At 39.6% G+C, this 144,179-nt stretch overlaps 1 protein-coding gene across 1 annotated transcript; it reads left to right on the top strand.

The window, feature by feature from the left end:
* Nucleotides 1-31,177: 31,177 nt before the first annotated feature.
* On the top strand, nt 31,178-135,105 carry LDAH (lipid droplet associated hydrolase; the record flags this gene model as incomplete). The annotated part of the gene is made up of 7 exons (XM_079532518.1): nt 31,178-31,211; nt 40,633-40,791; nt 60,865-60,999; nt 79,390-79,559; nt 101,408-101,648; nt 123,301-123,383; nt 134,914-135,105. 7 exons carry the CDS (start codon nt 31,178-31,180, stop codon nt 135,103-135,105), a joined length of 1,014 nt encoding a protein of 337 aa, XP_079388644.1.
* Nucleotides 135,106-144,179: the final 9,074 nt, after the last annotated feature.

Here is a 144,179-nt window from a genome sequence, read left to right as displayed (position 1 = left end):
ATGAGCAGAGGATCCGGGGAACAGACAATAAATGATTCCTTTACCACCTTCCTACGAATATAAGTATGTCCTATTGCCCAGTGACAAATCCAAAACTAGGCCAAAGCAGTGGTTGTGAGGTACGTGCAGTGAGTCTCAGTCAGCTCCTTCTGTGTGAAAAGTGCATGGGATCTGCATGCTGCTGTCTTCCCTTATCACTTCTCTCTGGATGTCAGCACATCATGTTTTTGCTTTGCTTCTCTTCTGACTACTTTTATAGGGAAAATATTTATGTATTTCTGAATATGGAAGCTGAAAATGAACTGCAGATACTGTGAGGTCAGTCCTTTTTAGCACATAGCCCTCTCAGCCCCTTCACAGGCTCAGAGTAAATGTTGGGAGCTGGAGTTGGAGTGGAATTCTTTAGTCCCACAGGTTCAATGCAAAACAGATTTTATTCTACAGTTTGTATTTTTGCTGGTGATGTATATTAAGATACTTGATATCTTAATGTGTTGCCATTTCCCAGGCACAGAATCAGAAACAATAGATTTCAGATGGATGTGAGGCATTCAGTAAGCATCTAGAAATGTAGTAGCTGTTCAGACTCTGTTTTCCTTCTCAAAGAGGCAAACAGACAACCAGATCATTCAGGGTCTCTCTGAGGCAGCGTATCCCTCAGGAACTTCAGTTCTCTGCAGACAAAGTGTATAGGCCCGTTCTAGCCCTGGCTATTTAGGATTGAGACAAGGCATCTAGGTCTATCTATTTCATATCAAAGCGTTGGTAGCCATGAAAGCACTGGCCTGGGAAACTTTCAGAGCAACTTTTGGATCCCTCGAAGCCTCCAAATAGAAATATTGAAATGAACACATGAGAAATCTCTAGGATGATGCTCCCAGATCAGAATGAATGGCCTCTGCAGATGTGCTTCCAGTAGTTCTTGTTGTTATAACTAAACTCAGTGGAGCAGTGCTGGTCAAACTAACAGACCATCCATCCAGTCTGCTGTAGAGGAAAGAAGCTCAAATGTCTTTTGTCCTTGGCAGCAATTCGTCCATAGTAATGAAATGCAGTTGAATGGGTGCTATCCAGATTCAGGCTATGCTATTCTCACAAGCCTGGAAAGCTTTCATTTATCTGAGCACAGTGTTTGTTTTTTAATTGGACATTATGGAAACTCTGACAGCAACGTAAAAGATGATTAGCAATAAAACAAAATATAAACCAATGGCTTCTAAATTTAATAATAGGCTAAATGTCTACATTCAGACATGGTTAATCAAAACCAGTTTGTAAACTTCATTTTATTCAGGTCAGCCAGTCAACAGTACATGTAATGCATACTATAAAACTGATTTAGAGCTTTTGGACACCCAAGCATCTACATAAACCAAGCAAGGATTAACTAGGTCTGTCTACTCATAAATTACAGCACATTGTTTTTAAGTGAACAGGATAAAAAGCAACATGCCGTGAACCATCTACATCATGCTTTTTTCTCCTTTGACCAATTTCCCAGTTACTCTCTCAAATTATCACTCCAGTTCCTTCTTTGTTCATCCCTGTATTGTTTCCATATAACTGTCCAAATCTGCCTGCAAGGCAACTAATCAAAAAAGGCTGAAGCAGAAGAACATTGACCACTTGATAGTTTGCCTAGATTATTAAAAATATGAGTCTGACATCCTGCAGCATATTTTAACAATTGGTTCGCAAATTACAGCATGGCTAAATACAATTAAATTCATTCCATTGTACACAATAACTATTTAACATATGCTGTGAATCTCTTACACAGATCACGGCTCTGCAGTGTTTTTCTACAGCTGTTAGTCAAATCTTGTTGCCTTGTGCTACGGTCCCATCAGATCTCATAACATAAACAGGATTGGGCTGGGTCAGAGATTTTAGAAAACAAAACGAAAACAAACAAACAAAAACCTCAAAAAATCTATTCTCATGGGTTTTGGAAGTGGTGATGGCCTTCCGTAAGCAATGTTTTTCACTTCTGCACATGCAGTGAAAAACTGTGCTGCGTTTAGTCCCTCTGCCTTGCAGAGGTGAACCACGTCTACCATCCAGACCAGAGCTTTGACTCCTTGCCTGAAACACCTGAATGCATGCTTAAACACACCAACAGAGCTGTAAAAACTTACAGCTTATCCCAATTGCAGATCTTGCATAATTTTATAGTCATTTTTCCACCCCTTTCATATAGGCTGAACCTGTACAGTCCGTATTTTATCCAATGCAATGTATGTGACAATACTTTGGCCCACATGCACTTACATGATATAGTATCTGTCCCCCAGATATGACATGGCACTCCACATGCCCTGTATCTGAGAAGCACGTGACACACAGCTCCCATGGGATATGAAACACATGTGGGTCTGATTCGCCACTTTGTTATTCCAACTGTACCCCACTGCAGCTCTAACAAAGTTACACCAGTGTAAAACTGTTGGACTGAAGTGGAGGATTAAACCCATATGCTTTTATATACAAGCTAAATTTGTGGGACAGAGTTATTCAAATAAATTCAGTAAACATTCAGAGCGCTTCAGAGCCCGATACCCGTATAATTCACAGGCAGCTCTGCTCCTGCTTGAGGAAAAGCTTTACCTTAAAGACAGCAACTGTTATTTGTTTAAAGTATGTTGGTAACAATCTGGATTATTAAATAGAGAAGCAAAAAGATCAAGTGGATTTGTGATCTACATAACATCTAAAACAAGATGGCATTTCCTCAGGCTCATCCAGCCAAGATTAAAATCCCTTTTGCCTGCTCATAGGCATGCCTCTTTGTATAATTAAAAACACAGCCCATCATCATTTACAAATTCATTTAGAATACAGTGATTTCACTGTGCAAGTTTTCGGAATATTTTTCCTGGCTTCTCTCCAGACAGTACACCTGCATAGTATTTTAGCAATATTTTACTGCAATTGGAAATTAACTAATTCTGTTTGAATTGGGTTTGTGCAGAACTCTGAAAACTTATAACCTATAGGTTTATATACTAGGGTCAGATACATTTATCCACCAACAGATAAAAAGAAATATATAAAACACATAATAGACTAATTACTGTAATGGGTCAGTTAGAAATGAGGATCTGTGCAGGCGATTTGAGGGTATGTGATTGATTTAGTTCAGTGGACAACCCAAAGAATTAAGATTAGCTCCACATGCACCTCTTCAGAACATTGCACTGTATATTCAAAAAGTTAAAATTTCTTTCTGGTTGAAGAAAAATGATTCAGTCAGTGCAAAGAATGAGTCTTCATTTAGTTTTACAAAGCTGATTGCTGCTTTTAACGTTATAGAAAAAATGCTGACATCAGTGTAAGAATAATATTTTCTTTATAAGAATGTCAACGTTTACTACTTGAAAGATTTTTCCACAATTCACCAAAAATGCACTTTCAAGAAGTTTCAATCACTTATATTCTAATATATAGAAAGAGATTTTATAAAACAGAAGAAAAAAAATTCCAGCTTCTGCCCACGATGTTCAATTCCAATGCTGCTGAACTCCATTTGATTAGCCGACAAGTAACTTTTATTTGTCACGCATGTGGTGACTGCAGGATGAATTTTATATATCATCTTCTGGAAGGTGTCACTATCAAAAATGTTAAGTGATACCACTTCAGTGCCAACCGAAATCATCCTAAAATAATATGATGAAAAATGTTCCTTATGTATTTTCATTTAAAACAATTAAAGCTCAAATCTGACTATATGCTACAAGTTATTTTTCCTAAATCTGACTATATGCTATAAATTATTTTTCTTCTGGAAATGTTTTTAATAAGGCATCAGTTTATTTGCATTGTGAACTGCTTAAAAGCTATATTCTATACCTGCATACCTATACTTGCAACATGATAGCTATGGTGGTGAGTGAATAAACTCTCCTTCCACTTTTCTGTCCTTGTATTTATTAACGTTGTACCCAAAAATATAGTAGTGACTTCATTGACTGAGGACAAAAATATCTCCTAGAAAGATATTTTATGAAGCCAGAACTAGAAGGGAATATCTAAATACTAATTTTTATGTGATATAAATATAACCACAGAATTGCTTGAATTGGAAAGGACCTTAAAGATCTTCCTATTCTATTCCCTTTGCCATGGGCAGGGACATCATCCACCAGATCAAGCTGCCCAGGGCCCCAGCCAACCTGGCCTTGAGCACCTCCAGGGATGAAACATCAACAGCCTCTCTGGGCAGCTGTGCCAGTGCTTCATCACCTGCATAGTAAATAATTTTTTCCTAATATCTAATCTAAATCTCCCCTCTTTTAGTTTAAAGCCATTAACCTGTTATACCACTACACTCTCTGACAGAGTCCTTCTCCAGCTTTCTCTTAGCCCCCTTCAGACATTGGAAGACTGTAATATCTTTTTCTTTTTAAAGAATAATATCAAAATGCATTTAGGGTGGGATTCCTCTCATCTACTTCTAATACTCTGAATGCTATGCAGCTAGTTCAGTCACTTAAATTTATTTGTGCTATACTTAGGTCTAGATGCTGGACCCACAGAGCTGGCAGCAGTTATGTACCACACAGTCTTCTGTGGCAGCAGCTGAAGACCAATCACGAAAGTTACATTCTTGCTATAATCAGTGGATTGCATTATAATCTTGAATTTCCAGTACAGTCAGTGAAATTTAGGTAGCACAGCCAGTGGCACTGAAAGAAAAATTCAACATTCCTGATACACCTAGGGCAAGACTCAGTTAAATATAAGCATCCTGCTGGGATTTGGGAGTATCCTCTGAGAGTTCCATGCATTCATCCCATCCTAAGTAGAGTTGTGTTGAATAGTACAGGTGAAGTAGGCCTTCCTCTCCATTGAAACAAACATGTTCATAAGGCTGACTTAGATGTTGAGACCTAAGACTGTTCGTTTGCCTACTGTCCAGTGTCACTTTTCATTCCCTGTTGTGTCTGAAATGACCACAAGATGATGAAAATTGTAAGATTTAGGGGAGATGGGAAAGGCCCTAGCTTTCTGTAACAGCAGCTAGGCTGCAAATGGACCACAATCATCCTATGTTCTTGGCAGTAGGAGCCATCTTTGGTGCCATATTAGGTATCTGAAGCTTCTGCATGGAGCTGACAGGCATTAAACAGAACCTATGGAAAGTAAGATCTTTCATCAACTGAAGGCCACATCTAATATCTCATGAATTCCATCCATATAGTCTAATGCCATCCCCATCTGGGATCAGATCTGAAGTCCATCAACTGGTAGAAGCACTTGGACTGTTCATAAGAGCTCTGCTGGAAGGTTTTCTTTGAATAATTGAACACCAAATCCATTTCACCCTCTTGCTAACGTTTTTCACACAGCTCTCTGGAGGATTATTTCTCAATTCAGACATGATGCTGCTTCCCAGAATATTTGCCTCACTAGAAGATATTTTACGGTTTTGTGTTCTAACAAACAACGTGCTACCATAAATCTGTTAGAAATACAAAACTTCTGTGTAGTTTCATGTCTAAATCCTACAAACACTGAATCCAGAATTTGGAGGCTTCTAAATTTTTGTATAAAATGATTAAGCATAATCAGAAGTATTCCAAACCTAAAATGCTATAGTAGTATGTAACCATGGGAAATATTTGGGCTTTGCCCAGCAAGGACAATACAAGGAAGCATAAAGATAAATTTCATATATATCTCAATATATATCTGACAACTGAATTTAAATACTTTCTACTTGAAGGAGATTTATGTTAAAGGTACCTTTAATAATACTGCATACAGCATGAGACACCACAAAATACAAAAGTCTTCCTGCTGCTTTGGAAAAGCAATGAGAATTTAGATGAGATAAAAACCAGACATCTTTTAGTCCTTCTTCAGGCTTCATCCCTTCTTTCTTCTTGTTCACAGCATGACTCAGAGGGGCTGATTTTCACCTGATATAAAACAGTCTAGTTTTATCAAAGTCAAAGGAGCCACACTTACACCAAAGGAAAATCTGGCACAGTACATCTAAACAGATAGAACATTAACTGTGACTAATTGTGAATGTTGTAGATGTTTCCTTCCTACGCAGTTATGTCTTTACCTGAATATCTTTCTGCTTTTTATTATTAGTCTCAAATGGGACATCAAAGGTTATTTTATTTTAAATCTGCGTGGAAAAATGGCTCTCATTTCCATATGACTCTCTAAACTTCTCCTTCTAACTTTAATTTGCTTCTGAAGACTTCAAAACATCTCATTGTCTGAAACAGAAGAAACATCTGTTGAAGTCATACATAGTTTATTGGCTGGAATCAGTGATAAAAGACAGCATAGACACTCACCAAAACATTTCATTGTTATCAACTTAAAACAAAACAAAATATTACAGAAGGAAAGCTTTGGGGTTTTTTTTTTGTGTCTTTTTTTTTTTTTAATAAATGAAACATGGGGAAAACTTTGTAAGCCAAACACACGAGAAAAACTGACTTTAATTCATCAAGCCACACTTGACTGGATTTTGTATTCCAGCCAGCTAAGGCCTAACTGCACTACAAAAAATGTTTTTTAATTAGCTCAGACAGAGAAACAATTAATGAACTTCTCTCCACAGGATTTCCTGTTTAGAGGAATTACTTTTCCTCCTATAACTGATTTTTGCTCTTTCTACCTACTGATCCTTTTTATCATTTGCCCAATGCTACCTAAGATTAACTGCTAATCCATTTTATTTTATTTCATTTTATTTAGCAAAAAAAAAAAAAAAAAAAAAAAAAAAAATTGATGGTCCTTCATGCATGTTGTAGTTCAAGCACTTTTGATCAATTATTCTCTACTGTTTTGTATTCAGATATTCCATTTCATTCAATGGCCATATACCTACCTCTTGCCGTATGTGTTGTTTTTTTCTTGCTTGCATCTCAGAACATTAAAACCTGCCCATTTTCTCATTATTTATTTTCCTCTTTTCCTCTTGCAGATTGTTTCAACTTTCTACTACATTCCTTACCCTTACGCACAATTCTACATCATTTTTATTTTCACCTTCCTGTTCCCTACTTTTCCTCCTTTCCTATAAGCACTATCCATTTCTTTTTCTTTTTCTTTAAGGTCATTTTTGCCTCGTTTCTTTCATTTCCCTTTTCTGTGATTTCCCTTGAGGCTCTGCTTTTACCTTACTCTCTATTTTAACTCATACGTTAGCATTAGACAGTAAGGCATAAGGCAGTGAATGAAATTAAGTGTACCAGTCAAAACACCTGATTGTCTCTCATGTACTTCTTTTCCACATTTCTCTCCAACTGGATGATCATTTTATTCCTCATTGTCCTTCACACTTTCCTAATGTCACGAGTTGTTTTTGATTTAAGTAAGCACATTTTATTCATAAGGCATAACTATTAACTATGGATGAGCAGATAGGTTCTGCCTTTTTGTGCCAGATTTCCTAATTCCAAGGTTCAGAGGTTTATGACTTGTTTCTTGCAGCTCCAGATTTGCGGTCACGATGCCCTAGCTATCAGTTGAAAGGATCTGTGGCTTCCTTAAACATTTTTGTATTTTGCCATTTCAGATAACTCTGTAACATCTATGTCAAAGATGGACATTTTAATAAACCCACAGTAGCCATGAAGATCTGCTTCAGAATCTTTTTTCTGAAGCACGTAAGAATTTTGCCTCCTTCAAGGAAACTGCAGAACATCAGAAGAATATGAAATATATTAGGCTAAGTCAGTTATTCAGAACCTGGTGATTACAAAATATAGTTTAACATAGTAAGAAGTAATATATTACAGGTAATTGCAAAGTAAAACGAACAATCTGTAGCAAACAGTTGTTACAACTTGCCCCTACTCTGAAAAAAAATGTCTTAAGACACTGCAGACTTAAGCATAACAAGGTTATGTTCCTCTGCAAAGGTTCACACTTCAGTTTGTGAATCTTGGGTTTTAAGATGCTTAAGGATACATATGAATTATTTGATGAAAAGAAGACAAAGAGATGATATCTATATTAGTGGAGCTAGAAAATGAGATTTGAAACACTGAATTATTGTTCCTTCTTTTTTAGAAAAACAGGAAATACTTTTCATAAGCGGTATGAAAGCCATATTTAACAGTGCATCATCTCACTGAATTTATATGGATGAACTACATAGAGGTGACTAAGCTGAATGGCACACAACCTTGCTTCTAGAAATTTTATCATAGAATCATAGAATGGCCTGGGTTGAAAAGGATCACAGTGATCATCTGTTTCAACCCCCTGCTCTGTGCAGGGTCACCAACCAGCAGACCAGGCTGCCCAGAACCACATCCAGCCTGGCCCTGAATGCCTCCAGGGATGGGGCATCCACAACCTCCTTGGGCAACCTGTTCCAGTGCCTCACCACCCTCTGTTGTGAAAAACTTCCTCCTAATATCTAACCTGAACCTCCCCTGTCTCAGTTTAAGACTATTTCCCTTTGTCCTATCCACTGTCTTGTGTATTAAAGGTGCCATAGAATACAGACCTACTATGTTTTTGTCCTTTATTGCTATTATCATATATATAATGAGGAACAGGAAATAAACAGTATCAGCAAGTTCCATACATTTGCTGCTGCAACAGAAATGCGCATTTTTGCTGTAGGAGACAAATGCTGAAGGTACCGTATAAATGTAAAAGCAGAAGAAGTTGTTATAAAATATCAATATATAATTGTCACATTCTTAAAATGAAAGAAAACAATCTATAACAACTGCTATAATAACTGCTACAACATCTTTTGTGCTAAATAATGTTTTCATAGCAACTAACAGCGTAACTTGTCTCCACTAGCTCTATAGCTCAATTCAGTACCTAATGCAAAGGAGTTCCATAATATGTGAAATGTCTCGTGATACCCTTTCTGATTTCCAGATGGATTATTGAACACTGCACGCTGCTCCACGCAGGTATCTCAGGCATAGACATTATGCTCAGTTACCTACATCTAATTGCCAGGGAAGGTCATAGGCATATGTGTAAATATCAACACATGTTTAGCTTAGGCTCTGAATCTGACATATGATTCTGAATTAAAAGCTGAACTCTAACCTCCACATTAAGGAGGATTAATTTATTTTTCATGTTATTCCCCAGTATTTATACTGCACAGAAAGGATGCTGTTTTGCAGTGCTAGAACTTCAGCTATTGTTACATCAGGTAACAGTTTGCAGGCTCTTAGGGTTCAATTTAGTTCCCTAAACTTACATACCTGACATGGCCACATTGCACTGCAGAAGCTCTATGACCACCTGAGGTGTCAATTTAAGGGCATGTGGACATCTGAAATAGCTCTGCATGTTGAGCTGAACTGTGTCACAAGAGGTTGGCTCACTCCTGGAAGTGGCTCTTCAAGAGCAGAGATAATAATACGGTAATAAGGTGATGCCCCATGATGTTTATGATGCTTTCTGAATAAAAAGATAATTTCAACATTTCTGTTCCTTCTTCACTGCACTGTACTATTTCAAGTTTATTCTGTCTGAGAAAATACAAAGGAAAAAAAGGCAAGCACAGTTACAAGTCATCTCAAAACTGAATAAAAAGAAGGTTATAACAAGAAGTAGTATTTACATCCTTTGGGTATGAGATGTTTTTTAAATAGACAAAACATTGGCCAGAATTGTGTACAAGGTTGAGCCTTGATATTTTTTCCCTAAATCACTGTCAGTAGATTTGGTCAAAAAGTTATTTTCCAAGTAAGTGAAGCTGACCTTCAGTGTCTGCAGCCCCTTTAGAGCTGGTAGCCTCTACTAATTCTGTCAACTATCATTAAAAGGCACATTCTTTTTTATTACAGAATTATGGAAGTGAACTCTCATGGAAGTTTCAGTGGGATATGCTGCCAACAACACTACAAAGAAAGTAAGATAAAGCTTCCAGAATTTTTGAACCATTCATCTAACAAGCTCCATACACACGCCAAACTACGAAAAGGTTGGCAGACTAAAATATGGCAAGGCAACGTTATGTTCAGTTGTATCACGAAATTCTAGTCCAAAGAATTAACAGTAAGAGCAATGCCTGATCCAAATTGATTGTCAAAAGGAAGATTTGCTCGTGTTTCTCTGAAACTAAACTCTCACCATATTTAAATTATTTATGTTTATAAATCATTGACTTCACTGAGGTCAGAACCGTCTCTTTGTTCATGAAATTTACTATCAATGTTTTCTTGATTACCAGTGGTTGCCTACAACAACTGAATAGCTAGATAATCTATTTCTGTATTTAAACAAGTTAATAATTTCAGTCCCTTCTATAATCCTGTAGAAAAAATCACTAATATTTGGCTTTTCTAATAATCAGTGAAATCACTGGTCACAGATTATAGACTTTTCCATTATTTTTCACTTCTCAGTGCAAATCTTCTTCAAGCCTACATAGATTACACTAAGTAACAGATGATTATCTGTCTGCATGTACTGATATTCATTATCTTGACAAGTAATCACTGCAATATTCAGAGCTGAGTAAATGCATCGTAACACAGGTTACATACACTTCACTTCTACCATCTTTGCTTCGGTAAGTCTGGATCAGCTTTAAGGATTACTTAGAGCAGATTGTTCATGCCACCAAGATTATTTGCTTTCTGATAATATCAAAGTATACCTCAGTACCTCGATATATCCCAAAACCTCATAATAGCAGAAACTCTGCCTCCTTTCCTTCAATAGCTGATTTTTCTAACAGTGTTACCAGACTTCAAAGGCAAGATCATCTCTCTCTTTTTGAAAAATAGGCCGAAATCTATCCAGATAGTGCAAAAATGTGTAAAATTGGATACAAACTGACAAGGTCTTCAGATATACCATAGGTAGTGAAAGAGCTCTGAAAACATGAAATATGCGACTGAGTCTGGTGCCTAAAATTGCTGTGATTTTGCCAACACAGCTTTCTCCCACAGAGCTGGAAACATGCAAGAGATTTAAACATTACAGAATAAAGGAATGATAAAATGAATCAAGAAATGTAAGATTTTATGCACTTTATACCAAATTATATTTTTAGGAACAATCCAACAGATAAATTTCCAAGATTATACAATAGAACAGTTCTTACCTAATTTGAGCACTTAATTAGCCAGTGCAGTGGGCTGAACAGCAGCCAAACACCCACCCTCTCGCTCCCTCTCCTCTCCTGTGCAATAGGGAGAGAGCAGAAGGAAAGTGAGATGACCTGTGGACTGTGATAATAGTTTAATAGGGAAAGCAAAAGCTGCACCCACAAGCAACTCAAAATATGAAATTCACTCATTGCTTCCCATTTGCAGGCAGATGTCCAGCCACTTCCCAGGAAGCTTCAGCATATGTAATGATTACAGTACATCTCTAGAGACAAACACTATAACTCCAAATCTCCGTGCTTCCTATTTCTTTCTCCAAGCTTCTACTGCTGAGCACATCACGTGTCACTGAACGTCTGTTTGGTCAGTTGAGGTCAGATGTCCTAGCAGTATCTCCCCAGCTTTCTGGGACAGGTGTGTATGGGGAGAAAGCCTTAATCTGTACAAGTCCTCTTCAGCAACAGTCATAATATTAGAGTGTTATCAACAGTTTCAGCCACAACACACAGCACCATATGGGCTGCTATGGAGAAAGTTTACTCCAGTCCACCATCCAAACCAGCCAGAAGCTGGCTGGATACTTAAGTATCTATATTAGTCAATATTCTTGATTAATTCAAGGATAACTGGTGGATGATGAATAGTGGAAATAGGAAGGGTCTAGAAGTGTCACCAACTACCAATAAATAAGGACTTACCTGAGGATCCCATTGTACAACAAGCTGCAGGGACTTCAGTGACCTCAGAAAAGTGGAAGGGGAGCAGAAAGTAAAGAGTTCTTAAGGAAAAGGATATCAGCATCATGTAAGAACACACAACTGGCAATTTTCCCACTCTGCAGGAAGAAGGGAAGGAGGACATAAGGCAGAAACTGCTATCTGACAAGCATTTTCATGAAAATACTGCAATATGAATAATATACACAGAGTCCTTTTAGGAAGAGGTATTACCAAGATAGCAAGTCAGGCAACTTATTTCAGTGTTCTTCCTATTCTGAGCTGTTTCCATACATCTAGAGGTATTTTTATGTATCTCACTGCTTTTTGCATTCTTATAGGTGAGGAAATGGTGATTTTCTTTATATTACTGTTTGCCAGAAACTCAACCACAAGCGAGTTCACTCATGCAAATGGAAGTGGGATTTCAAGACTGGGAGTGCTTTTTTTATGCAAAAATTAAAAGTTGCAGCATCCTCCTTTTGTCTGAAATCCACTCAAGTGTCACAAAGGACCAACAAGTTGCCATTAAAAAAGCACCACCACCACTAACAGCAACAAACAGGACAAAATCCATCTTTTCTTTGATGCTGTGTATCTCAAATAATTCTCTTCAAGAACTTGGCTTACCCTACTGTTAATGCAGATTAAGACTGGTCACTGTTTTGGATTTCTTGCTATCCACAAGAAGTTTTCTTGCTATTTTTTTGTATACTCTTCCAAGAATTAATCTGGCAGAGCACTGACCAGTCTGGCCTGATCCAGAAAAACACTTAAGCCTGTCTTTAAGCACCAGAAGAGTTCTAACCAGACTGAGCTCATAATACTATTGTTTTACAAGATGGTGAAATATCTGTTTACTCATTAAAGTCTGAATATTAAGATTTGAGATTGCTTGTTATATCCATTACAGATGTTTTCTCCTCATAAATGACAATCAAAGTTTCATTTGTTTGATGTTTATATCTTTGTTCAGTTCTCTACTCTATTGGACAACTCGCAGTGAAAAATTCCAGGCTCTTCTTGAACAATTTATTGTTCTTTTCTCCTTCTTCATTATTATTAATGGGAAATTCCAAACTTTGCAGATAAGATTTATATAGTCTTTCAAATGGGTCAGAACAAGGGAATATCAGAAATGTTCAAAAAGCCTGTTTTGCAATTTATGGCTTTATTAAAAAACCCTAAAGCCTCAATTGCTTAAAAAAAAATACAAAATTGCCAAAACCTCTGAGACTGATGTACCACAGAGGAATCTGTCCCGCAAACATTTATGTGACCAATTAATCCTAAGCACGTGAGTAGCACCACAGTGTATACTTTCATTAATGATCTAGATAAAAGAAGACAGAATACAGCTATTATTTTTTTAGATGACACCATGAGAGGATGAGAAATAAAAATGTCGTGCTGTAAACAAAAGTTTGCTGCGTAATAACAGATTTATTTTAGTTTTAAAATTTATTTTTCTACTTTTAAACTAAATTTAATTAAATTAGGGACCACAATGATCTTTCAACATACAAAACTTCAGGGTGAATACTTTTGAAGAGACCAGTACTGCATTTTAGCAGAAATTTATTCATCTGAAAAATCCAGTCTAGATTTAACCTTCAGTAATTATCACTTCTTGCAGGAAAGCAGTTATCGTTACATCCTTCGTTCTTTCGGGATCAGTCTGTAGGATCTTGACAGATAACAGACATTCAAGGGATGGTAGCAATAAAGTTTTTCTGCCTCTTGCAAGACTTTTCTGACATTTTCTTTGAATTCAGGATTATTCATCATCATTCATAGCTTATCCTTTAATTATCAAATACCCGTTTATTACCAAATTATACAAAAGAATTTCAAGTTCTATTAACAAACAATACTGCAGACCACTTCATGAACTTACATTACACTTTTTGAAACTTCAGGGCTAAAAGGACAACCTGTGCAATCCCATCCAGCTACTTGCTGATAAAAGATGTACATCATAAATTACTTTCATAAGCTTTCTAAAATTCACATTATAAAGATTTATTTGCCCAACTACTTGCAAAGTTGGAGACTGCTCTGTATTCCTAACTCTTGAAAAGGCCGTGAGTCTCTTTCTAATGCCTAACCTAAGTTTAGTCATGACTTGTATACATCCAGTTGTCCTTCAGTTTAATTAGCTCTCAGTTTAATTAGATCCTTGCTGATCTCTCTCATGATACAGCTATAAAATCAAAGCACCTCTAACAGGAGACTGATAGGAAACTCAGTACAGCAAGAAAAGAGCACCCAGCTGCAAAGTTAGTCACTAACCCTAGGATTGCTGATGTGTTCCATTAGACAGGCATCGGATAACACAAGACCAGTTCCTGTATTCCTCTGCAGAAAATACTCAGCAAACCATGCAGTCAAGCTTCCTCGTGCCTCCCCTCCTCCCTGCTATCTCATTTGCACGTGTACAGTCTTAGCTTCACTGAAAGAGGTATAGTGTGAACCATCTCATTTCTTCCTTTTCCCTTAAACTGCCAGAGAACTTGGTGGTATGATACTTTCTTAGGCCAAGAGATGAATTTCCAGTCCTGTCAGTTCTATTTCTTCAGCACATAACTGTGAAATGAAAGTACCATTTCTCCATTGGTTGATGTGTGGTGCCTTAATATATTAAAATCTAAGTGAGTGCTGACAAAGGAAGTCTGAATTCAACCATAACTAGGTGTTTAATATCATAGCTAAGCACTCTTGGGCTTTGTTCTGGGTGATAAACACTTATAAATCAGGTAAGTTTTTAAAGTTACTCTTTACTAAATTTATATACTGCAGCAAAGAAACATAAAGTTCAAGTATCAGTCATAAGTAAATGGTAAAGGAAATAATGTGTATATAAAATTACAGATTGTGTCTTGTAAAGATAATCTTTGAACAGTGAAAACAAACATGGACTCAAAACCACAAAAAATGTGGAAAAACAGGCAGAGAGGATGAGATAACAAGAAAGATTAAGGTAATCTGCACTACATGAGACTGTTATCTGATACCCAACCTGAGAGTGTGCTCTGGAACACTGAACTGTGACTCAACAGATGTGATTGGAATAAATGGGTCAAACAGTCACTTTGCGACAACCACAAAGTGCAGCCACAACTGGTCTGACACGTTCACCTGACTGAGCAGATCATCTTCTGAGGACACGGGCAGAGCAAAGCTTCTTGCTTCTGGTAGAAAATCCTAACACTGGATCCATTTAAGATAGCTTTAACAACAACAACAACAAATTTGATCACATTTGCATTATCTTTCACAACCCAGAAGTTAAAATAAAAAGAGTTATCAATTTCCCAGTATTTACTGTGTAGTTATCACTAAAGTTCTAGCATGACATGCAACAGAAAATATTTATCTTTTTTAGTCACTGACTTTCCTTACTGTAGAGTATTTGTCAAAATCTGTCTAGCTTGAGCCAGAAGACCCAGGGTATCATTTTTCAAAACTGCTGTGCTGTACAGGCTGCCAGCTTTTTTGGAAACAACTCAAGAATCTTTAACACAGCACTGTGCAGCACAGACAAAAAACTTAACCTAAAAGTGCTATGTCACCTTTGCAAACAGGACTCAACACACTTGGCTGGTACCACTAGAGCCTCTAGTGGATACTTTTTTGCATTGCAAAACTCCAGCGCAGATAGCAAATTCTGTTGTTGACAGATGTTATTCTACTGGAGAAACAGTGAAATTCCACACCTGCCAAAGTAACTGCCTCAGTATAGCAGGTATCCATTGTGATTTGCTCTCTTGATGGCCACAGACATTTCTGTCTGTACTGAGGACTCATCACCACTCACTCAGAATTAAGCTTTCCCACTGCTCAGGTTTGGAGGAAAGATTCATCTTCGCCATAAATAGAAAGGGCTAGATTCAGTTGTGTGTACGTAAGCTGCTCATGTCATTTAAGGTGAAACAGGATTTACTGTCTAGCATGTAGATACTGCTTGAATAAAGCACGTGCTTTCCCTGCAGTCTACATCCCAAAGCAGATGACTCAGATGATCTACAGCATCTCAAATAGCAATATAGACAATTTGCAGGCAGATGAACAGAGCCCAAGCATTGGGATTCTGATTCAGATAAGTGTCACCACATAAAGTGACTGAGATGTCCAAGCTCCCAATGTAGCCAGTGAGATCAAAGAGTCACTGCAGCAGTGACAGACCAGTGCAGACTCATCTACCTCAGTGGTTAGCTGCTCATGTCCAGGCTCCATTTAAAATGTTCAAGGCGTTCTCCCCGGTTCCAGACACCTCCCTGGAAAGCCTAGAAAGTTCCCACAGATCCTGCGTCACATTTTCCAGTGTCATTTAAGATAACTACCTCGAATGGCTAAATGCATCTCAGATGACAGCAGACATCTGATTATGAATAAATGTGTCAAGCCTCTACATTTTCTTTACATACCTAGGTCCTATAGAATCATTAAGGTTGGAAAGACCACTAAGGCCATTAGTACAACTGCCAACCCATCCCCACCATGCCCACTGATAGCTTCATGTCCCTCAGCACCACATATTCATTCTTCTCGAGCATCACCTGTGATGGTGACTCCACCACCTACAGAGCAGTCTGTTCCAACACATCACCACTCCTTCTGAGAAGAAATTTTTCTCAACATCCAACTTGGGATGTGTAGATATACATAGATACCTATGCTTAGACATCTGAATTTAGATGCCTGCATCTGAATCCCATCAGGAACATTGACGCGGCACCACAAAAAGTTCATCTAATATTAGGTTCTCATTTCTGTAACCGGAAAGAAATTATTTTCCTATCCAGCAAATTAACCAGAACTCAATTACCAAAAGCTTAAAGGAAGTCATTGTTAAAACCACTAGATTTTTATGAGATACCTAGAACTTAACAATTTTAAGTGTTGCAAAATCCAGTCCAGCTCATCCATGGTATATTAAGTGATGACAATAAAACTGCCTAGTAATTGAGAGTCTGCAAGTGTAGGACTCCAGAAAATCTTCTGCATTCTTCTGACTAAATTTAACAATAAGGTAAATACACTGTCCAGACTAAAAGATCTTGGTGAAATACTTTGGAATTCATAAGCAGGAATAGTGATATGATGACAGTAATGTTACTACATGGTGCAATTACATGTAAAAGATTTATGGGGCTCCTCAATCATTCTACTAAACGAACACATTTTCTCTTATACTCATTTCCCATATTTGTTGATATCTGTTACCACTTGATTACGGTACATCAAATTACCCCACAAACTTCATGGTCACGTCTGGAAGGATACAAATTTGTTTTGCAAAATTGCTTTCACATTTTACAAAAATATTTCCTTTTATTCAATGTGTTTTAGAATAATTAAATGCAGTAAGTAGAAAATTGGGATTCTTCACATGCCAGCAGCTGGCTGCATTTGTAATTCTCAAAGCAGAAAAGCTCTAACCGATATTAAGAAATGAGCTTGCACTTACAAATTGCAAATAAAAGCTTGCAGGGGAACTGAGAAGGCGGCCTCCTAAGTTTTTTGGATTTTCTTAGTAGATCTCTTTGAGGATTTCTCACATTGGAGTTTATCATTTAATCTTGGTGAGTTTTCTTTCCATCATACTCTAACAAAATAACCATGATTTTCAACAGTCCATTCATTGTGCTACACATCACAATTAGTACTCTAGAAAAATTAGCAGCTTCCCTAGAACACATTATCAAAGAAATGTGTAACTCCTATTTACCAGAGGGATTTTTTTTCTCTCACAAAATCAACTGATGCATATCCAAGCAACCCCTGGATAGAGCCTGCTGAAGATCTTTTGCACTTCATGTATAAGACTACTCAATTCAAATAATGTGTGCAGTGCTGAACCTGAAAGGCATTAATGCCAGAAACAACAACTGCACTGTATCAAGCCCAGGAAAAAGTAATGGTGCTGGAAGGGGAGATTTTCCAAAAATCAGAGTTTTTATTTCATCTGTAATATCGTTGATAAATTGAAATGCTACCATGCAAAATCTCAGCATGTTTTTGGCCGGAAAGGCACTCGTGCTAATATAATGAGTCTGGATTACAGAGGTTTGCCAAGCTTAGATCATGTATAGATTAATAATGATCTCTTTTAATGTCTTAATGATCTCTTAATGAAATACATTTATAATGCTATGATTTGGTGAGGGCTCACTAAACATTTCTCCTTTCAGAACATGATGTTCAAAGCCAGGTTCTTAATAATAATTAACACATGGACTGCACTTTTTCTCTTCAAAGTGCTCTAGGAACATTAGCAATTAGTTATAAAACCATGCTGAGTGCATGCTATCTGTTTAGGCTCTCAGAGGCCCACAGGAATCAAACTGGAGCTAGCCAGCAAAGTCCAAGCAGCAAAGTTTTTGTACTGTCCAACAGTAATTTTTTTGTGTGTTCTGAAGAATTTTAGATCAAGGCAGGAAAGACATGTCACAGGATAAATTAAATGCAGGTGGCGGCTGTTTCATTCATTAGACAAATAATATCAACACAGACTACACTTTAAAAAATGTATCAAGAATATTAAAGCTTAATTACAATTTTCTAAGCAGAAGCATAGAAGGAAAGGTAACCTCAGAGCAGAAGACTCCCTCAAACCATCTGAATCCCCTTATTTTGCTAATTTCTCTTCTGAGAATCTAAAATGAGGACTTCAGCATAGGCAATCATGCTCACAGTGTTGATTCAAAGCTTGCTCATGCACGGTACCTGCAAGCTGAAACAAAACCCTATACAAATCATATCCCTTCACTCCTGCAGCTGACATCTGGCTGTGCAGAGGTTAACTGAACAAATAAGAGATTGCAGTTGGCTAATTTGCCATCATCTGATAGACAAGTACAGATAAGGAACGAGATAAGAGTTCAGCTGTAGTCAAGCAAGACTCAGATTCTGTCCCCAGAGAGCATGGTAGGTTGGGAAGAGGCTTTCATCCTCAAATTAGAATCAACATGTCCCCCAAACCAGGAAAAGCTTCATTCTGTGAAATTCCATTTGCTGCTAGATAGAAGAATTGGTTCACAGCACCGTTCTGCATTGGGTGGCAGTTAGCTAACTCATGAAAAAGTGAACCCAGAGACTGTTCTATTCCCGGAAATATCATAGAGTTTTGATTTTCATAAATAATTCAAATATATCTTTGAGAACTCAGGGAGGAACCAAGCTGTATATAAAAAGCTGGGCTCTTGTACGCCAGACTAGTTTTGAAGGTTTTTCAATACTTAGCACAAGCTGTGTTCCACTTGTGAGAATATCAATTTCCACATTCACAGAGATACTGTGAAGATAAATACATTAAAGATTCATCAGTAATAGGGCTGTGTGCTTAAAATAGAACCATAGCTAGATTTATTCAGCTGAAATGGTGAGAGATTTGGTAGTTTACTCACTGTTTTAATCTAATGACAAAGAGTATTCAAAAATGTTTCTATCCAGTTGGGTTAATTTTTATCACTTCTGATTTTCTTTGACATTTTTCATCAATGTAAGCACACTTTTTCTTCCTACTTTACTTGAGAAATGAAGAAGTTCTGGGGAGCGACAGCTGTGGCGATCAAAAGAATGGTGTGAGATATTCAAACAATAAAGATCTTTTTGTAGCAAAGGAAATACCTTTAGTACAGGGCAGAAGCTGAACGCCTGCTGATTATTTACACACTGCACTCACTTGGGCTTCTTCCAGCCATACACCAGCATTTCATTTCATCTTATGCTAATTTTTTGGCAAATGGCACAGCGTTGCCTGTGAGGTCTTGAGAAATACGTTGTCAAAAAAGCTGATAGCAAATTCTTGAATATGGTAATTCTAAGCAAATTATACAGACAGCATAATAAAAATCCAAGGGAAGGGGTTAAGGTTGAAGAATACAGGACAAGACCATCAGATCTCAAGCTACTGACTTCTGAGCCTGAAGAAAGAAGCGACTGACATCCCTGCTTTTTTATACGAAGCGCAGGAAGGAGCAGTTCTGTGAAGCAAGCCTTGCTTCACCGCAGCCACCTCCCTCCGTCTGATGAGAAGTGAGCACCTCAATGCAGCAAGCACTTCCAAAGGACCTCGGAAATCTCAGGCAGGAAATTCCTTTCAGCAAAGCTTTCAACAACGAAGCAAGCTGTCAAGACATCTTCCCAGAGGATCACGGAGCGCCTGCCCAGGAATTAGCAGAGAAATTTTGGCACTTGCATTAGTGCAATGCCCCCAGCTTCTCTGCAGGCTGAACCAGGGCAGAGGCTGCTTAACACTTTCAGACGCAGTGCAAGAATGTCACTCTTTTCATACAGGCTATGAAGAACTACTAAAAATACATTAGATGTAAAAAAATGCTTCTTGTCAGACGCACAATCTAGTGTGCCCTTCCTGGCTTGTAAATGGAACTTCATGTTTTCCTCATTAAATATGCACTCTTTTTTATTTCTTTCCTATGCCTTACATAATTTTATTAAAGTCCTTTCTGCCATCTTATTAAAAAAAAAAAAAAGAACAAACCCACACATATGCACTGCCATTCTCTGTGTGCCAGTGCCAGCAGGCAGGATGAGGCACGTAGATGTGTGTTTTCTGCCCTCTTTCAGGTTTTCAGCTGCAGTAACCTGAACATATGGGCCAATGCAGAAACATTCTAGAGGCTTTTTTATTTCAGTTGATAATGCAGTGTTTCCTACTGGGATTCCCTTCCCAATGGCTCATTGCCATGCTAGGATTCTGCTGCACAAACATATGTAAAAGGGTTGAGTGAGACGCCTTAGGGTGCATGGCTCCTGTCATGAGAGGCACTGCAGGTCCTGCTTTATGTGTGCCAGATCCCTGCAAAAGTCTTAGAAACTCAGGAGTACCTCAAAGAGTGTGAGATGCCTACGTTTATGCAGCGAAATCCAGATTATAGTGACTTTGCAAATAGCATGATTGGCAGAAATGCAACAAGGGCAAAAAGCTGGCAGTCTGGTCCCAGCCTGGTCTCACCTCTGGGCTACTTCAGAATATCATAGTCTTGGAAACAGGAACTACATGCAGCCCAAAGAACAGATTCTCCAAGACTGTAATGGAAAGTTCCTTCAAACTAAAAAGAATTGATGGAAATTTTCTGTTTTTATTATTTCAGTAAACCTTGTAAATTAATAGGAGTTTGTTAGCAGTCAGATACCAACAAGCCATAGAACAATGCTTATATATTTGCTTTTTCTTCTTTTTTTTTTTTTTTTTTTTTTGCTTTTTAAATAGGCAAGTATCTCACAGCAAGAAACAAAGACCATAGAATCACAGAATTGCTCAGGTTGGAAAAGACCCTACAGATCAATCACAACCTAACTATACTACCCTAACTCTAACAACCTGCTACTAAATCACGTCCCTGAGCACCACATCCAGATGGTTTTTAAACATCTCCAGGGATGTGACTCAACCACCTCCCTGTGGAGCCTATTCCAGTGCTTAACAACCATGATCTCTGGCATACTCCTCTCTCTTTCCCCATTGTATTAAATACACCTGTCTTAGGTCTGAGTGATAAAACCAGAAATCAGAGATGCGCCTGTCTGTAAGCCAGAAGGAAAGCCTCCATCTTCTACAATTTTGTCAAGGAAAAAGGAAGAGTAATGCACCAAAAAGCAAGATGGAGAATCTCTGAAAAATCTGTGCACAGGCACTATTTCTGAGGGATGCACCCATGAAAACCTTCTCTACTATTTCTAAATGACAAAGCATAGAAATAATCCAGGATGAGCCTCTCTTCTTTTGCACAGGGGAAAGAGATGCCCTGTGAGATCAGAAACACTAAGAGAAAAAAAAAAAAAAGGAAAAAAAAGAGAGAAATTTATCTTAGAATAATGGAGGAGTCATTCTAAAGACATTCATGCAAACTGTAAGGAGATTTGAGGCACTCTGTAATGGGAAACTGCCAGAAACTACAGCAAAATAATAGTCAGTAGCCAGAGCTAGATAGTGGACAAGCTTCTTTCTGCAGCATAGGCTGGCAGGATAAGGAGAACAGCTTTGTGACCTCTGCAGCCGAAAGGCTGAATGCAAGGAAATTTCCTTTAGAAAGTCTTTTGACGCTGTCTCCCAAAGCATCTTCGCAGACAACATGATGAAGCGTCAGCTAGATGAATAGCCAGCAGACTGAAAGCTGGTTGAGCTGCTAGATTTAAAAGGCTGTGATCAATGTCATGATGTTCAGCTGAAGGCAAGTTGCTAGAAGTGTACCCAGGGGTGGATACTGTGGCCAATACTGTTTAACCTCTGCATTCCTGACCTGCACAGCAGGACAGAGTGCACCCCTGGCAAGTCTGCAGACAGTACGCCTGCAGAAAATTTAGAGGGAGCTTATCAATGTGCATAAACATCTAATGTGGGGCAGCAAAGAAGATGGAGACAGATTCTTCTCAGTGCTGCTCGGTAACAAGATGAGAAGCAATGGGCACAAAAGAAAATACAGGAAATCCTATTTTTATTTTATTTTATTGTATTTACAGTGAGAGCGGCCAAACATTACAACAGGTTGACCAGAAAACTTGTAGAGTCTCCATTCTCAGAGGTTATCAAAGCTCAGCTGGACACAGCACTGAGCAACCTGCTGTGGCTGGACTTACTTGGAGCAGGGATCTGGTCCAGGCAATCTTCAGATCCTTATCCATGCACTCTATTCACCATCTGTGCTCAGGAGCAGACAGGTTGACCTCTCCTTGTTGTGATGTCTAACTTAGTGCTTGTCATTGAACTACATCTCTTTTCAAATAAGACATCACTAAATGTAAAGGCAGTTGTTGCAGTATTATATCATATTTCACCAATGGAATTCTAAAGAGAATATGAAGAATACTGCACCATTATCAATGATACAGACACAACACACACAGCTTTTTAGAAAATTTAACCTGTTTAAGTTTATGCAGAATCTATGGTAAAAGAAAATAATTTCACGTATTTTCAAAAGGCTGAAACAATGGGAATTTTAACAAGGGAAATTTAGTTTGCCCCATCGGTAACAATAAGGAGGAAGATGTTCGTAACGTTTATCACTTTCTAGTACTTTGGATTTCATTGCTTCCCTCTCACTGCATATCAATCTACAATTGCTTCCCGGGAGTCTGCATACATGTAACCATAAATAACAGTTCTGATTGAAATTGATTGCTCTGCAAAAGAATTCTATGCCTGAGCTGAAATCTGCACCCTTATTAAGATCATAGAATCTCTGATGAAGATTCTTGGCTAAAATTTAATATGATTCATGACCTATTGTTTTCAAGGTTAGTTTTAGATAGCAACAAGGGAAGGCAAGAGAAAAAAGTTGTCTAGCTCTCAAATGTATTTATAACTGGAATCTACTCTCATGAAATTCAATGTTTTATTTCATATTACAGTTTGCAGCTATTAAATTTGAGGCAGTTGCTGTGTGAGTTGTTCCAGTACACACGGCTGCATTAATAGCTAACTAGAAATACTAGAAAATTTTACACTCAAGAGTACTTTCAAGAACCAAAGCTTTTCAGGAAGCTTTACTAGTAACTTGTTTCTTGGTGTGTTTGTCCAGTTCTAACTAATCCTGTATGATACGCTCCATGTATATGCACTTTCTTTTCTATCTGATCTTTGAATTCTAATTTCCACTCATCTGTGGGGCAAGTTTAACAAAGGTAACATGTTCTGTTTCCGGACAGGATTTGCTATCATATAACGGGCGACATGTAAAGGGTATTTCATATTTTGATTGGCCTTTAATAGTGCTTTCTTTGGATTAAGTATTTTAAACTGAACTAGGAAAACAGTCTTAAATATATAGGTCATAGAAATTATTGTGTTGTTTACATTCCTAAACAACTACCCAGCAGATGGCCTCCAGGACCTTGGCCAGAAGAACCTACCTTCAGCAGATTTATGTGGTGCTTTGAGATACTACCAACTTCTAAAACCTGCTTGAATGTCATCACGCCTGGTTTTTGTTGCCAGCAAAAATACTCCAGGCTTGTTTGTTTCAACACTAACATTTATAGAGGCCTTCCTGGTATCTGGTTGCATAAAATGCTCATGCTTGGGGCTATGCCTCGCAACTGAATGAAATAGCATTCATTAATGAGACAAAGAGTTAAGTGACAGTCCAATCAATTCTGTGCTTCCTAGTACTTGGCCTCAGTCATGCTGGACCTTGGTGGCACCTCTAAGGCCATAAAGTATTATTTTCATATTGTATGGTGTTTGTTTTTTTTCATTTATAAGTGCCTGAAAAAATATAAAGACTGTGTTGCAGCCCTGCACTGCAATTTCTCCATTTCATGAAACAGGTTTTATGAATCAGAAGAGCCTGTGATGGCCAAGGGTTCAAAGCCTGTTAGGTCAGATTTGGAAAACTGTGTGAGGTGAAGAATGACAAGTTTGGCCAAGTCTTCTTCATATTGTGCATTGGGAATGACTTCAGGTGGATGGTGTACTCCGAACTGTGCCGTGGACTGTTTACAAAAGTCTTCACAAGCTGAAAGAATGCCAGGGCACAGGGTAAGTGTTCAGTGGCCTTGACAAGCAGTGGCCCAGTGCTCAGGTGCATCACTGGTCCCGTTTCATTTCTCAGTAAGAACTCAACCAGGAAAGTCACCCAAAACACTTTGGAAGATCTGACCTTATAAAACAACACCCCAAGCTTTCATCATTCAAAATCACTGCTCTTCATATCCCCAAGTTAAACTGGCCCTTAAACACACTAATTTTATTCAAACCTGACCTAGCAAAATATTCATGCATGTGAGTCACTTTCAGCTCGCTGTTTTCAAAGGGGCTGTTTGCATAAGCAGTTTGATGCACGCTGGGAAGCTTTGGGCCCATTGTTTCATTTAAGGCCAGTCGCATGCTCAGAGTTTTATACTTGCTGTATGCTGACTTTACACACTAAAAATAAGAATCACATGAGAGCAATACCGTATACACTATATAAAAAATATACAATCTCCAGTTAACTTCTACTTCAAAATGCTTGCTGTTAGTTTTTTTTTAGCCTTATAATATAGGAATATATACTAAAATATTGTTGCTGCCATTTATGATGTGAACACTTCAAGGCACACCACAGGGTCCTCATGTGCCCACACATAAGGACACAATGAGCCAATTATTTCTCTCTGTAGTAATGTGAAACAGTAACCTTTTCCTACCTTCTGTTCCCTTTTCTTACATTCATCACCTATAAAGCTTAATCTTCTGAAGAACGTTGTTTATTTTCAATCTTTTTTCTCAGTTATTTCAGAAACTCAAGAGGCAACTACTTTTTGAAGCATTTTGCTGTCTCCAGAACACTATTTCTAACATGTCATTTTAAAATACATCCATTATCAATTTCTCTGTAATAAAAAATATGTAGCTTGAAAACCATAGCAAACATTATATACCTCTGAGAAATTCCCTTTAGACAAAAAGAGCACATATACAACAGCTTAACTGTCGTATGTGGAAACACAGAATCACAGAATGCCTCAGAATGGTTGGAGGAGACCTCAAAGATCATGAATCTCCAACTCCCTGCTACATGCAGGGCCACCAACCTCCCCATTTAATACCAGACCAGGCTGCCCAGGGCCCCATCCAACCTGGCCTTGAACACCTCCAGGGACAGGGCATCCACAGCCTCTCTGGGCAGCTGTTCCAGCACCTCACCTCTCTCATAGTAAAGAACTTTCCCCTGACATCTAACCTAAATCTTCCCTCCTTCAACTTAAAACCATTTCTCCTTGTCCTACCATTATCTATCCTTGTAAAGAGTCGGCTCCCCTCTTGTTTATAGGCTCCCTTTAGGTACTGGAAAGCTGCAGTGAGGTCACTCTGCAGTCTTCTCTAGGCTGAACAAGCCCAGCTCCCTCAGCCTGAATGGAATATATATCCATAAACAACATACATATTTATATGATTCATGCACACTTTATAATTCTAGTTTTAAAATCTGGTTTATACAGAGATTTAAGGTGTTTAATTCTTCAAGAGCCAATAATTCAATTGAAAATCTATTGGGGATCCAATGTTGCTGCCTACTGTTTGCTCTACTTATACGGTCAGATTTCTGCATTTTGCTAGTGTGGTGTTTTCACAGAATAGGAAATACAATAAGAGAAGAGAAGAGAAGAGAAGAGAAAAGAGAGAGAAGAGAAGAGAAGAGAAGAGAAGAGAAGAGAGAGAAGAGAAGAGAAGAGAAGAGAAGAGAAGAGAAGAGAAGAGAAGAGAAGAGAAGAGAAGAGAAGAGAAGAGAAGAGAAGAGAAGAGAAGAGAAGAGAAGAGAAGAGAAGAGAAGAGAAGAGAAGAAAGAGAAGAGAAGAGAAGAGAAGAGAAGAGAAGATTGCATATAAATAAAAATTGGAAAAAAAGTTGAAAAAAGTGGGACCTGAAGTTGTGCAGAAGCCATTTTTCCCCGTATTGATAGTTTAATTTAATAAATTAATTGATAAGTTAATTTAAATATTTGCAACACTGTGGACATATGGACTACTTCAGACAGAAGTATATCAGTGCCCTGTGACAGATTCTACTTAACAAAGTTGTTGGTAAGCTGTTCAGAAACACTGTGCTTTAACAGCAAGAAGACTAAAGCTTTACCTGTAAATTCTTGTATCTTGAATGTAAGTCACTCTTACGAAATTACCTTTCTCTCTTATCACCTGAATTTTCTATATTCCCTTCTGTGTGTGCATTAAGGAGGAGTAACAGAGACCAGAAATGCCTTTTCGTTGCACTCAAATCACCAGAGAAGAATTGAACACCCAGAGAGTAACTGCATTTATATTCTTTGACAAATACTAAAAAAGATTTTTTTTTTTCATATTTACTGATAATTTACCAGATAAATCATGTATTCATGCATACTGTACCACTTTCCTCCTTTAGTTAGAAATTATACCTGTAGACATAGAGAACGATTTGTGATCTGAAAATGCTTCTCCATATCAAATGATGTTTGAACACCGCAGACAGCAAACCTTCCATTCCTATAGCACAGACAGAAATTTGGCTTAAGAAGTAAGTTCATCAACTGGAGATGCCCTTAAGGTGTTAAGAAATTTTTCTCCTTATGTGAAGAACATTTGAAAATCAATACAATCATGAAAGTAATTACTGTCTAATGCCACAGATGACTACATCATGACTAGGTCAGTGATGAGTCAAGATGATGAGCTAACAAAACATGCTGCCCCCCAAACAGCCACTCCACCTGCTTTGTTTCTTTCTTCACCATTAGATTACTGATTCTTCAGCAGATACTGTTTCGATTAACCTCTACTTCTGTTGTTCACTACCTGTTAAAACACCCAAACCAACTACAAGTCTGTAATGCACAATGTTCATGTATTATATGTATTTGTTAATTCAAAAAGAACACATTACAAATATGTCAGAAAGCACATCAAAGAACAGTTATCTTATACTGAACTACTATAATCATTATTAACACTAAGGATAATCATGTATATTAGCAATGTCTTAAGCAATGCAAGCCTATCACAGAACCTTATTTGAACAAAATACAGGTGAGAATGCTTTAAGCCACTCCTCTGCAATTCAAGCAGAGTGAAAGAGTTGTTCATGCATTCAATTCCTCCTGGGAAACCATCATGAAAATTTATGCTAATAAGCAACCTTATGGTCTCACTTAATAAATTAAAAGTCACTGAGAACATGCACTGTAAAAACTGTATACCAAATTTCACATAAAAACTTGGCTTATACTTTTCCTGTGCAAATAATGTCCACAATTTACCACTTGGCATGATCATGCTGCCAGTGATGACTCGATTGCCATCCTCCTGCTTTCTGCCATCTATCCTCATCATGGCCAGCAATAAGTCCATAACATATAGTCCATACAAAACAGACCAGGCCAAATGTCACCTTGCTTTTTTACCACGTGAAGCAAAGCACTCACCTGGAACTTGGCTGCAGGAAGTTATCAATTCCAGCTCAGATAAAATGTAACCATTGTAACACACACACCCATGAACTTACTTGCTGCTGACAATCAAGTTCAATAAGCACTTTAACAAAATGTACTCTGAACAACAATATCTCAAGCATCTGGATGGCCTTTGGATCATTTAATCATGTATTACACAATCTGAGTCCTAAAATGAGAAATGACCTGCAGGGCTTGATGAGGATTTCAGAAAAAGTAATGCTGGTTGTAAACAGGAATACGAAAACTTTATTAGATCAAGTTAAAAGCCCTGACTGTCTTTGACAGCATCTACCAACTGATGTTAAGGGAAGAGCACTGGGACTCCCTTACCTCCAGAAGACTAAAGACTCTGGACTCTTCAGCTTTAAAAGCTCAACAGCCCCCGGTGCATTTCCCTTCAACAAATCTGCCTCACCTTTTTGCAAACTCCTATAAACTTTTGGAAACTGTGATTTTTCCAATGAAGCTAAGAATACATTACAATATTTTTGTTTGGACACTGCTTCTTATGGCTTAGCTTAGCTTGCTACCCATAAATTCTGCAACAGAGAGGCAATAAGGAATCACTGTGCATTCAGTTTCACACATACTAGCTTCAGGCATCATTTCTCCTACCTCCTGTACTCGTTGGCTTATCTTCAGACATCTGTTTCTTTTAGTGCTCCATATACAGAAAAATTTCACATGTCTGAAAAGCATTGTCACATCCATAGTTTCTGTAGTGTTTTATAACCTTTCTGAGGGATGGGAGCGCTAGAACTGCAGACCACATGCAAGAGATGAATGCATCGTAACTGCTTATGGAATTACGGGGCCCATTTCCTGATGGTTAATAAATCTCACTCAATTTTGACCACAATGGAGCACATGGCTCTGAGATTTCACCGAGTACCTGTCGTGACACCCAGGTTGCTCAGGAACAGCAACCATTCATTTAGAGCCTACTCTTGGACTTCAATCTCATGCATCAGCATGTATGTATCATTTTACTGCTCCACCAGTTAGAATTCAGAGGTCTTTATGCAGTGTTACATAATTTTTACTAAGTACAGTAATTCAGTACGTACAACAAATTTTACTGCTCTGCTCTTCACCTCCTTTTCTGGAGTTTTCTTGATATGTTGAACAGGACTTATTTTAGAACAAATGTACAACCTTACCTGCTATGCCACCCCATTTGAAAAAATGGTTAATTAATCCTACCTTTCTGGCTGGAGTTTATCTCTCTGAAGGTTGTAACTTCTATCCCATGACAGCTTGGCCTTCTACGAGCCTTCAATGAAGGCTCCTCTCAAAACGTTGTTTGGGTTTTCCATGTTCTTCCTTGTCCAGATGTGTTCATACTCTAAAGAACACCAGGGATTCATGAAATGAGATGTTCAAAGGCTGCTCTGAAAGTAATGCCAATCAGAGGCAGCTGTTGGTTGTATGGCAGCAGAGGCTGAACCTTCCCAAAATATCCCATTATGTGTTGTTGCTGTATGACAGATAGCAGCAGAGGAGCAGTCTGACAGCACGGAGTATGACATGGAAGCACATATGAAGTGAAGGTTTCACTCAGTTTTTCCATGAGGAAAAAAAGGCACCTACTGACATTCACTGACATTTGCTGAACATTTCTAGAGAACCAAACAATGGCTGTGAGCACAGTGAGGTGGTGGGTGGAGCATTTCAGCAGTGGTGACAGCAACAGTGGGTCACCTCTGCTTGTGTAGACTTTTTTTAGCGTGGTATGCAGCTCTTGTTCATGACTGGGGAAAATGCACAGCTAATGGTGGTGACTACATTGAAAAACAGTTTTTTGTAGCAGAGAATTTGCTCTGCAGTGTTATCAAATAGTGTTACTGTGCTATTTTATCTGTTGCAGTTTCCTTGGAAATAAATAGGAGGCATTACTTTTGGAGCAAGTCATGTACGGCCATTAAAAATACTGCTGACTTTTCTCTGGTGCAACAGATTTATCTCTGTTCCACTCATTCTTGCCTCTGTTTTTATCAGTTCATTCAACATAGGAATTAGCCTCACTAGTTTGCAATTGCCCAGATTCCTCTTGGAACCATTTAGATATTATCCAATGGATTTTTTTTTACCTTCTCTCTACCACAGCTTCCATCTGAAACAGCTCTTCCAACATATATCTCAAGGAGAAAAAAAAAAGAAAATAGCATTAAGATCTCCCTCTGGTCCTCTTAGATAAACATGCCTAGTAGACAGCCACAAAGATGACTATGGGCCTGGAGTAGTTCCATGCGAGGAAAGGCTGAGATCCTGGAACTATTCAGTCTGAAGAAGATGGGCAGGAGATCATATCAATGCTTATAAATATCTAAAGCCCGGGAGTCAAATTGTTGGGGTCTGGCTCTTTTTGGTAGTGTGCAGCGATGGAACAAGGAGTAAAGAGCACAAACCGGAACGCAGAAGTTCCAAAGGAACATTCAGAAGAACTTCTTTATTGTCAAAGTGATGGAGCCCTGGCACAGACTGCCTGGGGAGGTTGTGAAGTCTGAAGACCCATTTGGGTACCTACATGTGCAACCTGCTGCAGGCAGCCTGCCTGAGCAGCGGGCTGGACTTGGGGATCTTCTCACTGGTGACAGGTGACAGGATGAGGGGAAATGGCCTTGACTTGCACCAGGATAAGTCTACGTTGGGTATCAGGAAAAACTTCTTTACAGAAAGGGTTGTTAAGCACTGGAATAGGCTCCACAGGAGGTGGTTGAGTCACCATCCATGGATGTGTTTAAAAACCATCTGGATGCGGTGCTCAGGGACATGGTTTAGCAGAGGGTTGTTGGAGTTCAGGTAGTATGGTTAGATTGCAGTTGGACTCAATGATCTTTAAGGTGTTTTCCAGCCTGAGCGATTCTATGATTCTATGATCTCCAGAGGCCCCTTCCAACCTTCTAAGGGATTCCATTCCTTCCTTCAGGGCCTCACCTGCCCTGAACCCCATTCACACCTCACGGGATGGAATGAGACAGCACTCTTGTACTCTGAGAACAGATTTATTGCTACTTTTTAAGCTTCTTTTGCAAGTTGATGCCCAGTATCTCGTATTTTCAATCTGCTTTAATGCATTTTAACATTCTGGGCAGCCAGGCTCACGCCGTTATCCGCACTCCTGGTGTAGATGCAAGATGTACCACACCGAAGGGCGCACCCAGGCTTTGCCTGCCCCTTCCCTCCCCCTCGCCTCAAGCACACGGCTTCATCTCGCTCTTTCTAAACACGGCCGCATGTCGCGGCTGAGAGCCGTGCGCGGCGGGGCGGAGCGCTGTGAGGAGGCGGGCAGCCCCACGGCCGGGCGGAGCCGAGCCGCCCTCAGCCCACCCCGCGCGGCCCAAGGCGGAAGGAGCGGCTCCGCCGCCCTCCGCTCGCTGCTCCCGCTGCCGCCCGGCTGCCCTTTTCCGCCCGGCTGAAGCACACGTCGGGCCGTCAGCTCGCCGCCGCTATGCTGGGTGTCGCGGAGCCGGCGAAAGGGGAAGGTACGTGCCTCTCTCCCCTCCCTTCCCTGCCCGCTCTCGTTTAGGGCGGGGGCGGTCGCCGAGCTGCCCGCCCGTGCCCTGGGGCTGTGCGGCGGCCTCGGTAACGGAGGGGCGGGAGCCCTCATCCCTCCTGCTGCCCTGCTGCCTGGCGGGGCCGGGAGGACCACCCGCCTTACGTAACGCTGGGGCCAAGCCCTGTCCTGCAAACGCGTTCCACCCAATAGCGCTGGTTAGCGATAACGCATCCCTGTGCTGCCTTTATTTTGTGTTTTCCCTTTAGCTCACGATGGAGCTTCGAGAAGCAAATCCTGAGCTTGCTTTCTTTTTCTTTCCAGAAAATAGTTGCAGTAACGCTGCTTGCAGGGCTTAGTGTCTCAGTGTGTGTTTCTGTGGACTTGCAGCTGTGAGTGATGCTCGTTATCTAAGCAGCAGGTTATTAAGGGACAGAATGGCCAGTGAATGAGAACAATACAATTATACGTACCTAAAAGTGAAAAGCAGGATGAGATGCTGAAGGTGAAATGTTGGTTTTTTATTAGAATAGTTCAGGTGGTTGGGAGGAGCGGAGCCCCACGCCCTGCTCCAGGAATCAGTCAGTCAGTCTGGGTGGCCCCAGAGCATCACCCTGGGCTCCAGGTGACACCTCAAAGGCTGATGCTGCAGTGGCAATGTGCCAGTGCCAGGCAGGTGGGGAGCATCAGGGCCAGGGAGCAATGGAGCTGATGGCGTGGAAATGGGTGCAGAGAGAAAATGGAGGTAATGAGGAAGCAGTATGGAGGCATGATAGTTGTTGAAAGCTTTCCTTCTCTTAACCTGTTTGCTGTGCTTGCAAAGGTGATGAAGCATTTCCTTTTTCTGCAACAAAAGGACAGTATTGACGTTGTATCTTCAGGATAGTTGTACCTCTCAGGTGCTGCAGCTCCTCAGTCACTGAGATGTGGTATGCTGCAGGCCTTCTGGGACTTTGTGATACACAATTAAGGTCTGAAAGTCCATTTGCACGGTCTTCTTGCAGCATCTGGTTACGATTGTGAGTGTCCTAGAGGCCTTCAAACCTTAGGATTGTGATAGTTCCCTGTCTTCTCATGGAGCTTGCTTAAGATGCTCATGAAGGAGGCTGCCACACATTTGCAGGTCTGGATAAGTCCTGGCATTAACAATTAATGTTTTCCATTATGGAATTTCTACAAAGGTTACGTAAAAGCATATGAAATCAGTGATCTCTCAAGAGCCTTTGGCAATACCCCAGACAGATGGATGTGAAAGCTGAGCATATCCTTCTTTACCTGGCTCCGCCTTGTAAGTATTTACACAGCCTGCAACAACCTACAGCTCAGGAACTTTAAAGCACAGGTGCACTAAAGACCTAAATTTCCTCTGAGAATTTCTCCATGAACTCATTCTTACCTTGTACCCATGTGAAGCCCTGGTGTTCTCGGCATCGAGTTCTGTGGCTCAAATGCCAAACTAATTAAAGAGGCAATTCCATTCATTTTCAATTTCCTTTCTGCTTATTTTGTATTCTTAATTTGATATTTACTCCTCCTTAAATTCCAAAAGGTAATGATGAGTTATTACCTGTTCATTTCCTTCATATAATTTACAATTACAGTAAGTTGTGTATTGCTAATCATTTAATTAAAAAAAAAAAAAAATCAATTCCATCATGACTGCCAAGCCAAAGAGTTTATCAGTAAAGTTGACATGACTCACATTTTTTTTTTTTTTGGTAGACAGCTTTGTGTTTTTTGTTTTTTTTTAAGCAATGTTTTTTTTCTATTATTCTGATTTATTATAATGTTGGCACCTTAGCTGGAAACAGAGGAGGTCTTGAGTTTCAAATAATGTCAAGGTTATATTTGCCAATTATTAGGAGTGAATTTTGATGTGTAAGTTTTAGCAGTGTTTTGCACATACTTGCACAGAAAACAGACAAGCAAGGTATAAAAGACAGTATTTGGTTATTAAATTTAGGCATGTTGTTAGTGGTGACTTAACTGTCTTTTCTGCTCTTAAACCACTGTGTAAGACTTTGGATTTTCGTTGAAACTTTTGACTAAATTTGGTTCGAGTGCACGTTTTGATGGTATTTAGATGTGCAGTAAGATTTAGAAACAGGTTACATGGGAGGAAGTCATTCTAAATAAAAGAATATTCATAATAGAGAGCAAATGTGTAACGTGAAAGGTCTGAATTAAACTGAATCTTAAGCTTATAGCAAACCTGGGATTCCACTGAAAAGCCACCCCAACTACACAGCAGATGAGTGCAATGAATGAGAAAACTATTTGTTTACCTAGGTGGATCTTCACAACTGCCTGATGAGGCTGTGCGTTGTGTAAGTGCCTTGTTTTGATTTATCAGGTAATATTGATGTGCCAGAGCAATGTCTAACCAGACATGCTGCAAATATAGGCATGGCAGGATTCCTTTCTTCCTTCCTAAATTCTGCTACTTTCTGCTACTGCTGTTAGCCATGCTGTTCTTTTCCTTTTCTGTCTCATCTCATGCTTCTGTTTACAGCTGATGTTCCCCTTTCCTTTATTTAGATGTTTAATCTACTTGAATTTTCTTTATATCTTCTATTTTCTTCAAGTATACTGATAGGAATGCATTATGGAAATCTACACAATCAAATTTTACCTTTCAAAATAAATTGGAGCACTAATTGGAAATAAAATTGTTAGGTGTTCACTGGGTTGTTATTTCCACCTTTGATGAACATGTGCTTCATATGCTTGTGTGTTTGCACTTGGTTGTGTTCCCAAGGTTTGACAGGGATATTGTGGTGAGCTGGGTTCTTGTGCAAAATAGAGTAATTGAGTGATTGTGCTTGTTTTATGGAACAAGCTAGCACTGCTTCCAATATGGCAAAATCTCTTGTTTCTAGAATTGTCAGTCTGTCAGAGCACAGATGCATGGAGAAGCTTTTCAGCTGCTGTAGTACTTCCCTCTAGCCTGACTGCTCAGCTGCTGTTCCATCCACCTCGTTAGGATGATGAACCTCACCACTGCTCTTTGCTAGGGAGAATGTGGATTCTAAGACTAAGGTTAGTGCAGATGATCACAGTGTGTTATTGCAGTGACTCAGGAAGAGAAATAACGCTGTTTGATATTTTTCTTTGTTTATATGTCATGTTCATTGATTCTTCTGCTTTATTTTTGTTGTCTTTTGCTCAGAGCTGCGTAAGGCCAGTTTATTGTCATGCCTCATGGTGCCTTTAGAGCCTGTTTAGGTTAATAAATGAATTGGGAAGTGCTGCAGAAGATAGGCAGGAGGTGGTAAGCAGTAAACACAAGTAGAGAGGTAATTGTAGAATGGTGCTCAGAGAACAGTAAGTTGGCCTGCTGTAGGTAAGCAGTATTTTGACGACTTTGTTCTTGCTGGAAAACAAGAAAAGCAGCAGTAGCTAGATGCTGGAAATGAAGGTGAGTGAAGCATTGATGCGAAGGCATGTAATTTGAAAGAATAAAATGAGAAATAGAAAAACGTGTTTTGAATTCAAGCTTGTGTTAGAACAGATAAGGCAAAAATATGGAAGAAACATAAAGTAACATAGTAAAAAGGAGTATCTGTTCCTTTTTACTGTATATAAAAAGATGCATGCTTAACAATACAGGGGGAAGTACAGTACAGGTAGGGGAAGCCAAGTGAAGGACAGCCTGGTGATAATTGAATGGTGTAGGGTTGTTCTGTTTTTCTTGTTTTTTTTTTTTCTTTGTTGTCAACTTGTATTCATTATGCTCTTTGAGCTCTGCCTGCTTAACAAGAACAAAGAATGTGTAGACCTCCTTGAATCTAATAGGTGAAAAAGGAGTTATTTTGACATTAGATGAAGTGGCAGATACCTTTTTTTTTTTTTTTTTTTTTTTATTGCTTGTTGTTAATGCTGCTGAAAGATGGAAGTTTCTTCAAAATCATAATTTTTGGGTGCTCTGGTTTAAAGGAATGAATAGATTACCATTACTTTAAATTTGTGCTTATTTCTTTGTTGCTGTTGACTGTTGTCCAGGCTACGTATATGACTTAAGCGACAATCCAATAGAAATGTGGCTTGTGTGGGATGTTTGAATTAGGATAAGAAATGAGAACTTAGAACTCTACAACTCCCTGAAGGGAAGTAGTGGTGTAGTGAGGGTTGGCCTCTTCTCCCACGTAACGAGTGATAGGACTAGAGGGAGTGGCCTGACTTTGCAGCAGGGAAGATTCATTTAGATGTTGTAATGAGGGACATGGCTTAGTGGGAGATATTGGTGATAGGTGGACAGGTGGACTGGATGATCTTAGAGGCTTTTTCCAACCTTAGTGATTCTAGGATTCTGTGATTCCGACATGTGCCTGTGGTCTCTCCTTCCCTCACGATCCTCCTTTTAGATTTCTTTTTATGCACATGCCCTTAATTTTCTCTTTATTTCTTTTGCAGTGTGTGCTGCATTCCTCTTTTGCTGACTCAGTTACCTGTGCAGGCCCATATCATCTCTTCTCCAACGTAATTAACATACTTGTTGCATTTTAAACATGCCTTGTTTTAGGTAGTGACGTGTGCTGAAATTTGAATTCCATAGTGTTTCTTTTCAAATATGAATGGAATGGATTCTTACAGCTTTGTTCATGAAATGTAACATTCCTACCTCTAACTTCAGCAAGTTACAATGCTAAATGGGGGGACTGTTGGCCTACCTAGTAAGGGCATGGCTTTATCTATTTGAGCTCCAGGCAAATATAATGGGCTTTCAGTTGTGGACCGAGAGCAGCCCTGCAGGGAAGGACTGGAGGTGTTGATGGGCAAAAAAATGAACGTTAGCTGGCAATGTGCACTTAGAGCCCAGAAAGCCGGTGGTATCCTGAGCTGTATCACAGCAGTGTGACCAGCTGGGTGAGGAAGGTGATTGTCCCTCTGTGCTCTGCCCATGTGAGGCTCCATATGGAGTAGTACATCCAGGTCTGATGCCCCAGAAAGAACGATTTAGAGCTGTTGGAGCAGGTTTTCTGGAGTGTCAGAAGGATGGTCAGAGGGCTGGAGCATCTCTCCTTCGAAGGCAGGCTGAGACCTGGGGGCCTCCAGCCTGGCAAAGGCTCTGGGAAGACCTTACAACAGTCTTTCAATACCTAAAAGGGGTCTAGACAAAAGCTGGGGTGTGGGACTGAATTGGGGATTGTAACGATAGGTCAAGGAATAATAGTTTTAAACAAAAAGAGGGGAAATTTAGATTAGCCATTAGGAATAAGTTCTTTACTCAGAGAGTGGTGAGACAGTGGCACAGGCTGCCCAGAGAAGCTGGGGATGCTCCATCCCTGGGGAGTGTTCAAGGACAGGTTGGATAGGGACTCTGGGCAACCTGATCTAGTGGGAGGTGTCTCTGCCTATGGCAGGAGGGTGGAACTGGATGGTCTGTAAGGCCCCTTTCCACCCAAATTATTCTGATTCAAGGCCTTTGTGAAGGAGATTCAGCACAAAAAGAAACTGAGATCCTTGCCGAAGGGGAAGAGAGACCAAAAATAAAAACTAGCGTGTTATTGCCAGAACTACAATGAAAAGTTGGTTTCCCTTGTCTATTCTGTTGAGTGCAGTAGGCCAGTAGTTGATGCTTTCAGCTGTGACTGTTTTCTTAGAAGTTGTCATTGTGCCTTGCAGTCTTAGCAAATGAAAGACTTCCGTTTTATGCTGTTGAAAATCAACACAAAGAGTGCAGTAGCAGTTTTATTACAGTTCATCATTTATGTTACTTAACAAAAACTCCATTTGATTTCTTTTATGTTGTGCTAAGTATGTGATGAACTCTGTTTAAACCAGTACTCTCTGTGTGATCTAATGAGTGGTCAGTGTTAAGGTGAGCTTCCCTAATCCATTTCTCCAGGGTTTTTCACTGCTGTCTTCATAAAATAATTTTGTACCAGAACAATGTAGATATGTATCATTGTGGGTTCTAGCAGCGTTTTGTGATTTCTTAACTTCATACCTCCAGAACTCTCTGAAACTATTCATATTGGTGCAGTCTTTTTGGAACAAATTTGATGGTGAATGAAGGCAAGAGGTTTTTCTGTTGAGGTTGCTCTGTTCATTATTTTAATCACTGGTAGACATTTACAGCCGTAGGTCCCCATTTCTGTTTGCAGCACTCAACAGAGGCATGTATTCCTGTTTTGAATCCCTAAAATCTGGACCTTTTAAAATGAATTCTTTCTTCAGCGTGAAAGAGGCTAGCATGGCAATTCTGTCATACAGCTAACAGAATTATACAGTAATATAAAATGCAAAAATATTTCAGTTTCATCTGCCACTGACTTCTGCTGATTTCCTTACATAAAACAAGTCAAGATTTGTGACCGATATCGCATCAGCTTACAAAGTCTTTGACCACTTTTAATTTTTCCATAAAAAAATCTGACACTGTTTGGCTGTAGTTTGTCCAAAGTGATCCTTGATGAGATCTGGGCATCCTCATTCCAGCCCCCATTCATCATTGCAGGTTTCCTATCACGCAGTATGTCTGTTCCTTTTGCTGCCAGCTCTTAGCTGTGAGCGTATTCCTGTCTGCAAATCAAAGAGCTTGTGGCAGGTCTGGGTTATTCTGTTCTGGGGATAATGCTGCAGAAATTGTCAGAGCTTTTGTTTCTAGCAGTCAGCAAGAGCAATCTCACTACCTTTCTAGTTAGTCTTTTGCACTTTGATACTGAATTCAGTCACAAAACTCACCAATTAGGATGGTGTTTATTAAAAATAATAATAATAAAATTTGTAGAGTCAATCAATGGAATGCATCTGTTTCCATTCCCTTTGTTTTTTAGGGGGCTGACCTAGTTCAGAGACCTTTTCTCTGATCTGTATAATTTATTACTGTCACCTATTCATGAAGCTCTCTGCTACCTTTGCTAGAATAATACAAAAATATTCTTTTATCCAGCTGTGTCTGAAAAACTTCCAGCAATAGAGATTCCACTGTCTCTCAGAATTGTCATCCGCTGCTTTCTTAGCGATTAAGTTTTTCATAATGTGCATCTCTGGAGGCACAACTTGTGACTGCTGTTTCTTGGCTTACCATCTGTCATTGCAAAGAGAAGTTTGGCAGGGCTGTCTTTGTAGGTACCTCTCAAGTAGGGCTAGGCTGATACTGGATTACAACTTAACCTCTTTTTGGCTTCATAGGAAAGTACAACTTTTAACTGTTAATCCTTGTCCTTTGGACATCCACCGTGTGCCTCAGCATCCCTATCATCTTGTCATCTGATTGACTTTCTCCAGTCTGTTAATGTCTGGTTTGTAGTGAGGAATCCAAAACTGGACACAGTACTCCAGATGCATTCTCTTCAGCACTTGAAGAAAAATAATCATGTCCATCAACCAGGTGGCTACTCTTGCTATTGCAGCATTTATACACTTGGCCTTCGTTTTCCCAAGGCTGCGCTGCTGACTCATGCTCAGCTTGTTGTCCTCTTGCTTTTCCTGCAAAGCTACTCTTGTGTGCACCCAGCCTGTACTGCCATATTGCAGTATTGAACTGTAGATGTAGGACTTTGTTTGCCATTGGATTTCATGTGGTTTCTGTCAGGCCAACGTCCATTTGGAGAGCAACACTGTCTAGAGGCAAAGTAGTCTCTTGTTTTGTTCAGCACACAGCGTCATGAGGGGAGCACAGGGCATGCACTGATCTCTGTGATGACAGTGATAGGACTCAAGGGAATGGCAGGTGGGTATTAGGTAAAGGTTCTTCACCAGAGGGTGGTTGTACCTTGGCCCAGGCTCCACAGGGCAGTGGTTACAGCCCCAAACTGCTGGAGTTCAAGGAGCAGTTGGACAACGCTCTCAGGCATAGGGTTTGAATTTCGGGTGGTTCTGTGTGGAGCTTGGCATTGGACTTGATCCTTGTGGGTCCCTTCCAAGTGATTGTTGCTCTGCCTTCCAGACTGATATCATGCACAAACCTGCTGATATGTGCTTCATAGCACATTATCCAGGTGCTTAATGAAGACGTTGAACAGTATTGACTCAATATTGATTCCTGAGGGACATTGCTGCTAAGTTTTTTTTTCTTTGTTGTGTTCTTTTTGTTTAGCTTTGTGTTATTTTTCCCCCCAACAGTACCTTATAGTCTGCTTGCCTAATCTCCATCTTGCTACTCTGATCAGAAGAATATTGTGGGAGGCAGTCTTGCTCAAGGTACGCTAAGCAACATCAAGATTTCTTCCATCAGCCATTGAGTAATTTGTCTCTTTGTAGAAGGTAATGAAGTTATTTGGACAGATTATGCGAAATCCTTTTCGTATGCTCTCAGTCATGTTTATGTGCTTACAACTTTGGGAGGATTTTCCTTGGTGGCTCGGTGAGATCTGAGGGGAGGCTGACTGACCTGTAGCTCCCTGCATCCTCTGTCTTGAGCAAGTGCATGATGGTTGCCTTCTTGTAAGTTTTGAGCACTTCTTCAGTCAGTAGCAAAAAGGATAGAGAGTAGACTTGTGGTAATCATGCCAGCTTCCTGGACACCCTGGGGTATATTTTACATACTTTTGTGAAGTTGCATATATCAACTCTGCTTTGCTGTACCCTTCTCCTTTACTTTGGTTCCAGCACTGCTCTCTGGGGCTTATTGTTGTCCTTGGGATTACCACTGTCCCTCTCCCTTGCGTAGCATTCTTCAGAAGAGGCAGCAGCCTGTTTGTCCTGTCTTGTGACTGGGCAATTTATAGGTGAAATTTTAAACAGCTTACTCTGGTTATGTTATGCAGTGCTAGGACAAGTTCCTTTCATCAAATGCTATTTAAATGCAGATTGTAAATGTTGTTACCAAGCGATCTTTCAAATCCAAGTAATTACAAGCCTAAGTAACACTGTAGGATAGAGTGATTAGTATGTTATGAGAACAACTGCATAAGTAATGAAGAATTGTGCATGCAAAGGAAGGTTATTTTTTGCTTTTAGTGTTTTACATTGGAGTCAACTGAAATAAGGATGAACGTTGAAGAGTCCTAGCTGTGTGGCAGCAGCCATCTACTACTGCTCTGAGTATTCTCACCCAATGCAATGGCAGTAGATGGAGTCCTGATCCGTAGTAAAACACCTGAGTGTACAGATCTGTTTGTAAGTGCCTTTGAGTATGTCAGATGTGTTCAAGGTCTCACAATAGGCTTTGCTGAGTAGAGGATCGCTTGCTTCATCCTAAGGTAGAAAAGTATGTGTCTCATAGCTGTTTGGGAGTCAGTCCATGTGCTGCAACGTAGGTCACTGTATTCTGTAATAGGAGTTGGCTTTCAGATAGATACCCACATCAGTGCTGTGTTAATCTAGGTTTCTTGTTCTTAATCTATAGTTTCTTGGTTTTTTTCCCAGTTATTCTACAGGAATATGGAAAGTTATGATAGCAAAGAGCCAGATATGTAAGTATTTGCCAATTTGTTATAACAGTGTCTTGTTCTGTCTAACAGCAAACATGAGATCAGTGTCAGAAGAGCCAGTACCATTGCATGAAGAATTTATCTACTGTTGCGGAGCTGCTACCCATGTTTTAAAATGTGGGCCCTGGAAAGACCTCTCAAAGGATGAAAGTAAAAATCTACCCAGGCTGTTGTTCATGATTATTCCTGGTAAGTGTCTTTTTGTTCATTTTAAGTTTGGAAATGTGATGAATTGGAATAGGCATGCTCAATTTCAGTATCAGAAATGTTCTTGGATAAATCTGGCACACAAGTGGCTAAAAATCAGTGGTATTGGAATGGTGAAATTTCTTTGTTGGAATTGAATTAGTACTGTAGAACTGTAATCTCAACAATAAGTTATTTGTGTTTCTGTTTAAGATAAAACTGAGAAATTAGAATGTCTCAATTATTTATACTGTGGTGGTTGTTTGCTGACAGCATCATATATTTTAGTTGCACTCTATTTATTTATTGTATGTGAAAGTGGTGTTGCGATGTCAGCCTTGTGCAAGCTGTTGTTTGAATGCACTCTGCTGTTTGTGGGCCAATGTGTGGGCTGCTCTTTGCTTCATGGTGAGATGGTGACCGGATCCCATTTTTCAGTCTTTACAAGATTTTGGAAGCACCACAGAATATTTTGTTACTTTCTTCGGGCACAATGATTTTATGTCTTTGCCTCCTGGAGTTTACTAGGAGCATAACTTTTCACACAATCACAATGAAGTTTAAACTCTTGCTGCAACTGAAAAGAAGAAATAAGGCTTCAATGAGTTCATCACTGCTGCTTTATGGGAACAGCTTTTTAAGCCAGATGCTGTGCAGAGTACCTTTTATTACAACGATCTATCTGTTTGGATCCAAATGTGTGAAACAGTTTTCCAGAGGTTTAAGTTGTGAAGACAGGCTGAGGGAGCTGGGCTTGTTCAGCCTGGAGAAAAGAAGGCTGCGGAGTGACTCATTGCTGCCTTTCAGTACCTAAAGGCAGCCTACAAATAGGATGGGAGCTGACTCTTTGAAAGGATAGATAATAGCAGGACGAGGGAAAATGGTTTTAAGTTGAAGGAGGGAAGGTTTAGATAAGATGTCAGGAGGAAGGTTTTTACTATGAGAGTGGTGAGGTGCTGGAACAGGCTGCCCAGAGAGGTTGTGGATGCCCCGTCCCTGGAGGTGTTCAAGGTCAGGTTGGATGGGGCACTGGGCAGCCTGGTCTGGTATTAAATGGCCCTGCATGTGGCAGGGGGGTTGGAGGTTCATGATCCTTGGGGTCCCTTCCAACCCTGGCCATTCTGTGATTCTATGAAGTGTGAGTTAATGCTTTTTGATTGTTGGTTTCTTACAGTTAAGGTGTTTCTGGAAGGCCTTAAATGAACAGGTAAGTTTCTTTATCCCTCAGGTTCTGGAGCCTTGGTTTGTCTTTAAGTTATTTTGCTTGAAGTGCACCAGGATGTGCAGAACTTACAGACTCTGTGTTTATCATAGAAAACTTGTCTGCAAGAAAATGGAGTAGCAAGGCTACACGAGTCTTGCTTCCCACAGTATACTTCTATGGAGATGTAGCATTTCATATTAACTAGATGATCAGAGATAAACATCAGAAGAATATTCAAAGCATTTCTGTAGCAATCTGCAAACTTGTAAGCAGCTTGTGTATGTTTTTGCTCTTAATTTCAGAACTGTGTTGGAGACAGAACTGGGAGTTTTTTCACTGAGTGAACAATTAAAAATAATGCAGCAGCAAGAGCTACGAAGCTGCAAAGTGGCTAGATTAGAAATAATTGATGATGAGGTTGTTTTCTTGTAGCCTAGCCAGCCATTAGAGTACCTAGCTCCTCAGCTTTTCCTCCTACTCCCTTGGCCTCAGTCACTGTGTAGTGCCATGTGTTATGTCCTGTTAAGAGGAGGGGATTCTTTTTGCTGACTCAGAAAGCAGAAAGGCAAAGAACTCTTCACAAGGAGAACCTTAAAGATGAGTGGCAGTGTTGTGGATACTGTTTCATTTATTGTGCTCCTCTTTTCTAACAATTGTAAAATAAGCAACAAGCAACAAAGGTGGTTTGGTTTTTTTTTTCATTATAAAGCTTATTTTGCTAGATTTACAGTAAGTATTTATCTTCAGATGATAACAGTATTTTTTAATGTAATGACTTCAGTCTTCACATCTTAAGCTGACACTGAAGTTGTGTTTGAGTAGCAAATATTGATATTCAGGAACGCAAGGATCCGTGTACGTAGAAGTGCTAAAAACAATTCCAAGAATAATCATTCAACAATATTATGTTTTGAAAGCCAAGTATTTAAATGTTTAAGAATCACACAATGATTTTAATTCCCTCTTCAATCATGATTGTGTGTTTTTTTTCAAGATGCTGCTCAGCCCTTGCTACCCGTTCTTGGAAATCCTGTTTGTCACTTATATCTGCTTTGCTCTTGATTTATATTTCCACACCAGTCTCTTCCCTTAAACTTTCCTTTAGATTTCCTATTGGCCTCCTTTTGCTACTGAACAGACTATATTTTGTTTCTGATTAAGTTATTGTGTCTGGGTGTTGCTGTGGATAATGCCTCACTGAAGAGCTAAAAGCTTCTCTTCTAAAGAAAAGAGATTTCTACATCCAGGAGCTGGTTTTAAGAAACTAAACCAAACAAATCCTTCCAAATACTGTGAGATGCATTTAAAAACTGATTTTTGACAGCATTGCCACAACATCTGAAATGCCTAATGCTTTCCATTATAACTGTGTACTTTCTTTACTGAATTCTTAAAGGGAAATTTATATTAATGGCTTGTGATTGTCTGTACTGTCTGTTCTTCACTCCCATATCCATACCTGCCTCCTGCAGTTCATTTTGTAATATGATGAGTCAGGAAAGAGTTTGTTTCAGTTCCCAGATTGTATCTTGGTGTTGCCTGAACGTCAGTGAGGGTGGAAACTCAAAAAGCCATCAAAGCAGGCAGAATGTTTTCATTGATTTCTAATTTGTTTGTTAATACAAAAGAGATTCTATGTTGAGCGTTATGGCTAAGATACCAATATAGTTTTGAATGGTTCTTCTAACTAATGGTGAAGAGTCTGGAGAAGAGGAGGCTTAGTGGAGACCTCATTGCATTGCACTTTATGACTTCCTGAAGGGAGGTTGTGATGAGGAGGGGTTTGGCCTCTTCTCCCAGGCAACGAACAGGACTTGAGGGAATGGCTGCAAGTTGTACCAGAGGAGGTTTAGGTTGGACATGAGGAGACATTTTTTCTCTCAGAAAGTGGTCAGGCACTGGAATGGCTGCCCAGGGAGGTGGTGGAGTCGCCCTCCATGGGGAAGTTTTAAGGAAAACCTTATATTGTTGCACAGTACCAATGGGAACAATGTTGCCCTCTTCTTTACCTTTGTTTATTTTCTAGTAAAATGTAGATACTAAGTGCTTTTCAGTTCTTCTGAATAGAAGGGTGTGTTGTTTTGGTTTTTTTTTCCCCTCTCTTGGTATCTTTGCTGTCCTGTAAAAGAAGTGCATTATTTACTGGCTCTCTTTAGGGAAGAAGCCATGTCGTATCTGTTGTACCTCATCTGTAAGTGTGCAGTTCATCTAGTAATATGCCATTGCTGGTTGATATTTAATTCAGAAACTGGGTCAAGAGAAATGGCTATTTAAGGCATATTTGCCCTGAATGAATTGGTTTATACTCTGTTTTTTACACGTATTGCTGTGAGATGATTGCCAAGACACTTATGGTTACAATGCCACAGCTTCTCATTGGAAGAACAAACAAAAATTTCCTTTTACCTTGGCATTGTAGTGAAGACAAAACTACAGTGATGTTATCTTCGTTTTGGATGCCCAAATTTGGCAGTCAGTCCAGTCACCCAAGTTCCCTGCTGCAAGTGCCATGGGGCTGGCTAGGAGCTAGCATCACGTAGTGCCATTTTGCTTCTCATAGATCAGATGTTTACTGGGTTTTTTCTTTTTTTTTTTTTTTCTGTTATATACTTTATTTTTGGCCTTCAAGGACATTTATCTGCCTACACAAAAAGCACAGCTCAAGCAAGGATCTGGACACTTGGGCCATCTGGCAGCATATTCATATACCTAACAGGAGTAGATAGCGTTCTCCTCGTGATTTTTGAAGTATGAAATGCAGAACCCTCTAGAGTCCAGCAATTTTCACACTTGAAAGGCAGGTATCCCTAATTCAGATTCCTTATGGAATGAAATAATGAAGGACAGAAAGGGAAAACTGATACAGTTCAGTGAGAGAAACACCCAGCCAAGGGCAACTCTCACTCAAAAAGCGAATTGCATGCAGCCAGGTGTTCAGTGGCTGAGCATGCCTGGTCCTGCTGTATGTGGTGCATTGTTCTGTGTGTTCAGCTCATCTGGTACATGCCTTTCCAGTTTAAACGAAATCCATGCATATGATTTCTGTATCAAAACAAGACTTGGAGGGAGAGGAAGAGAAGAATGATGAAATCCTCAACTTCTGACAGAATCTTGTCACAAGATGCTTGAGAGTAACTCTTATGTGCTTATTCTTGTTAGTTGGATTTCTCCGTGATGTGAAGGATTCGTTTTTGCCCTGACTTATTTCTTGAAAAAACTCAGGAGAGCCAACTCCACAACAGTTTCATACTCTGAAGTCAATGGAAAATTTCCCACTGAGTTTGGATTGAATTTAACTGTGCTTGAAGCAGTTAAAATGCACGATGTTCAGTGGAGTTCAGTCTCATGCCACAGCAGAGCAGAGCTTTTATATACAGTGGTCTGTGTATACTTGAATGATTGACATGTTGAAATGTTTAATGTGCACTTTGTTGTTTTGTAACCTTTTTCCTCATGTAAGTAAAATGTGTTTATTGAAGTAATTACTGTGCAAAATGCCCAACTTGTTCTCTTGTCCCCAGTCCAGAATACATGTGTACTTGTTTACTGTTCTTAATATGATTTTTTTTCTATTAAAATAATTAAGTTTGCCCACGAGAGTAAAATTAAATGTATACAGTTGAAGGATCAGGTCCCTGGTTTTCTGGAAATGTAGGCGTTATGGGGAAAGACAGGAATTACTTTTTTTCCTCTTATGTCATAAAGGTCTGTTTTTTCCTTTTGCAGTGTTTGTTTAGTGTAAAATTAGCAATGAGGTATAAAATCTACTGCAGAAATATTTAACGTTGCTTGGGTTCATTGGAAACCAGGATCCACAGAGTGTAATGGAATATTTTTCTTACTGTTTTAAGTGTCTATTTGGGTCTATGTATTTATGAAACATTGAATTTTGCAAATAAATACAGTACACATTTTAAACCACTCTGCTGTTAGACCTGTCTTCACAAAGTTCTTCTTGCATTTCATTGCTGGAGTGCATTGTAATACCTTCTTTCCAGACAGCAATGGTCATAAAGATGATGATGTAATCTAGGCAACTTTGTTATTTGCAGACCTGTACTCGAAAAGCTTACTTTATGGTTGATAATGCATAATGTAAATAACATTTGTTTTCTTCTGATAAAGAATACTACGTAAATTTCATTCATTAATATACAAAAGCCTCAGAATTTATTTGACACACATGCAGGCCATTCCCTCTGTTTGCCAAGTTTCTTGATCTACTTTCTTGCAATCTCATTGCTGCTGGGTTATTGGATCATCATTGTTTTACCATCACAAGCAGCGACTTCGTGGTGTTTAAGTCCTTACAGGCTTTAAACAGAGGCTTTAAACAGATGCTTACTTTACAGTACAAGGATTTGATCTTCTGAGCTAATCCTCCAAGTCAAGCGTTGTTTTTGTTTTTCTGCATAACAGATGGTTGGATTTTGGTCTTCTCTTTGGAGTAACTGCATGACTGACTTCCCCGTCACCACTGTCACTTGAAGACTGCTTAACTATTTTTCAGTAGTGAAAATAGTACGAACAATCTTTGTGGATTATGACAAGTCTCTAATGGTTTCTGCCTTGAAGTGAAGCTTCCTCTTAGTCTTTGAAGTTCTATTTTTGACTGTGCTGCAAGGACTCTGAAAAGCTTTCAGTACTTTATCTGACTTTGTCTTCGCCTCTCATTTAGTGTTTAAAAATCATCTTTCAGCATTTGCTAAGAAAAGTTTATTGAATAGCAGTGTGCAATAATAATTTATATTAGAACTTATTGTATTGCTCTGAGGCTTTATTCCTTTGTATTTTGTGGAGGGTTTTTACTTACTTTGGTTGATTGGTGTGGGCTCTTTTGCTACCACTAAAACAGCTTTTGTAAGGTTAATCTTTCACTCTGCTGAGCAATCACTGCAATGAATGTTTTTTCAGAGGTCTGCAGAAGGAGCTACTGCTACCGCCGTGACTGCGGCTTTGCTCATCAATGAAAATTATTTCATGACTCTACAAACCATGTAAAATGTGTTTACTCCAGTTCAATTGGATTTTCGGGTGTGCTTTAATTTAAACAAGATCCATGGGTTTAAATGGATTTGTTGGTGTAACCATTTCTCAGCAAGAACTGCCTGAAATATAGTAAGGACTCCCAATATCAGCTGATTTAGATGCAGGGTATGCAGCCTCTGACAGCCTTGGGCAGAACATAATTCAGAGTCCAGCATGTGAACCTTGGGTACTTAATGTGTGATGAAACCAGTGAAGAGAAAGGACAGAACTGTTGGTGAAGTGAAATCAGGTTTTGGAGTGGAGATTACTCAGTCAGTCTAGGAAAGTTCTTCCATGCTCTCAGGCAGCAAGTACTTCTTAAGTCAGCAGTCAGTATACCCCAGGGCACAGTAGTGGTCACTGTTTGTCTTGAAAATACGACTAGAGGGAAGGGGATTGCTGCTGGCAATGAGGAAAAAAAAAACAAAACAAACAGATCAAGAGGGAAAATGACTCTTTACCTCTTGGCTGATGGCACTTTTAGGTTCTGGCACCTGTTCTGGTGCTGCATACACAGTCACTGAAGAAGCTCCAGCAATACTTCTGTGAACAAAATCAAGTACCTGTTCTATCAGCATTAAGCAGTGAGATTTATTTATGTATTTATTTAGGACTGAATACTACCAAGGCATCAACAGGAGACGTGTCTGCCTAGCCTCACCTTTTTCCTCTGTGGTTTTGGCACTAACAAGCTGGCTATGAGAGTGAGATTGGATTTTTTATTATTTTTTTTTTTTTAAGATTGTTTGAGTCTGTCTGACCTTGTTCTTAAAGGGGACTAGCCTAACACTACACATCTAATCAAGATGATGGAATGTGAATGTCCATGGTAAGAAATATTATTTCCTAGGAATTTTTTTGTGTGACTGGGAGCTGGGAATGGGCACTGTCAGGGCTGTTTCTACTACTGATGGATGGGGTGGAGATGCTGTGGAGATGGTCAAAACCAAATTGGGCAAAATGCTAGGCAAGTGATTTAGCTAACAGTGTGTGAATGGGAGGATGAACCAGGTGGTCTCAAGAGATCCCTGCCAACCTATGGCAATGGTTCTGTGAATGCAGCTCAAGGGCTGGTCATCCAAGCTTCTTGTCCCAGTCTGGGTTTGGATCTCAGTTGATTTATCTGTTATATTTTTAGGAGTGTGAATGGTAGCAGACATAAACATATGGATAATCATAGATAAATACTTAATTAGAATTAGTCACTCGTGCAAGAACTGTAATTTAAGCTGCCCACTTCTTGCCTTCACAGCCATACTGCGTAGTAAGTGCCTTAACTCTCAAATGAGGTTTGCTGGAAGAGGTATGCCAGAAGAGGGAGCTGTTTCAAAGATTAGCAAAAATAATAGCATTTTTGAAAGCTTTTTGCTGTAATAGTCAGCAGTGTCATAAGCTGTCAGGCTTCACACTATCATCTGAATAAGTATGTAGGCACTGTTTCTCCTCTGCTTGTACATCACACACAAGAAAAAATAGTTTTATGAGGCCATTCATGTGGCAGTGATTAATTGGTTCTGTTCGTTGTTGAGGGTCATAAAAATGCCTTTAACTTGTGTTATGGAGAGTGAAATAAAGGAGACCCAGTTAGAGCAACGAATATAAGGACTGGAATGCTGGAGCTTTTGTTCCCAGCCTTGCCACTGGGTTGCTTTTCAATAGATGCTTCAACTGTCCTCACAAATTTGTACCAAACAAAACTTTGTTCCCATTTGGAAAATTTATCTAATCTATCACCAGAGTCCCTAAGTTAGCGTTCAGTAACAATCAGCTAACAATAAATTAACAATAAAAGCACAACTGGATAGAGTGAGACAACAAATGCTTCCTCTCTTAGAATGTTTAACTCTGGGCAGCTCCACTCCTTCTGTTTCATGAAATCCTTGGGCTAGGACATACATCATGTTCTGTTTGTTCAGCACTAAATACCCCAAGGACGTTAAAGAAACCAACACAATTAAATACTTCAACTCTTTATTATGTTGAAATTTTGTTTTGGATGTTAATTGTTTGAATTAAGTAATACTTCTAGATCCAGTGGGAAATTTTAGATGGAAGTCATAGTGTAGCTTCACTCCTGTTGATGTTGAAAATAGCTGCATGTGATTTCTGCTTGTAGGGTAGCTGAGTTTTGATTATCTTAGGCTGAGACTAATAGCTTGTTTTCTTTGTATACATATCTTCACCTGCTGTTTTCTGTGTGGATGTACATTTTCCATTCTGCTAACACTATGCTTTGTCTCTAATCTTCACTTACCTCTGCTAGTTTCAGATACAAGAAATTGCATGCATACTTACCTGGGCCTATCTTCCCTTCACTTTTCCAGGCAGAACAGTGCAGCTGTTGACAGATCTCAGCTGAAGGAAGGAAATGGAAAGGAAAGGGGAATTTGGGCACAAAAATGAAGGTGGTCAACTTACCAAACACCTTAATTTTGCATCTAGAATTCTGTCCTGAGGGTAGATGTTTATATCCAAAAGGCTGAGCAGGATCTCTTTGCTGTATGTACAGATACTGCCTTTATTTATACACCGTCATAAGAAAATAAGGCTTTTTTACATAGTAGCTGAGCAACAGCATTGATCCATTCTCTGGTATTGACAGTATGTGAAATTAAACTTTGTCCTGAAGATTACTGTACCTAAGCAGAGCATTACCTGTAGAACTGCATGCTTGGCATTTCCGACAGTGAGTTAACCAGGAGGGAACTGCTGTGAGTTCACTGCCCTTTCTGTGGAGAGAAGATGAACTCTATGCTGTTATAATGACTACAGCAGAGGGCTTGAGGCAGCCACATGGTGCTCTGAGTGCATTACTTGACTGCTGTGCTGCTTCTCAGACTGGCTCTGGAAAGCCAGCTGGTATTCCTAAACCTCTTTTCCTGTATTCCATCTGTTCTGTGTAATGACTTTATATGATCAATGTCAGGTAAGCAAAGCCCTCCTGGTAAGTTTCTATGCTTCCTTTCTGTATTAGAAGTTGGGATGCAAATGAACTTCCATTTGGATTTGTGCACTTTGTCAGGGCACTGGAGGGCAAGCCTGAGTATCCACTGAGCTCTTGCCTTAGGACCATAAAGCAAATGTTCCTGAGCCTGAAGCAGTATAGAAGTTAAAAACCGTAGGGTGTATATTGAAACCCACCAAGAAATCCAACAGCTTTTACTGCTTGGAGCACTTAAAATACTTTGTAAGGCCATAATTGCACAATCCAAATGTTTGTCAACAATAGTGGCATAAGGTATTCCTGTTCCCATCGCACTGTGCCACTCCACCCATGGGTTATGCCAAAACAATAGTTTGAGAGGTCGTGCTGTGAATTAAATAAATTCATACAGTTACTCCTAGGGTCTTTTTTGGAGCTGGAGCAGTTCCCTGTTTGGATTCACAGCATGGGCCCACAGGGCTCTGCTAGTGTAAGTCAGGCTGGTGAGCTGTGGTAGGGGGGTGGGAATGGTAGGAAGAAGGTGGGAGGGAGTTCCTTCTTTTGAACGTGTTGCAGAACTGTGTGATGTTAAATTATGGTGTCAGTCCTCAGCACACGCAGCACTTGTGGTTTCGCACGCTCCATCCCGAGGCTTTTCTGGAAGGATCTGGTACCCCACTGGTCACACCAGGTGGTAGTGATTCGCTGGGAATGCAGTGTTCCTTCCTTGCAACTTCTGCTTTTGTTTATTCTGCAGCTCCAGATGAAGCTGCCAGCTCTTTATATGTGACCCTGAGTTTTCATTTTTTTGACGTGGAGAATTTGTATGTTACTTCAATTTGAATTTCTTTCTTTTGCTTGAAGAAAAAATTGTCAGAGGTGAGGGAGTTTCTCACTCTTCAGTAGCTGGTATACACAGTACGAAAGCAATCAATGAAACAGCTTGCACTCTAGAGTTCAAAGTCTGTGTAGTGTAGCAATCTAGATAGAAGAGTTTACATGGGGCAAGTTAACGTGCTTTTCCCCTTGACTGCAGGTCTTCTAATCATAAGGTGCAAAATGGAACATAAAAAGTTCCATACAGATGTGAGGAAAAGCATCTTTACTGTGAGGGTGGCAGCACTGGAGAAGGCTGCCCAGAAAGTTTGTGGAGTCTCATTTTCTAGAGATACTCAAAACTTGTCTGGATGCTTTCCTATGGACCTGCTGAAGTCACCCTGCTTTGAAAGGGAGAGTTGGACTCAGTGATCTCCAGAGATCCCTTCTAGCACCTACGATTCAGTGTTTCTGGGATAAGGATGTAAGAGCACAGCTTTCTATTTCAGTGGGACATCAATACAGCAGAACACTTATTTGCATACTTCCATAGGATGTGCACTGTATACTGTTGTTTTCTATGTTTACTGTTGAGAAGAAGCAAAATCAGCGACCAGAAAGAAAACACCTTCTGATTACAAAATTCTCTTCTTTCAACTTTTCTAGATACATCCCCATCAGCATCAGTAATGTTCATGGCTCAGTTATGGGTTCGATCTTATTTTCAATTGACCATGTACTTGCTCAGCACCCTACATGGCCATGCATGAAAGGTGCTGTTAACTTGTAATATTAAGTGGAAGATTTCTTAGTGGTTAGTAGCATTTTAATTTTCATGCATACATTTTGTCTGTATTCTGGTTTTGGCTGGGATAGTCAGTTTTCTTCCTAGTATATGGTATGGTGCTGTGTTTTGGATTTAGGATGAAAATAATGTTGATAACGCATTGATGTTTTAGTTGTTGCTGAGCAATGGTTCTACAAACCCAAGGGCATCTCTCTGGCAGGGCAGCATGAGAGGCTGAAGAGATGAGTGTGCACAAGGAGCTGGGAGGAACAGGACTAGGACAGCTTACTGAAACTGTCCAAAATAATGTTCTGTGCCATATGGTGTCATGCTGGCCCAGTAATCAACTTGAGGAGTTGACTGGAGGGAACCAACTGCTTAGAGGCTGTTTGGGCATTGGTCAGCAATTGCACTGTGCATCCCTTACTTTGTATATTCTTTTTACAATGATGACTGTCCTTTTGCCTTCCTTTTCTGTCCTATTAGACTGCCTTTATCTCAACCCATAAGTTTTATCTTTTTTTTTCCCCTTTCTCTCCCTTACCTCACTGGTGAATGAGCCAATGGCTGCTGAGCTGCCTGCTGGGTTAAATCACAACAGTCTGTTATTTCTGTTCTCTGACTGGGATTAAGGATATCTTTCTGGGTCAAGTTCTTGCAGATTTGTCAATGAGATGTGCTGTCTGGATTGAAATCAAATTTCTTTGAAGCTCTCTGTATTTCACTATGCTAAATAGACTTCTTGTGAAAATTACTCCTTGGGGGTAAAAGTAATTCGTATGTAGAACTTTGAATGTATCAGCTGATTTTCCCCAAATCTTTGTGAGTGATAGGGACCTCAAAGATACAAAAAGGATAATAATTTGGATGGAAGATGTACAGACCAGTAGAGAGGGAAGAAGTCTTCTGTCCTGTATTAGATATTAGAAGATTCAATTCTTAGGATGCTACGCTCCATTACTTAGCTGCTTATGGACTACTTGTTTGTGAGTAATATTTTAAAATATGCTGACAGTTTTGCTTTGTTTACTGGGTCAGCCCACCAGCTTCCATTGTCTTTAGAAAAGAAAAAAACATCATTAAAAATAAGAACTTCCTCCTGCAAAGAGGAGCCTGTATGTCAGATCTAGGCTCGAAATACGCCACTTTTGTTGAGTTTCCCAGTGCTCCACAAGTACCTCTGACAGGGGTTTGGCACACTTAGGCTTGTTAAGTTTGAGGAGGCAGAGTAATGACAGGATGGTTGAAGATCCAACTGTGCTTGACAGTAATTCCCTCTACTAAATCTGGGTGGCAGATGTGACTTACTGAAGTGACTGACTGAAATTTCTCAATCTCTAGTCTTCTCTCCATGTCCTCTCCCTGTTAATGAGGCGTTTTCAGCATGGTTCTTCCTGCCTCCCTGGCCACAAAGCGTAATCAAGAGAGGAAATAATCCCTCCCCTGCAACGTGCAGAAGCTCGACTTGGCCTGAGTTATGGAAATATTGTGTTCTATGGTATTTTGCTTGATTTGACCATTTAAAGAAGAATCTGTTTCTCTTCATGTGATGTCTGAGGCAGAAAGGAAGAAAAAACTACCTGCTGAAAGATCTACCTATGATGTAAATCCAGTTTTTCTATGTGAATCGTGCTAGTAATGCATATAAAATGTGTGTAATGTACATGTCCTTCCTAGTAGCTACTGCTAGAAGTGCCTGAGCTGATAGGATTTCCACTGATGCTAAATATTTTGATGTAGTAATCTCTTTGGAAATCAGGCAAAATAGGTTTCTCTTTTCAAACTGTAGATAATGCATGGACTTATTTCTGTTCTGATAGTAGCTTCTATCAATTGCTGCAGCATTACTCAAAATAATGTCCCCATTACATTCAGTAACTAGATGGGGACAGTAGAATCAAAAATTCAGTAAATCATTGCTGCTGCTCTGTTGTTTTCCTGTTATGCATGTGATGGAGGATTTTGATTATTGTCCTGAGATCCATCTTTGAAAGTAGCTCTTGGTTATTCTTGATGCATCTGAACATTTCAATAAGAATAAATATGTGTAATACTATGTACTTATGTAATGCCTTCCCACCTTCAAGTTTTAGATCCTTTATATCTGTTAATAAAGTCTTATGAAACAGAAGCTCTTCACAGTAGGTTGGAAATGGCTAAAATCTGCTTGTACATGGTGAGTGGTGCTGATGGAGAAGGAAGGTGTTGGAAATGTTTCAGTTAAAGTCTTCATGGAACATCTACTCAGAACCAGTACAAATGTCCTTAATTGCATGGTTTCACTCTTAGGTTTTCTTCTTGATTTATTGCATGCCGAATAGTTGTTGCTTCGCCTTTCTCTGCTTCAGGAGACTGATAACAAAAATGACCTTACTGATCTCTTAAATGTTTCATTCTGTTGATATCCCTAAGCTGCAAAAAGAAATCTTTTTCCATTGATCCTACAGAAACACAGTTCCAGAGTTTTATCCCGTATTAACTGTCTTCATGATGCCGTGACCAATTTTTGCTTGTTTATAGAATGTTTTATCTATCTAAAGAAAAAATAAAGTCTGAGCAACAGTACAGAATAGACAAATATCTGATATAGATTTCGCAGAATCATAGAATGGCCAGGGTTGAAAGGATCATGAATCTCCAACCCCCCTGCCACATGCAGGGCCACCAACCTCCCCATTTAATACCAGACCAGGCTGCCCAGGGCCCCATCCAGTCTGGCCTTGAACACCTCCAGGGACAGGGCATCCACAACCTCTCTGGGCAGCCTGTTCCAGCACCTCACCACTCTCCCTGTAAAGAACTTCCCCATGACACCCAACCTAAATCTTCCCTCCCTCAACTTAAAACCTTGTCCTGCAGTTGTCAACCCTTTCAAAGAGTTGATTCCCCTCCTTTTTGTAGGCTCCCTTTAGGTACTGAAAGGCTGCAATGAGGTCACCCCGCAGCCTTCTTTTCTCCAGGCTGAACAAGCCCAGCTCCCTCAGCCTGTCCTCATAGGGGAGGTGCTCCAGTCCCCTGGTCATCTTTGTGGCTTTCCTCTTGACCCTCTCCAACAGCTCTCTCTCTTTCTTGTACTGGGGGCTCCAGACCTGGACACAGTACTCCAGATGGGGCCTCACAAGAGCAGAGCAGAGAGGGACAATCACCTCCCTGTCCCTGCTGGCCACCCCTTGGAAAATGTAATTTCTGCTGCCTTCTGAATTTGTTTACTTCCTTCTTGTACATTATTCAAAATTGATAGAATCTGCGGAACTATTTATCCAAACAAAACAATTTGTGGTGATCTTGTTTTTGAATTGTTTATTTTTGTCTTTGTCTTTTTCCGGCTGAATTTGTCTCATCGGCGTTGCGTTGTTATTCAGATGTTTCATTGACATTATTGTGAACCCATGTGACACCAAGTCTCATGTTCCTCTTCTGCTACGTCCTTTGTTCTCCTCTGTTTCCTTTGGAAGAAGATAGTTTTCTGTTGGTTCAAGTCTGCCTTCAGTCACTGAACTCAACAAGTCCCCCTGGGAATTTGAGACCCGAGGTAAAGCCTGCAGGAGGGGTTGCAGTATAGATGAGGGCAACCCACCTCTACATATCTAAACTAGTAAAATGTCTTTATCTGCTTAAGTGAGTGCACAAGAGGCTATGTATTTGCTGGTGTGTACCAGGAGAACTGATTAAAAAGGTTAATGTCTAATCTGTATGCAAAAATTAATTGTGCTCTCCAGGAAGTCCTGGTTATTGCTTTTGAAACTAGTGAAAAGTTCACTATTCCATTGTGGGCTCCATTTTTTTCTGTTTTATGTATCAATCGCTTCCAAGAACCATTTCTTTACAGGTGTGTGAAAGGAATCATTCATACATATATTTATTTTTCTGCATGTGTCCCACCTGATTGAGATATTAAAGGTAAATATCTAAATAAGTCTGTGGACTTCGTAACTGCATTACATCCCTGCAGTATCACCTTATCACAGATCAAGTGATAGCGGGCTTCCATTCCATTCCAGACTTGATGTCTTATCTGTGTGGATAAATGCTTTCAGTCATTCATTTGGAGGAACAGGCACGTGTTTTCTCATCACAATTTCTGGCTGGGAATTCTTACTTACAGGCTGAAGGCACTATTCTCACTTGGGTGAAAGCAACATTGTTTGTTTAGTTCAGGTTTTATCAGAATGTCCGTAGGATCTCTTCAGAAGTACATGAAACCTGTGTTTGCCCTGAAGGTGGAACAGTGTTTGAGAATAGCAGGCAAATGTATTTGCTCTGTGAAATGCATATAGAGAATGTATGTTATAAAAATTCATATGTAAGTTTTACAGCTGTATCAGGCTAAGATCCTATATATTTACACCTGTATTTGTAGAGAAAAAATGTAAAATATTCCTGAAAAACCTCTGTAATAAGCGGTTATGGCACCTGGCTGAATCCTTCGGAGATTCCCTGTTTTCATACATTTCGCCATTATATTAGGGTGCTTCCCAGCCAAATTCACGATTCCACAGTTAGAGGGGATCAAACAGAGCTTTCACATGTGTTCACACATGTTCACATGCAGAAACACATCCTTATAATTGTTTGCTCATTGGCTGATGATACTCCCCTAGTGCATAGTCTCTAAGCAGAACACGGGGCTAAGAATCTCAGTCCTCCAGATCTACAAGGTGGAAGTTTAATCGATGGGAGGTTGGAATGATCCTTCAGTAGTTATTGACAGGTTTACTTGCAGCTCCTTGACCGTGCATGGCATAGAAGCGTGTGTTTCCTTTTAAGGCCTGACTGTCAACTGCAGTATCAGTTTTTGCAGTTTTTTTCCCAAGTGTGAGAACATCATTGTATTTTATTTTATTTTTTCACATGTTCCATTTAAATCCTCCCGACATCTGCATGGGCTGCTTTCCATTCACTAACGTAGGGGAGTTGCATCTTCTTCCATGGTTGGCTGGTCAGATGCCAAAAACGGATTAAGTTTCCTTGAGTGAAGAACTTGTCATGTCAGTCCTGGCTGGAGCTGGGAGCTTTGGCAGCTCTGTGAGGAGGCATTTGGAACCACTGCCACAAAAATGACTTTTGTGTGGTCCTGCTGTGCGCCCCTGGATTTCAAATGTGATTTATGGCTGCTCATTTAAAAACAAACAAACAAAAAAAAAAGCCTGCAGTTGCTTTTGTTGCGAGAGATTATACTGTGGTATACATACTTAATTCTGAAACTGGATTATTTCTAAAATTAAACTCATGGTAATTACTGGCGTGTTTTCCAGTTCCTCAAAGTTCTCTGTAAGCCCACTGCTGTGTGTTTCCCTTGTTCTATTCATGTAGCTGCTTCTATTCTTTATGGTCCTGCTGAGGTCCCAAAGGAAACAGAAGACAACTGCTTGAGAAGTGCATGGAGCTCTGCAGCCCAGTGCCAACTACTGCTGTTGCAGATGGTAGAGTTTTGGAGGCAGCTGAATGCTCCCAGGGACGTCCTGCAGGACAGGGCAGTGCCCAAAAGTTCAGTTCAGAACAAGATGCAGGAAACCCCTTAGTGATTTGGAGTGATGTAGCTGCACAGAAATTTTCTTTGCTCGCCACCTTCTTTGGCATTTTCTGTAGGCTGATTAAATAAATACTTTTCAGTTTAGATATACCTTCCAGAGCTGCTAAGAATTACTGTCATTTTTTCTTTCAGTCTCTACTTCATTTAAGTGAACTGTGTACATGCCTGAGCTGCCCCTTGTGGGATAAAAGGCTTTTCTTGCATGATCTGGTGTGTATCTTTATAACCTGAAGTATTTCACAGTTGTGAAATTCATTACACGTTCCTCAGCAAGTTTGGGGATTGCTTTTGCACATGGTTGTCCAATACTAGTAATGGTAATTAATTAACTTATAATTAAAAATTATATTTTATATTAATATTTTAATATTGTGGAAGAATTCAAAATTCTCAACAGTTTGTAAAACACAAAAGCTGTCATTGCTTGTGAGGACTGGTTATAATCTTTGACTTTTAAGATAAACTTTGTAAAAATGTTGTCTAGCATTCAGAATTAAGTAGGTAGATAGAATTACATTGGTGGTATATGTACCTAGGTTTGAACTTCCTGAATCTGAGTAACTTCCTTCTTGCAAGTGCAGCATCTCCAGTAATAGTATTTATTTTTTTTTAGGAACAGGCCAAGTTTGTCCTTATGTCACTTTATAGAGGAGATAACGTGAAATCAGGATGAAAGTGATTATTAGTGATACACTGAGTTGGAAACTTAGTTATAGAAGTTACTGTCTCTTCACTGCTGTCTTTATAAGAAGGAAGCCACTGGTGTTTAAAATGTTAATTTATTGGAAAATGCACTAACAAGAACATGGAACGCATCCAAACAGCAAGTGAGTTTCATCTTCAAGTTAAAAATTGAAAGACTTGGAGTTGTAGTAGAATAGATGGATGAACTGAGTTGTGTTACAGGGAAGAGCAGCGAAGGAAAGGAGTTCCTTGTTAGTGAACTTTGTGAGTGCACCAAATAAAGTGGCCTCACTGTGTTCTGACTGGCTGAGTAAACTGTCCACATGACATATTCTTCTCATAAAATTCCTAAAAGTTTTTTGCAAATTAAGCTAATCTGCAATGTCTTACATTTTGTGTCTTTAACCTGGTCACCGCTTACATATATTGTTTAATTTTTTTTGTATGAGGCAATGTAAATGCAATTCAAAATTAAGCACAGTTGAGAGTAACTGCTTAAGATGTGCTTCTTGGTTCAGATGACTGCAACTTGAGGCTTGCTGGCATGTGTGGATGATTCATGTGCTCTGAGGTGTTTGAGAATTAACATGGTATTCAAATAATTGGAATAACCTTCAAATCATAAAGGTTAACATTGCGTTTGCTTACAGTTTCCATTTTTTGACACTTAGGGGCTGAGTGCAAGAACATAGTTTTGTTTTGATATACTGGGAAATCCTTAAAATGCATGAGTAAGTACTGCATTACCTCTGTACCTGCGTGATGAATTTGGTTCTCATTCATACCTCTTCAAGACATTTTCATCAATAGCAGATCTAACAGCTGAGCCCTGAGAATGCTTTTTACCATGAGTAGATGTATATGGAGAGAGGGAGAAAGGGATTTCCTTCACATTTACGGATTTTCTTTCACCTGTCTGACATGCACCTTCCGTTCATCACAAGATAAAAATCTCATTTTCCCCAAAGAAGTATCACTGAGCTTCGAGAGAGCTCTGTGAGCTCTGCGATCCAAAGCTGCTTCACCCTGTGGTTTGTCATGGAATAGAACCATAGAATCATTAAGGTTGGAAAAGACCTCTAAGATCACCTTGTCCAACCGTCTGCCCGTCCCCACCATGCCCACCCCTCAGTGCCACATCTCCGTGGCTCTTGAGCACCTCCATCGATGGTGACTCCTCCAGTTTCCTGGGCTGCCCGTGCCACTGCATCACCATTCTTTCAGAGAAGAGATGTTTCCTAATGTCCAACCTGAACCTCCTTGGAGCACTTCATGCTTTCTACTTCAGCTGTTGACTCGGTGATGAGAATCCTTACAGTTTGTGTTCACCTGCCTGAGTATGGGAAAGAGCACTGAAATTTGAATTTTGAGTATGTTTTCCTATCTTTCCTTGTTCTGCGTTATAAAAGGACAGAATAGTTTAAACTGGTGCTCAGAAAAATGTAAGGAGGAAGGACTGGTTTTGAAATTGATGTGATTATATTCCAGAACTGAGATATTCTTGTAGTCCTGTGCTTTATTTTGCATTGCTGCTACCTTCATCATCAGCCTTGCTGAATAACAGGCTTCCTCTGTTCTTCAAGGAGCTTCACAAATGATGTGTAGATTTGATTTTATTGTCTTTGAAGCCCCATAATTGATATAAATTTGAGATATAAAAATGAGAAAAGAAAATGAGGTTAGTGTTGTATAGGTTAATAAAATTGGGGGTGTACGAAGGATTAAAAAGTATGGCCTCGTCTGTGTATCCCATGGGAATTTTAGGTTGTTGCTGTTTTGGGAACCTTGCAAAAATTTGGTTGTGTGTTCTTAGGTTTGTATATACCACTTTTTCTTTTTAATTCTCCTTACATTTCAAGCTTGCAAAAAGATAGAAGCACAAATTAACTGATACTTTTTTTTTTCTCATTCTAAATCAATATACTTCAGTAAAAATCATACTTTTAAGATTGGATGCTTTAAGATTGGATGTTTTTCTAAGGTTAAAAAACAGAAAACAAAAACTTTTGAGCATCTAAGATCAGCCTATTACACGTAAGTGAGGGATGAAGCTGTGCAACGTGTGACACGAAGTGAAAGACTTTGATACTCTGCCCATGTCTCAGTGCTGGAGTGAGCTTCCGAGTATGTCTGTTCTGGTGGGCTCTGGGTTCCTGCTGAACTGCTTCTCTGTAGTCAACAAATGCTACTTTGGAAACCCAGCATTGAGGGAATGCCTCTTTGGAGGTCAGTGAACTTACTTTGTGCTATCTGAAGAGCAAAAGACAAAGCCAAATGCCCACTATTTGAAGGGAAGAAGTGGAATAAACCCAGTGTTACTTCTGTACACCATTTCTACATGTACTAGCTTGACTACAGCTCTGACTCCTTCTCTTTCCCCGTCACTGCTTATGCTGGGCCAGTCGCTGTTATTGCCATGAGACTTTTGCAAAGGATTTTACTCAATTTTACTGTCTTTATGTTCCTTTGTACTCTTGCAGTAATACATCTGTGTTATGTTGCAATGCCTTTGTCCTAAAAATTGAATGCCTTTTTACGCAGTACTGCTCGTGCTTCCTCTTGCTGTCGATGATATCCAAACTAAGCGTTGTTGATATACAAGTGAAAGATGTGCAACTGAGCAGTCCTGTCTGTGATGGTGGGCTTCCTTGGTATCTAAATAATAACAAGAAACCAGTGGGACTACTCTGGGAGAGTAATAAATTAATAGGGAGAAAATATACATTTTTATATCTGTGTGGATGGAGGTTTCTTTATATTTGCCCAATTTTCGTATGTCTGTAACTTGACAAGATAGGTGAGCAAGCTGCTTAAGCTTTAATAGAAAAGGAGATTTTCTCTTTTGTAGAGCTTCAATTTTAGCTTCTATATTACATTTTGACCTTCAGCATTTTCTGTAATATGCTTCTCATTTGTGCCACGGTAGTGGAATTCAAACAGTTCAATAGCATAGTCCCTACTATTGGGAGAACAGAAATTGGAAATGTATTGGAGAAATTAAATTAACAAGTTCATATGTAATGTAGTTTAGTTTGCTTTGAAGTACACTGCTTGCTGTTGAAAGGTTAATATTGACTGTGCTGGTGTGTTTCTTTTGGCAGGTAACCCTGGGCTGGCAGGTTATTACAGGACCTTTATAAAGGCGTTATATTGTGGACTAAATCAGCAATATCCCGTCTGGGTTGTGAGCCATGCCGGACACTGTAAGCCTCCTAGTGGTATGGAGATGATAGAAGGTACTATACTGTAAATTGTATACACTGATGTTTGTTACACTCCTCTTTTTTTTTTTTTTCTGCATAACTTTTGCTAAAGATGTTGAGTTTTTTTTTATTTCCTCAAAACAGTCTTATGAAAAGAGAAGTAATTAAGGAAAAGAATATTTTTAGGTAAATTCAATTTGTCAGTCAAATAAAGGCTGTGTAGAGCGTAGCAGAGTTTGCTGTTTGCAGACTTAAGAGAGAAGTTCTTGAGAAGGTCTAAAACATATTTACACTGAGAAGAGTAGATTAGGAAATTAATCTTTAATATCATCTTCTATCTTTATCAATGACATCGATGATGGAATCAAGTGCACCCTCAGCAAGTTTGCTGATGACACGAAGCTGAGTGGTGCAGTGACACGGTGGAAGGAAGGGACGCCATTCAGAGGGACCTCGAGAGGCTAGAAAAGGTGGACCAGGGTGAACCTGATGAGGTTCAACATGGCAAAGTGTAGGGTTTTGCACTTGGGCCAGAGGAATCCCAGGCATCCATACAGACTGGAAAGAGTGGTCCTTGAGAGCAGCCCTGCGGAGAAGGACCTGGGGGTCTTGATGGATGAAAAAGTTAACACGAGCCAACAGTGTGCTCTTGTGGCTTGCAAGGCAAATGGTATCCTGGGCTCCATCAAAAGAGGGGTGGCCAGCAGGGACAGGGAGGTGATTGTCCCTCTCTGCTCTGCTCTTGTGAGGCCCCATCTGGAGTACTGCGTCCAGGTCTGGAGCCCCCAGTACAAGAAAGAGAGGGAGCTGTTGGAGAGGGTGAAGAGGAGAGCCACGAAGATGATCAGGGGACTGGAGCTGGGCTTGTTCAGCCTGGAGAAAAGAAGGCTGCGGGGTGACCTCATTGCAGCCTTTCAGTACCTAAAGGGAGCCTACAAAAAGGAGGGGAATCAACTCTTTGAAAGGGTAGATAACTGCAGGACAAGGGGAAATGGTTTTAAGTTGAGGGAGGGAAGATTTAGGTTGGGTGTCATGGGGAAGTTCTTTACAGGGAGAGTGGTGAGGTGCTGGAACAGGCTGCTCAGAGAGGTTGTGGATGCCCCGTCCATCCCTGGAGGTGTTCAAGGCCAGACTGGATGGGGCCCTGGGCAGCCTGGTCTGGTATTAAATGGGGAGGTTGGTGGCCCTGCATGAGGCAGGGAGTTGGGGATTCATGATCCTTGAGGTCCCTTCCAACCCTGGCCATTCTGTGATTCTGTGATTCTGTGACAACAGACTTAATTATCTCTGAATTTGAAAGTACTTTTATTGAAGTAGTGAATTTTCCAGGAAGCAAGTACAGGTTTCTGAGACTGGGAAGGAGTCGCTTGTTTGCTTGTTAAAGGTCTCCTGATATGCCAATGACCAGAAAGACGTGATAGCCAATTGTAAGTGCATACTGTTCATGTACAGCATTGTAAGATGGAGGGAGCCAATAGCAAAGCCTGGAAGCTGTTTCATGTCAGGAGGCCTCCAGACTTGATTAAGCTGCAATGATGCTGGAGTAAATCAATATGATTGCTTAGGAGCAAGAGGTTCAGCAATGTGAGATAACCTGAAGTTGCCTCACTAAGAATTCCTGAACTTTTTGACTTTTTTACTGGTTTATTTAATCTCAGGTTTGAAACTGAAATGTGAAACCTATGTTTCTTTGGTGAAATTCATGTCAGTCGTGGTCAAGTATCAAACTTCCCAGTGCTAGCTTTATCTGGATAGGCGAGAAATTTCTACGTTTATGGTGCATTCTCAATCGTGAGATGCAGATAAAAGTCTGACAACTGAATGGAGCTCAGGCTATAGTAGATGATGTTTGCAGATCTGATAACCTGCCCTCAGATCATGTCTGCATTCAGCTCAAACAGCTCTTCGTGCTGAGAGATGTGGCTTGAGGTGGCAGAGCTAGCTGAAGTGGTTTATAGATGGGGCGAGCATAGAGTTACAGATGTCCCATATTTACTGTGACTGACTATGCTGCTGAGAGTAGTGCAAGTCTGGGGAAAGGAAAGCATACAATGGGAAAGCAGGAGCTGATTTCTATGTTGAAATCAGACCATTTTCTTTGGAAGTCAGGTTAATAGCTGAGCTTTGCAGTAGCTTTGAATGTAACAAAAAGAATGTGGTTCACATTATTAGAAAATCAACTGAAAGCACAAAGTGTCTTGAAGTCCTTCTACTTTGTGATTCACTTACAAAACAGGTGGATTTGGGGTAGTTTTCCCTCATCCTTATGGCACAGAAGAAATGATATGCAACTTTTAATTATTAGAATCTGATTCCCTTTCTTTTATTCATGTATTGCTGAAAACAGTTTTCATGAATTGGCTGCAAAGGTTTAGTAAAAATGACCAAACCAAGAATTCAGTATATTTGCAAATTGCAAGTTGGCTGACTAAAAGGATTGGAGAATCATGGACCCTTTACTCATCTTCTGGTTCTCCAAGAAGCTCTTGATTTACATTTTTTGGCGTTGAAACAAAACAAAAACCACAGAACCCCAAGGACTAGCAGAAGCACATACTTTGGGACAAATAATTGAGTTCTCTGTAGGTCTTCACTGCCTTTCTAGGTTCTGGATTTCTGAGAAAGAGTTCCTGCACTGTTAAGACCAGGTCAGTTATATGCTTCATGAAACAAAATTAAGGGATATATTGTCAAAAAACTGGGATTATGGGATGTATTGTCATTAAACAGTCACTGTAAAAAAAAAAAAAAAAACAACATTCAAACAAAACCCCTTCATGCTTCTGACAGGCATTTCATAAGGCTTCATTTGATGCACTTTTATATAAATCCTCTGAGGAAGTTCAGTATTTAAGTATTTCTTAATAAGAAGGATGAAGGCATAAATTAAGACAGCATTTGAATCTTAGATGCCATTGAGGTTTTTCTAGTTGCAGTCTAGCAAATTAGAAATTAAAAAGGCAGGGAAGCTACTAGAAAAGAAGAACACAAATTCTTTTATAACAGTAATCTATGAACTTCTTTGATTATGCACCTCCATCAGTAAAAAATGTTTTTGAGCAGACAGTGGATAATTGCCAGTTGGAAACTTTTTAACAGCCCTTCAACTCCTTTTGATAGGAAACAAAATGTTAGTTAAAGCTAACACCTATCAGTGAACAAATCCTTTTATTCATTGCTAATTTGAGACTTTTTGCTGATTCAGTGTTGTGTTATGGTCATCACAGGGACTAAAATATACAGTCTTCCCTCAAGTTCCTGTAAAAACACAGAAAAAATGAGAGGTTGGATAGCAGCTCCTTGAAACTAAGTTCTTCCAATGCATTCCACATCTTTTTTTTTTTTTTTTTTTTTTCCCCTAAGCACTCATCAGCTTCCCAGTTAAGGCAGGTGTGCATGCCATGACACAGCCATGCCTTAGGATGGCTTAATTGTCTGGAGATTTGTTCTGACTTGGTAAGACGTAGAAAATACAATTGTCTCAGACCAAAATAAGAATAAGAGATCATGGGATAGGTTTTGTTTCTCCTCAAGACCACCAAGGTACTTTTCTTTGCAGCAAAATGAGGTCGAGAAAAAAAGAAAAGTGAAAACAGAATTAGTTATTTACTGATTTTTGCTGGTATTCTATATATGTGAAGTGCTATGGAAATTTAGATCTTAGAAATACAATTGATTAACTTAAATATAGCTAATAAAATGGCTAGCGAATGGCCATGTCTTAATGATACAGGACTGGCTCACATGATATTTTCTTATTTATGGTGCATCTCAAGAATTTTCTAAACTATACAGTTAAGTTTTGGGCTATAAAAATCATAATAGGAATAAAGACTTTCATGGTTTTAACAAAGCATGATTATCCTCTGAAAAAGATTGTCTCCTGTGTTTATTGTTCTTTCTGAATCAGTATTAAGAAGCATTTGAATGACAGGGAAACTGAGGTGAAGTTATTAATTAAAAAATTGCAAGATAATTTTCTAGTCTAATCTCTTATGCCCACGGACTGCAGACAATAATTGTGTGCCTTCATGTATATAAAATGTTATATTATATGTTATATATATTATATTAAATGTTATATTCATGTATATAAAATGTTAAACTGTCCTGAGTTCATTTTGCGTGGCAAAAGAGGTAGGTAGGGTGCCAGTTCTATCTAGGAATAACAGTCCATCAAAAGATCGTTTCTGTTGATTTCTCTTTAGCACAGGAACTAGGATCTTTGCAAACCATTTTGAAATTGAGTTACATCATTAAGAAGCCATATAGGAAAATATAGGTTGGTAAGTCTGAGAAGACATTCATTGTGTGATCCCAAATGTTAATGTGCCATCAATGTGAGGTGAAATGGAAAACCTGAAAGTCACGTGCGCGTAAGTTATATGGTATATTGATTGCTTCTTAGCTGTGTTCTTTACTGTTGCTACTCATTTGAATGGAGATTGTTTGTCCAGCCCCCTGACTGCTAATAGAACTGCAGAATTGACTGAGTGAGATTCTGCGTCTAGCTGAGGTGACATTAAACTACAGAAAACATTAATAAAATCATTTGTGGAAACCTGAATTTATGCTTGAGTAAGTTAATCATCTCCTTGGTTGTTAGACATGTGACAGTGCGGTCATATTTACCAGATGTGAACCGCAAATTGCTACTATCGTGTGAAATGCTGTGGTGGTAGGGAAAAAAGAACTAAAATAGCAGCCTGAGCAAGACAAGGAGAATGGTGTGCTATATAATAAGAGGGTTCTGTGTTATTTACAACAGTGATTCCCAAACTGTGGTCTGTGGCCACTAGTGGTTCCCAGGACACTTGCCTGTGGTCCAAAAAGTGCTGGATGATTAGATGGAGTTAGTTCTCTGACTAGTTTCCACCTGCTCAGCTGAATTAATGGTAGCTAAGAATACTTTTCCAATAATACTTCTTGTGTTTGCAGCCAGCGGTCTTTGAGATGTTACACTGCTCTAGAGGTGGGGGAAGGGGTCTATGGTGTGTACTGCTGCAAACAGGAGAGGAGGAGACACTGAAGGATGGTCTGAAAACTGAGCTCTGAAAAACAGTTACTCACCTTTAGCTCATAGCTTTTGTCCTTAATATTTTGTATAATCCCAGAAAAAAGAATCCACACAGAGGCACAGGGAGTTAGTGTGCATTTCATAATTTTAGCTATTTTGTGGCTCTCATTTATTTTAAGCAGTATGAAAGTTTTTAATTACTGTTTATCTCTCTAAATTGGAGAGGTAGGGATATGAAGGATGGAATGTTCAGTGGATTAGGAATTGGTTGATTGGACGCAGCCAAAGAGTTATGATCCATGGGTCTGTGGCAGGGAGTGCACCCTCAGCAAGTCTGCGGACGACACCAAGCTGAATGGTGCGGTCAGTACATTGGAAGGAAGGGATCCAGAGGGATCTGGACAGGCTGGAGAGGTGGGCCCATGAAAACCAAATAAGGTTCAATAAATAAGGCCAAGTGCAGCGTGCTGCAGGGTTGGGGCAATCTTAGGTATTTATACAGACTGGGGAAGAACCCCTTGGGAGCAGCCCTGTGGAGAAGGACTTTGGGGTCCTGGTAGATGAGAGCTGGACATGAGCCAGCAGCATGCACTTGCAGCCGGGAAGGCCAGCTGTGTTCTGGGCTGCATGAAAAAAGGGGTGGCCAGCAGGGAGAGGGAGGTGATCGTCCACCTCTACTCAGCTCTTGTGAGGCCCCATCTGCAGCACTGCGTCCAGGTCTGGGGCCCCCGGTACAGGAAGGACGTGGAGCTCTTGGAGCGGGTCCAGAGGAGGGCACTGAGATGATCAGAGGGCTGGAGCACCTCTCCTGTGAGGAAAGGTTGAGGGAACTGGGCTTCCCTCATTGTGGCCTTCCAGTACTTGAAGGGAGTGTATAAACAGCAGGGGGAATGGCTGTTTATGAGGGTGGACAGTGATAGGACAAGGGGGAATGGTCTTAAACTGAGACAGGGAAGGTCTAGGTTGGATATTGGGAAGAAGTTTTTCCCCCAGAGGGTGGTGAGGCACTGGAACAGGTTGCCCAAGGAGGCTGTGGATGCCCCAACCCTGCAGGCATTCAAGGCCAGGCTGGATGTGGCTCTGGGCAGCCTGGTCTGCTGGTTGGCGACCTGCACATAGCAGGGGGTTGGAACCAGATGATCACTGTGGTCCTTTTCAACCCAGGCCATTCTGTGGTTCTGTGCTTCTGTGATCTTCTTTAAGGTGAATGAGAGCTTTCTATTCTGTCAGTATTAAAACACCTGTAAATTAGCATCTGTGGTGCTTTAGAAGCTCTTTGATCTTCAAATCTTCATGGTAGAAACCCACTGGAATGTTTTAAATCGAAATATGTGAAAAGCAGGCTGCAGTACTTCATTTACTGTAATACTTCTTTCCCACGTGCCACGTGCAGTTAATTATTCATACAGGAGCCATTATCAATGCCTGTAATTATGCAAATGCTCATTTGAGTGAAATGTTGGCATTTGGCATTGTTTTAATCAGTTCAGCTTAATTTTAAGCGTGTGTTGAAAAATCTTGTTCAAGTCAGAATCAAAACTAAAAAACTAAAACTTTCCCATATGTGCAGTATTTCTAAATTCTTTTAGTATTTTCTTTTCTGGCCAACCAAAATGTTATCAATTTTAACTCCTCATAACATCATGCTTTTTCTGCCATTTATTTATTCATAATGATAACTTAAACACTGTTAAGATGATTCGTGTACCACCTAAAACACAGCTCTATATTCCTTTGCATTTGATGGAGAAGTCACCAGTTTTTGCTGGTGTTACTAAGCAGAGAGCTTTGTCTCTACTTTTGTTTTAGCAATATGAAAAACAGGTTCTCTGTTTTGTTCAAGGTTTTTCACTGCATCTGTCCTCATTGTGTCCCTATGTATATTATTTTTAAAATCCATGAAAATCTTTATAATCCATTCTAGCACTTTATTCAACCAATTCCCCTGTGAAAGCTTAATTCATCCGTATCTATACATAAGGTTGATATAATTCTAATTCAAGGATGTTTTTTAAAGTAACAATTTTTGAAATCCGATACATTTTTCTGGATCCTTATCCAGAAAACAGGACATTAAAAAAAAAAAAAACACAGCATCTCTTGGAGAGTGTAATGTCTTCAGTGCATTCCAGGAGACTTTGGATGTAAGTTTTGAGATTGTTTATGGATCATTTTCTGCCTTTCACCCCATGACTTAGGTATGTTCTCCAGCTGATACCATCGCTTCTAATTAGACACAGATGGCTGTTTAGTGAAGGAGAAAAAAAGTGTTTAAGAATTTGAACCTATGATGAGCTAACATTTGTATCTTTTGGTGTCCTGACTTTAGAAGGTGTGTCATAGTTCACTGAAATGAGAGTGATGTGTTGTTTTGCCATTCTGTTGTAGGGAAAGTTGAAAAGTGAAATAATTCAATAAACAAAATATTGAAATGGTTCTGATTATTTTCCCAAGAGAGAATGCTTAAGAATCCTTTAATACAAGTCAGACTGGGAAATGCATTTACATTTGCTAACAGACTGAAAATGGACAATCCCCATAGCAGAAAATAATCCTTGCTCTCTGAAGGTTTATCAGGCCTGGGTTTGTTTCAATAATTGAACCAAAATTTTATTCACTATGTAGGTTACTTTTGGGGAAAAAAATTGATCAATATATTTTTTAATTTCTTAATTACAGTTTCTACTTTGGGGTATAGACCTTAAATTTAATTTTGATACGACAAAGCTTGCCAAAAATGGTGCAGATCCTAATGCAGTCAATCTAGAGTTTAATGGTAATTTGGTTTTTATTTCACTGTCATCTGCAGTCTTAAGGCTGAGAAACTCAGCAACGCACAGCAGAATTCAGAAAATATTCAGGTTTGAAACTTCAGCCTCTGTTTGCTGTGGTTTTAGGAGTTTCCTTTTCTTTAAAGAGAAATATAGGTGTTTCAGGGAAACGTAGAAGAGAGTAAGGCAGGAAATGCAGGTGGCATCACTCTTAAGTAGTCAGCTTCATTAATGAATTACTCATAGCTGTAGTGCACTGTTACATCTCTTACAAAGATGTGGGTAAGGGCTGTTTGCTTTGAGAAGTGAGCAAGGACTGAGTGGTAGCAGTGTTGTGGAGCCAGGATGCATGAGGGACTCGCATTTCTTGTTGGATAAAGGAGTTTTTGTTTTTACCTCCCTTTGATGCAGCATGGGACTATTCCTTTAGGCTGGACGTACTCTTATTTTTCTAAAGTTTAAATGCTATGTTTTGGGAATAATACAGCAATTAAAATCTTATTTACTACAGCTCCCAAATTAGTAGCAAGGTCAGGTGGCTGCCTAGTTGCTAAATGAACCACTGTTGGGCTAAACCATACAATAGACTCCACTGAAGTTCTCTAAGATTGCTGCTGTAGTGCTTCTGTTTTTGTTTAGTTTATTTAATGGTTGTTTCTTATTTTTGAGAATATAACTTTTCAGACATATTACCTCTGAGACTCCATTAACTACTCTTTGAATACTTGAGAGAAATTTAATCCGTTAATCATGAAGAGACTACGTTTCATATTCCTGAATGCACATCAATATATATTAAATATGATCATATTTAAATCTGCTTATGTGTAGGGCATGGTTCAAATTCAGTTCAATAGAAATGATGTTATAAAGCCATGGGTGGGTTCATTTGTGATGACAGATCAGCTTTGTTACAGTAATGCTTTAGTGTCTATTTCAGTTATAATGCAAAACTCCAAAAAAAATCAGTTAAAAATCAAAGTCATCACAGAATCTTCGGTGTGTTGCCATACCTGCTCTGCTCTGTAGTTCAGCCAGGTGACTGTGAATGAAACCTGCAGCATTTTCAGCAGGAGGGCTAGAAAGGAAACTGCTGTCTTGATTGTAGGGAATAAATCTGTCAGTTTTAAAGCAATTTAGCAGTGGGAAAGGTATAAATAATAATTTAAAGTGGATAATTTGACAGAAATGTGTTTCTTCCCCAAAGATAGACAATTTGCACTCTGATTTACTTTCATGTTGTTACTTAAAACGTCAGCGAGTGATAAAGAAATCTGCTGTATTTCAAGAAAGTACAAAGTGAAATCAGACTTTCTTTCTTAGCTTTGCTTTTAGTACAATCAGGTTTTTACATGTTTTCTTCCCCCAGCTCTTATTGCCCATCATGACACCCTATGGTACAGGACATCATTTTGGCCAGTTTGGGTCAGCTGTCCTGGTTCTGTCCCCTCCCAGCTCCTTGTGCCCCTCATCTCCTCACTGGCAGGATGCTGTGAGAAGCTGGAATGTCCTTGGCTTTGTGCAGCACAGCTCAGCTCAGCTAAACCACCAGTGTGCTATCGTCACTGTTTTCATTAAAAATGCATCATACAAGCCTCTTCAAAGAAAATTTCACTTTATCCCAGCCAAAACCACAGAATCTAAGATATAATTTTGAAAACTTCTTACGATCTGTCATTTTTGAAGAATACGAGTTAAAGATGGAACAGTGTTATGTTTGCCTAAGTGGGTCGTTTACTCCTTAAAATAAGAAGGATGCTGGTCAGTGTTATTATATCATCTGGACCTGCTTACTTCAGGTGGTCAGTCTAGCTACTAAATTTAAATTTAGTATCGTTTCTGTGAATAAATGAAGATACAAACCTCCACTTTCCTGTATGCCTCTGTCAGTGTAGTATCAGCTGAGACAAATATATCCAGGAGTAAAGAAAAAGCCCTAAGTTCTCCTAAATGTCATCCAAATGCCATGGTGGTAGCTAGTACCACTACGGTAGGAAATGCAGTCTTGTTATTTTAGTATTACTTCCAACACTTAGCCTTATTTGAACATTTCAGTCTTTGTCTGTATCAGTTCTAAATATAATTTGGGGATGGATTTTCTAGAGAAATTAAGGCTGATGTAACAAACCAAAAATTTTAACGTGGTTTCAGCAAAGTGTTGAGTGCTTCAGCAAATGTCACCCATTGATCTGCTCAGTTACATCTTGCTGTATGTGGCTGTAAGGTACAAATCCCATATTGTTATTTGTGTTACTGTATAGCTGTCTATCCAGTTACCTTCTTAGCTGCTCACTTGTTCTGCTTCCCCGCTCTTAATTCCATGCTGTATTCCTTGCCGTTTTCTCCCACTTCTAGAATAATTCTTTTTACTCCCTGTCTGTGGAATAACATGGGTTGTCTTCCTTGGCCAGCTGTCTGTCTTTGCTCCAAGCTTCGGCTCTCCTTTATTTGTTCTCAGCCTCTGTTTCTCTACTTCTATCTGTTTAAACTTCCCAAACTTCTGAAGTGGTGTTTTCAATAGGTGTGACTGTTAGACTTACCTACTATGGTGCAATGTTTTATTTATCGTACACCTACTGAATCCATTCCTATTAAATGACATCCAATATTTTTTGTTCAACGCTCATACAATTGCGACTATCCTTTCTTTGTTTCTCATTGTCATGCTATATGTAGACAGTCTTGAAGATGTGCAGCATGTCATTATATTAGTTTTCTTCCACTGTCAACCTGTGCCAACACAAGTTGTTGAAGTGTGCTTTTTTGCTGAAGTTGCTTTTTGTTGCTTCATTCATTAAGAAAGTCCCGTGCTTTAGTTTTTCAAGACTGAATTTTCACCATGTGAAATTGGAAGATGTTAGATCTGGCCAAACTCAGAAAGATCTTGATACTAATGTGCTTTGCAGTACAGAACTACCTTAGGGAGCAACGCCCCGTGCGTGTGTTTTTCCTGGATGGACTCATACATCACATGCATCAAGGCTGATGGTGCAAGATAATTCAAATACCAGTAAAAAACATTCACCCTTGTAAAACTGCGTGATATTTCAGACCATATGTGAAATGAGTATTCCGAAGGGAAACACTCAAGGTAGACATCTGAAGGAGTATCACCTGCCAGGCAAAGCGAGGAAAACAGACTTCTGGGGGCATGAAAGTGGGATTTGTTGGATCTGGACTGATTTTTTGCAACCTAGCTCAGCCAGATAATGGAAATTATAAGCTTTTCATTGTGTTGTTTGGACACATGCTACTGGTACGATAAACTCATCCTAATGCTCGTGCTCACTATGGAGTCCTTTCATGTTTCAGTGCACGCCTCATGGCATACTTCTTCCTGAAGATTGAAAGTATCCAGAAAACAAGAAGTTTAACATGAACAACCAGCTTCCCATCTTTTCAGACCTTTTTGCTTTTGCTCCTTGAAGTAACTTTATGATGAAAATGTAGGTCTGCTCCTATACATTGGTGGTTCTCTAGCCATTTCTCTCTCAAGTTCTATTTGTTTTATTTTGCTTTTTGTGGTGTTTTTTTTTTTTGTTATAAAAACATTGAAAATTCTTATAAAATGCATTTTCTGCAGTTATTCAGCTTGACAGTCATTCAGGTGCAGAAGTGCTGTCATTCAGATACAGAAAAATCCATTTATCATGGGTATTAAATTTGGTTTATGTATGTAAAAATGATAATGGAAGTAAACATTGGCATAGAGCTTCACAATAAAACACTGCTTAACGTTGCTTGCTTTGCCTAAGTTAAAAGCAACCAGCACAGCTTTGTCTCTGCACTTGTGCTGGTTGTTATCTCATTATACTCAGTAATTGCTGCTCTCACCAGAGGAAAGCAAGACTGGGAATGCAAAATAAAAAGAAGTATCTCAGCAAGTCTTCATTTAGGAAGTTCAACATACTCCTGTATGTTTTGAATCAAAGTTGTTTTTAGTGTATGTTACGTTAGTCCATTCTGTCAGACTACACCAGTACTATTTTAATTATACTACAGCTTGCTTTTGACAGCAAATTAGATGTTAAATAAAGTATCCCAGCAACAGATATATAGATAGCAAAGGAAATCGGTAGTTTTAATTTACAAACTAAGGTCTTGTTGTTTTTCTAATAAAGAAAATAATGCCAATGACCACTACAGTGTCTTGAGTAAATGGTAATTTATTTGTAGAGGATACCTTTACAAAAAGTAATTACTCCAATAAACACTAATGAGCGGTATGTTTATCTTAAAAGTTGCATGAACAGTTCCTGAGGGTACCAGGGCCAGATGAAGGTCTAGGGGTTAATCTGAAACACAATGCTTTAAAACCTGGTTCCTGGTGTCAGTAGGAGTTCTTCAGTATTTATTGAACATTCTTTCACGGTTTCCATCCCATTTCATTGGCATTTTATCACTCGCCGATACAAATTATCCAGGGTTCAGTAATCAAATGAAAGATTGGGTGAAGCATTCAGGCTTCAAGCAGTATATCTTTAGGAGATGTATTTTCTAAAAGATTTTCTCATTTTAGACCCACAAACCGGAAAGCTCCATTTTTAAGCATACAGTTCTCTTTAAACATTTTGAGATGGCATCATCCACTGGTAACAAATTACTGTGTTTTGCTATAAGAACAAAAAAATCACATGGATTCTTTGATTTACAGAATTTGACTTGTGACTGTGCAGCCCTGTTTAGCAAGTAATCCTCCTAGATAATTTAGTCACGGGGCAGCTTTCTGTCCATCACCATGTGAAGGCAAAGATTAAACCTTCCACTGACTGCTCCATCTAAACAGCAGTTACACAGTCCCACTTTCTGCTTCTCCCCCGCAGTGTTTGTATAGATTGTGTTGGAAAAGTCTAAAACGCTTGGTCCAGTGTGTTATGTTCACTTATGGTCTGTGAGGATGGAATGCACCTAAGGTGACCCTAAGCTAGCCCTCCTGAGCTATTGGCTTGGTCACAGTGATGCCGTGTACCTTCCCTTTCCTAAGCTTTGGTATTATCTTTGAGCTGTCAGTATCTTCTCCTGGTTTCCTTTCTTTCCTCTTGATACTTCCCATGAAATTACTGCATGTTCATGTGTTGAAACTTTTCTCTTCACTGATATCACTAAAGCAGTATGAGAACATGATCCAACTGAAAGGAGAGCCATGTAAGAGAGGAAGAGGTGAACTCCTTTCCAGCTCTGAACTCAGTTTCCAGTCATGTACTTCTCCTGTAAAATTCTGAAAATTCTTGGCCACATTCTAAGTCCATTAGAGTTTGTCCTTAGATATTCCGGTGCTGCCTTCTAGAGTAAATGACTGGTGAAGGGGCAGATACAGGACTGGGGGGGCATTTTTCTTTGCTTTCCCTCATGGCACCTCTTCACACAGATGCTGATTCAGTGGCCCTGTCCTCTGTATTGGCACTGTCAATGTTACAAGGTCACAGGCAGTATTTTCCTCCTGGAACTTCACTATTCCTCTTTGCTAAGCCCCCTGTTATAGGTCACAACTGTGAAAAGCCAGCTACCAAATGTAGAAGGATATGTGGGCTGCATTGTCAGTAGTTATGAGAATCCTCCTAGATTAATCTTCCTTTTAGGCAATAAGCAGCTCCTTGGTTTTATTCAGGACAGGTATAATCACAATCTTACAACTCCTTATGGGTCTCACTGACAGTAGCATTGTGGTTCCACCTATGGGTTCCACGGTCAGTGGCATCGTGTCATTATGACTGCAGTATGTCCCCAGGAGTCAAGAAAAAGTAAAACTCTTGTTGTTCTGTCTTGGAGGGATCATTGGTCTCCTGCTCATAGAAACATTTGTGTCTGGGATTTCTCACTCATCCCTTCCATGTAAGGCAGATGGAGGTGTTTTCATTTCTACTGCCAGACTTGCAGTAGGATATTATAGAAAAAAGCATTGTGCCGTTTTCAGAACTTGATGTAAAAGGTGCTGCTCTGTCTTCTGTTTTCCCATGGAGTTATCATCCTTTCTATGATTAATTTATTAAATACAAGCCAAGTGAAGAAAGTAGAAAAGGTTTTTTTTTTCCCTTTCATTTTGTGATTTAGGCAATACAACAACATGAGTCTTAAGTGGAACACTCTGAATCAAGGAGGTTTTCAGGTGCTTAATAACCAAGCAAAAAGAATGGTCATTTCATTTGTTATTTTAATTATGATTTCTGATTGGCTTGTTCTGTTTCTTCATAAAGCAGGATTTCATTTTTTTTTTTTTTATAAGCTATGTGGAACATCCCATGCTTATACCAGGTCAGTGATGTGATTAGTTCTTTTGTCTTGGCACAAAAGATGCTACATGTATTTGTGTTAGGGACAAAAAAGTTGGGGAGTTTGTGTGGGTGTTTTTGTTGTTTTTTTTTCTTTTTCTGCTTCATAATTTTTAGGATGCTTTATCTTCTTCCCTTTCTCAGAAAAACAGAATAAAAGTGTATTTTGCCTCATTGTTCCTGAGCAATTCCCAGACATCACATATGAATGGATCCTGAGACAGACTTAGAGTTGCTATTTGACAGTCAGATGAGTGTCTGCATACCTAGCTGCAATATTGTTATCCTCTGTGAGCAGGGTAGCGGGGCATTTGGATGTACAAGCATTCCGTTGTGAGATTAGGGAGGTGCACACGCATGCACGAAGTGTGTGAACTTTAACAGTAGCACTGGAAAATCTTGCCTCCAGTATCTTTTTGAATCATTGAAGGAAAAGAAAATCTATGATTTCTGAATAATTATTAATTTCAGGAATCTACACTATAAAGGCTGCTCATGTAACTGATGTGCTTTCTTTTTTTTTCCCTAAGAATTTCCCATGCATACACAGCAGAAAAACAAACAAAATTCTCTGTTATTTTGCTAAAAAGTGAAGTCCTCTTCCCCAGCAAGATTAACTTGTCGACTAATCTCAGAGCAAACACTTTATTTTAATCTGTCATTGTTTTCTGACACTGGGTTTAGCAGAGGTCAGAAGAAGAGATTCATTAAAGTGATTGTGCATTTGTTTTTCCAAAAGCACATCAGAAGATTGATGTTTTGCCAAAGAAAATAAAGAAATACAGTATTTCTTTTAATACACTTCAGCTAAGTAAAGTCTTGCAATCACATGCTTTGGCCCAGCTGGGGTGTTTGCGGCATAAGGTACAAGTCATATAATTTCTACTATCTGAAAAGAGCTTAAATGAGCTTTATTTCAGCCACGCCATTTGTTCCACACCTGAGGTGAAGTAATTCGCTCTCTGGTCCCTCCTCTGATGTACAGCCATCACAAAGCTGACTGCCAGTGTGTTTGTGCAAGTCTGTTTGCTTATATAAAGAACCAATTTAAGCTCCTCCACCCAAGAAATTCATGTTGACTTTGGATAATCCCTGGACGATATTATTCCATAAAATAAATAAATAAATCTTTCAGATATATGACACAGCCCAGCTCCACATATTTTGGACTGTTATAAGCACATCATTTGTACTGAGGAAACACAAATTGCCGTGAGACATGGGCAGTTTTATGTTTGGCCAGATGTAAAATAAAATATGTATTTCACTGTAGAGTTATGTGACACTGGAGTTCACCTGACAACAGTGCTGGGTCTATTGGGATGACAGTTACATCTCCAGACCCTGTGCTGCATGCTCATCCAAGGTGGATTTTCTGTAAGCAAAACCAATGCAATTTGGTTTGGCAACAAACCAATGTTACAGAAGAGAAGGAAAAGTTGTATTAAACTTCTAGAACAATTCTATTGAGTCAGCACTGGCTGTTAGGACTCACTTTCAGTATGTTCGAGTCCTAAACTCAAGCCTGAGCAAACGATGGGAGGAAAAAGCCCTTATTCTCTGTTTTTAATCCTACCTGTCCAGCCCTTACCCTTCCTTCACATTCTTACTTTGGCAACAAAACTGGTTCTCAGTAGGCACGTCACTAATGAAATCAGTAATAATTTTGAGTATGTTAACCTGAACTCTACACTGCTATTTTAGTGGTTAAGTAAATATTGAATTAAATATCTAATGTCTTAAGAAACTAATTAATTAATTAACTGTTAGACAAATAACCTTGATTTGGAAAGTGTTGAGGCTGTGCAAGGCAGTATTTGCTGTATTGTTCATTGACAACATTGCAGTAACTTTCAGCATTTTGCTTGTAGCAGATATTGAGTTTTTGCTGAGAAAAGCAGCCATTAATCCGGACATCCATAATTTTCTGTCATGTGTATTGATAATGGTATTATAAAATTGCTTCAAAATCATAAGGTTGCATGAAGAATACAGATAGAATTTGTGTTGTTTCCTGCTTGGTCTCTGTAGTCTTATGAACCTGGAGAGGTTGTCTAGAAGATTTCTCCTCCTACTTTACTCCTTTTCCCTTTCTCTAACCTGGAAGAAGCAGAAATTCTTGTTAACCCCCTTTTTTTTTTAAGAACAAAGGCTATGAATGGAATGTCCAAAATTAAAAGACTTGCTGATAAATCATTGAAGATGGCAGTGCCTGAGAAATGAAGTATGGGAATGGTAGATAATGTTTACAGAGTAAAATTGGCCTCTTCAACCCAACACATGACAATACAGTTATACTCAATGTAACATACTCTGTCACTTGTTCCTGTATCCAGTGGGTCACTATATTTCTAGTTTTCTGTTACTGTGTGTTTTACATATACACTTAATTAGACTTGCAGTGCAGACAGCCCACTCCTGCATGTGGTTAAGCTACTGTATAAATAAATAAAAAGTAGCTCTAACTAAAAATAGGAACTAAGATTAAAAACAATGTGTTGGCCTTAGGGTTTCAGGAAACAGAACAAGCTTCTTGTTTCACATTACTTGTAGAAAGCCTAATAGGTAATATATTACTTCTAATCCAGTGTTACATTCCTTAAGTGTGTTTTGGTCTTTTTCATTCAGAGTAAACTACTATAAATTATGTTGGGTTGTGATCATAAGTAGTTTTAGTAGAAATACTAAAGAAAAATGTGCTTGTTGTTGCCTCTGTGGTAATATTTTAAGCTCAGGAAAAAGGCATCAGGGCACGTTCTAAAACAATTATTTTGCTTCAAAACATTATGTATTATACAGATCATCGAAGAGGCAATTTAGCGCCAACTCATGCTACCAATTACTACTGTTGCGGCCAGAGTTCCCATAACTCATTTGTGTTGGTAATTTTTAGCATTTGGGATTACAGATTTACTGCACACAGATTGAAGGACCTGTAAATCATTGTAATTTGATAATGGGTGGTTAGAAAGGTGTCTGTTACCAATTCCTCTTTGCAGATACAAAACCAGCTACATCTGAAGTGGGCCTACTCTGTGAGCTAGCTTTCTCTTACAAGTTCCTTCATGCTTTCTGCCTCTCGTTTTTCATTCTTGTTTTTTCTTGCATTCTTTTCCATACAGCAGCCCAGCTTAAACTGGAGTGGTGTATCCTTAGCATACCTTTTAGTTTAGCAGGTGGAGTATTTTTCTGGCGGATTAAAGTTCTGTGAGTCCCCTTAGACTTAGAACTTCAGAGCCATGTCACCCACATCATGAGCCAGTGCTAACGAAGCCCTGATTGATGCAAATTGTTACAGTCTGGATTATCCCAGTCTTGTTGGCTGGCCAGGGAGCAAGAGGTGAAGTTCTCATTGTTAGTGATTGCCCAAGCTCCTTTGGGAGGTCCCTGACAGAACAGGAATGAAATCATACAGTGACCTGGAAACCTGAAGCTCTCACCTGATGCTCTTTGTAGCTGGATCAGTGATGATAATAACCTGCCTAGATCTGTGTAATTTGTGTAATTGCCGTGGCTCCATGTTGATGTATATGCATTCCATATTTTTCCTCACCCTATGGGATTATTTTTTTCTGTGCATTTATTAAGACAAGAGACCTTAGGTATCTGACTGTCCTCAGCACATGGTAACATGGCTGATCATTTGTCTTGATTGAAGGATCTCTTGTTCCTGAGGAGTGTTGCTATATTATAGAATCATAGAATCATAGAATCACTAAGGTTGGAAAAGACCTAAAAGATCACCCAGTCCAACCGTTCACCTATTCCCAATAGCTCCTACTAAACCATGTCCCTCAACGCAACATCCAGTCTTTCCTTGAACACCCCCAGGGTCGGTGATTCCACCACCTCCCTGGGCAAAAGATCCATTAGATCCTGAACTTACAATATAAAGTTGGGTTAATTTAAGCTGAACCCTTGTTGTGAGTTTGGCCTTGTACCAAATATCATAGCAGACGATGAACCATCAAGCTCCAGGAGTTGCTGTATCCTTTTCTAGCTGGCTAGTTGTATATGCCTATATACAACATTTAATATATATATATTTAATATATATATAATATATATATATTATATTGTATATATATTATTTTTATATATATAATATATATATAAATATATAAATATTATATATATATATATTATTTATATATATATTTAATATATATATAAATATATATATATATAAACATTTAATATATATATACATTTAATGATGGTCTGCCATTTACCAGCTCTGCTAACTTATTTTTTCTTTTTATTATTAAAAGTTGTATTTCAGAATTTTCCAAAAAAAGTAGAGAAAACTGAGATAGTTGAAACTTTTATTAAAACAAAGGACTTTTTTTCTTCTCTTATGTTTCAGACACAGACATTAAGGAGCTGGAGGATGTGTTTGGACTTAATGGACAAGTAGAACATAAGCTGAACTTCCTTAAAAAGAACGTATCTAAAGATATAAAGCTGGTACTGATTGCTCATTCTATTGGTTGCTACATCACACTGGAGATGATGAAGCGAGCATCAGAACTTCAGGTACATCAACCTTGAAGCATGGGGGTTGCATTGTTAGCAAAACAATGCACATGGTCAGCTTGTGAATATTGCCAGGACTTTCCTGTGGAAGCTGTATTCTTGTATAGGCAAGCTTTCAATCCTAGTTCTCATTAAAATGAAATAAAAACATTAATGAGCTAATGAACTAAGCCAAATAAAATATAATTAAGCAGTTTACTGTAGGATGAAGGTCTTGTTCTAAATCTGGACCTCAAAATGCCCACGTAATACAAATGATTATTAATGCCAATAGATATGTTTCAGGCTTTCTTGTTGTCTTATCGTCATTACATAATCATAGAATCATAGAATGGCCTGGATTGAAAAGGACCACAATGGTCATTCAGTTTCGGCCCCCTGCTCTGTGCAGGGTCACCAACCAGCAGACCAGGCTGCCCAGAGCCACATCCAGCCTGGCCTTGAATGCCTCCAGGGATGGGGCATCCACAGCCTCCTTGAGCAACCTGTTCCAGTGCCTCACCACTCTCTGTGTGAAATAATATGTAAACAGATGCTAGATATAAGGTTTTTTAATTAATTTCAATTATTTTTATATATTAAATTATGTTGCAACGTCAAAAAATAAAACTGGTTAATATTTAATTAGAGCTTCTCAAGGATCAAAGATCTCAAGAAAAGCAGATTGCTAGCTCTAGGTGGAAAATTATATGGAAAATAATAAAATAAACTGTGATGAGAACAGCTCTAAAAGGCATTGTTTTTAAATTTTGATAGATACCAGTGCTTCTGCAGCACAGTCCTGGTTTGTGTAAGAAGAATTGGAGGTGTAGCTGCATATTCTTACCTTTGTTCATCTGAACAATTTTCTTCCTCGCTCTGAAGCAGCAGGAAACATGAGGAAGGACACTGTCAGGTTGGGAGACAGAGCTGTTAGTGTCGCTGATAACTCACTCTGCTAGTGGATGGTCAATGAAGAATGCTGAATTTGTTATTAAATATTCACTCTTGCTAAATCATTGCCTCTTCTTTTACTTTATAAGCACTTCAGTGGAAGGGAGTGCAGTGTTAGCATAAAGTCTGTGTTTAACATATGCATGAGTTGGTTCTTCCACATCTTTATAACCGTTTCCACTGCACATCCAACTTTTTTTTTCCCTTTGAAGAAAATGGCAACAAAAAAGTGAAACATGAAGTTAACCTTATATGTTAACCTTCCATATTTCCCCAAGCGTATTTGTGATTATAAACAAGGAGGGTTTTTTTTTTTTTGAGATAAATTTTATTACTGTTTTATCTTTTCAAGAGGGAGTGTTTTAGAAAATATCATATGTAGTAATTTGTCCAGAAATACCAACTTTTCTTTGGTCAACATCTCTACAGTGCTTATTACAAAATGGTTTTACCTGGTTTCAATTGAACTATGAATTGTTGAGTAATTTTTTTACACTTGGCTCATTGGATGTTGGCAGCGTGTTACTTATCAATGTTTTGCATTGTAGGTATCTCTGGGATACATTCAGACTTCATGGTGCACTGTGTGCATGAAATTATACGATAAAACACATTTAAGATGCATTTAGCAATAGAAAATATTTGTACAAGCCAGAGTGTTGTGCAACCTTTGTCCCTTTGCCAAAAATAAGTTAACTGTTAGGTTTTATAACGTATGAAGTGTGATAATAAGAAACTTGTGTTTCCATCTCTCCCTTTGTTTTTACTGGAATATTTGATTCCCACAAGATTTTGAGCACATATGTGTATTTTAGTAGCTAGATCATTTGATTTTATTTTTGTGTAGTTCTTATGTGATATTCTTTTATTCTATGAGCTTTGGTTTTGGTCTTAAATTCTCTGCTTTTAAAAGGCCTTTATTGCTTACAGTTTATTATTTTGAGCTAGAGGTTAATGCATTGAACTTAGTGCTCAAATGATTCAGTAATGGTCATTCAGCAGGCTTCATTTCTGTTGCCCCATTTAAATCCCTTTCATGATCTATCCAAGAGTAGACTAGATTTTCTGTGCAGTGATGAGGGAACTTGGTGAGCATGGAAGGCATGACAAGGATGAAGTACTGCCTCCAGTTCTGTCCTTCTTGGTGGCTCTTAACTTTATGAGCGCTGTGCTCTGCAGATTGGTGGAGCTCTGTGACATTTTTATTTTTTTTCTGTGCTTCTGTGGAGCACTGCTGTCTTTTCCTGAAAGAGGAAAGAATCAAGAATTGCCAGTGTGAGACCCATCCAACATGGGCCTGAGCTTGGCAGAGGACGGGATCCATTCCCAATGGTTTGGATACAAACGTTCTGTTTTGAGTGGGAAGAATTCAGCCATGGTTGTGACAGACCATCCCATGTCCTGAAAGTCTTTTCCATTCTGAGCAATTCTATGATCCTATGATTCTATGCCATCCTTAATCTCAGGATCAGGGAGCAGCTCTTGGTTGCTCTGTTTGCTGGTACACATCTGTGCTGTCCAAGTACTGTCCAAGTACATCTTGTACTAGGACTAGTACTGTACTTGTACTAGGACATCTGTCCTGTACCAAGGACACTTTTCAGTTACCATGGTGGGCGTCAAATCTTTTAAGAGTCTTCTTTTTGTGAGAAGTAGAGCACTCAGAGCTTGTCAGACTGCTCTACATTTTTCTCATGGCATTCAAAATATTAATCATCCTTACACTTTGTGGATGGAAAACTGCAGGAATGTACTGTGCAGCTTAACTGATGCTTGGTCTTAACCTCATAATCTTCTTCATTCTACATTCAAATAGCAGCACTGAAGAAAGAAGTTAACAGATTGTTTTCACAGTTGTTGGAGCTTGAGCCTGACTTACAAATACACTACATCCTCCAGGCATTCTCTTCTAAAATACAAATCCTTACTTGGACTAATTCTTTGTGCTTTGCTGATGGTATTACTATTTCATAAAGCACTCAATTTCTTTGTTAATTTAATCAAAAGATTGACACATTTCCTAGCTAATAAAATTCATTCTGTTCCAGAATTTATCTTATGTATGTGATGTTGCTATTGAAATGGTAGCACCCTTGTGGTAGTGAATTAACAGTAATGAATTAAATTATTGTGCAATATAAATATTTCCCTTCTTATAAAGCTCATTGAAAAGAGGGTTTAAAATCTCTGGGTTTGTGTAAGCTTAAGCAAATAAATTTTATGTAATGTGTAATTCAAAATATTGTAAATTCAAATACATTGTTACTGTGTCTCAATGATGCAAAAGGATATTATTAGGACTCAGTTGATTTTACAAATTGTAGCTAATAAAACATCACAGAATCACAGCATGGCTGAGGTTGGCAGGGACTTCCAGATCCATCTGGCCCAAACCCTGCTCCAGCAGGGACTCCCAGGGTACCTCACACCTCATGCAGGTGGCTTTTGGAGAACTCCAAGGAGGAGACCCCACAGCTCCTGGGCAGTCTGTCCATTCCAGATAGAGGAGCTCTACATATAAAAAATAATCAAACAGCACTGGGTGATGTACACTCACCTTTATTCACCTTGAAGAGTTGAGGGAATAAAAAAAAAATAAAGGAATCAAATGCTGTTTTGCACAGATTTAATCATGAGTCTGAGTTCAGCTGCCTTCAGTGAGATGTGTCAATTTAACTTTAGGGATGTCTTAAGTTGGTCTTAGAATTGGGCTGTTTCTCTAATATATATTTATATATGTATACATGTATCTATATCTATTTGGCAGTTCTCTGTCAGTTCTTGATGGACAGCAAACTTCTGGGAGCATGTGCCAGGAAGCACAGGTAGTCTGAAGCAGCAATTAATAAAATTTGCTTTTGTTGACAGTGTCCACATTATACAGGCTGCGTAATCCACTTAGTAACAGGTTACAAAGTTTGGAGAAGTATATTCTCTCAGTGAGGCCCCAGCAGTATCAGTAAGACTACTGGAATAGCCAGGAAAGCAAGCAATACGAACTTGATGTTTATGCTAACAACTCTGTTATTTGGAAAAAGCAAGAAGTAATGAACATAAGTTATTAAACCTGATGAAATAAAATAAATAAGATGCTGTATCTTTGAAGCAATAAGGGAGTTTGTAGGGGGAAAAAAATGGAAAAAAGGACAGCAATCGCCACAAGTGGTGGTGCAGGCTGCCCAGAGGAGCTGTGGATGCCCCATCCCTGAGAGCAGTCAGGGCCAGGCTGGATGGGGCAACCAGCCCATGGCAGAGGTTGGAACTAGACAATCTTTAAAGTCCCTTCCAACCCAAACCATTCTGTGATTCTATGAAAAAAACAAAAATAAATAAATAAAAATTGCTATTTGATTTGTGACGAACTGTAGATCTAAGACTTTGAAAAACAAAAATAACATTTCCTTTTTAGTTACTCCCATACTTGCTTGCTCTTTCTGGGCTTGTCCTCTCTAAGTGATTGTTTTCAGAGAGAACTACTTAGTAACTCCATGTACCTGCTTTCTGAGGGAAGGAATGTTCAAGCTTTTATCTTCTAATGTAGTAGACACCCTGTAGTTAGGGATGTGGCTTAGTGGTGGGCATGGTAGTGTTAGGTTGATGGTTGTACTTGGTGATCTTCAGGGTCTCTTCAAGCATAAATGATTCTATGATTTCTGTGTTCAGCTCTTTAATCTATTCTCACATACCCTCTTCACTATTACATGGATTTTCACTTTTCTCTTTATTCTTCAAAAGAGGGAACTGCTAAATTGGCAGTCCTTTAAGCACAGCAAGAGATTTCTTCCTTCTCAGCCCTCAGTAATTCTGCTCAGCCTTCCTGCTTCATGCGCTGAGAAACAGAGCAGTTATGTTGTTCATAATTGCTTGCTGCATGGTAGTAACACCTCGATGTTAAGTTAAAGGGATTTCCAAAGGTCTCTACTTTGTACATCTGCCTGATCTCCAGTCTAGTCTTGTTCTTGCTTGTAGCTGTAGAGGTAGCGAGCAGGAAACCGTGAAAGTTGAGAAGTCAAGTGACCAACATAAATGGTAAAATTCTGAATTTTTTTGCCACATAAAACATAAGGATTCGGAGCATGAGGAATTTTCAGAGTTTCATGTTACGTAGGATTTAACTGATTACCTGTATTATGCCTCTTCTTAAGATCTGTGTTGTAGCTGTTGAGACCTTAACTTCCAAACCAAAGTTTAGAGCATGCGAAGGAAGCATGAATGGAAGTTTAGGCTTATGGTACTTGTCTGTTTACTTGGCCAAAGCTCATTCCTGGTTATCTGGTCCAAAGAAAGCTTTTTAACATTAACCTTACATTGATTTGATTGTTTTATTTTCCTCACTAATGTCTTGTGCCATATTTCTGTTATACGGTGTGAGCAAACCATGGCTCAGTTCACATTAACCACAAATGGGAGTCATAGTTCATCATGCTGTCAGCACCTGAAAGTGGGCAGTTGGGTCCTAGATTTGCCTGACTGAGTTCAGTATCTGACCAGAAGGTTTAAATATAGAAACTCAGTTTAGAGAACAAAAAGATTAAAGCATGCAATGTGGCTGTCTAATAGAAAAAAAAAGTGGATATGCACTTAGCAAAACTGGTTGATAAATCCACTCATATCTACAGAATATAGACCAAAGACTACACACTGACAGCTTTCCTTATTTGATTACTAAATGTCTCCTCTAAAACAGAAATTAGGGCTACTTCAAGGTTCAGTGGCAATTAAAGCTCTTTTTTTGCTTCTAGGAAATTCTTTTGAAATGTACATTTCATTTATTCTTAATAGTGTCTCGTATGTATTATGCAAGCAAATAATGCATCTCTGAACAGTGCTGTCTTACAGTGTGTGCTTTCTGAGTGGGTAAAGCAGATGGATAGCTCTCACTCAGTCCTGAAACTTTAAGGGAAATACAGATTACATACAGTTCAATATTCTTTTTAATGAGGAAAATTTGCAGTCCAGAAATCTTGAAGATCAAGTGAGATCTGTAAATAGTAGAGTGATAATAGAAAGCGCAAACATTAATTTAATTAAAATTGATTTTTAGTGCAATAAAAATAGAGGCTTGACAAAATCGTCAGCAGTGCATGTGTCGTGATGTAATTAACCTAGTGTACGTGGGCAGGCTTCATTTTAGCAATGATCACATTTTAAGAGGAGGATCCAGAGTAAATAACATCGTGTTAAGATTAGCTTGTTGAGATTCTAAGCATATGATAAGAAGGCTGCTGGAAAGAGGGAAAAGTGAGGTCTCAGAACTTTCTAAGGAGAATCATATTGTATTCATAGTGTTCACAAAAACATACAGCTTTTACCACTGACTTTAATGTATGTGATAACTGAGATTGTTGTCTGTGATGATTCAGAGTGGGGAAGCACAGGTGTTGATTTGAAGAGACTTGATTTTTTTTAATAACGTGTTTGTGTGGTTATTAATGAAACATCTGATTTCTTTTCAGATGTATGTAGTTAGAATTCAAATACACCTATAAAAAATATTTTTTCTAGGAAGTTAAAAGATATTAAAGTAGCCAAATGTACAAACAGAAAAAGAATAAAAATAAACTGCAAACCGGAATCTTTGGTCATTCATCAAGAATCCAAAGTAAAACATGAGAATGAAGAGGAAATGAAGAACTAAAAATAAAAAGATGGCTAGAATAGTGAATAGCACAACAGGATTTATGAAGTACTGTGGATTTTTACACATTTGTTCATAAAATCTCGTTACTTTGAATCTCCAAAAATTTGGATTTGTACAGTAATAACTAAGTTAAAGCATTCTATAAAAATGAGGGAATCATAAACACGTAGCAAGAAGTGAATTTCAAAAACAATTAGGATTTATAGCACATGTTTTCAAAAGAGCTCAACACCCTTTTGAAAGCCAGGTTTCCCAAAGAACTTCTTCAGCTGGGCGGTGAGATCTTTTGAAATTCTGGCTGCAGATGTTTGTGAGTAGGACTTGAAAATCAGAGCTCAGCACCTTTGGAGAGCTGGGCCTAACAATCACAATTCACTATCAAGATGCACTGCACAGAGCTTGAATTTGGTTTTGTTTTGTACTATTTAGCGTGCCTTTACAGATGTAAGTCAAGCTAGGAATCAGGACTTTAATTTACTTTACTAAATTTAAAATTGACTAGAGAAAGGGAGACACAAGTCAATAAAGGCATTAAGGAACTGTTCATGAAATGAGCGCGTGGAAGAATTTTGTGGAGTTTTTGAGCATATACTTCACATATATGAAATTAAACTTTGAGAGTAGCCAGTAACTCCCATCACCAGTATCTCTTCCCAGCAGATTTGTATTGAACTGGGCAGCCTGGTCTGGTGATTGGCGACCCTGTCCACGGCAGGGGAGTTGAAACCAGATGATCTTTGAGGTCCTTTTCAACCCGGGCCATTCTATGATTCTGTGACGAAATTGTAATTTCTTCTGTAACCCTGAGCTCCTAAAGAAGTTGAACTGTTTCACTGGCTTTTGTGCTTTATTATATGTGACAGTTATTCCACAGGCAAAGGACTTGGTTTGGGTCTTCTGCTTAGACAAAGATTCTTAGAATGGACATTATTATAATTAAAGTATTTCCTACTGTGCCATGTTCCTAATTTGTTCATTCCTCATGGTCTATGGTGAAGTTTGGTGGTGATGTTTGCTTTAAAGGCGAGAGTGGAAAAACGTTCATGTGCGTTAAGTTCTGTGTTGAGAATGGTGGATCCTGTATGAAGAGTTTAGACAGGAGTGAAAAGCACTGGAAACAGACACAACCTGGATATAAGACAACTAAGAGTGCACACTCACTGCATTTACGACATATCTAATACACTGTTGAATTAAGTTCAGATAAAGACTTAATTCTTCTTCCTGGCTTTTTACTATTACTTTTATTGCTTTTAATTGTAGGAGAGCTTATGCAAATATCACGATGAATCATTTCATGTCCCGAGGATGTGCTGAGTGACTGTACAACTATGTTTAGTGAGCTAAATCAGTCCTAGATTTCTTCTCAAGAATCAGCTTTTGTGCTCCTTTAAGTGAGGTCATCTTCAGAATTGAGTGTAACAGAAGTCCATTTCCTTTTCCATTTATTGAACTCCGTAAATATTTGGAAATCTTGATTTCTGCTGTTTGGATACAATGCTACTTAACTATGACATTAAAAAAAAAATGGATTTGTCCTTTTCTTTGGAATTTTGTGTTAAATATACGTTCAAGTGAAAATCCAGAAACCACAAATGTATTTAATAATAAACTTGTTACCTTTGGAGTCCCGTAAGAAAGTTCAATTAGTGCTAATGAAAATATGCCTCTAATAACTTTCTTATAACATTTCTAGTCACTGGAAAATTGTAAGAACACCCTGCTCCATTTCAAATTCCAAAATGAAGTATAATTCTGCATAAGTAGAATTCACTAAGTCCTAATTGTTCTTGAAAACATTAGAGTGAGTTTCTGCTTCTCTGTTTTCAAAAAGCAGTATGACTACTGTAAGTAAATTTTACTAAAACCAAAAGTACAAAAAAACAGATCTGAGTAAATACAGTTTGAATTGTGACCTTTAATAGCAACTGGCAATTAAAAGATGTTCACCAAATTCTCCTCCTTAGTTGCACTAATACCCTTCTAACCTGATGACCGGTTTTATTTGCATGATAAATTAGAGTTGGTGTGTATGCTCTTTTACCAGACTCCTGCCCATATTCCACCCTTTGTAATACAATAAAGACTACTGCAGTCTGTAGCATTGCACAGGAAGGAAATTTTCTTTGTCATTCAAAATGCTTCCAGTTCTGGGAAAGTCAGTGGTAGGATGGGAAAAAGAACTGATTTCTCTTTTTCTGCTTCTGATACCCTGGCAAGACACTGGGTTGTAAGTACTATCTTGAACTTCAGATATATACCTTGTTTCTTTTCTTCCATTCACAAAAATACAGAGCAAAAAGTTTGATGTTCTCTTCTGTTTCTTCTCAGTGTGTAGTTCCTGTCTCACTTCTGTTTCTCACAGATTAAGTCAATCAGAGCTTGTTCTGCTCTTTTTACATCAGAGTATGTTCTTAAGGAAGACATTTAGGAATGGTTAAAATGGTAATGGACTGAACTCCTTCCAATATTAAATCACATCTTGATTTTCCTTATCTGTCTGCTAGCTCTTCTAGCCAAGAACTAGGATTGACAGGATGCCTTTTTGAAGCCTGATTTCAGTGGAGGATGGTGAGACCCCATCAGTGTCTCAGGCAAAGTTCTTAAAAATAGAAGTCTAAGGATCTCAAGGCACAGTTGGAAAATCATGACTTTCCTCTTTCACCAGCAAAATGAGATTATAATTGTAAGGCTGGTTTCTCATTCACCTTGTTCAGCCACTTTTCCTTAAATGCATTGTCATTGAGATTTATTACGCTGATGACTGTAAAAGCAGTTGGTTCAAGACAGCAGAGAGTCTGATTCTTAATACTTTCTTTGTGTTGAGCCATCTATCTCTTCATCACACATGTTAAGGTTCATCCGCAGTGGTAAGTCTCCCAGATCATGTCTAGAAGACCACAGTTGTGGGTACCGTAAGGGTACCTGCAGATGGAATGAAGTGGTCTCATGTGAGTGCTACACTAAAAAAAAAAAATCCCACCCTGTACTTCCAACATGAAAATGGAAAGAATTTCTTCTGGAAAGTGGCAGCTGCGTTCTGACATTCATGTAATGGGAGCAACTGAAAGCTTTATGGTGTGTAACTGTGACACTGCATTCCAACATAAGCTTCTCCCTGCCCTTCTTCCAACCAATAAACTATTCTTCCTCTCTTTTCACTCTCACCCCTCCTAATCTTCTTCTGTTTATATGCTTTAATCATAATAGCAACAAATCCATCCCTGCCGGTATTATCGCACCGTTGCAAATTTTGGCTGTCTCCTTTGGCACTTTCCTTGTAGATGGAATGATATTGCCCACTTTGATGGGGCTTAATTCTCAATGTAAAATACTGCTCTGTCAATGAACATTTTCTCTATTAAACTATTTTCAGTCCAACAATAAGATACAGCTTTTTGGGAGAACAGTTTTCTCATTATTACCTTAACCCATAAAAAGGCTTTTTTTTTTTTTTTTTAAAACATTTTGGGCAAGTCTTCAGTTACCCAAATATTTGTAGTACAGAGTAATTTGCATTTCAGCCCTGTGAGACTAGTAAATGCAATGAACAGTCTGTGTATTTAATATTTTTAATATTTTTAATAATTTGCAACTAGTTCAGTACGTAGAGCTGACCTATTGAGAAGTAGTTTCTGGTGTCTGTAGGGAGCACTTCTGCGTTGTAGTCTTTTGTATGTTTAGCAGAATTCTGGACTTTGACTGGGAAAATTCTAAAAGTGCTTCTTTTTGGAAAATATTTCAAGTAATGTGAAACAACAGATTATTTTTTCTTGTGCCATGACTCATTTTAAGGTGAGATGTGGATGGTCCCTTTCCTGTTGCCATTAGACAGGTTTCAGTGTTGGAAGTCAGGTGTTAAGAGAGATACTGACATCCTTTTGAAAGGGGGACCTGCAGCCCAGGGCACAAGATATGACTTATTCTTGGCTTATGGTTTTAAAATTGAATGGTCAGAGTTCTCAATTTAGTTCTCAATCCAAGAAGATACTCTGTGACTACTACAGTAGGTGTCTTAGGGGAGTCTTGGCCCTTGTCTGTCTGTATAAGGACAATGAGAGAATCTTATTATTCAGGGCTGAGAATATCATAGCTTTTGTGAGATTGGCTGTAAACAGTCATATTTAATAACTGATAAATAAATTATTTAATCTGAATTTATTAACTAGGCAGAATTAAGTAAATTGATAGAAATTTTGCCACTAGTTTTGGCAGAATCAAGCTCACTCTCATTGCCTTACAGTACATGAAATCATGTGGGACCAGTAGCATTCAGTAGGACATTGGGCTTGCCACAGTTTCTTTAGGGCTCTGTCCTTTCAGTTATTCTGCTTATCACCAGCAGTGTAAGTAAAGGTAGTTTCTTACTGTTAGCAGCTGAAGTTAGACAACACCAAAATTTCCATTCCTCTCACTGTGCTATTGAAAGATACAGTTATTTTCATTCCATCGTGGTTCTTCCATTATTGAACTCTGCAGAACAGGTTTGAGTGTACTCCCAATAATATTATGCGAAGTTAATAAGCCTGATTGTGATTCCCATTTTAAATCTCTTTTAAATCTTTTGCACCAGCTCTTCATACAGCTGGTGCACTGAGTTCAGTCATAGGAATCCACCATATAGGGCACAGAATCAAATCTATATTAAGTCAGTGGAATGTGGCCTTGAAGTAGACAAAAATTTAGTCACACCTCACCTTGCTCCAAATATCACTCAGACCTACTTAACTTCAGATGAGATTGCATGTGGTCATTGTGCCTGTGCACTTGCACATCACTGCACTTAAGACTATGGCACTTTGAAATACAAATACATTTAAAAAATGCTGATCCTTGAATTTTGTTTCCATTCAGAAAACACTGGAGGCTCGAGGCATAAAAGCCATACTTCAAACAATATTGGATAGTGTTTGTTAAGTAAAGAGGGTGCCAGGACATAGTGAACCTTATGATCACTGTAGGGCGTTTCGGATAGATGAGAATATTGCCTAAAGGTAGAATCTGAAAGGAAATAGTAAAAAAAATAAACCTAAGTCTTTCATTCATTTGAAAAGTATATGTGCTATTTATATTTGTAGATAGTGAGTCAAATTTGGATGTTGAAGAAGGCACAGAAATTTATTTGGGATTCCGTTTATGTTGAATATAAAGGAAGGTAAGTTAGTAGACCAACAAACTAGGAGCAAATAGATTTTTTTAAGTGGTGTGGAGCAGGTAGATTAAGTTTAATTTCAGGGCATCCTACTAATTGCTTTTCCTGCTAAATCCTTCTCTTTTTGCCGCATTTAGAAGTAAAACCATACCAGATACACTGCTGAGTTAAGGAGAATCTCAACTGCTGCCAACAAATTGGCTGTAGTTTTGTTGTTTTACATGGGGGAGTTCTGCCATTTTCCATCAGCTGGAAAGTTGAGTTTGTTTGTTTTCCTGACATTAAACATCATTAGCTGAGAGTTAACATCTATTTATACCTTAAAGCGTTGCCATCTTCTATTTCCAGGATAGTCTCTGAAAGTGTAACAGAGGTGAGGTGCCTGTGAGGTGCGTTGGTATATTCATTTTGCTCCTGCATTTCATTAGGAAGGAATAGCATGGCTATTCTTGGCTAGTGTTCGTGCTTCAGCTGAAAGAATGCCTTAGACTCCCAGAAACAGTGACATACTTCAGGCAAAGAATATACCAGGAACAGAATATGAAAGCCGAGCAAGCTCCTTAAGTTTTTTCTAATAATATTTTTCTGATTAAGTCATGAAAAATAAGGCAAAGATTTGGCATTGGGAATTAGTCTGTAGGGTGGGGAAATGGAAAAGTGAGGTTGCTGTAATCTATTGTGTTACATTGCACTACTTCAGAAGGAAGATACAAGAAACTATGAACCAACATACTTAAAAAGGAGATTTCCCCTTAAATTTCATATCTGTTTCTGGGATTACCTATACTTGTGTGCAAGCTACAAAAAATGGATTTGTTTGCTATCACTGAGGATAGCATCGTCTTTACTGCAATTTAATGTTTCCATAAAAATCATAGAGTTAATGTATCATGTTTTACCCCGGTTAATAATACAGTGAAATACTGTGAAATTGTGAGGATTATATACAACTGCACCAAAATAGTGTTGGTGTTGCCTGTATCTTTAATTACCCTCTATCTTTAAGGATGCTAATTCTTTTGAAATATTTGGAAACAATGCGTATGTGTGCATATATATGTATGCATGCTGTTTCCTGAAAAGCCCATATAGCAGCTGCTTTATGACTATGTCCAAATAGAAATGGTCTTAGGTAAAAGTTTTGCTGTATGATTGTTTGAATTTATTTAATCCTATTTTATTCTGAATCCAACCTGTTGTAGTATTCTCAGAACAAAATCTCCCACAGTTCTGTAATCTCTTTGTTGCAATCGAGAGTGTTGGAGATGTGTCTGACCTAAGTCGACTGGATCCCTTAGGTTCAGTTCAGTAATGATGTCTTGTAGAGATGAGAAGGGGTCTACCAGAGTTGTACCTGTGGTCCCAGAGAAACAAGGATGAACTTTCTCATACGCACCGATAATTCTCATTTTGTCTGTTGTCAGAATAGGGTTTGGATTCAGATTCTACCCCAAACTATTAGACTGTAAGTAATTCTATCTATAAAAACACAAAGTATGAACAAAGAAGAGTGCCTCAGATGCCAAGAAGCAGAGGCATCCTTGACATCAAGCTAAGATAAACGGAAAACAGTGCTCAAACAGGAAACAGCCCTTGTCATGCTGCCAACTTCAGGATCAACTTAGGATGTGATGCAACACAATATGAAGGCAATTTTATTTTGTTAAAACATGTTATGAATTTCTAGTTGCTTGGCTTTGCAGATCTCTCAAGCAGGGAGACACTGATTGGAGCTTGGCTACCACTTCTCCACAGCCTCAGCTTTTGCTCCCTGGGCTCTGGTTTGACCTCTGAGTGACAATTCAGCCAAGGAACAAGACTGAAAAGGCTGTGGAGACAATCATGTCAGCACAGCGTTTTATGGTGGCAACCTCATCTATTGGACACATACTGTAAGAATTAAAAGTTTGGATGAGCAGGAAAAATAAGGAGCCTAAACTGTGGGAGGAAAGGAATTCTTCATCTGCATTGATCTCTGGTTTTCTTTGGCAGCATTTTGCAGTGGCTAAAAAAAAAAAAAAAAAAAAAAAAAAAAAAGAAAAGGAATTTTCTGAATAATTTGATGAGTTTTTTATCAGAAAAGAGTGCCCATGTCTGTGTGTGGTAGAGCCATGATGCCATGTCATCCTGGATCCTGTGCATTTACTTTTCAATAGCATTATCAGGCCTTATTTGAACTTTTTGCAACTTCCTGATAAAATATTCTGATTTTGGAAATAGAGAGCGTCTGTTACATCCATGTAAGGTGTCATTTCTCCCTTTTGCAAAATTCCTGCTGGTAGAGATTCTACTTTCTGATAGATTGGAACAGCATAAAAGTTGATATCAGCACAGACATCCGATACCTACTTTAGCATTTGAATTTTTTCTTATCTTTTGAGTTTTGCTTGTTACTGGCCGTGTTACTTCACTTGACCCACCCCAAATTTAGTTTCTCACCTTTCACATTTATAACCCACAAAATAGTAGTTATTTCTTACGGCACCATTATCTCTTTGCTCCCATTTTGAGAAGCTATTCGTGTTACTCTGCATTAACATAACTTCCTTCAGAAATGTTATCATCCAAGCTCTTCATTATGTTTTACTGGTGGCTGTTTTTGGATTGAAACCTTTCCTCTTAGGATATGGAACATAGAATACAATCTTAGCCTTCTCGCAGGGAAGCAGACCTTCCTCTGATATCTGTGATGTGTTTCTTCTCCTTGTGTAAGATTAACTTGTTTTTGAGTTTGTTCCACGACCTGAGAATTAAAATACCCAAATTAACGAAATAAAATACTAAAATTAACTCTACCAAATTTTATTTTCTGTGTAGTATCTTGGTGCACTCACAGTCATCACGTACTGATGTTAATTGTGACAGTTTGCATTGTTTTTGTCTTGGCATTCGCTTTATAGACACTATACATGGAGTATGAAGTGATGCTTAATAATTCTGAAACATCCAAGACCAAACAAGACCATCTAACCTGTTCCCAGACAACATCAGGGAAGGTGCTGGCTGGCTTTGGCCAAAATCATGCCAGAGAACATAATAAAAAGTTGCAGTTCTGCAACCTTGGACCTGGCCCTGTTTAATTTACCAGCATTGAGGCTGCAATGTGAACTGGGAGCTGCAAGTTTAGGCAGTTAAAATGCTTCTTCTGGTTTCATCTTGCTGTTTATAGAATGCATACACGGGGAAATATATATGAAATAATCAATAATTATTCCCTCTGATATGATAAACCTAGGGTTATTTCTGTACTGAAAACTGCTGTACTCTTATTTGGGCCATAGCTCAGCTCTGTGCTGCTTCACTGTGTCTGATTATGAATTTGCTCTTTTTGTGAAAGTTGTCATTAATATTCATGTAACCAGCATGCTGGATGGGGATCCTTAGGTTTCAGCTAAGAATTAGAAGGATGTATGTGAGCAGTGTGTACATGAGGTGTGTGCATGTGTTGGATCTGGCATGTGCCCAACACAGGGACCGGGCCTTACAGCTAACAGCGCAGAACTTAGGGAGAAAAATTCATCCTGAAGTCCATTTGGTAAATGAATCTTAAGGACTGCTTCCATGTGTTTATGCTTGGTTCTTAAAAGGACATTTGATGTTTATATTCTAGTGTTTTAAGTCTTAGGCAATATTGTTTGGATTCATCCAGTTGATTTTAATCTTTCTCTTTAACAGTATACATTTTGATGTACAGCCATCTATCTGAGTTAGGGTGCATAGTAGGAAAAATTTCTTCTCAGTAGGAGTGGTGAGGCATTGGCACAGGCTGCCTAGGGAGGTGGGGGAGTCACCATCCCTGGAGGTGTTCAAGAAAAGGGTGGATGTGGCACTGGGAGACATGGTGTACAGCAGTGACAGGCATGCATCGATGGTCAGACTAGAGGATCTTAGTGGTCTTTCCAACCTTAATGATTCCATAATTGTAAGATACAAAGTGAGTGTGCTAAGACATGTCTGGGGGATAAATTGTTATAAATACTCTGGAATTTTCAGTTGTAGTATACTTTGTTAACTGTGTTGGAGATATTTGTTCTGTTACTTGTTTAATATTGCCACACATTCATTTGGGATCACAGGAGCTCAAGAAGGCAAAATAGAAGAAAGTTCACATCATATGGAATTACTTCACACTAGGACTGAAACTATTTTTTGCAACTTCTGTTCACTGTTCAGTTCATTTGCTATAATGAAACTATTTGGTTTTCTTTATATCAAGCTGTGACAGTGTGCTGATATAGCAAACAAAATGGCATTTCAAATGAGCAGCTGAAGAAGTATGTAAAGGGGAGCTGTAAGAAAGAAGGGGATGGATTCTTCAGCAGGGTCTGTTGTGGTAGGACAGGGGAAATGATTTCAAATGTAAGGAGGGGATGCTTAGATTGGATATAAGGAAGATGTTTTTTGCAGTAAGGATAGTGAGGCAATGGAACAAGTTGCCCAGATCTGTGGTGGACACCCCATCCCTGGAGACACTCAAGGTCAGGCTGAGCACCTGATGGAGCTGTAGGTGTCCCTGTTTATTGCAGGGGAGTTGGACCAGGTGACCTTTAAGGATCCCTTCCAACTCAAATAATTCTATGATTCTAAGAAATTATTGAAGATTTTAAAATAGAATTCATTGTTGACATAGACAAAAAAAAAAAGAAGAGTGTGTTTAGAAAAGCGACAGCAAAGTGAAGTGGAAAGCCTAGGAAGCCCTGTTTTGGGCAGGGAAGGTGTAGGCAAGCGCCTGCTGCTTTGCCCTGCTTGTTTTCCTGGAAATCCTCACAGCACAGCTGTGCTAATAAAGCAGGATGCACTCCCCTGACCCAAACTGTTTTGCCTACACTTCTCTGCAGACCAAGTAAAAGAAATTGTGATTAATGTGGCACTCTGTGTCAAGGGTAGGCTGTAGATTACCAGTAAGTGCATCATTATGTTATCTTTGAAAAATTTACTAGGTTTCACCTGACAGATAATAGCTTTTCCCTTGCCAGCACAACAGAGGAATAATAAACTAATACATGGGCTGAACGAGATACATTAAAAGAAGTGTTACGTTTGACGGTGAAATGGCTGTTGCTTCTTATAGGCTTTTTTGAAGGGTTTTAAAGTAAAAATTGCTCCTGTTTTCTTCCCAGCCCTATGATTTGAAGTCCTGCCTCCTTCCCACATCCTGATGCTCTTGGTACGGGTCAGGGCTGTGTGCCTGCAGAGCTATGCTGGGGTGCTGCGTTCTTTGCCATGGGTCAGCGCAATGGCTCTCATATAAAAAGTAATGGATTGCTTCCTGCTGCTGCCAGCTGATTGTGTCTCTAGGGCTGCTGTGGGCTGCGTGTTGCGTAAATGGTGTGGAATCCTAATCTGATGTTCTTTTGTTGGTGGTTGTTGCATTAACTGTTCCTGCACCTAAGTATGAGCAAATTATGCAGCAGGAGCAAAGACTTCAAAATCTCACAAGTCAAAGCAAGCATCCAGTGACAACTGGAGCAGAGTAAACCATCAGGTCTGTTCTGGGGAAGTTTTCATTTCTGATAATGTAGGAGGAATATTTTTTTCAGTAGATCAGAGTTTTCTTATTTTACAGCTTCAGTAGAGAGATCTGAGCGTGGGTAGGGACAGCCTATACATTGGGAGCCAAGGTGTGCCACCAACAAAGTTGAGTTGGGGTTTCTTCTGGGAAGGAAAAGAAAAATCTTTAAAAATCTCCTGTCTTGTTGTGATACTCGTATCTGTCTTTTCACTTTAAATGTCTGCATAATCACAGGTGCCTGAATTTTCAGTCTGCATTTCTTATGTGTAGTCAAAACTGTTGAATTTCAGAGGCATTGAGCTCCTCTCATTGACATCACAGGAGTTAACAGCTCTGAAAATCACAGCACTTTTTTGAATTGTGATTGTTAAGTGACATCCCATTTTTTAATAAGAATGTTATATCCTTCATATAATCACTTACCAGTCCCTAAAACAAGAAGCATTACCCACACAAATGTGAAATCGTAGCTGACAGATGTATTTCAACTCTTTCAACAAAAGACGCTGGTGAAAAATAGGAGTGTTTTTTGTTGGCTGGATCTGATCTTCATGCTTTTGGTGTCTTTATATAGAAACTATTTAAATATTTTACAAGAATCCCATGTTGCTGTGTTCAAGCCTAATAAATTGTGCAGTGATAAAAACCATTTTGTTTTAAATGCAATAGTTGGATGTTTTGTTCTCTGTTCTCATTTTAATCAAAAGAAAAACCTTCCAACTGTTTTTGCAAATCCGTAACTGTAGAAGTAACCATTATTCACTGAAAACTCAGTGTAGGAAAAAGTGAGCTCTGTGAGTCATAGCAGTTGTCTGGATGTGGATGTCCTGTGCCATGCCTATGTGCTCACCTCTGCAAGGTGAATGAACCAGCAGGTAGGATTTTTTGTGTTTTACAAGGGAAAATGCTGGATGTTAGAATACAAAGGAACTGCCTGAGTTCCCATCATAGTTAGCAAAGGGCATATCCTCCTACTGTCATATCTCTTAGTTTTCATACCACTGTCTTGTGCTAAATAGATGAAAAGCCAGATAGGTTGTCCAAATGCACAGGAATGTATGAGTTCTTTATGTAGGTAGCTTGGAGGAAACCTTTGTTTTATTATTTAATATTTGCATGAAGCAGTGATGACGTGAGGTGAATCATACTGATTTAGTGGTTCTGCCTAACCAGAGCTCCTTGGCCACCATTGTGTTCTTGAGGGCTCACTTTTCTCTAAGTAGTTCCTCATCTCTATGTCTTGTAAAAGTTGTGCAGATTATACACACCTGGAGTTGATAGATTGATAGTTCTAAACACTGAAGTATATGAAGAGGGACAAAATTAAAGCTCCAGAAGTCCGTACACCTTCCTACTGTGACATACATGCATTGTAAGGTAAAATGTGTTGGGGATTTAAGGCAGTTTGTTCTATGAATGCACGCTCCTGCTGTATCCTCTGCATCCTTCCAGTGATGGATATACTGTGTGACAAGTGACTAGGAGCTGCCTTGACACCCACATTAAATTATGAGATGTGCTTGCAGATAATGTTAGGTTTCTGTTGTTAATAAAGGCTAAAACACTAAAAATTGTGAGATGCTGCATCATATTTCAGTCCTTTGAACCTTTCTTGTCTTCAGCCCTATGTAATTTGAAGAGTTAAAAATAGATAATGAAAGCAGAAGCTGCCTGGTGACAAAGCCAAACAGGAACACCTTGAACTTTAACTGTGAATGCATGTGTCATCGTGAGGGCTGAAATCTTGCACTTAAATAGCTTTTTAAATAAATAACTGTCAAGCAAGTAAAAAAAAAGAAAAAGCTTCATGAATACTGTGTATTATCACAACAATCAGCAGTGACAATTGTATTGACAATTTCAGTATCATGCAGGAAGGTAGGCACGGTTTTTGGAAGGTTGACCAAAGCACAGACAGGGCTTTGGTGTGACCTATAGCATCACGAGCACGGGGCATGTTTGCCTTCAGAAGGTTCACCAGCCAGCTTGCAGAAGTCACTGCATCCTTTCAAGACTCTGTGAGCAGTGTTTCTAGTTTCACCAGTGCTTAACCAATAAGCCTCACTAGACTTTGAATGAGGGGTAGCTTGAACCAGGAGATTTGGGTTTCTCAGTCTAGGTATTTGTAACGTTTTTGGTGTTTTGAACTGATTGTTATCACAAGAAACTTGTGTTATTACATATGAGAAGAATTTCCGTATACAGAGGGATCATTATGCCTTACACATTAGTTAATGATATATACAGTTGCATTTATAGCTCTGATAATACCTGGTGCTTTAATACGTAATGGCCTCTGCTACCAGAACTACCAGTTTGCAACAATTCTGGGAGTTGTAACAGGAAATATAATTGAGTGCCAACTACATGGTTGCAGCTGGTGTCAATTGCAACTGGATGAGATCTTGGCATTTGACAAGACAAAAATGATTAACTGATGTCAGGTGTTTGAATCTACCGCTTTCCTTCATTTTACTTGTCCATTTCTAATTTGCTTATTTCAGGGCACAAAGATAACATACTGCTTTTATGAACGTGTGTTATTGTAACAAAAGATGTTAAGTCTGTTGTATCCACAGCCGTCTTGCAAAGAAGCTGAACTCCATCTTTAAGCAGTTCTGCAGGCAAATGCGTGTTTTGGAATCCTGGCTCTGAATCTAGCACTAAGCCGAGAAATACTTGATACGTGTTTGAATAATGCAGATTTTGAATTTCTATGTTATTGTCTGACGGAGAGTAAAGAAAGAAATTAAATAAAATTACCCTCCATATTGCCACCGTCTTTTAACTTTATATGCCACTAAAAAATGCAGGAATGCACAGGGCATTCTGACAGCTTACTTGGTTTGTCTTTCTTACCTCCAAGGTTTAGTGACTTCTCCCAGTGGTTAGTATAGCACTCCAAGCAACTAATCCTGTATCTATAAACTGTAATGGCAAAGGATTAATGTGTGCCTGGGAACACAGGTCAAATCTGCTTTAGATCACAAGAGCTGGAGTTCAGCTCCTAGCTGAAATATCACGAAACTGCCATATAATTTAGTACAAGTCTTGCGTTCCTGTACTTCAGCTGCTGGTTGCCTTTAATAAAAAGAGGCCCAGGGCTGATTTCCCTGAGAATGTATTTTTCTTTGTCTAAAACCAAAGTAGTATCAGCTGGAAAGTGGAAGGATTTCTTAAAATAGTTCTGTATTGGCTATAAATAATGCTTTGAAAGTCTGCATTTAAAATACTGTGGAAAGTCCAGTAAGGCAAGTTACTGATATTTCCTGAATTACTTTGCTGTGGTACAATGCCCAGATTTTGTAAATATCTTGTTGTGAAAGCATGATGCTGCTCACAGGTGCATGAGCTGGGGCTGACTGGAGAGCAAAGACATTCATTTTGAAATAGTTCTAGAATATTTTTAACATATTAATCTAACTTGTGCAATCTGTAGAGGGATATATGCAGCAAACAGACATCTATATAACTGCATATATAACTGCATCTTTTTATATCTGTGGTAGCTGCCAACAAATCACTGTGGTTTATACTTAATTATCTGCAAATGCGATATCCAAAATCTCTCTTATTTTGCCTTCTTGATACTTCTGTTAGGTACAGTAGCTGTGTATCTTTGAGGCTTTTTCGTATATGAATTATTGTAGTCATGTTTCACATCCAGGAAAGAGCAGCAAGTATTCTTTGAGAATGTTGGTTTGATAACATGGAGGTATAATAGAGAGTGCATACATTAATTTGCTTTTAGTTACTGTGGGTGGCATTTTTAATTACTTTTATACTAGTTTAAGGCTGCTGTGTATTCTGTTATCACAATATGAAATACCCACTTTAAAACACATATCTTTCACTCTAGCATGCTAAAAGCAGTGATGTGCATCACTGTGTACATCTCAGGGGTGGGGTTGTGCTCTCATGCTCCTGTCCTTACCAGGAATGTTGATATGGAGCTGCCCATTGACAATCCTGTGTGCTGTCAGACAGTCCGGATACTGGATGTGGGGCTGCCTGCTGCCCTCTGGTGGAGCAGTGCCTGCTGGACACTGGTGCCTTCTGTCCCACATGGGCTCCCCACTGTGTGCTCCCATCCTTAAACCCATTTCCCAACCTAACTTTGTCTTTGGAAAACATTAAGATGATAGCCATCTTTGGATGGGAGCAGGCTTTCAGCCTCTATCATAAGAAAGAAGAGAGCAGACTCTTCAGTAGAGTCCATTGTAATGAGACAAGAGGAAATGGTTTCAAACATAAGGAGGGCAGATAGAGGCTGGATATAAGGAAGAAGTTTTTTACAATAAGGGTGGTGAGGCACTGGAACAGGTTGTTCAGAGAGGTGGGGGATGCCCCAACTGTGGAGACACCGAAGGTCAGGCTGGACAGGACTCTGAGCACCTATGGAGCTGTTTGTTGCAGGGGAGTTGGACCAGGTGACCTCTAAGGGTCTCTCCCAACTCAAGTAATGCTACGATTCTGCGCTCAGAGCACTCAAAAAGCCTATCTATATGCCTGCATGCGACAAACCCAAGTGGCAGCCGGGTGACAGCGCCTGCAAGGCTTGGTTGGGTGCCGCAGGTGTTGCTGACTCTCATTTTCTCCTGGTCGCACAGGTCCTCCGCTCCGTGCTGCTGTTTCCCACGATAGAGCGCATGGCCCAGTCCCCACAGGGCAAGCTGATGACCCCGCTGCTGTGCAAGCTGCGCTATGCCCTCTACATGCCCGTCTACCTGCTGTCCTTCCTGCCCGAGGGCGTCAAGGCCTCCCTCGTGCGCTTTGCTCTGCGGGGCATGAAGACCTGCGATGAATCTTCCATAACGACCTCCGTAAATCTCTTCAGCGTGGATTGCATCGGTGAGCACGTGGGGTTTGTTGGTTGCCTCAGCTTTTGTGTCGCTCTCGTTTAGCGAATGTAGATTGGGCTTTTTGCAGACAAAAGCTTAGTACTAAAGCACGAATAAATTGTAAATTGGAAAATTCTCTAAAATTAAAGACTACAGGAAAATCTCGGTTTGTCAGTTGAAAAAAAAAAAAAAAGTCTTCAAGGAAAAATAACAAATGAAATACTTTCCCAAAGCATCTGTATTTGTTAAGAAAACCCTGACCTGTATACTTTTAGCAGTATCTCATGTGATTAAACCGTAGTTTTGCAGTGGATCTTTATTCATCCCTCCTTACTTTTTGCATTTCCTTCATACTGGGTAGTGAAATAAATCAGTAATCAGTTTCACAAAGGTTTCTCCACATAAGTTTCATTAAGCCTTGATTTAACTCTTTCTCTCTGTCATTTTTGTAATCTGAATTGGAGCATTAGTAAATTTAGGAAAAGGCCTTCAGCCTGAAGAGACACATAGAAGTTACTTTGTGCACAGAATTTCAATGCGTTTTTTGGGCAAAGACAGAAGATTAATGTCCTTCCAATGATATGGAACACCGTATGCATAGTTTGCATGTTGTAGCAAAAGGAACAGCTTTAAGAAAGGGAATAATTTCAGATAAATTATGTTACATTTAGAATGAAAACCAGAACGTGAATTGTGCTATACTCCAGGTATTTTAGTAAGCTAGCAGTTGAAAACAATTTGGAATAGAATTGACATGCTAACACAGTAATAACAGCAAGAAGGAAGTTTAGATTGCATTAATAGTAGTAAAAACACATTCCTAGATTTCCAGTTGTGTTCTGTCTTCTATCAGTTAATTCTACCTCCTAATCGTCCGAACAGATGTGCCAGAGTGACTTTGTGCTTGCAAGTCCCTTTAACCTCATCTGTGAATGTGCTGCTCTGTACCAAAGACTCGCCTCTAGGGTTGTACAAGCAGCCTGTAGGCTGCAAGCAGGATGGGCAGTCAGGGTTTTTGCTGACAAACCCAGACAGTGCTGTTTATGTTGTACAAAACTGCCCTAAGAATAGTGGCTCCGTTGCATCACCCTGTACCTGACAAAGTCAGGCTGCTGGTTGATAATGTAAACTCCTGATGGAAGTCATATGGTCTGCTGTTTGAGTTCCTGTTAATTTATGGAAATTTTATGATGATGAAAGAGAAAACATCTCTGCAGTCATATGTACCATAGGAATTCAGGCTTCTTCCTTTGCTAGTTTAGTCTCGGAGAAAGGTATGTGAAGGTCTGTGGGGTCATATCTCCACAAGCCAGGAATACTCTGGTCTACACAGATAAAATTCTAGCTCTCAAAGCAGGTATCTGCATCGAGGATTGTGGTGGAAGTGGTCCTTGGCCTGCATTAACCTCCAGAAAATTGTGGCCAGTCATTGTTTGTAAGTGCTGTTTGGCACAGACCACTGCAGTGCCAGGAATATTTTAAGAGAGCGGATTTGATGTGCTGCTGTTGGAGCCCAGCTCTTCAGTTTTTCAGACCCCAAGTGTGTCTGTCCTGACGTGACAGCCAGAGGTAATTTTTCTGGGTGCACCGATGTGTCCAAACTGCAAGGAAAATTGAAGCAAGAAGCCAGGCTGAAGGGGCTTGTTCTCATAGGATGTGATCTCTATGTTCAATTTATTGACTGAATTCATTATACCAGAATGAAAGTCCCTGTGAGCCAATGTCTTATAAAACTTGAATAAATAGGCCTTCTGATGCAACTAGTTCCTCTGGGCTTGTGATATCATCTCTTAGGCAGAATTCCTCTTCGATTCCATCTTTGGAAAGTGATGATATTTTACAGTCCAGTGACTCAGGACCACATGCATGGATTAATAACCTTAGAGCTTTCTGGATATTGCCTGTTGGCCTTCTCTTGTATTCTTTGTGGACAGCAGTGTAATGCTTCAGCAAAACTTTGCTAAGCTTAGCACAAAAACTGAGACTATCCTACAGAACTGCCCATCTGTGACTTAGTGAAACCTCTGAATTTGTGATACTTTTCTGATTTGTACCTTGTCCCTTAACAAACTGCTAGATATGGTTGAGAAATGTTGAGCAAATTAAGATGTTCCTCCTCTCCAGGAAGGTTGCATGTCAACTCATTAAAAATACACATATTGCCTTTGGCATGTATGTCTGTTGCATTACTGTAATCGTAATAAAAGCTGTGATTAAGGGCAGAAAAGATGGTAAAAGTTTCCTTAAGACTAGTACGTCCGCTAAAACAAACCAACCTGCCAGGGATTTGTTACCACATCCAAAGCTTAGTCACAACAATGTTTTCTCTCCTCTGAAAGGAAATGAGGCTTGAAAACTTAATTGCAGTGGAACTATAAGACCTAGTGCTGTTCCCATTGAGATCAAGAGTCCTGAGTGGTGATCCTGGTCATAAGTAGTGGTCCCCAGGGGTCAGGCCTGTCCTGTTCGGTATCTTTATTGATGACCTGAATGATGGCATTGAGTGCACCCTCGGTAAGTTTGCAGATGACAAAAAAAAGTTTGGAGAAAGCATTGATCTGCCTGGAAGTAGTAAGGCCATACAGAGGGATCTGGACAGGCTGGATAGCGGGGCTGAGGCCAATGGGATGAAGTGCTCCCACATAACTTGCAACAGGACTAGAGGGAACGGCCTCAAGTTGTGCCAGGGGATATTCAGGATGGACACTAAGAAAAACTTCTTCTTGGTCAAGTGCTGAAACGGGCTGCCCAGGAAGGTGGTTGATTCACTGCAATGGAGGTGTTCAGGAAACCTTTAGATATTGTTCTGAGAGTTATGGTTTAGTGGAAAATACTGATGATAAGTGAATGGTTGGACTGAATGATCTTGTAGGTCTTTTCCGACCTTGGGGATTCTATGATTCTATGAAAAGATCCCTTCAGTGGCAATAAAATCTGGCCCTCAGTGAAGCAGTCAGAGAGGCTAGGGTGTTGTGAAGGAAGAATTGTATTACTTGTCTATCCCACTGTTTCAGATTATGTTTGCTCCCACTTCTTATCCAAACTAAGCTTTCCACTGACCCAATTTTACAACTGACAGAATGGAGAAATCCCAGTCAAACAGCAGAAGCATTGTGATCACACTGTCCAGAAAGGTAATGGGATATAAAGTCTAGTCCCAAAGGGGAAATAATGCAGAAAGAGGAGAGAGAGCAGGGATTGCAAAGACAAGTGATTGTGGGGTAAAATATAGAGACAAAATAAAATATTGAGGCAAATATAGAGAATATATATATATTATATCTACATATAGAGAATATAGATGTAAAAATATAAATGAACCTATTGGAAGTAAGCAAAGGAATCTGAAGACAGTTTGGGGTTTTAAGCTTTTGGCAAAGAAATTTTAGAGCAGAAAAAGTATGACAACTAACTGGAATTGGGATGCCTACATTCCTGAATGTCTGGGATGAATAGACAGAAAAATTGAACATTAGTGACCTTAAGTTATCTGAACTGTCATTCTGTGTATTCACGCTGAATACAAGGATACCCCTGTACTGTACAGCAATGGTTATTCCACAAATATTGTATAGTTGTTCAATACTGGAGCGCTTTGACACTCCAGCCTCTTGAAATTTGTAAACATTTATTTGGTGACAGATGCCAGTAGCAGACTAGCAGTGACAGTAAACCATTCTATCTACATAGGACAGGATTTATTGTCCACCAGTTTGACTGGCAAACTTCCTCCATTTGTTTCTGCAGAATTTCCACAAAAGCACAGACATTACATAATAGGTAAACACTGCAAGGCTTTTTTGAGAGGCGGACTCACAGGTCAGAGGTTAATGTCTGGATGACAGGGAAGATACAGATAAGCACAATAGCAAGAAAAACCTCCAACTGGCCCAAACGTCGTTGTCCTTTGTGATCTTGAACCTATGACTTCCCTTGAGGAATCTCCCTGTTTGTTTAACCTATTCATACAGGGGAATAGAGAAATCTGGAGAGCGATGGAGAGGGGGAAAGGTCTGCTTTGTGGAATTCATGCAGGTTGGGGAGGGGGGAACTCAGAAATCTGAAATGAAAGTTTCAGAGAGGCTTCGGCTGTCACACAAATGAAAGCTGGAGACAGTAGATTTTCATTTTAATTTATGAGTCCAAGAGATGTAGTAAAAAAACAAGGAGTGAAGATAAAGCGCCACAGATTAGATTCAAACCGTATCTTGCACCAAATGTGAAGGCATTCAGATTTCATGTAGAGGGTTTGTATTTCATTCGTTTTACGGAGAAAAAAAGTGGTAAGGCAATGTTAGGCAAACTACTTTGAAGCCTAAGTTAGGAAACTGCATACAGTCCACAATCCTGTCTGAGAGATCAGATGCCCAGCTGAGAGAATCTAGGCTACTTCTGTTCTTTATCTGTACAGGATGGCAAGATTACATGCCTGAAATGCCACAGAGGAGGGAGTTCTATCATGGGATAGAGTTTTCTGAACTAGCAAGTAGCATCTGGGAGACAAATCTGTATCAAAAGCCAGTGAAATGAAGGCTTCTAGTTACTGCAGACTTCTATGATGATGGAATATAAGATTTTGTGTTAACTCAGTTGTTCTTCTCCAACTGGCAAATTTAATGCTATGTTTGAATTATCCCCATCTTGGGAGTTATCATAGCCTGAGATCTATTTCAGTTCTCTCTTCTTAAACAAAGAGATGTTAAATATGATACTATGAGTGGTCTTCATCTGCTCCTCATACAATTTGCTCTCCAAATCCATCACCATCTTCATAGCCCTCCTTCAAATGCTCTCTAATATTTTTATGTCCTTCTTATATTGTGGTGCCCCAAACTGTCTGTACTGCCACTCTGTAGCTATTGGCTCTTCATCTTGCTGCTGGCATCAGAAAGCAGTGTCCTCTGAGTTGTACCCTTGCTGCTGGAAGGACAGGCAGATATCCTAAGTTTTCACTGCATTAAAATCTACAATTGCTGGTTCCTGCTGACATAGTCCTATTGTGTACTTCCTACCTTATTTGAAAACTCATTTCACATCTTCGCTTCCACTTCCTGACAAGAAAAACAGGAAATTTTTGGAGAAGACTACTTTGAGGCTAAATTGCTGTAGAAATACCTATCTAACTAAAATACACAGGTAAGGGCAGTGTGTGGCATTACTTTTCTGACAATCCTGAGCCATTCCAATTATTCAATTGATATTTTTCAGAGCTATATATTATTTTAAAGTATTAGGCAAGCATTCTGTAAACAAATTCATGTGAAATGGTGAAATAAGCACTTTGCTCACTCTAATGGGTTCTTTAGAAAGCTATGTACAATGGTGTTTTCTCACACTGAAATTAAAATTGAACTCTTCAAAGGAATGGAAGATGCAATGAGCCCTTCTAACTCTAGCACAGAAGGCAGAGCTCTTTGGATTGGAGTTGTATGGAACTAAACTCTCCATTGAGGCATGTCAGGCCAAGGGGACGTTGCATATTATATTCTACTTTCATCTGTGGGATCTGTGTTTTTTTTAATTACTAGCAGTTTATGCAGTATTAGTCAAAGTTATCTTCTTAGTGTACATTGAAATAGCAATGTCATTTTATATCAAAAACGTTTTAAAAATAACTTGATATTCAAGACAACCAGTGAGCATCAAGGAGCATTGCTCAGGACAAGCACTGAGCCATTGCCCTGAATCCCGTAGCTGATCATAGGCAGAACTGTTCATTGAGGTACATCTCAAGGCAACAGTTTTAGATCTGAAACCTTCTTGACCACTAGTTTAACCTTATAAATATATATTTAGACACGTTCATCATGAGCAACTTGCAGAAACCTCATCAGCTACATAGGTAAACTTCTGCCTACAATGAAGAAATCATTCTAAGGATATTTTTTTTTACTTTTATAGCTAAATTTGTATAGATTTTCAGAGACGATGTATAGGTGGACAGAACTTCATGAAGAGCAGAAATTGCCAGCACAATGCACAGGATGCCAGCACAGGATGAGAAGGCTGCTGTAGACAGCCCACAGTCTGACCCAGCGTGCTAAAGCTGCTCACAGAATCACAGAATGGCCCGGGTTGGAAGGGCCTCAAGGATCATGAAGCTCCAACCCCCGGCCTCCAACCTCCCCATTTAATACCATCCCAGGCTGTCCAGAGCCCCATCCAACCTGGCCTTGAAAACCTCCAGGGATGGATGGGGTACCCACAGCCTCTCTGGGCAGCTGTTCCAACACCTCACCACTCATTGGTATAGAACTTCCCCCTGACATCCAACCTAAATCTTCCCTCCTTCAACTTAAAACCATTTCCCCTTGTCCTGCTCCTGCCGTGTTTCCCTGCAGGCTCCTGTGTGCTGTCACAGTTGAGTCCTATCCACTTCTGACATTTTAAGTGATGATCGTAATATGTATTTCTGCAGAGTGTTTAAGAGTGTTTCCTTACCTGTGGAAACATAGTAATATTTTATCACCTGCTTCACAGGAAAAGGGGCCAAAGAATAACAGCCTTTAATATTTTCATGTTTCCTCTGCTACTGTTTATTTTCCTGTGTGATGCCTGACTAAAATGTTTGTTTAATGTTGTCGGACAACTCACCTTACCAAGGCTGCACTTCAGCCGATGGAAAAAGCTCACATCTGCTTTATTCTTTCTGGGAGTGAACTAAAGTTTTCCCCATTTAAAAGTAGGATGCTTATATTAAATTACTGGAGGAAAGCAATGACTTTTATATATTTATAGTCCTATTTATTTTTAAAGTCAATCTGCTTCATAATTTACCTCATTTCCAAAAGAAAGAAAGACATTTAACAAGGACTTTTATTACTTGCAAAATCTTTTACTTTCCTGTGAAAATCTTGTGAAAATAATAGTAATAATGTGGAAATTTCTCATTGGTTTTATTTCTGTTAATTATTCCTCTTCTTGGGGGAAAAACTCAATGTAAAAGACTCCCATCGTAAATATTACTCATAAGGCGTGAATGTTTTGATAGTGGAACTGCTGATAATTTCCATGAAATGTGAGGCCCATTTGGGATTTGGCTTGGGAAGGGGAGATTGTTTATTCACCCCTGGTGCGGTTTCATCCCTAGGGATCTGATTTACTCCCACAGACTTGCAAGGAGTCTAGCAATACCTTGCAAATGGCATTGAAAGGAAAGGGTAATCAGCAAAGTGGAAAGGATGTTGAAAATAAGTATATGCCAGTTAAATGCTAGCAGCTACAGTTGCTTTTTGTTACCCACTGTCATCTGCCTGTTGTCACCTTGTTTTCCTAAGGCTCAATACAAAACACCCTGAGTTCAGGTAAAAGATCCCACAGTAGACTATGCCTTTTCCCTGAGAGATGTCTGCTTAAATTTCTCCAAGTAATATTGAAAGTAGAGCTCATGGTTCTGTCATAGTTATGTTCAGTGGTTGGGAATTTAACTTGATTAATTTAAGTCTGTTCTCAAGATAGCGTATATATTCTGCAGTCCCAACTAAGTACTTAAGCACATGCTTATGCCATATTCATGGGGAAACTACAGATTGTATCTTAAAGTTTCTTGGAGATTAATGTCTACAAAACTGAGGACTACAACTACCTGAGGGGAGATTGAGGTGAGATGGAAGTCAGCCTCTTCTCCCTTATAACTAGTGACAGACTAGAGGGAATGGCTCAAGTTGCACCAGGGGAGGTTCAGGATGGATGTTGGGAAATACTCCTAAAAGGGACCACTCAGCCTTCCCTCGTATGGGAGATGCTCCAGGACCTGAATCATCTTTGTCACCCTCTGCTGGACTCTTTCTAGTGTACTCCACACACAGTACTCCAGATGTGGCCTTATCAAAGCAGAATGAGGAGAAGGATCGCCTCCCTTGACCTGCTGGCCATGCTATTTTTAATGCGCCCCAGGATACCATTGGCCTTTTTGGCCACAGGGGCTCACTGCTGGCTCATGGCCAACTTGTTGTCTACCAGGACACCAAGATCCTTCTCTGCAAAGCTTACCTCCAGCAGGTCATCTCTCTAACCTGTACTGATGCGTGCAGTTATTTCTCCCCAGCTGCAGGAGTCTACACTTGCTCTTGCTGAACCTCATCAGGTTCTTCTCCACCCAACTCTCCCATTTGTCCAGGTCTTGCTGAATGGCAGCATAGCATTCAGGTGCATCAGCCATTCCTCCCAGCTGTGTATCATTATCAAACTTTATGAGGGTCAAAAGTCCAGCAGCCCACCTCTCCTCATTGGCTCCTCTACCGCCTGCATTATAAAGTTATCTTCAATACATTGCAGGAACCTCCTGGGCCGTGCATGCCTGGCCATGCTGCTAATACAATAAATATCAGGATGGTGGAAGTCTCCCGTAGAACCTGTGCCCAGAATCATAAGGCTATTTCCAGTTGTTTGAGGAAACCTAATCAACTTCCTCCTTCTGATCAGGTGGCTTATAATACACAGCCACAATAGTGTCATCCATATTAGCCCGGCCCTTAATTCTCACCCACAAGCTCTCCACTCCATCATCATTCACCCCCAGGTGGAGCTCGATTCATTCTAGTTACTCTCTCACATAAAGAGCAACCTGACCACCTGGCCTTGCTGGCCTGTCTTTCCTAAAAAAAGATTATCCATCCATGACATGGTTTGCTTTTGCTTCTTGTCAGGACGACATCCACAAGTGCTCATTGTCTGCTCTCCTAACTTTCACACGATGAACATCTCTGTATAGCATTGTTATGGGTCTTTGAAGGAAATGCTGGTTTGTCTTGAGCAATTCCAGTTCACAAGATTGCTTACTGGTTAGAGCAATGATTAAGTGTATTTACAATGAGCTTTCCTATCTATTAAATCCACTCCACCTCAGAGTTCACCCCATTCACAGGAGGGAGTACTCAAGTCGTTGAGCTCCATCCGGCACCCGGCATCCACAAGGGGAGTTCAGCATCACCTTCTAATCCAGAAAGCCACTTAAAACAGATCTCCATAAAGCGAATCAGTGGTTTCAACACTTGTCTAGGAAAGCAGTATTCCCAGTAGAGCCCATGCAGAAAGCACAGTGTGGGAATGGTGACTTGCTGCACACTTTCCATCCTGTCTTCTCTCTGAAGGACGAAACACCACCAACACCAGTCCCATCCCTTCCCTCTTACAGAAGAAGAGAGCAGATACTTGCTACAACCAAAAATCTGGAACAGAGCAGATATCTCACCATCCCAGCCAACTGTTCTCTGTGTGAAAACTTAAACTGAAGATTAATTTCCCCAGCCGAGGGCTAGTTCTGTCATTTGAAGATAATGGGAGTTGCTTCCAAGTAATTCAGGGCAGGATTAAGTCCACAGACATTTCAGTTTCGGGCACACAGCTCACTTCTAGTGCACATGCTTCATCACACAAAGTAAATTAGTGTTTTTCACACTCCCTAACAAAGCATCTGTTGTTTGTAAAGCACCTGAATATTATTGTTGAATAACTTGTTGTTTATTTTTTGCCATCAGTACACTTCCTCAAGCACAGCTGACCGGTTTTCTTGTGTAGTTCTGATCTTTCTGCAGCTTTAGTACCAAGCAGATTAAATAAATCTGTCATAACAAATGCAGCTAGTTCTGCCTATTTGTGTTAATCATTCTGTATTAATTGGAATATTTTCATTCTAAATTCAAGTGTAAACTGAACAGCACCAAAAGTCAATGTTTACATCTTCTAGGCCTCTAAACATCAACATTTTAACTAATGTGTGTGTGCATGTGTGGATGCCCATGTTCCTGCTTTAGTCATCCTTGACACTAAGCAGTTCCTTCTGTTTGATGTTTTAAACAATGTTATACGATATTTCCAAGATTGCTGTTGGCAATAATTACCAGCAGAAAATATGTTTTCCCCATAGGAAATTACACTGCTGTTTGGTATTATTAGTTTGTACCACTGTGTTCTCAGTCTGTCTGATGAATGACAGAGATTGCTTCCTTAAGAGCAAAGGATCAGCTGGAAAGGAAACCAGTGTCGCACTCCCGTGAAGACCCTTACAATAAGATAGGCAACTGACCAGGAAAAAAGCTCCAACCAAACACTAATACAGTCCCTGAGGAAAAAATATTTTCAAAAGCTCAGTCTGCTTTATGCAAGGCATTTCAGTTGAGCATGAGAATCCCACTTAGAACTGATGAATCATTTTGCAATTTAAGCAATTTGACTTTAGAGTTGAGAGAACATTTGCAAGAGTCGTATTATAACATGTCAAGGTGCAGATTTTCTGTTGCACATGAAAATAGTAATCCTTGGCAAGAATCTTCCCATTGAAATTAAACTATTTTCTTCTTCTACCTCATTTCCCTCACTCAGAAAAACAAGCAAATCTCTGCATGCATATCTACAATTCAGTGCTGCACAGCCACTGATTTAGAAATAGACTGTTAAACCTGTGGAACAGAAAGGATGTTTTTCCTGATAGTTTGAATAGCCTCTGACACACTGAAAACCAAACTCCTGACTGGGACCTTGAGCAGTCCCGCACAGTGCACCTAATTCTTAATTAAGAAATAATAATCAGGCAGTCAGTTTTCAGTAGGATCTCTTCCCTTTTGCTGCATTTACCAACAAATTGCCAATTTACTTATATGCAGTACAATTTACCTTTAATGAAGCCAGGAATGGGGATTAAAACTTGCCAATGTTTTGTGTGTTGTAAAATATTTCTCAGGCATTTCATAATACCAGATTATTGTGAAATTATCCTGCTGCTAGGCAAATTTACTCAGGAAGGCCTCAGTGAAGCATTCTGGGAGAGGGAAACCAAGAATTTTTGGAGGCTCTTTGGAATTCCCTCGTGTGACATAAGAAAGCATCGTTTCAGGCTTTTCTATGTGTAGCACTGCCAGTACCTGACAAAATGTGTCCCCAGTCTTTACTGCAGCCCTTGGCCAACACAAATAATAGTCTAAAGTAACAGCAATAAGCCATTAAATAGCAAATGGTGAAATAGCAGATGCATTCTGTGAAAAAAAAAAAAAAATTGACAGTAAATGATGGTTTTCCAAGGCAGAGCATCAGAAATGTCCTGGGAAACTGGAAAGTCAGCGTGAGAAAGAAAGATGTATGGAAACAAGCTGTAGATAGTGGAAGATTGTTACAACTAACCACAATGGAATGAGATTTCTTGTTTTTGACAAGGCTCAAGACATGGTTATTAAAACCACTGTACTTCCTAAAAGGAATATTTGCAAGAATGCATGGGTTTGCAGAGGCTGGATCGCTGTCAATCAAACCAACATCATGGGGGCTTTGGCTTCTTAAGGTATGAAGATACTACTCACATTGACATACTTAGTAAATAATACATGATTAAGAATTTATTGGGAAAAATTAAAAAAATCTTGCATATAGCTATGAGCAGAAGTGCCCTCCTGAAAGTTGTGAAATTAAGGTCAAAGGACAGAGATCTTCTAAGAGTTCAAAGTAGCACTGTGAAGAATGGTAGCTGAGCTAGGTGGTATGCAGGTAATATAAATTACAAAAGTATGAAAAATGAAGTAGTGTTGCAAGTCTTTATAAAATAAAAAGCTATTTGTTAGTTGGTCTAACAGACGTACGTAGGTAACGAACGGAATCAGATTATCAATATGAAGAGATGAAACTTGCTCAGGAAAGAGAGACTTGGAGAAGGGAAAAGGACAGATGTGAAGGGAGAAAAATTAAACTTCAGATATCTGCATTGTGTATGTGAATCCTATGACAGATATTGAAAATATGATAAGTTAGAATTGTTTGGACTAAACAAGAGAAAAGTCAACAACATAAGAGATTTCAAATAAACGAATAATAATTTAATATCTGTGGTAGCAGAGATAAGGTGCAACAGAGTAGATTCAGATAAAACTTCAGTTAATTATTAGAATGGAATTCTTCACGGGATTTCCTGGGGAAATAGTGCACTTTTGTCATCCACAATGACAAGTGTTGTGCAAACGGTAGTTAGAAATTGAACAAATGTAAATATTAACACACTAATTTAAAAGTTTTATTGAATTACATAGGAACTAGTAGCTGGAAGTACTAGTAGCCAAAGCCCATCCCGTCCACTGTCTTGCTGTGAACAGCAGTCAGAATGAAATGCTTCCAAAGGGGAAAAACTCCACAGTGGAGAAGTCTGCACTGCTGGTTAATAGAGGCACTGTAGAACCTTAAAGGCCTGAGGCCTTTTTGAAAATATGGAGCTTTAAAGTTTGGTTAATGTTAAAGTTTAGTTCATTAAGAGACTTCTAAATATTTGTTGATTTCGAAAGTCTTTGTTGTTTATTCTTTGCCTTAACAAGCTCTTATGAGTTCTACAGCTGTATCATAGAATCATAGAATCACCAAGGTTGGAAAAGACCTGAGAGATCATCCAGTCCAACCGTTCACCTATTCCCAATAGCTCCCACTAAACCATGTCCCTCAGCACAACATCCAGCCTTTCCTTGAACACCCCCAGGCTCGGCGACTCCACCACCTCCCTTGGCAGTCCATTCCAGTGCCTGACCACCCTTTCTGAAAAGTAATACTTCCTCATGTCCAGCCTGAATCTCCCCTGCCGTAGCTTGAAGCCATTCCCTCTGGTCCTATCACTAATGACACGAGAGAAGAGGCTGACCCCCAGCTCACTACAACCTCCCTTCAGGAAGTTATAGAGAGCAATGAGGTCTCCCCTGAGCCTCCTCTTCTCCAGGCTGAACATTCCCAGCTCCTTCAGCCTCTCCTCATATGGCCTGTGTTCCAGACCCCTCACATGTATGATACATGTTGTAAAATGGATGTCCTTTTACTGGCTCTGATATTTCAACTTTCTAATATTCCTTTGTATTACAAATGAGTTGCCAAAGATTTGTGAAGAACCAGAGGGATCTGCTGTGGGATCTGATTGCATTTCAGATTTGTGGGTTTTAATCATACATATTAAATGCCTAAAACATGAGGGAGGACAGAAGCCAGTTGGAAAGTGGTATTTGGAAAATACAATAACTAAATGACATTCGACTTGGAAAACTGAGGGGAAAAAATGCATCTGAAACAGGTTGTCTGTAGGTAAAAAACAGAATCAGGGGAAGGCAGAAGTAGGGGGCATATGAAGTCTTTCTCCACTCCATTCCTGTGAGTGAATTTGTCCACCTTGGAAAATCATATAGGGGTGTTCTTCCAAATTTAAAGCTTTTGAAATTGCACTGTCAAAGCCTTGAAGTAAAAATCTGGCTTCATGTTTCTCCTTGTACCCATTCCAGAGCATAGCTCCTACTAAGTTACAAAATAGAGCAATATTTTGATGTGTGGGGCATAATAAATTTACACCTACAGCCACAATCTTGTTGATAGAGTCAACATAATCTGAAGCCAACAGCGGTGGGGAAATGAAATGAGCTCGGGTAACTTTTTGTAGGGTAAAATTTATATTATCTGTTGAACAAGTTGTTGAAGATTGTGGTGTGTATCCATTAAAGTGTCTAGATTGGGGCTATCTTCATAACCACTCATTTTTGTTGGAAAAGGAACTGTTCTGATTATTTCCTTAAGTGCTTAGCCAATTAAGTTGATCTTTTTGTCCTTTGTATTGTTTCTGCTGTTTCATTCGTATGGCATCTCTTTCTGTCTATTATTTCTGTCACAGAAAATTAATCTCCTTAGCATAACAAAGAATATGATACTGTTTTTGTGTAATGAAGATGCTGACTGCAGATCAAAACCACACAGAACAGCACAGATTCAGTTTTTAAATGTTGAGGGGCATGTATGTCCCTCAAAATTTATCAGGGCTAGGTCTGAAGTAGTCAACTCCAGTTTGTATTTTATGGATATATGCAACCATGTGGAAGTCATTTTTTTTTTGTGTTGAAACACAGTTGTCTTTATGGAATATCTTTAATTTCCATGGGCAGCATTGTGTGACCGCTCAGTTTCCAGTGTGAGTTTACAATTAATCTAGCCTTAATCTAATCTTTTTCTTGCAAATAAGCAAGCAAATGATCTTTGGACATTCAGTCAACAAGAAGTTCAAAGACTTGAGGAAAAAACAATTACTTCAGTGCAAGAACAGGAAATCTCTGTCTCACTTCAAGATTCGAGTATGAAAAGAAATTTTCTCTCTCCCAGGTTAGAATCATGTTTCTTCACTTTAGCACAGTTTTCCAACTTCCAGCATATCCATAAAGACTACTGACAACGTGTCAGTTCAGGATTTAATTCTAAAATCTTCAGAAAGTAATAACAATGCTGCTAGACATGTGTTTCTTCTGAATCAGGAAATCTTTTATTTCATATTTCATTTGCTTGACTGCATTGTGGATACATCAGTCTGTTTGAGCTCAGTAGATGCAGGTATTCACCTAACAACTGGCTAATTGAATTGGCGGTTAAATAACCCTAAGCACTGAAAAGCTTGATTGATTTCAGTCATTACTGTTTGTGAAAACTAATAATTTAGTTGAAGGATATTAAGTCCTTGCTGTGACACTCTGGGTTAAAGAGCTACCAATGATATAAAGCACTCTTTTCTTTTCTGGATCCTTGATTTGAGCCCAATCAGAGTTCCTCTATCACAAAACCACCACAAATAAATCAAACACGTTTTGGCACAGTTTGTCGTCTCTGCTTAGCAAATGTATGAGACTAAACTGACACTGATCCTTAATCACCTTTAATCCGTGGAGAGGGAATGATCCTACTGGGGCAGGAGAAAGGTCATTGGCAGGATCATGGGGAGAAAGTAAGTTGGCAGTTAATTTCTTAAATCTGACCTGTGAATAAATGAAAGGCTTCCATTTCAGGTTAATCTGTGAAGCAGCATATATAAAAGATCTGCATAGAAGGAAGTTATGCTATTTTGAGAAGTTATTATGAGTTAAAAGCATGGTATCCGTGGTATTTGCCTTTTGAAACGTTGATTTCACTTCTAATTTGTTAGACCTTATTATTTATAATAATGTATAATTTACAATAGCTTTTTTTTCATTATTAAATTCTAATTACTTGGCTATGATTTACAAGAGGCAACAGCAGCTTGAATTGGAATGGACTATAAAAAATGATGTGGAGTTCTACAGCTTCTCCACTCACAGTGATATGTTTCTTTTGTATGTTTCTTTTTCACTCCTTTCATTTGTGCATGAGAAGTGCTTTTCCTTTCCTAACTGCTATGTAAAATACCCACATGAGTGGATATTTGCGGAGGCCCGGGCCCTGTGAACACTGATGTTATGTTCTCTGCTTTCTGTGTTTTGAATTATCCCAGTGACCCAGGCCGTGTTGTAATATATCAGACCTGCATAACGATTTAAAGGAATGGGATTAGACCAAGAAAATTCAGAAGAAAAAAAAATTGCTAACGTTGGCCTTAAGCTGTGAAACTTGATGAACAAAAATACTTCAGCAGGAGAAGTGGAGAGCTTCTGTGCCTTCAGAAGTTTTAGACCGATTCAAGGCTAACAGATCTTTATGAGCTCACTTCCTAAATAGAGAACGTGGAGGTAAAGGGCTTTTGCCATTCATACAAAGGATGTGAGAAGAATGCTCCTTCTGGATTCTCTTCAGAAGAGCACTGGAGTTCATGCATTCTCAGTAGATGGTGATGATTTATCACTGTGAGCCAGGATTTAGGGTTCAACCCTAGCCTCATCCTTTCAACCTGTCTTTGCTGGGTAACATGCTTTCCATTCCTTGTGTCTGTTTTTTAGCAGAGCTCTGAAGTGATCACATTCATTTCCATGAGAGTTCAGTTCTCATTTTGAGATCTATATATCCAGGTTACCAAAGGAACCAATGAGTTTGGTGATCATCTCCTTCACACGTCTCACTGTCACTGTGCCGCAGTGAGTCTTCTAAGTGACAAATACTTTCATGGTTAATCACAAGTTAATTTTGTCCTTCAGAAAGGAGACTGAACTGTCTTGCTTCAGTAGAACGCTGTGTCCATTGAGCAACTTCTAATAAAGCTCACGTCAGCACTGATGTGTACAAATTCATTTCATGACAAGACGAATTTTTACAGTTGAACCAAATTATAGCTTGATTGAAGACTTACTTTGGTTAAAATACAGGAAGGTTCTGATCCTTCAAACATCTGACTTCATTACTTTGAGCATCCCTGTTAAAAGCAATGAGGCAGCAGATCATATGCAGAAGTATATGTGTGTGTGTAGAATTGTGTCCTCCAAGCCTTCTTTGGCTTTACTTAAAGAACTAATTTAAATTCAGCAAATACAAATTGCGATGCTAATAATTAAATAATGAAATAGAAATTAAATTATATAAGGCACATCCTGACTTTGGGTACTTAGGTATTAGCGCTGGTTTTGATGTATTTATCAGATTACTTTGCAGATTTTACTGTTTGATGATTGTAAAATCAACTCTAAAGGTAGTAATGAGCAACTACAAAGGGACATGACCAGTTTAGCTCTATAAATTTCATTACTGTTAAATAAATGTATTTTTAAGGACTAATTAATAGTTCTTATATTTCTACAATGCTCTTCACATCAGGAGTTGTTAAGCCTGCAAAACCCATGTTGTCATGGCATCCCACATTCAGTCTTATCTTTCACATGCGATGATTTCTCAGAATACTACTTTCAATCTTAGATTCCCTTTAAGGCCCATACATTTCTCACTTCAGCAAGTGGTGAGACACAGTAGTAAATGCCAAACACCAAAGCTGCATTGCTCCTAATTTCATCATGGACACCAAGATGTGATACAACTGTGATACAACTTCCATATCGTCAGTTATGGGGATTTCCCATGTTAGCATTTTGGGCCAGGTTCCTGGATGTTCCTGGATGGGCTTTATTTTGTGCAGTGACTCATTCTGCAAATTTTGGTGAGACTGCTTCATCATTCAGTAATTTCAGCACATGGGCTCTGGGTTGCATTTTATATTGTCCTTAAAAAAAAACAGTGAACATTTTTCAGGGCTGTAGGACTCCTGATAATGATTCTGGGAATCTAAAGAGATTTGCAGCCAAGGCAAGCATTAGCATTTGATGGGAGCTTTTCAAGATCTGGCAGAGCAGGTGACAGGCACTGAGCAGGAGAATCTCACAAGGCAACCTTCCTTCGCACAGGCCAAGGAAAGATTTCTGAGACCACTCTTCTTATGTATCTTACCTTCCTTGACTGTGGCCACTTCACAGCCTGATTTTCAGAGCTGCTCAAAATAACAGTCCTTGGGAGCCATTTGAGATGGCTCTCTAATTAGGCACAAAAAAGAAGTGAATTCTTCTGAGTTCTTTGAAAAAGCAGCTCAGTATTCATGTAATAATGAAACAGAAAAGCTTTTTTTTAAAATTTAATTTTATTTTATTTTTTTTAATAGGAAAGAGATAAATATACAAAAAATGCCAAGGTTAGCAGAGTATAGTTGAGGAAATAGCAGAGGGATTTCTCTCTGAACTTGTGACTTTGCTTGTGAGAAAAATAGCTTCTCTGAAGAAGTTGCACCAGCAAGAGAGAAGAAAGTTAAAACTTTTTTTTACTGTTTGTGTTCTAGAGTGGCATCTCTTTCAGTATAGCTTTGCAAGGTAATGTGGTTTAAAGGAAAGCAGTAAATTTGGGATGTTTTGACTTTAATAAGGATTTTTACATCATCTCCCATCGTGCCCTTATAACAACGTTCGAGAAGTATGAGATACCTGAAACAACTATTAGACAGCTGTGTGACTGGAAAGTGGGGATCAGGAAAGATTGTTAGAAACAAAAATTAACCACCTTTTCGTGTATATTTGCCCTAAGATTACTTGCATTAATTTTACCTGCTGTGAGAGGAGCTTAGGGCAGCATGCTTGGATGAGAATGCCTCCGTGGCAAAGATCCATGCTTAGCACTTTCCTGTGGCAGTAAGGTTCATAGATAATGGCATACAACTTTAAAGAAGTACTTCCTTTTATTCTTCTGCACTTTAATGTGTGGCCCTGTAAGACAGGGAAATACAGTTGTGTAATAAATATTGTGACTGTTGGTAACAACACTTCTTTAACTTCACTTCTCTGGCTGCACCACTGTTCTTAGTTGTGCAGAATCCCACAGTGACACTCAGTGTGGACATTGCTTCAGATGCATGCTGTTCATTCATGTTGTAGGGCATACACAGTGGTACTGCAGAATTCTTCATCATCGAATTCTTATTATTTATGAAACATAATGCATAACTTCATTGCATTTTTGAGTAAATATGCATACTGAGTAACATTTATCTGATGGGTCTCCGAATTTCTGATTTCCTTCCTTGCATTAATTTAGAAGCTTCTGAGGGAAAAGAATAGTTTGTGCTCTTATGCAAATAGGCTACTTAACATTTCTTCAATTTGAATTCTGTTTACTGAGTTGATGTTTTCTCTCTGCTGTTTAGGTCACTTTCACATTTCTCACTGCCTGCCTCACAAACTGACTTGCATAAATTACCTGAGCAAATGCTGTTAGTAAACTACTAATCTCTTGATCAGACCATTAAGAAATAAGTAATGCATGACTTTATACATGGAGCTGGACTAAATCTCAGACCAGGACCATCTCACCTCAGTTCAGATGTTTAACTCACGTTGAGATGATTAAGGTCTAAAGGTGAAAAATCATCTGAGGTGGTGAATTAACCCACGCCATAAATGATCAGTTCACCAGCTGTGTTCAGTGATTTTTACAGGTATTAGTAGTAATCACTACTTCACCGTATTTGGGATGAATTTAGTCTTTATTCCTTTCTGTGATGAAAATGATCTAATCTTTTTGCTTTGCTTCCAAAATATTCCTTAGTCCATTACAGCCTTTCACTTCAGAGTTGTTTATCTTTGTATGCAGTTTATGGTGTGAAATTGTAACAGAGAGCATTCAGAAGATCAATAATTATTGTCGTCTGATTGTGTTCACTGAAATGTTCAAGAAATTATGGATAAGGAAAAAGCTATTTTCCTTTGAGAAATCAGTAGTGATTGGACATTATTTTCTTGCATAGTAGGAATGCCATGAACTCAGCAATTCTGTATTTAAGGCTCTTTACAGCTCTGATAGGTACAGTCTTGCCCTGATGTTTCTAATGTATTCTGTGTTCTTCACTGTTGCTACTTTGTGGTACCTCACTATGCAGATAGAAGTCATTGTTATGGCTAGAAAAAGCACATGGAATAGAAACCTGCTAAATGTTTTGGAAAAGAAAGGTGGATGCATGAAAAGGAAAATCATTTAAGTTCCAAACAGTGTAATTATCTTCCTTAGCAGCTCCCTTAGCCTGTGATTATCTCTTAGACTCCCCAGTTCTGCTGTAGGCTTCCTGTTTCTGATATGATTAAAGAATATTTTATTGTTTGTTTTTAATTCTTGTGATGTTTGTTCTTGGAAACCTACTTTTGCTCTTTGCAATTTCCTCTTACTTAATGCCTGCTGAAGTTTAAGTTCCTGTTTATTGGCTTCCCTGGGATCAGGTTTCCAAAATTTTAAAGATTTCTGTTTGGTGGAAAGAGACTCTTGAACCTTGCCATTCGTCCTGTTCAGCTTAATCCTGCCTTCCCAGTTCCCCTTCTTACACATTATACAAGTCTTCAGAGGCAGTCCCAATTAAAGTAGTGTCATTATCAACGTTGCAGTTACCATTCAGCAGTTTTAATTTTAGGATCTTTCTGACTGATTGCTTACTAAGTGTGTGAATTCCACTTCATTTCTTATTTTCTTACTGCAGAAATATGAACAAGATGGTAGGATGGAGAAACTTGTCAGATGAGAGATGGGGAGCACAGGAGCACTTATGTATTGCTCGATTATGTATTTGTGCTGTATGCATGAACTGGGAGTAGAGAGATGCATGCAGAATCCCAGTAACACTGAGCAGACTGATGTGTGCCAGGTTCTCCCAACTGGATGTTCGTCCCTGCCTTCCGTTCACTGCTGATTCTGCGAGGTAATGGCAGAAGTTCTGACTGCAGGTTGGCTGTTCACTGTCCTACTAACGATAAACCTTTTTCTGAACATCTTGCCCAGTGCAGTGGTGGATGCCCAATCCCTGGAGACAAGCAAGGTCGGTCTGGATGGGGCTCTGAGCACCTGGTCGAGCTGTAGGTGTCTCTACTCACTTCAGGGGAGCTGGACTAGATGTATTGCTTTTCTTTCTGACACAGAGCAGTGCTTTTAACAGGCAGATACCTTCATTTATAGGTGAGAATTTTGAGCATTAAATCCATATTTGCCACATTAGAAATGGGAATCAATCTGAAGTTAATGAAATACATTGGGAATTCTTAATGTTCTTTTGTACCTCTTATTTAAGGTTAACTGAAGTGATTTTTGAAGGCACAGTCTGAGATGTTCTTCTAAAAACAAAGGTGCAGAGGTTTATAATTGAGCATTGTGTGGAGCTGTATTAGGAAAAGGAAGACAAGTATCAGGACTTCAACTTAGATGTAGAAGGGCAGACTTTTGCCAACTGTGCCACTTGTACCACAGGGTTAGACGACAAGTTTACAGGACCAGACTGAGGCCCCTCTGCCTGGCAGAACTGAGTGGGATAAGTATATTTTTGCATGATTTGCTGAATTGTTTATATGCTGTCACATGTGCAACCCTTTTGTCTTGCACTGGCTGCATTCAGCGTTTGATTGAAAAAATCAGAGCTCTGCAGGCATAGAACAGAATTGCATCTTCTTTGGCTGACTCAGAAGTGGATAGTTCTTTCTAGGATCTTGTTTTTCACTCGAGAGCACTGTTTTTGTCTTCTGATATTTGCTCTTTGGAGCCATCACTCATCTCTCCAGTGGCATTCTGTTCCTTTAGAGCATTGCTGAAAGTTAGTCAGCTCATGTTTTGATCACCACCAAAGGCCTGTGTAATTGCCATTTCCCCTGTTATCACACATTTTGAGATTGTCTCATAACAATTTCAGGCCCAATACTGTCATTAAGTATTTGCACACAAAACTGCATTGGTTCGTATTTAAAAAAATCATGAGCATTGCTGTTTTCTCATTTTTTTCAGAAAATAAATCAGTAGTTTAGAATATTTTCAGTTAATCCAGGACCTGAAAATTGAAATACTTCAGTTATTTATCCTTTAGTAGTCCTCCATTGGTTTTGTAAACTGTGTCTAGTCCTGTTTGGGTAAGTACCATCGATATTATTCAGAATTGCAAGTTTTGATGATATTTTATTTACCATTATTTTTATCATCTATCTTATTTTTTTTTTATTGAATATTTGAATGGCTTTCATTTTGAAATGTCAGTGATTTAATAATGTAGTGATTAATAGTGTCTTTTAACATGTGCTTTGTATTTAAAAGCCCACACTTAACAGATGATTTATCATACTTACGTTTACCCACCTAAAGTATGTAGTGACAGGTAGTCATCAAAGTTCCTTCTCTAGTCTGTAAAGAGCCATCACCACAGGCTGATTCAGAAGTCTGTGAGATAGCTGGATGGAGTCATGTTCCAAAGCTGTCTTTCCATTTCTAGTAATTAAATAAGCAGTTGGGGTAACATATTTTCTGTATGCTTTCTTGATGATTCAATTAAGTGAGATATATTCTGCCATTTCTGTTAGTGGGATTCTTTTCAGTGGGATTGTCAAGTTGAGGACTGCTCTAGTTACCTTACTTTTTTGTAGGATTGGGCCCAGATAGCTTTTTGTGAAAGACTTGCCATGTAATTGCTTTGTTGCATGTTTCTTTTTCTGCAGCCAACATCTTGTATATGGCCAGCCAAGAAATGATGAAGGTTGTGGAGAGAGACAGTACAACCATAAAGCAAAACTTAAAGAAGGTAACTTCCTAATTCTCAGAGTTTTCATGGGGAGCCCACATGCATGGAAAAAAGGTTATATCCTATTACATAATTGCAAAACCAGAATTTCGTTAGGATTGATTCTGATTTTATGTTAAAACCTTTCCATTGGTTTGGAGAAACCATCAAAGGATTGCAGATCATTAAAGTGTCATTAACCTACACATTTGTAGATGTAGTATTCACCACTACCAAGTCTAGTATGTCACAGCACTCCTTCCTCCTTCTGTCCTTGCTTGTATGGTATTCCTGGTGGAGGTATGCCTGTGTTCTGGCTAAGCCTGAGACATGCAGCAAGGCCAGTAGTTAATGTGGGTTCTGATCTGACAGGCAGACAGTCAGCCAGAACATAAGTTCAGACTGACTGAGCAGATCCTCTGCTTTGCTGCTGGACAGATGAAATACAACATGCACCTCCTGCATTGCAGGTCTGCTCAGGTCGTCTAGATCACTGTGACCAAGAGTAGAATCTGATCCATGACATTTTCAACTTGAGATCACTTAATATCAAGGGATTCTGCAGGTTTGATTTTCCCATGATATCAAAACTTACAAGAGAGGAGTCAGCAAAATGTACACAGTTCAGCCATTCAGCTGTATAAGGTGAGGATGGATACTACACTGCTTGGAGACTGAAGCTACTGCTGTAAACTAAATAGTTACAAGGACCTTTCCCCCATGGTGAACTTTCTCAACTGTACAGATTAATCATTGAAACAGGTTCTGGTACAGTTTTGGTCTACATCGATTAGTGATCTCTCAGTCGATTCTCAGACATGTTTCTGGGGTTGACACAGGCCAGGAACTGTTCCTAATTTGAAGTTTTGATGTGGTCGCCCTGTTTTGTAGGCTGAGAGAATTTAATAGCCAGACCATTCCAGAAGGCTGATGAGCCAGAAAACTGCCACATTTAATAAAACACTATTGGTGTAGCTGCTGTGTGATTAGATAATCAATATAACATGTATTACTCTATAGTGTTCCCTTCTTTCCCTTTTTTATACTGAGACTGACTTTATACTGAAAGAATGATTCCAGCTCTTTGTGCTGGCAGAGATCTTCCTTAGAGAATGTAATTCTCTAGAACAAAGGTCCAAGATTTCTATGAGATTACTTTGTGTCTTGTAAATAGATAAGGTACAAAGTTCACTTAATAAATTAATCTTTCTTTTTTTTGGCTGAGAACTGATGTACAGTTGACATCCCACTGCCTTCTCTGCAATTTGAAAAGTATGTTCAGATGGTTCCATTCTAATTTGTTTAAAAAGAAGTCAAAATAGCACACGTGACTAAGGAGCATGACACTGCACTAGGCATTCATATTGCTTCGCATTGTTGTTGCAGAGCATTTGAAATTCTCTTGCACCTGGGGAGAAAACTCAGTGAAGAAACTGAAGGGCTCATCTTACAGAACACAAGTACTCTCATTGTCTTAAATAAAATTTTCCATGGGTTGATCCAAAGCCTAATGATCTCAAAGGGAAACTGCTAATTTTACTGACCGATTTGCATCTCTTGAGTGTTAGGGAGCAGCAAGGTCTGCCTGCTTGTTGAGAGGCTTTGTGAGTGGAGAGTGACCCTGAACCAAACGGGGTGGTCTCCCACAGAAGGAGAAGCAGAGTACAGTGATGTGAGTACAGTGAAGTGAGTACAGTGATGGCAACAGAATCCATCAACTCTCCCAGGCAAAGCAATACAATAAGGAAGAGAATCCAATCAGGAGCAAGAAGTGACAGCCACAGAGACGGGGCTATGACATGGGTCTGAAGCCTATCCAGGAGAGCTGACCAAAGACACTGGAACAGCTTGTTCAAAGAGGTGGTGGAAGCCCAGTCCCTGGAGACGTTCTAGATCAGGCTGGATGTGGGTCTGAGCAACCTGATCGAGCTGTAGGTGTCCCTGATCAACGACCTCTAAGAGACCCTTCCAGCTCAAATAATTCTATGATTCTTTTCTATGACGGGAGGCAAGCTATGAGGTGGGAGTCATCCAGCAACAAGCTGTGTACATTATAGGTCCAGTGTCAGTACAAGAAAGAGGCAGAGGCTAGCTCTTAGCAGAACTAGTAGCATGGGCAAAGGCTAAAGGCCCAGGGCAAAGGCTGAGAGCTCAGGTAAAGGCTGAAGGCCCAGGGATGGTGATGGAGGTGCATAATGATGGAGAGCCTGGACCCACAGCAGGGATTGTGGGTGAAGGTCCCAGAGGAGGCTGCTGAGGACCTAGTAGCACCCTCAGGGCCCTGAAAGGGTAAGACTCTGCATAGGAGTAGTCAGGGTATGAAAGTGAAGAGTTTCCAGGGTCAGACTTTGAGTGCTTGTGGAAATTATAATTACAAGCACATGCTTAGAGTTAAGCATAAAAGCTTGGCTGAATGAGGACGATAGAGCTAACAATTCACTGTAGCTCCAGTGAATTCAGAAGTTCTGCTCAGATGCTGCAGATTACCAAAATGCTTATTTCTTGTGCTGAATGAAGGCTGGTAGCCAGCAGTAAGAGTTTGCAGGTGTCTCTGCTTCATCTGTGCTGTTGTTGACTCTGTCAGTCTAAGCACAGCCTTGGCACACAGCAGCATTTTCAAACCTGTGTTAACTTTCCTTTATTGATTCTTCTGTGTCCTCATACTTTCAAAGTGGCAAACATATTCATGTAAACAGAACGCTGAAGCGAGCTTGCAAACAGCAGGCAAACCAAAGAGAAAGCAGGTCTAAAAGGGAAGCTAAATACTTCTCTTTTTTCATTCTTCTAGCAATTTTGGGGAATGTAAAAATTAAGGAAAATTTTTTGAGTTGGCATTATGTTAAATTTGAAGTGTATTGACAATAAAAATGGCCTTAACTTATGAAGGTTGGAAGTTTATAAAAACAGGAACTGTAGTCCAAGTTGCTATAGAACTGGCAGGCTGTCACTTCAAAAAAATTACACTGTTTAGTGGTCGCTGTGATCATGCTCTAAAAGCCAATCTTAACACCTGACTTTGCCAGCTGCTGTGGAATTGAAAAGTTATTTCTGGATCATATTTGCATTCTGTGATCTGAAGAAGAAAGAAGAAGAGACACTAAATTATTTCAGTCTTTCCATGTGTCTATGTTTGACTATAATTATTGCTAGGTAGGAGCCGGGAGAAATATTACCTTCAGATCCCAGATTCTAACAGTGCTAATTGCTCAGATCTGTGTTGGAAGAATAGGAGCTGGCATATTTTTGGGAAAGTTAATTAAGGTATTTCACTTATAATCTAAAAACAGATGGTATGCACATTAAATAGCAATGGAATTGTATGAAGAGGGTTGAGACCTATCTTCTGACAAAATAATATACAGTAGAGCATTTAAAATACAGGCTCTAAAGTTACATCTGGATCAAGCAGTACATGAGGGTAGGCTTCTTCCTGCACCAGCACAGAGAGTTGCGAGCAATCACAAAATCCAAACAAATAGAGCAGGGGATGCTAACATAGGATTTGCTAAGCTATGAGAACTAATTAGGTGATTATGTCTAAGCCAGCAGAGCTTCTTTCTTTCACTGTAATAACACCAGCTCTCTTTCCTAACAGAAACTGGAGGGAAAGATACTACTGTACTAGAAGAAGGTTATTGTATTTCTTGCACAAAAGGAAGTTGGTGTAATTCAGCATTTCTATAGAAATGAATCAGCATTGAGCGTCACTGAGGTCTTACATATAGAATAACAATTTTAAAAGAAAAAATGGTTATATTGGACATTCACTGGCGTGCTTGGGGCAATTATATATTTATAGAAGAACTCTCTACTTTTTAACTTTGCATTATGCCACATTGATTGTTTTATTTTAAGCCTCAGCATAATTGTCTTTCATTGTGGCAGGTAAGCTGGTAATCCTGTTGTAATCAAAAAGGAATTGCATTAAGGGGTAGAACTAGGCTGCTTACAAAGGATGTTTTGCAAAAGAAAATCACCTTTTATTGTGTTTTTTTTTAAATACCTTTTATTTAAACAACTTTTATTGTGATTATTAATTGTGATTTTTTTTTTTAATTCATTACACTGTGTAGACATTAGTCCTACTTTGAAGTGTAGGATCCATTCCAAAGCTCACCTAAATCAATGCAGAAGCTCCAATAGACTTCAAGTCATGGATCTGTTAGGCAGTGATCTTCCTGTAGTGGATCATAATTTCTTAAGACCACAAGTCATCTCCTCCAGCAACTGGAAATGATTATTATTTTGATTAGCGTATTAAATGAAAAAAATGTCTGTCTGCTTCTTCAGTTTAGTCTTGACAATGATTTGGTGGAGCAGATACATTGACTGTATAAGGAAAAGGACAAGAAACATCTGAAGCTGTGTTACAAAGATGAAAAAATGCATTGTCTGAGAAGAATGATTTTTAATCATGGGAAAAAAATATACTGGACATGTAGGGACACATTAATATTTTCTCTCACATTGAGGAAGTTTGTGTTGTGGGTGGCTTATAACTTAGCTTGTAGATGTTTAGGTGGGGAAGAAATTATCATTTGAAAAAATAAAGGAATGAAGTGCATATTTACCATTTCCTGCATATTTCTGTGGTGAATTTAGAATTCAAAGTAATGCAGGTTTATATCTCATCAACCATACCATAGAGAAAGTGTTGTCCAAGAGTATGAACTAAGCTGATACTGATACACAGATATTTGAAGTAAAAATAGCAAAAAATGAGATATTTTCTTTCCACAGAAATGTGAAGTGTTGCATTTTTCTTTTGGAAAACTGTATTAAGTAAAATTTAAAAACCTGAGCAACCAAGAACTATTTTGACGCCTGAAGCATTTGGTTTGATGTTGCCCAGTGTTTTTGTTCAGGTTTCAGTAGGCATCCATGGGAGTTTAGTAATTACTCCCAGTGAGAGAAGCACGATCTGAAGATAAGCGGTTAAAAGAATACTACAAATATTTTGCCTGCCCGCAGCTTCAGTGAGTTGCTTGCCTACATTTGTGAAAAACCTTCCAGATGCTTTTTTTGAATAGGTGCAAAGTGCTCTCCTGAGCCAAGAACACCTCTTTTTTTGGCTGGACTCACATCCTCTTTGGCCTGCACTCCCTGGAGGTGCAGAGTTGAAGCTGAGGAAGTTACACAAGTGCTCGGGGATTTTGGTGCCTGTGTCATTTAGCCACAAAAACAGCCTTCCCTTTGAAGCACCCAAAATGCTTGATCAGGGATCAACACTTTCTCTCCTCAATGGAAAAGGATCTCAAGAAGCTTAGTGGGCCACAGTGTAGTTTTCTGTGATATTTTTTGTGTAGCTGAACTCCTCTTAGCATCATTCTTGCTGTGTGGTATTCCAATAAAAAGGCAGTGACATGGACTTCCAGGATTTTGTAGTGCGATGGGATGGGCGTAAAGTGTGTGCTCCACAAAACTATCAAAGACAGCAATATTTCCACAGCCTTCTGAAGAGTACCTAAAAAGAAGTTACCATCTGACTGGTACGATCATTGAATCATAGAATCGCCTGAGTTGGAAGGGACTTTTAAAGGCCATCTGGTCCAATTCCTCTGCAATGAACAGGGACACCTACAGCTACATCAAGGTGCTCAGAGCCCCATCCAACCTGACCTTGAGTGTCTCCAGGGACAGATTATCCACTGCCTCTCTGGGCAACCTTAAACACCAAGGAGATACTTACCATCCCTCGCTGTGTCACAAAGCTCATTTCACAGAAGTGAACAAATTTGTCATTTGTGGCCCATTGCTGATCCTGTTGTTGCAAGAGAGAGTCTCTTGAGATAAAGTTCCCAGAATGTAGGTAGCATCAGGCTGTATTACAGTAAATACGGTTGGAAGAATCTGGCCCAGATTCTCAATTGCTCAAATATTGCTCAAATAGTGGTTTCAGGTATGTTTGTTTTTATTTTCATAGCTATACAGCCTTGACTTCTGAGATATTCATGTTGCATCTAAATATATACCCTTGGAAGGTTTCTAAGTCTTTAAAAGTAACACAGTATAAAAAAGTTAATCAGCCTGGTTTGTCGGTAAGGCTCATGCATCCTTCTTAAAAGTACATTTTTACGTTGCATTGAGTTTGGCCTTTGTTGTCTGTAAAAAAGTGGAAATAGAATTGGCTTGCTTGATCTCTTGGGCCTACATGCAGAGCTGGCAGTAACATTGCTAACAGAAGTTATGGAGGTAGCCAAACAGAGGAACCCTGTCCATTTCCTCAGTTTACTGAATTTCCAGTTGGCACTGACAAAAGCATGAGAGGAAGGAGGCTATGCTCTGTCCATTCGATATAACACCATACATGACACAAGGAGATGATTGATTAACATGTAGTCGTGCAAAGTAGCTGCTCCTCCTGGCTGTGTCTAACGCCTTGCATCTTAATTTGAATGAAAGCAAAATGTTTATCCACTAGTTTCTCAGTGAGGAAGATGGTTTTGTTTATTACTTATGTTAGTCTAGCAAAACTGGGCATATTCCTTATGTTAAATAAAATCACCACCAATGCTGGAACTCCATTACACCTTTGCTACAGACCCTACAGGTTAGTATGTAAAAATTGCATTATGTACCCCAGATTGTCAGCTTCCTCTTCTCAAAGTGCTCCACCAGAAGTTTGGCTTCACACGGTGCTTGGAAAGTTGATAAATCCCAGTTCTGGTTAAACAAACCAAGAAACAAGTTCCAAAGACCTTGCTGTCAAACCAACTGATTTCAACCATGGCAGGATCATGAGGGGAGAGAGATGGTGTCTTGGGGAACAAGATCCCAAGACATTTAGGTCTTACTAGGGCAATTGAATTCCTCCCAGAAACTAATCAATAAAGCCAAAGCACAACTGAAGCAAGTCCAGAAACAAAAGAAAACCAAAAACCCCAACATGTCCAAATCAGTATGTCCCAGTGTCACTTAACACTACTCTTTTGGCAGGATAAGGTGGAGGCACTGTCATAAGTCTGGAGAAGCTACGTCATTTTTTAAAAATCTTGATTGAATCTACAGTTAATTCAGAACTAATGCCTTTTAAACTAGTTTTAATCCAAGAGCAAATGAAACTATTACTTCAGAGAGATGTCACCAGGGAGAAGTTAGTGCCTCATCGAGAATGCATGTGAGAGTGACACGGATAAGAATTACTGCCTCTGACACAAGGATTTCAGCAAGGACACTGGTCCAGTCTTGTTTGCCGTTGCACATGTGCCGTCAGTTCATATCCACAGAGATCAGTCCTTTGCTCTTTGCTATCAGCTGAAGTGGTGCCCGCTGAAGTAATAAGATCTTAATGCTGTTATAATGTCAGTGTACAACAATGTTACCGAATTCTAGAGAGATAGAGAAAACTCAATTAATATTTTTTAGCTTTTTGGATTTCTTTTTCAGCATTGACCTATGATGGCCACAGAAGAGGCATAAAAAAATCTCTCTGTAATTTATACTTCTGTGAACTGTCATGCGTACTAAAACAAGTGCCAATGGAGTCAACTGCAGGAAATCTTTATTATTTTCTTAGAAACTCTTCAAAATGTAAACATCCTGTTGATACGAATCTCAGATTCTTCTGATGTTTACTTAGCAGCTGCCGTCATTGTGCAGTGTCTGAATACACATACCATATTACATGGTACACAACCGGCAGAGCCGTATTCTGGCTCGTGTTTTATTTTACAGAAGCAAAGTCTGAAAATAGTTCTGAACAATTGAATTGTAAAACGACTTACAAGAGGTCTGCTGTTACTTCAAACTGTTTGAAATTGCCAACCTATCTGAAACACACTGTTGAAATCGCAAAGGTAACGCACATCCCCTTTACTCTGCCCCCATAGTCAGATCTGATGGCAGAAGAGTTAAAAAACACAAATATTGAAAACTTCAAGCACAGCTGAAAAAAGAACCTTCCATTTATTGTTTTGTAAATCTGATTATTTTTAAGCTAGTTGCATTATTTTGGGGACCTGACTCACCATTTCTGAATGCTTAGGTTGGCAACAGTATTTCATTGCTGGTTCAGTGGTTGTGCTGACTCAGGATGTCTTTACAGCCACGCACAGTCCACAGGAAAATATGTACTTTACAGATCCATGCAAATCATATACTGCACGCCAGTGTTTCCTATTGTTAATGAAGATTCCATGTGGCTCTGGTTACACATGGCTCATTAATTATGTCTGCCTATGTGCTGCGGTAGCAAAGCTACTGATGTTAAAATGAAGATGAGAACGTTTGAGTTCTGAATACTTTGGTATAAATATGTCTAGAACGATTATCCCGTAATATATTAGGAAAACAGGTAACATCCTAACGTCAATCCTGTGTCTGTGTGTGGTGTTGGCAAAGGCAAAGAACAGAGATTTTGTCATTCAGAGGGAAACCCAGCAGTGCCACAAATGATGATGAAGTACTCTCAGTTTTCATAGGCTCTTTACTCTATTTTCTATCACTGAAAATTTCCACTTTAAATACAATCCTACTGTTAGACCTTATAGAATAATCTATTCATAGGAAAGCATTTTGAAGACAATTCTGAATGCTGTTGGCAGCTTCTAATTAAGAAACAGTTATGTTTAAGTTGTGGATTTGCAGACATACACACACTGGCACACAAAACACACACACCAACATAGGCGCAAAAAATAAGGGAGCAGAGGTTCTAGACCGATTTTAAAAAGTGGAGAATTCCATGGGAAAGAAGTGTTGGAATTGCGACTCAGGTGGGATGAAGAGATAAGACTATAGTTTGAACTTGCAGGGCGAGAAATTGAGACTAGAATGAGAAGCACAAGTAGTAAAAATTGGAAACAATATGGTAAGGAGGCTAAAACAATGAGATAGCAATGAGTAGACTGAGACCAGAAAGGTTGGATGGGAAAGACAGAAGTCACACATGGGAAGACTGGAAGACTGGACAAGGCCTGTAGCTGGTAAATATACTGGCCATTTTTGCTAAGTGGAACCTTAGTTTCTGAACTCTTAAAGCTCCTGTTCACAGCAGGTACCTTGGGCAATGCTTGCCTTAAAATCAGGAGCAGCACAATAAAGGAGAATTTAAGAACAAAATAGTAGGTTGTGAGATCCTGATGTAGGCATTTCAGAGGATTATTATTTTAACCAACAGTTGCCTGTCCCATGGATTGAATGCTCATTAGTGAATGGAGCTCAAACTGGATCCTGATGAACACCCTTTGACTTAGTTTCTCCTGAAAGAATAATGTTATGCACACTGGAAAATGAGCTCCTAAACGTTAAACACTGTACATTCAAATTAATGTATGTAATCTGACATTAATCTCTGTGGTCTTCATCAGCAGAATGGAGATAAAAATGGCCAGTAAGGCGTTGCAGAATTAACAAATGTGAGCATGCAAAAACCATCATGCTGCATGCTGAAGGAATGAACATAAGAAAATAAATTCTGCCTGTAAACCATGAAATATGCGGTAAATAAATACTGAGACCACACACAAAATTTAAAAAGAAAAATACTATCAAATAGCAGCTCATCAGCTGAATGTCATCCTGTCAGTGGATTGAATGAGTCAAGGATCCTTTGGATCATACAGTAAAAGATTAAACCATAATGCAAATATACTAGAGGCAAGCTAAGAATGCACATAAATCTTTTGTTTAAGCATTTCCAAATCTGTGAGTTCTCAAGGTTACAACCCTATCTGGAGAACAGCCCATTTCTCTGTTCACATAGACTAAGCCAAGTACTTTATCCACCTATGTAAGTGTAAATGACTTTTCATCTTTTTTTCTAAATAATCATGTGATGAGATTCTAGGAGTCCTCCATCAAAATGCCTGATGGTTTCGAGGAGAACTCCAATAAACTGGAATTGCTCCATTGCTTTTCTTGTCAGTTTCATATTCTTTAATTTTGTATCTGCTGGTAACGGAGTCCAGAGTTGAACATAACTTGGTCAGATGTTTGGCTTTCAGAAAATTTGAATGCAGCTGGCCATTTCACATTGGCTTTTCTGAAGAATTTTTGCCAATGTGACATCCTGTGATTTATGAATAGTCACCACTGAAAGCAAGATCAAAGGAGAATTTCTGCTAAAACAAGTGACATACCTTGTTTTCAGCAATTACTTAGTGACAAAAACAGTGATGTTTGCTGACAAGGGATGGTTATGTTTTATGCACGTATACTTGGAAGTATAACTTGGGTTAGTGTCTATGTAACTGAGATATTCTATTTTGGATACAGTCAGTAGTAATGTCTGAGATTTGGGCAGGCTTCAATAAGAGAAAAGCAAGACAAAAACTTGTAACATTTTGTGAAATGCAGTCTGGGCTCTTAGCCCACCTCTACCCCAATAGGCCAGTAGGGTGCATTTGCTTCTATTTCACGTGGCTACAAAAATAATGGAACTGAAGATTTCTGTGATTAAAGGAAAATGTCTTGTCCTTTAATTTATGTTAGTGTTGCTCAATTATTCACTGAAGTACTGAAATGAAATGTGAAACAAATGAGTGTAGTGGAACTGGACCAAGCTGTGTGTGTGACGGGTTGAGCAATCAACATCCTTCTGGTACCTGCAGTCAAGCATTTTAGTATAAAGAATCCTCATCATTAATCTTGTTCTTGTATAGGTTTGAATGAGTAGGATTTTACTCACTCCTGGACAACCACTCTCCCTTGATTTACTTTATCGAAATCAAAAATACAGCGATAGCATACAAAGCTGAGGGGGAAAATGATGACTTGTTGTTAACCAAATTTATTGGAGTAAGTTCAAAACAAAATGGTATTTGATAGGATTATAGCTCCACATTCTTTCATGAAAGAAAATGGCTCATCAATCTAAAGGAACCTGTCTGTGCTTAACACAGTACAGTATTTTAGAAAGATAAAATACTCCAAGCAAAAAAGTCTTGCTTCTGAGAATGACCCAGATGATCTCTAGAGGTCCTTTCCTATCCAGACCCTTCTATGGCTGTGATGGTTGCCATTACTCTGACGTGACTGAGTGGTTCACCTCTAGTTTTTGTCTAGCATTGACACTAAGAAAACTTGTTCCACCCCCTAATTCCCTAATCAGGCAGATGTTTTGAGACCACATCCAACATGCCAGTAAGAGCTACACAGATGTGAAGGAACCTCTTGCTTTCCCTTTGTTCATACTCAGAAAGAAATAAACGTGGTTAGTCCACTCAGCTGGGATATGGCCTCAATTTTCTTATATAACTAAGAAGTTAGAAAGCTATTATAGAAAACAAATAGCAAATAGCTAGTGAAAATACAATAGCATATCTGTGGAGAGGTGAAGGTGATGAACAAGATACTTAGTCCATGGCAACAAGTTTCTCAGAACAGCCGGACCTTTGTCAGCAGATCTCTGTTTTTGGAAGCCCATTTAATTGACTCGACTGTAATTGTAGACTTGAAAATAAGCAAGAGTTACCAATCTGCTATTTCTCACAGTATGTGTTGGGTTGTGAAGTGTCACTTCTTTCCAAATAATTCACTGCTCTTTGCTTGGGTATTTGTTGCTTCATCAGCAACTTTGTTAATTAATGGTTTGATATGCTTTGATTTCTAGCTGATTTTTTACTATGGAACTGGAGACAGCTGGTGTCCACAGAACTACTACGATGAGATCAAAATGGATTTTCCAGATGGGGACATTCGACTTTGTGAGAAAGGGCTCCGCCATGCGTTCGTGCTGGATGCCAGCAAGGAGATGGCTGCCATGATTACGGACTGGTTACGGGATGATCTGACCAAATTATAAACAACGATTCAGTGATTAACAAGAAAATGGTGTAATTATTTTGTGAACGTGTAATTTTTTGTGAGAGAGTCTGTCCTATCTTTTTTTTTTTTTTTTTCTGTTTATTACAGATTATGGCTTGTTTTCTACTGAGAAGTTTTAGAGAAAGTTAAAGAGAGACTGGCTGGTCCAAAATATAGTTTTATGGATTTAATGGTGATGTACATTGATCCTGTGTCTTCAGCACTCTGAAAGACTTGGAAAAGTATGGGATATTTATTGTCTCCTAGCACTCTAGACAACACTGATACTAGATTGACTGACTAGAAGTGCAGCTGAGTTACTGCCACCTCAGCTGCTTGCTGAAGAGACATCAGGGCTGGATTTAGGGCAGCCCGGTTGGTCTGGTTTAGAAAGAAATATCAGGCTACTCCATATGGATAAAAATTCCCCTGTGGGAACTGATCCTGGTGTGCTCTGAAAGGTCTGACCCTCTCCACCCATTTCATCTCTGTGTATCCCTGGCACAGTAGTGAGTGCAAGAGTAATAGACAGCCAGAACAGCCCAAGGCCCAGCATTATCTCCTTCGGGTGGGATAGGGCTGTTGGCTTCAGAGATCAGGCTGAGGTCAGGCTTTTTATGAGGGAGATGTGAAGATGAGGTGAAGACAAGATCCTCCAAATCTCAGATGGGGCTCAGAGTGCTGCCAGAACTCCACGGTGTGTTAAATATAACATAAGGTAAGTGTGGCCTCTCAGCTGGGGAATATATTTGGAGCCTTTGGTTCAAATTTTCTGATTGTAAAGAAAGTAAAGGAGCCTTGTCACAGGTGCCAGTGTTACGAGTTTGAAGTGGATTCAGAATCCATGTGTAACTACTTGTAAGTGTCCTAGCTCTCTGAGCTGTCCTTCTCATAATGAAGCCTGTGGGAATGGTGTTTGCTCAGCAACTTTGAAGAATTAAATCACTTTTGATGCATGTCTGAATTTCAGTTCTTTGCTCCAAGGACTGAAGCATGAATTTTTCTGCCAAGCCACGGATTAGATAAGTGAGAAAATGGCTGTTCTGCCATCATTGCACCCATGAAAGTGCATGAAATATTAGTATGTAGGACCAGGTCCCATCTGTATTACACTGATGACAAGTATTCTGTTCCTCACATTTCTTCATCCCTCTCCTTTACAGATAGGGGAAAAAAAAATGCAGAAACATTCTATGAGCTGTGATAATACAGATTGTGATAATACAAGAGGTTAAAGCCTAATGCTAGAAATGAAAGCAACATAAGTAAGGAGAACAGAGCCAAGTGCAATCAGGAAAGGATTTCTACCTGTGAACCTGTGAAACAGTCCCTGTAGAGTAGAGACATTTATAAAGAGATAAATAAATAGAAACACTATAGAACATAGTGACAGGAAGTCTTGTCCTAGCTACCAAATGAATTTACATGATGCATTAAGTATCTACCTTGCACAAGCAATTAGCAGTATTAATGTGGTACTACTGAGAACGGTGCTAGAGAGCATTCTCTGATGCTGTAGGATTGAGTGATTAACTCCTTGGTTATCTTACACAATTGTATGCACATCATCCACTTCTCTCTAGATCCCACTTAACTCTTTTACTGTTATTTAGAGCAATGTGTAGAATTCAGTTTCTGGATATTGTGGACCAATTCTCAAACCTGCTGACAGCCAGTGGATTTAAGTGCCCTTTTTTGCAGTTTGCCTTTGGAGACTAGCCAGTGGCTTTTCAGACTACACTGCCACATAACAAAACAGACAGTGATGTTTGGGGCAGAAATGCTGAAACCCCTATCAGATGTGTCCAAAGTGAAGAATCTGTGCCTGTGCAACTGATTCGGGTTAGCAGGGAGCCCTGGGACGTTCCTTCTTTCCTCAGGGCTCTAATCAGTGATGATTGAAACAATTCCTGTGCTCGCTTTGGAAATCCACAGTTCTGTGTGTCTGTGTGTCCGTGTGTCTGGTCTAGCAGCCCCCAGGTGTTGGCATGCAGTTCTGTTGGGCATCCTTCTTACTGACAGATGCAAAGTGCATTGGCTGGCCTGGGCGTTCCCTGTAGCAGAGTGAGGATGTGTGTTTGCATCTATGTGTGTACGTAAACATCTATGTATACATGTTTATACACACACGTAATGCGCGTGTGTAGGTTGGCAACATAAAGAATGCAATCAGTTTGGTCAGTTTGGTTTACACATTGATACTGTTGGAGAAAACATTTGTTCTTTGCAATGCATGGGATTGGGAATTGAGCACGGAATCAGTCTGTAAAAATTCAGCTGTTGTAGTGGAGGATAGAAAAAATCTTGCATTAACCAAAGATGACAAGCAGCTATTACAGCCCGGGAACTGAAGTACCTATCAGAGGCAGTTGTTTACAGTGCATTATTCGTATACTTTGTATGAGCAATTAATTTAGCAATACTTGTACTTGTGTGTTCCTTTTATACAAACGCTAATCTGTTATAAATCCTACTGACTGCATTAAGACCTAAACTGAGATGAGACCTGGTCAGCGGTGACCAGATCAACTGCAGGATGATGCCTTACAATTTTCTTAAATGGATTTTCTCTAAGGTGATTGAAACCATAGTGATCCAATTGCGTCCTTCCTCCTTGAAGCTGTTACTGTAAGGCAAAGAAAATTTGCTACTCTGTTCATTGCAAAAAAAAAAAAAAGCATGGATCTGATTGTCACAGCTGTGTTTCCTAAGAGCAGTAGATCTCACACGATGGGAATCCAGTGGTGTTTGCCATGGCCCGAGGCAAAGAGTGTCAGAAGTGCTTGTGGTCCAAATGCTCCAACTTGCCATGAAAACCCGGTGTAATCTGCCTGTCTTAGACTATTTTAGAATTACTGGGAATCCTATCACAAATGCATTGACCGTATGCAGTAGCATCTGATCTGTGTCATTCACACTTTTGTGCTTTGTCACCACGTGAGTAAACCTGCTAGCTGCAGTGACTTGGACTCATGCTCGTGTTTTGCAAATCGATACCTTTTATGATAAGTACACAAATCCAGTAACTAAAATAAAGACATTTGTTGTAAAATGGAATTCAAGTCTTTAATAACTTTATCACCCTCACCTTTAATAACTTTACCACCTATTTATCACCCTCATTACATTTACAAAAATACAATTTAGAAAAATGCTTGCCTAAGCCCAAATTTCACCTGCCATTTAGATATCTAAACTCACAAGAAGTCTGTGGTAGAAACTTGACACACTGAAGCATTTTTATCCAGAGCCACTCCAAAACAATCAGCGTTTCCTCTTGCTCCCTCCATTCAATGTTTGCTGCTCTGAGCTATAGTGCCTGCAGGCCAGGAAGGGCTGTCCCTCTGGGAGGGTGAGTGCTTTCCCACTGTTTATGGTGTAGAATTTGGAGCTGGACTCCAAGCTCAACATCAGTTTCTTGCTACACAGGAGACGCTGCATACATGAGCCGCAGCGATCATCTCTTTTCTGCAGTTAAGTCATGCATGTGTTGGTTTTACAGACCATGTGTTTGTATGTGCACCCACTCCCCTAACCCCCAAGCCTGTACTTGGTCTAGCTAATGGCCAGACACACGTTGCTCCATGTCACAGCTCACACTCCCAACCTCAGTACGTTGCTGAGGTTCATTGCTTACAGGTAAATGTTCTCTTTTCTGGCACCTCTACAAAATAAAAATCTTGAGAGCATTTAGAAGTGACCAGGAGCCATATACAAACAGATTTCTGAAACAGCTGAGAGGGTTTATTGCAAGCAAAAGATTGTATCAGAAATACAACCCAGCTGCCAGGAGCAATCATTGCTCGGTAGCATCACACAGAAGTTATGAAACAATACACATGCTCAGATGGCATAGGCAGGGGGACATCTAATTGGAGACTGTTTTCAAGTGCTTATGCTGATAGTAAATGGGCTCGGTTTTTCCATTCCACGTATTGCAGGAACATGCAGTTGTGTTGTGGTTTCTTAGCAGTTTGCACTAGCTAATGAAACGCAGAGTGTTGTCTAAGGCATCTGACTCATCCTGCAGTGCAGCGTTTGCCAGTCCAATAATGGAGATTTTTGGCCATCCCATTTGAAGCAACTGACATTGGAAGAGGCAGCAGGGGAGTGCCCCTCATTTCCCTTGCTGATGAGTACTTGATCAAGTTCACTTTAACACAATCTGTCCCCAGCTCTAAAATACCGTGTTTCATTTATTAGGTGAAATGACAGAATGGTGGAGTTTGGAGGAGACCTTAAAGCCCACCCAGTTCCACCCCCCTACCATGGGCTGCTTGCTGCCCACCAGCTCAGGCTGCCCAGGGCCTTATCCAACCTGGCCTTGGGCACCTCCAGGGATGGGGTACCCATAGCTCTCTGGACAGCTGTTCCAGTGCCTCACCACCCTCTGAGTAAATCCTTCTGTATGAAGACCAGGTGGCTTGGAATTGGGAAAAACATTGACAGAATATGGTTTGAAGTGTTAAGATCATCTGCTCTCATCATAGAGGTGTACTGGAAATAATTACATGAGGGTGCAATAAGCAGACTCCTTCCAGGGAGACCTCATTGTGGCCTTCCAGCACTTGAAGGGAGCATATGAACAGAAAAGGGAACGGCTGTTTAAGAGGATGGATAATGATAGAACAAGAGGGAATAAACTAAGACAGGGGAGGTTTAGGTTGGATATTAGGAGAAAATTTTTCACAGAAGGTGGTGAGGCATTGGAACAGGTTGCCCAAGGAGGCTGTGGATGCCCCATCCCTGGAGGCATTCAAGGCCAGGCTGGATGTGGCTCTGGGCAGCCTGGGCTGCTGGTTGGTAACCCTGCACGCAGCAGGGAGGTTGAAACTGGATGAGCGTTGTGGTCCTTTTCAACCCAGGCCATTCTATGATTCTGTGATTCCACGACTCGTGCCTGGTGTGTCACCCCGTGCACCCCTGGAGCACCTCTCTCTCCAGCTGAGCCATCTGTCTGTGAAGGGAAAGCCTGGGAAATACCACCACTGTAGTAATTAACTCCAAAGTCCTTCAGACAAACCTCCATCATCAGTTCTCCACATATTTCCTTCTGGTTTTGGGAAGAGGTTTTGGCTGAAACCTATACCTGGTGCCATGAAGACTTCTTCCACACTTCCAAGTGTGTCTTACTCCAAATCTACATCTACTGTGTGATTTGTACTGGGATTAGTCTTAACCCTATCACATTCATTCACTGTTGATGGCAATGTCCATTGCAGGAGCCATGCTAACGAAGCTCAGCCTGAAACTTCTGCCATTGCACCTAGAAGGTCCTTGTGAATGAAAGTGGATGAGAAAAAAGGCACACAGTTATTCATAGCCCCTCCCTCAATGTGCTTCACACAGAGACAACCCGATCTTACAGATGCCTTGTGTCCTGGATATCCCATAACTTTTGAAGTTCACTTAAGTATGCAGAAGGTTTTCATATCCCATCGAGCTTTATTAAGCTTTTAAATATAAATTATATATATATATATATATATATTTGAAAGATTGACTGAAAGAAACAGGAGAGTGAGAGAAAAACAAAACATATATTTCATTAGAAGCTGTATAATAAAAATACTAATTTAGTAACATCTAATCTCTAGAGCAGTAGGACATGTATCATGCATACCAGGGATATCTAAGTGGAATTAAAATATTCTTCTACTGCATTTTCCCCGAACTTTTTCATTCCCCGAGTTTTTAAATGCAACATTTCATCCTCGTTTCCTAGAGGGATGTTTTCACCAGGTGTGAGTAGACTGGGTACATCCCTTCCCTTAGGAAGGCCATCGCCTTGGACTCCCTCTGCACCTGTCGGGGCAGAGACCTGGGCTCAAGTCAAACCCATCCAAAGGGTTTTGTATGGTCACAAGCACAGTGTGAGCAGGGCAGGTTCTTCCAGTTGTCATATTTACCCCTTCAACTTAGTGTTCCTTAGCTCCTACATTTTTGTGTTCAGGTTAATGGAGAGCACTCTGCTTGGTTGGCTGGAGCTGGGTTGCTCCTGGTCAAGGCAGGAGAAGTATTTTCAAACACACAGGGAAGAAAAGGGATGCACCTCTTCTGATGAGAAACGCATTGCAAACACTCAGTGTGCTCCCATTTTTTTTCCCTTTCTAAAATACCTGAGCTTGCCAAGGAAAGTGCTGTAAAATGAACGGCTTTTTCACTGTTTGCCTTAGTAACTTCAATAGCCCAGGAAGCCGATGCGACTTAGGAAAGGTACTCTGAAATGAGCCATCTGGTTTTGGCGCACAGGCACAACTCTTCGAAAGAAAAACTATTGCCGAGGTCTATTTATCAATAAAATATTTAATAAACTTATCTGTACAAAATATTAAAAAGGTTATTGAAGAGTATACAAGAATACTTATTTAACAAATATATACTGCTATATAATATATTCAAGAAAATATAGATTGCTGTTTACAGTTCATTTACAATCCAATATGTACAATCCATTTAAACTTTAGAATACATACAAACAATGCATTTACACCATCACTTACAGAGCTATCTTCTCAGAGATATTTCACACTCAGACCTGACAAAGCTGAACAAATACATGGAAAGGTTAGAGGCACACACAGGGATACAAGTATTGCTTCAAAAAAATTAACTACTACAGATACGGCTATTGGAAACTTGAGTCCTTTTTCATTTACTGATATTTTCCTTTCTAACCAAAGAAAATAAGACATAAATAAAACCATGACTGACCAGCAGAGAGGCTCATTTTGTCATAAAAAGAGCTCCAGATAGTCTTCACTTCAGAAAAAGAACGGGCAAGGGTAGGATACGTGCTAGTTTAGCAGACTGGATAAACAAGGACTGACATTGCCCCAGGCTGCATCTAAGCTGGGGAGCACCACAAATAGAGCAGCTCTTCCATGCACAGAAAGGCCTTTGGAGTCAGGCTCCCAAACCACAGGGCCAAGAGCTTGATTTACAAAGGTACGGCACTTCAGATGCTCAGATCTTTCTTTTATGCACTATTTAATCCTACAGGTTAACCTACTCACAGCACACGGGGTGAATTAAGCCTGCATGATCACCTTTCCCTGCCCAAAGAAGGTGCCCCACTCTCAGTTGATCACAGCCAACTGGACCACGTCTCTTCAGCACCTCCTCAATGACCAGAGCCTGGTGCCATCTCTTCTCCTGCCCCATGGAAGTTCTCTAACACCTCACAGCTCCCAGCCCAGCCAGTGTGAGTTCTCAGCCCTCAGCTGGGGCTCTTGGTCTTTTCCTCCTGCTCCCCTCCTCTCTCTTCTCAGGGATGTGGTTATTGGGCAATATTGATGGTAGGTGAACAGTTGGACTAGTTGATCTTAAAGATCTTTTCCAACCATAATGATTCTTCAAGGTAGGGCTGTGGGAGCAGAAAAGTTTCTGTGTGGAACAGCACTATGGAGAACACAGCCATCTCTCCCCATAGCCAAGATCAAAGCCAATTCCACAGCACCCAGAGTGGCCAGGCCCTAACCAGCTCCATATTTCCATTATTGCTCTGCTAATGAAGACATCAGTGGAGGTTCATAACACAGCAAAGCAGTGAGAAGACCCAAATGCTTCCATCTGCTATTGGGAAAACACTTGAATGTGTGAGCAGGACCTCTACTCTCTCCACCATGAGCCCAGCCAGACCCACAGCCTGGTGGCTCCATGTCTGCAACTCATGCTGGTAGGCCTCAGCCTTCAGAAACAGGCTGCCCAGAGAAGCTATGAATGCTCTCTGGAGGTGTTCAAGATCAGGTTGGATGGGGCCCTGGGCGGCCTGATCTGGTGGGGCACAATCAGCCCACATCAGTGTAACTGGATGGGCTTTAAGCTGTCCCTCAACCTAAGCCATTCTACAATACGATATGATTCCTCTCCTCACTTGTTCTCCATTTCCCAGCCACCACAAATCCCAGTGCTCCTTATTTGAGTCAGAATGAACCCTCAAGGCCATCTAGTCCAACTCTCCCACGATGAACAGAGACACCTACAGCTTGATCAGGTGCTCAGAGCCCTGTCCAGCCTGACCTTGAGTGTCTCCAGGGATGGGGCATCCACCACCTCTCTGGGCAACCTCAGCCAGAAGCTGAACACGAGTACATCACCCTGCCCATGCCTTCCCCCAGGCTCCTTACAGCACAGCAAATTCAGGACTGCTCTAATAGTGGTGCCAGCAGAAGGGAGAGCAGCAGCACAACCTAAATATCCTGAGGCTGTAAAACATCCTCAGAGATGAAGGATGGGCTCTTTTTGGTCCTCCTCCACCAGCAGGAGTTCCAGATTTTGATAATTTATTGAACATCCAGGACAACTGCTGATACAGCATGAATACCAGGGAGTGCTGTGCATTCTCATGTATGCAGCAAGGCACTAAAGGAACATGGAGCTTCAGAGGCTGACTGCAGCTGGTTTTGTCATGGAAAAGATAAACTAGCTTATGGCTGGTACAACATAGTAGATGCACCAACGTGGTTCAGCAGAGACCCACTGAGGACAGGAGGGCCAGAGAGCTCCCCGTGCCTGCGGTTCTGGGGGAGCTGGCAGGGTGACCACCACTAAACACACACTTCAGGGTCTGTAGGAGAGAGCCCTGAGGCTGCCAGCAGCAGAAGTGGCTGCTTGCTTTGCAAAGGGAGTGTGACCAATAAATCACTGCTGGCCTTTCCCTGCTCTCCCCAGCAGCGAGAGCCACACGAGCAAGATGTGAGCTAAAATCCATATGGTGCGAACGCACGCAGCAGCGGCTGCCGCTCAGCTCTGAGCAGAAGGCAGCTTGGGGTTGCCAGACTTTTCCTCACGGGTGTGCCAAGCATCAGCAAACAGCCCAGGAGGACATCGCCGCTCCATCTGCCCCTGCTTTGGGACCCCAGTGGGTTGTGGTCTCCAGGATGCAGTGAAGCGGTGCTGGAAGCACAGGCTCCGGTGTTACACACAGATTCCGTGCACCAGCCTTGGCCTGACCACGCACCTTGAGTCCCAGCTCAGTGCTGTCAAAGCCTTTTTGGATCTCAGCAGCTTTTCCCTGTCCCTAAGTCATTGCTGCCCCACACAGGAGGGGAGGGAGCACCAAGCGCAGGT

The sequence above is a fragment of the Tetrao urogallus genome, assembly GCF_951394365.1.
Source record: "Tetrao urogallus genome assembly, chromosome: 2".
Lineage (NCBI taxonomy): Eukaryota > Metazoa > Chordata > Aves > Galliformes > Phasianidae > Tetrao > Tetrao urogallus.
The sequence above is the reverse complement of the archived record's forward strand: the minus strand, read 5'-3'. Positions and strand labels throughout refer to the sequence as shown.